This window comes from Caretta caretta, chromosome 1 (genome assembly GCF_965140235.1).
Source record: "Caretta caretta isolate rCarCar2 chromosome 1, rCarCar1.hap1, whole genome shotgun sequence".
In the NCBI taxonomy this organism is placed as follows: Eukaryota; Metazoa; Chordata; order Testudines; family Cheloniidae; genus Caretta; species Caretta caretta.
Window position 1 is genome coordinate 163,563,798 of NC_134206.1, and position 107,810 is coordinate 163,671,607.

The following is a 107,810-nucleotide window of genomic DNA, read 5'->3' on the forward strand; positions in this document are numbered from 1 at the left end:
AGCATTAACAATGAGCTGGCTGGCTAATCTACAACCAGTAACTCTTTTCCATATCTGGCTTATATGGTTTTAAGTGCAATGGTTTTTGAGCACACATCTCTTTTAAACCACAGCAAAAATGAAGATGAAGTGAATAGTATTACCCATTATTACTTACCAGTCCTCAGTGTAGAGGGTAGCCTACTTTGTTTAAAATCAGGTTTTATAAAACTGCAGAAAAATATTTCAATTAATGTTTATAAGGGTTTGAATTTAAACTGTCCCTTGCAGCGCACACAACCCAAATATTGCAGCACTATATTGGTCACTGTATACGGAAACCAGAAAGTGGAGATGACTAGTGTTTTCATGGCCCAAACTGAGCAAAAAAAAAAAAAAAACAAATAGCAAAGAGGACTTTAGATGTAAATGTCTATCAGTCACCATTCGTAGGGATCTTTAAAAATATTTTTAATCGACTGTGTGAACATCTGACCTAGTTTGGTAGTATCTTCTTTCCATTTCCTATTTTAGGATGCTCAAGATTTGGATAAATCTAATAAGCTCAGCCCCATCCTCTTCTTCAAAGATCTTGAGCAGAAATGCAAGTAAGATGTTTCCCCCCCGTTTGTATATATCAAACTTCAACAGAAATGTTCAATAGACCCTGATTCAGCAAAGTACTTTAGCATCTGCTTAACACTGTCTCACCGACAAGAATTTATTAAGTAACATTTCTTCCATATGAACACTATTTTATTCAACCCATTTCTGAAGAACTTTCACTTTAATTTGCCTCTTTTTGAATTAGTTGTTTCTCATGCAGTCATGAAATAAGCAATAAGTAAATTACATATTTTAAAAACAATTTTATAGTGAAACAACCAAAACCAGGGAACAGTATAGGTAGAAAAAAGCTTTAATATGAATTTGGAACTTTTTTTTTTCCAACTATGTACATTAACACTTCAAATGTTGGAAGCAGAGGCTTAACCAGAAGAGATTACCTGAAAAAGGGTTTTAAGTGGCAGTTTAAGTCAATTAAAAGGGACCTTCACTTATTTAACCATTATCTTACATTTTCTTTTAAACAGGGAAGGCGTGTTACAAAGTACTCCCTTGCTCCTTCTCCAACCTTCACCACCAGGGCTGAACATTCTGAAGTGTAGTAGGTTTCACAATAGTTCCATTTTGATTTCACTGTTTCCAAACCTAAGGTCTCATGTTACGTACACAAAGAGCACTAAGTGCAAAAACAAACAAATTAAAACCTTAACATACATTGGTTTTATGTATTTATTTTTTGCTAAGGGAGCAGGTTTTGGATTATGGAAAAACAGGGAAAACCAGTAATTTCAACATATATATCGCAATCCTTTGCTGTCCCCAGAAAACCTCATGCCTGCAATTTTTTAATACAGAGAATGAACAGACGAATCTGTTTCTATTGTTGAATGCCCATAACATTTAAACAAAAATATTTTTCACTTCCTTGCAGTTATGAGTTTGACTTTTATTTCAATTATACCACTGATATTGCACTGCATTTTCAAGTGTGGAGCACATAAACATTAAACATCCAAATGGAATGAAAGTCAGAGTGCATAATTATCTTGTGAACTGATAAACTTAACTGTGCAATGTAGAAGTCAATTGCCTCAGTTAAACAGTTGTTAGCCACATTAAAACACTATGAAGACAGACAAATCCTTAAAAATCCCACTCTTTTGCAAGACATAGACTTGCTGGAAGACTTAATACTTTAAAAATATCAATGAGATGATTATGAAGGAGACTCTTAGGTTGTCAAGACATTTCTATACCAATATTGCCTACAAACACTATGCTTTATCATGCAGTTGACACTACTTGGTTTAGAAAGCAGTGTTCAAGGGCCGATACAAGCAGAGTTAAGTTCCAACTATTTTCACTTCCCCAGAACAGGATTTTTGCAGAAAAATCAGTCTTTTCTGCTGCAGATACCCTCCTTCACAATACCTTATGTTAAACCCCCTTAATACTCTATTTAGCAGTTGAGGCTCTCTATCACTTGCAGAAAGGGAATTTACTTTCTGGTCTAGTTGCATTGCCCCCAGACAGTGAGTTTATTGAAATTTTGGTCTTCAGTTGTTTGAACTACAGCTGGTTTGGTCTTCAGGAGATACAGAGACAGGAGTTTCATCAATTCTGGGACGTTTAGATGCTGGGGGATTGTGCACAGGATCATCAGAGGGAGAAGGTATCTCTGAAATATTGGGAAATAATGAAATTCACTTAGTTTGATTTCTTGTTCATTATTTTTCATTTAAAAAAAATTAAAAGTTAATTTAGCATGCATGAAAGATGCTGAGTTGACAGCCCTGTATACCAAAGTCCTTTATCCACTGTACAGGCATCATGCAGGAGCAGCAGTGAAAACTGGCTCGTAAAACCCACCAGTCTGAAGTGGAGGTGAATAACTCAATGCCTGGGTGTTGAGACTGACAGCCAAGATTCTAACTAACATCAACTGTGTTGCTGATGACTAATGTGGACATCTGTCCACTAGCAACTGGACTGAGAACAATAACTCACTTTATATTGTCCAAAATACTGTTAAGCCGCAGCTTCCAAAACTGAGTTGGAGACACAAGTTTCTGAATTTGTCATTAATCCCTCTGTATTCATGTTTGAACTAAAATTTTCATATTTACCAAACTAGTCACAGATCCATAATAATGTAATTTGGAATGAAATGGCTGAGCAGCGAATCTTATATATTATGATCAGAAAGTGGCTTACCATGTTGAATTGCTTCTGAGGAGGAAGGTGTGGACACTAGATTTGTGTGTGTTGAGTTTGACGTGTCTGTCTTCAGAGGAATCAAGTTTATTCTCCTTAAAAATAAAACAGAGATACAATTCAACTGCTTTTAATACCTCACTTCCACAAATTCTTCTTTGAAAGGTACTGTATAGTATAATTATTTATAAATATATTCCACATGAGGATGGACTACAAGCTGTCAAGATCAGTATCCCTGATCAAGCCACGGTACACCTGGTGGATGAGCTTCGTGGTTTTGTCCTCACCCACAACCATTTCAGATTTGGGGACAACTTTTACCTTCAAGTCAGCGGCACTGCTATGGGTACCCGCATGGCCCCACAGTATGCCAACATTTTTATGGCTGACTTAGAACAGTGCTTCCTCAGCTCTCGTCCCCTAGCGCCCCTCCTCTACTTGAGCTACACTGATGACATCTTCATTATATGGACCCATGGGAAGGAGACTCTTGAGGCATTCCACCTGGATTTCAACAATTTCCACCCCACCATCAACCTCAGCCTGGACTAGTCCACACAAGAGACTTCCTGGACACTACCGTTCAAATAAGTGGTGGTCACATAAACACCACCCTATACTGGAAACCTACTGACCGCTATACTTACCTACATGCCTCCAGCTTCCATCCAGGACACATCACATGATCCATGGTCTACAGCCAATCCCTAAGACACAACTGAATTTGCTCCAATCCCTCAGAGACAAACACCTTCAAGATCTTTATAAGCATTCTTAAAACTACAATACCCACCTGGGAAAGTGAGGAAACAGATTGACAGAGCGAGATGGGTACCCAGGACAGGCCCAATAAGGAAAATAACTGAACACACTGGCCATCACATACAGCCCCCAGCTATAACCTCTCTATCACATCATCAACAATCTACAACCTATCCTGGAAAATGATCCCCCAATCTCAGAGACTTTGGGATGCAGGCCAGTCTTCACTTACAGACAGCCCCTCAACCTGAAACAAATACTCACCAGCCACTACACAACATACCACAGAAACACTAACCCAGGAACCAATCCCTGTAACAAACCTCGTTGCATACTCTCTCCCCATATCTACTCTAGTGACACCATCAGAGGACCCACCCACATCAGCCACACCATCAGGGACTCATTCACCTGCACATCTACTAATGTGATATATGCCATCATGTGCCAGCCATGCCCTCTGCCATGTACATTGGCCAAACCAGACAGTCTCTTCGTAAAAGAATAAATGGACACAAATCGGACATCAGAAAAGGTAACATACAAAAGCCAGTAGGAGAACACTTCAATCTTCCTGGACATTCTATAACAGATTTAAAAGTAGCCATACTTGAACAAAAAAACCTCAGAAACAGACTTCAAAGAAAAGGAGTACTTGTGGCACCTTAGAGACTAACCAATTTATTTGAGCATGAGCTTTCGTGAGCCACAGCTCACTTCATCAGATGTGTACCGTGGAAACTGCAGCAGACTTTATATACACACAGAGAATATGAAACAATACCTCCTCCCACCCCACTGTCCTGCTGGTAATAGCTTATCTAAAGTGATCAACAGGTGGGCCATTTCCAGCACAAACCCAGGTTTTCTCACCCTCCACCCCCCCACACAAATTCACTCTCCTGCTGGTGCTAGCCCATCCAAAGTGACAACTCTTTACATAATCAAGTCGGGCTATTTCCTGCATAGATCCAGGTTCTCTCACTTCCCCCCCACCCCCATACACACACAAACTCACTCTCCTGCTGGTCTAAACTGACCACTCTCCAAGTTTAAATCCAAGTTAAACCAGAATATCTGGGGGGGGGGTAGGAAAAAACAAGAGGAAACAGGCTACCTTGCATAATGACTTAGCCACTCCTAGTCTCTATTTAAGCCTAAATTAATAGTATCCAATTTGCAAATGAATTCCAATTCAGCAGTTTCTCGCTGGAGTCTGGATTTGAAGTTTTTTTGTTTTAAGATAGCGACCTTCATGTCTGTGATTGCGTGACCAGAGAGATTGAAGTGTTCTCCGACTGGTTTATGAATGTTATAATTCTTGACATCTGATTTGTGTCCATTTATTCTTTTACGTAGAGACTGTCCAGTTTGACCAATGTACATGGCAGAGGGGCATTGCTGGCACATGATGGCATATATCACATTGGTGGATGTGCAGGTGAACGAGCCTCTGATAGTGTGGCTGATGTTATTAGGCCCTGTGATGGTGTCCCCTGAATAGATATGTGGGCACAATTGGCAACGGGCTTTGTTGCAAGGATAAGTTCCTGGGTTAGTGGTTCTGTTGTGTGGTATGTGGTTGTTGGTGAGTATTTGCTTCAGGTTGCGGGGCTGTCTGTAGGCAAGGACTGGCCTGTCTCCCAAGACTTGTGAGAGTGTTGGGTCATCCTTTAGGATAGGTTGTAGATCCTTAATAATGCGTTGGAGGGGTTTTAGTTGGGGGCTGAAGGTGACCGCTAGTGGCGTTCTGTTATTTTCTTTGTTAGGCCTGTCCTGTAGTAGGTAACTTCTGGGAACTCTTCTGGCTCTATCAATCTGTTTCTTTACTTCTGCAGGTGGGTATTGTAGTTGTAAGAAAGCTTGACAGAGATCTTGTAGGTGTTTGTCTCTGTCTGAGGGGTTGGAGCAAATGCGGTTGTATCGCAGAGCTTGGCTGTAGACGATGGATCGTGTGGTGTGGTCAGGGTGAAAGCTGGAGGCATGCAGGTAGGAATAGCGGTCAGTAGGTTTCCGGTATAGGGTGGTGTTTATGTGGCCATTGTTTATTAGCACTGTAGTGTCCAGGAAGTGGATCTCTTGTGTGGACTGGACCAGGCTGAGGTTGGTGGTGGGATGGAAATTGTTGAAATCATGGTGGAATTCCTCAAGGGCTTCTTTTCCATGGGTCCAGATGATGAAGATGTCATCAATATAGCGCAAGTAGAGTAGGGGCTTTAGGGGACGAGAGCTGAGGAAGCGTTGTTCTAAATCAGCCATAAAAATGTTGGCATACTGTGGGGCCATGCGGGTACCCATAGCAGTGCCGCTGATCTGAAGGTATACATTGTCCCCAAATGTGAAATAGTTATGGGTAAGGACAAAGTCCAGCCACCAGGTTAGCCGTGACATTATCGGGGATAGTGTTCCTGACGGCCTGTAGTCCATCTTTGTGTGGAATGTTGGTGTAGAGGGCTTCTACATCCATAGTAGCCAGGATGGTGTTATCAGGAAGATCACCGATGGATTGAAGTTTCCTCAGGAAGTCAGTGGTGTCTCGAAGGTAGCTGGGAGTGCTGGTAGCGTAGGGCCTGAGGAGGGAGTCTACATAGCCAGACAATCCTGCTGTCAGGGTGCCAATGCCTGAGATGATGGGGCGCCCAGGATTTCCAGGTTTATGGATCTTGGGTAGTAGATAGAATATCCCAGGTCGGGGTTCCAGGGGTGTGTCTGTGCGGATTTGATCTTGTGCTTTTTCAGGAAGTTTCTTGAGCAAATGCTGTAGTTGCTTTTGGTAACTCTCAGTGGGATCATAGGGTAATGGCTTGTAGAAACTCGTGCGAGAAACTGCTGAATTGGAATTCATTTGCAAATTGGATACTATTAATTTAGGCTTAAATAGAGACTGGGAGTGGCTAAGTCATTATGCAAGGTAGCCTGTTTCCTCTTGTTTTTTCCTACCCCCCCCCCCCCAGATATTCTGGTTTAACTTGGATTTAAACTTGGAGAGTGGTCAGTTTAGACCAGCAGGAGAGTGAGTTTGTGTGTGTATGGGGGTGGGGGGGAAGTGAGAGAACCTGGATCTATGCAGGAAATAGCCCGACTTGATTATGTAAAGAGTTGTCACTTTGGATGGGCTAGCACCAGCAGGAGAGTGAATTTGTGTGGGGGGGTGGAGGGTGAGAAAACCTGGATTTGTGCTGGAAATGGCCCACCTGCTGATCACTTTAGATAAGCTATTACCAGCAGGACAGTGGGGTGGGAGGAGGTATTGTTTCATATTCTCTGTGTGTATATAAAGTCTGCTGCAGTTTCCACGGTACACATCTGATGAAGTGAGCTGTGGCTCACGAAAGCTCATGCTCAAATAAATTGGTTAGTCTCTAAGGTGCCACAAGTACTCCTTTTCTTTTTGCGAATACAGACTAACACGGCTGTTCCTCTGAGACTTCAAAGAGAAACTGCAGAACTAAAATTCATTTGGGCTTGAATAGGGACTGACTGGCTCACTACAAAAGCAACTTTCCCTCTCCTGGAATTGACACCTCCTCATCAATTATTGGGAGTGGACTACATCCACCCTGATGAATTGGCCCTGTCAACACTGGTTCTCCACTTGTGAGGTAACTCCCTTTTCTTCATGTGTCAGTATAATAATGCCTGCATCTGTAATTTTCACTCCATGCATCTGAAGAAGTGGGTTTTTTACCCACAAAAGTTTATGCCCAAATAAATCTGTTAGTCTTTAAGGTGCCACTGGACTTCTTGTTATAGTTATTTAATTACTGCTTCAATTAACTATAGTGGTATAGATGTGTTTTACACACACACACACACTTTCCCTGGCTACCTTTGGTATGGGATATTCTGAACAGAAAATTTAACTCTTAAAGACAGAAATGTTTTAATTTTTAGATACACTTTCCTTGAATGAATATATGGATATAGAGCAACACAGTACTTGATTCTTGACTTCAAAACATGTTATATATATGAAAGACATTTTTAAAATTAAAATTGGCTGCTAAGACCAGGTTTCTACTCTGCCTCTTAAGAAAGTCCTTCCACTGTACGGGCAAGTCCTTTAACTGTAGTTGAATCTCTTATCTATACCTCCACTGGACAGTTCTGACTTTGCATCTTCTGGGGGAAATGCCAATTTTCTTCTGGATTACCCTTTCTTCTGCAGATGTTTGTTGACAAGCACTGTTTAAAAAAATTACACTTTCCCAGCAACTTATTGCTTGTGCTTTTCTTCTGTTAAATCTACCAGACATGCCATTTAAAAATTAAGTATAAAAAATGGGGCAGAGTGTGACAAACAAGGTAACTAAACACTTCAATGTTTTCTTTTTATTTTTGCAGACAGCTGTCTCTATGTTATGGCAAAAAGTCACAGAAATGTAAGGTTGGAAAGGATCTCGAGAGGTCATCAAGTCCAGCCCCCTGCACTGAGGCAGCACATATACCTAGACCATCCTTAACAGGTGTTTGTCCATGCTGTTCTTAAAAACCTTCTGTGATGGGGATTCCACAACCTCCCTTGGAAACCTGTTCCAGAACTCAACTATCCTAATATCTAACCTAAATCTCCCTTGCTGCAAATTAAGCCCCTTACAACTTGTCCAACCTTCAGTGGATATGAAGAACAATTAATCACGAGCCAGTTTAACAGCCCTTCCATACTTGAAGACTTACCAGGTTCTCTCCTAGTCTTTTCTCAAGACTAAACATGACCAGTTTTTTTTAAACCTTTTCTCATAGGTCATGTTTTGTGAACCTCTTATTTGTGTTGCTCTCCTCTGGATTCTTTCTTATTTGTCCACGTCTTTCCTAAAGTGTGGCATCCAGTATTGCACACAGTACATCAGCTGAGCCCTCACCAGTACAAGCAGAGTGGGACAATTACCTCCTGTGTCTTACATATGACACTCCTGTTAGTATACCCAAGAATACTATTAGCCACTTTCTCAATTGCATCACATTGTTGACTCTCATGCAATTTATGATCCACTATAACCCCCCCAGATCCTTTTCAGCAGTACTGTTGCCTAGCAAGTCATTTCCCATTTTTAGTTATGCATTTGATTTTTCCTTCCTAAGTGCAGTACTTTGAACTTGTCTTTACTGAATTTTATCTTGTTGAATTCAGACCAATTCTCCAGTTTGTCAAGGTCGTTTTGAGTTCTAATTCCATCCTCCAAAGTGCTTGCAACCCCTCTCAGCTTGGTGTCATCTGCAAATTTTTAAAGCATACTCTCCACTCCATTATCCAAGTCATTAATGAAAATATTGAATGTACTGGACCAAGGACTGACTCCTGAAGGATCCCTCCCAGTTTTAAATGGTATTTATGGGATAATTATTTGAAATTACTTGAGCTCCATTTATCGATTAACCCAGTATATAAAGTTTTATGGGGAGATTTTTAAAGACAGAAGTTGGAGGAAAATGCCCAACTGGAGCTGGGGGTTTGTGCCTTTGAAAATCTCCCTTTTATGGCAAATATGCTTTTAGTTTTTGTATATCTTCAATTTGGAGAATAATCCCAAGTAAAGCCTAAAATGTTAAGCCATCAAATTCTTTAAACTACGATTCATACAATTTCTCCTTAAGCTTGACTGAGCATGTTTACATCCTTGTGTGTACATGCAGGAAGAGCAGAACATAAAACAAGCTTGCCTGGTCTTGGACACAGAGTAATTTATTGGACTAACTACACCTCAAAGCCCACCTGGTTTTTTTGGAATGCATTCCTTCTCAGGTCTCGGGCCTCTCACCATCACCTCTTTAGGGGTGGAATCACACAATTCTCCCACTCTCAGACAGGGCCTTACGCTGTAGTCCCCAGGTGCCAACTGTGATTAACTCAGCAGGCCTGATTTACGTTCAGTTTCGTTAGTTCTGTTACCTTCAGGAACAGTGGCCAGTGGTTAAAACAGTGACCACACAACTTTCTTAAAGCAAAGTATTTATTTAAAACAAAAGTATTTCAGAATAAAAGTCTTAAAACTATAAACTGAGTAACTATATTCATATCTAACTTACCAGGAGTCTATCCATCTTCCCCATGGTGATCCTGGTAAGTCTAAGATTCCTATAGACACCTCCAAGACCACTAAACCCTGGGTGGCATATCTGTTTCCTTAATAACACAGTTCACACCCCTCTTCTTCAGGGATTGTCCTTTAAAAGCTGCTCAGTCTTTTTGATCACCCCCTTTCCAGAGACTAAGTCACTTGTTAACTATGTACAACCCTTTGACCTGTTAGCTCACAGGACTAGCAAAACAGCTGTGTATCTTTGAGCTGGAGCCTGGAAGTAGGCTATTGTCCTCTAATTACCCCCCATGTGTTTGCTGGGAGGCTGCTTATCTAGAGCCACTGTATTGCTTTCCTGATTGTTTTTCCAGCAGCCCTCTATTAAGTTAGATCAATATATTCACAACCGTAAGTCCAAAAATCCTACATAATATACATTAACTTTGCCCACTGCCTCACTGAGATCACATGCAGCATTCATAAAGCTATTACATATCTGTATTCTTAGATTATTACATAAAAGCTCAACATCCACCACAGTCTACATTACTGTCACTACATTCTACATTATTGTCACAAAAAGGGACAGTGGATATTTTCATTTTAATGTTCTAATAACATTTCCAACATAATTTTAGAAAATCTCACCAACAACAGCACATCAAAGTGGCACATGTAAATAAACCAAAAGAATGTGAAGCCCCTGACTGCACACTCATGCAGTTATTCTGTGACTACATTTCCGCTTGCCTGCTATTTGATAACTTGAAATAAGACACTCACTGAAGTACCTGTGTATACCACTGAAGATTCTGTCTTTGATTGTGGGAATTGGGTCAGAGATAGAACCAGCTGCATCCACAAGCACCAAGAACAACACGCAAGTTCAGTGTTTGGATAAAAATATATTAAATGGCAAAAAAAATAAATTAACGCAGAGTTAAGGTTGCCCAGTAATAGCTTGTGTCCTTCCAGAATGTTGAGTTCAGCAAAACTCAAACTTCAGAAAACCAAGAAATACAGAGTTAACATAAACGCCCATGTAACTTTGACTCAGCCCCGCTGGAGCTAGAATAGCCACTGGAAATAATCCACATGCACTGCAGCTGCATTCAACGTGCGAGATGTAGCTGTATTGAATGGTGGAGGCAGTAGGTGGTGCAGGTTGGTAGAGGTGTTTGTGTGCTGAGGAGATGGGGATTAGTTTGAAGAGTGTCACAGAGAGCTGTGCTTGTGATATGAAGAAATCAAGGTTTGCACCCACCACATATGTACAAGTAAAAGAAAGGGGAGCATGTGTACCCTGCGGAGCTAGTCTGCATCATTTTATTGCAAAACTGCATAGGTTTTCTCAGTAGCAAGGCACTGGGGGGTGGGAGGGCAGCGAGCAGGTCTTGCCATTAGACTTGTCAGTTGTGAAGTGAGATATGAGAGCAGACAATGGGTTTGCTGCTGGGTAAGGGAAAACATAAGTGCAGATGCTGTCCTTTGAGTAAGTGTGTAGTGGTTGTTAAATTTCACAAATGTAGTGGTGTTAGGAGAGTAGGCTAAAGTGTTTGAGTGCAGGGCAGGTAGCTTCTTTCCTGTGCAGTGAAAAGTCAGAGTGCTACTATGTGTGTTATGGATGTCTGAGGGCAACAGTGTACCGTAATTCTGTATTTCCTGGTTTTCTGCAGTTTGAGTTTTTCTGAACTCGAAGCTCTGGAAGGACATGAGCTGGCACTGAGAAACCTTAACTCTTCATTAACCAAGGTTTTTTTGCTATTTAATTTCCTAGGTTATTTTTTTAAACAGAAAGTTGCAGTTGTAGATAGCATGCAGGCCAAGTGGACTACCAATCCTGGCCCTATACCTTTCTCCCCCCACCACTCAGCCCCACTAACCAGCCCTGTCCCTTCCTGTCTGGCTGCCCTCCCAGCTGGCCCCCCCACCCCATTTTGTCCAGGCTTCCCACACACACACACCATATGCAAGGTGAGTGGGGGATGTTTCTGATATGTTCATGTGCCAGTGTACCCAGGTTTGCAACTGGACCTGGTCTTGGAATCCAATCTTCCCCCTATGGATGACCAGAGGACCACCAGGTTCTTTTGAGAGTCACCATAACTTTCTGAAAAGAAGCTGTATTCTGTGTACTGTCTGGTCAGTCTCGGTTTTCCCTCATGGCTCCCACCCCATGTATTCTCAGTAGGTGTAGCATCTACACATCGACCTGTAGCATAGGAGGTTCAGAGAGGTATAAAGTGGCCCATTTATCTCACTGTGATGGTCTCACCTGAATTAGAACACCTCAAGGAGATGAATATGACCTGAATCAATAGCTCTGAGACACGTGAACTGGTCCATTCATGTCAGTGGGTGTTTCCATTCCCCCATTCCCAATGCTGGAGAGTTTCTGATGTGCATCATGCATGCCCATCTTCAGCTCCTCAACCCAGTGTCAGAGGTGTGTTCAGTGTTCTTGGTGCTTTGAGTATGCCTGTTCTGAGCTCCCCACATCCTGCTTCACAGAAGGGGGCAGGGAAAGTGTCTCAGACTGCCTCAGTAAGGCAAGCCTGCCCCAGAACATGGCTCCCATTAGGACCATTAGGACCCCCAGATCACAACTCACCTGAGGCAGGGACAAGGAGAATGGTTTAGACCCCTCCCCAGAATCTGGTTCACATGAAGGGGGTCAGCCCCTAAAACATGGGCAGGGATTCCCTAGATTCTGGGCAGACGCACAGGGGGTAGGAAGCAAATCTCAGACACCCCCAAGGAGGCAAGACCCTCCCTACCCCAGCTCACATGAGGGGGAGCAGGGAGAGGGGCCTCCATACCTTTAAAGAGGCAGGAGGCCCTCAGATCTTGATGTACACACGAGTGGGCAGGGAGTGGGGCTCAGACACCCTGGGACTAGGCCCCCCCGCCAGAACCCAGTCTCACGGGGGGATAGGGACCCCCCCAAGATCCTAGACTCATATAGAAGTGGAGAATGTGGACTCACAGGTACCCCGTCCCTATTCTCTCACTAGACCCTATGCCATTCACCCCATGTATCCCTCACCTGCTACCCCCAACCTTTCACCTCCCCTACCTCCCATCCCCACTTATCCCCCTCCCCACAATGCAACCCTAACCTGTCTCACCACTGCCTCACACATACTGCCCCAGCAAGCATTTTTCACTCCCCAAAATAAATAAAACCTCTAAGATGGATTTTAGCAATATGCCACCAACCTCTTCTAAATTTCTGTCCAAGGGAGGGGGGTGAGGGACTCAAACTGACATTGTCTGGGTGGATCAAGTTCATACAACTACTGCTTATCCCCTGGAGCTATCCAGCTAGTGTGAAACTTTGAAGGCTAATAACTAAGACTGTGAATTTTGCAGCACTAGTGCAGCTGACCCCAGGACCACCCCAGCAGCTGGGGAAGCCCCAGGGCCAGCTGCACTGGCTGCTGCTCTGGCAGCCGGTCCTCAGCACTGCCCTGGAGCAGCAGTCTGGGACCAGCAGCAGGAGGGCTGTGGGCCGCCCACTGCCTGGACCATTAGTGGGACCCTGTACCACACCCCCTCCAACAGAAGCATCGCCTGCTCTGCTCCCCCACCCCCCTTTCCCCCAGCAGCAGTCTTCAGGATGCGCCCCCATCCGTGCAGGTAAGATTTAGTCACAGGTATTTTTAGTAAAAGTCACGGGGCTGTGACTTTTTGGTTATTGCCCGTGACCTGTCCATGACTTTTACTAAAAATACCAGTGACCAAAATGTAGCCTTACTATTAATCTGTTAAATCCTCTGTCCATGCATGTGTGGCACAATCTATTAGTCGTGCAGATAGATTGGTGAGTTGTCACATGTCTAACTGCAGAAGTAAAATCTTTTTCAAGTAAAGTTTTCATCTGATTTTCCCCAAAGGCCAGGTAGGTGCCCTGCGCTCTGCTTGGGTAACCCTCAGTGTCTGGGATTCTGGGCGATGAGCTGAGCCTCTATTTGATCTGTATTTGATGTTTACAGAATTATAGGTTGCCAGAATCTGTAAATTTTAAGAAAAGCTGGAGGGAGGGTTTGGGAGAAAGGACTGTATGTCAGAAACCCCTTAGTTAAATGGCCCCAAATTTGGATTGCTAACAGAATCCCACATCCCCAAGAGGTACACCAAATTTCAAGCCAATCTGAGTAACTGTAGATTTTAGGTTTCAGAGTAGCAGCCGTGTTAGTCTGTATTTGCAAAAAGGAGTACTTGTGGCACCTTAGAGACTAACCAGTGAGCTGTAGCTCACGAAAGCTTATGCTCAAATAAATTGGCTAGTCTCTAAGGTGCCACAAGTACTCCTTTTCTTTTTGTAGATTTTTAGAACACTTTAGAGTTGAGCTTTAAACAAAAACGTGTCGTAACCGTAACCATAACAGAGTTGTCACTCTGCTATAATTAAGGTGCAAATTTAGGAACTAGAAGTCATTTTGACTTTTCACTTGGAGTATAAATGGAACATAAGGGTAATGAAAAATAGCTACAGAATTACTTTTAAACCTTGATACTTCTAAACAGCTTGTTTTGGCCTTCACATTTATCACAGGAAACTGCTCTTACCTTGGCGTCTTACTCCAACCGTGTAAAGCATTTAGAGTAATCCTCCTGGGTTGGTTTATTTTAGCACTTTGGCTGGATGGCTGCATGGTTTTCCTCTCGTCCGAGGATGAAGCCGGAATATTTTTGATGCCAACGGGTGTTGAGGGAGAATCCTTGTTGGTTATTATTGCTGCTGGTGTTTTAGGCTGGAGTGTGAGATTACTTGGATCCACGGTCCTGTTCGGAGGGGTTCCATCAACTGGCCTGGGGACTGGGGAGACAACCTTCTGTGACTGACTCTTCTTCATTTTCTTCTCTGTTGCACTAGCGGTCGTGACACACAACACCGGTTTCTCTTTCAACGGTACTCCAAGCTCATCCTCCTCAAATGTCACAAAAGAGCAGTATCCATCCGTGGAAGAAATAGCAAGAAAGGATCCATCGCTGGACCTGTTTATTTTTTTTCAGAGGGAAGAAATCTGAGAAACTGAGCTAGTCCTGACCACTCTCCCCAGAAACATATCCCATGTCAATCATACAAGTTGCCCCATCCCCAGCTAAATGTGTAAATGTAAATAAACCTGAAATGCCCTGAAAGACACCATTTAACTCAAACAATCAACAGTTCAAGAAGCGCAGCCTTGACAATTAACTTAGTTCCTCTGGCTTTGTCTGTGGTATGGAATAACCCATTACTAACAGCAGGTGGGTACAGCCAAAGTGATACTGAATACAATTTAACTGCAGGTATACAGTTCAGCACCTTTTAACTATGATTTCTGACATGGTGCTGAATGTGGTTTGCCCTAATTTACATTATAGTTAAACTGTGTTCAGCACTGGTTTGGCTGCATTTCTTGCCCTTTGTGCTGGCAGTGGGCAAAGCACTGCAGCAGCAGCAACATGAACAGGCCCTTGCCATTCACTTCACCAAACAGTGACCACTGGTGAATTAAGAAATCTTAATTTTCTGTTCACGTTCTCATGCAGCCCCTCTTCATCATCATACATGAGCATCATTGACAGGTTTTGAAAGAAGCCCCGTATCCAGTCCTCAGCTGTAAGGATACTGACTACAGTACGGACCAGTGGTTCTCAACCTGCGGCCCGCTTGCAGTGCAATCAGCACACAGCTGCGGCCCATGTGACATCCTCAGGGTCATACAAGCAGTATATATACTGTGTGGATGTGGCCAACATAACACAGGCATATGCAGTTCACAATGGTAAATAGGTTGAGAACCTCTGGTACAGACCCTAGAGAGGAAGGATGGTCCAGTGATTAGGGTTGCAGTCTGGGCCATGAGAAAGCTAGGTTCAATTCCCAGCTCAGCCACAGACTGTGAGAGGACTTGGGTAAGTCACTTGGTCTTTTGGTGCCACAGTTCCCCATCTGTAAAATGTGGATTATAACACTGCCTTATCTCACAGGGGTGTCATGAGGAAAAACATTACAAGATTGCAAGGCGCTCAGGTACTATGGTAACCATATAAGTACAACTGATTGATAGATGTGTAAAGCAAGAAATAGGAGGATCCTCAGAGTTCAGAGAAGATAAGAGTGACAACTCACTCTACCATGACAAATCTAAAGGATCTGTCAATTACCTACCATGAAATGTCACTCAGAGTATGATAATGTATGTTGGATACATAACCAAAGGGAAAGGACTGCTGTGTATCATAGAAAAGCACAGAATCTTCTGAAGCAACAGCAAACACCAACCGATAGGGCAGATTTATTAGAGCAGGGATTGACGTCCGTGAAGCTTCAGCTAGGAGTACAAAGAACACAACACTGAGAAAAATCACACACCATTATAATCATATTGCTTGTACTAACTTAATTAAGTGCTTGAACAGAGTTTTTATCATTGCAGTGTATCAGTACCAATATTCTGGCTGAGAAGTTGGCACTTGTATTATATAACACTATTTTCAAGTATATACAATTTTCTGGAAAAGCTACTCTTTGGACTTAAGTTTCTCCTATTTAGTCTTAGCCTAAAAGGTTAATGGTTGGGGCAAAGTTTGGTCTTTTTGGCTTTATTTAAATTATTCAAGTGGGAATGACAATCCTCCTGTTAAACTATTCAGAAGCTTTTTTTGCACTTTAACTCAAGGTCTGAATAATCAAATCTCAAAATTTACTTTAACTCACAATCTTACCAAATTTATATAAAACACAACTTGCTATGTAATCCATTTTCTGCCTGAATTTCATTTCCTTTTGTAATTTTAAATTCAACTGTTGGCTAATCTTCTGGACTAGGATTAGTTCTTTGCATGGCTAGAGGACAAAGATACCGAAGCAACATTTTTTCCAGCTGGTGCTAAAAGGTAAGCACTAACTGGCCTTTATTTGCAGTGGTGCTGAACACACAGGCCCCACTGACTTCCATGACGATGCCTTTGAAAATCAGGCCATTTATTTAATTTAAGGCATCTAAATTTGTACATTTCAGCCCTAGTCTGGATCTTTCGCTTTCATGAGAGTGTTGTGGAAGCAGCAGCGACACCTCTGCTTAATAAAGGACTGACAGATTGACAAAATCCCATCTAGTTCTCTTCCAACAGCATCTCTGAAGGTTATGGTGGAAAAAAAATGGCACTAAGTAATAGGATCCTGTAAGGGATACTATAATTTGTGAGTTATACACATCAAAGGAGAGGGCCTTATTGTGCTCCAGTTAGAATTGAGGAAATCTGTGCCTTTTAGGAAGAATGGGAATAGTCTGGTTTAAAAACCCTAGGGTGAAATCCCGGCCCCACTGACTTCAATAGGCTCAGGTTTTCACTTCCTGACAGCCAGTTATTGTGCAGTTTGTGTACAAATTTCCCCTCACCACATCTCGGCCAATGAATCCCAGTCTTCACCAGCAACACTAGTGCTATTTTAGCCTTAGCTCTCCTGAACAAATATCTCCAACTGTTGCAAACTGTGACAAATTTTGTAGTGGTTCTGTGATGTGGGCAATCAGGACTAAAAAAAATATTTTACTAGGCGATTCCTTAATGCTGGGCCAAGTTATTTATGTTTATTCACACCAGTGAGTTAAAAAGTTGTAGGAAAACACCAAGCCGTGTTTCTGCAGCATAAGAGGCCAAGTGAGAACATTTATCCACTAAACCAAAAACCACTCAAAAAGGCACTTAGTGAATTTAAGGCCTTAGAATCAGCAAATAGCTTCTCAGATGTGGTACAACAGTTATCCTGAAGGAATGTTAAAAGGCTAGGACATAAAATAGTATGACCTGCAGCAACATAGTCAGGTTTGCCTTCCAGCAGATTTCCGGTAAAAGAAGCTCCCCAAAAGGATTTACGGTACCTTTCTTATGTGCTGGTCTCAACTCAAAGTAGACCGGACAGCAGCGAACAGCTAGAGTTGCCTTTCCAGGACAGGGCAGGTGAGCTATGGGCCTATTAGAAAGAAGAAATGTTTCAGAAAATGGCATGTGAAATGGATATATACACAAACACACACACACCCATATATATATTTTATAAAGAAAATTTAGGTATATTAAACCCTACCTTTTAAGATTTTTTCTCGAAAAAACATATGTAGTGTTGGTTACATTCTCTCCTGATTCAACACAGCCAGCTGAGAAAATAAAAAAAAGTTTCAAAGCATTACTCATCAATTCAAAGGTACTAAACACACAAACTTACATTTATAAACATTTTATTTCCCAAGCATTAGCCTTAGGGCAAAGGGCCAGGTTTTTGTGATCTGACCACAACTTGAAAATGTATCCCAAATACTACTTTAAATCTATTTTAGTTTTCCTTATATACTGCTCCAAAACAAGCTTCTCTTTACTTTTGCAAATGGCTGCAACATCAATGCCTATGCAGCTAACAGACCCCACTTTGTAGTGTTGGTCTTATTAATAGATCAGAATGCTTTTAAGAAGAAGGACACAAAGGAGTAGAGTCAGAATAAGTCAAAAAAGAAAATAGTCCTTTTTCAGGGGGGAGGGATAACTCAGTGGTTTGAGCATTGGCCTGCTAAACCCACGGTTGAGAGTTCAATCCTTGAGGGGGGCATTTAGGGATCTGGGGCAAAAATTGGGGGTTGGTCCTGCTCTGAGCAGGGGGTTGGACTAGATGACCTCCTGAGATCCCCTCCAACCCTGAGATTCTATGATTCTGACAGTGCGACATTATTGATATACCAGGAATTTCATAAAGAATGCCTTATGCAAGTGTTAACACTACACTGAAGGTCTGAGTTTCCTGCTGTTGGTTAATAAAATGTCAAACTGATTGCAAATTTATACAGAGATACACACTGAATTTAGCCTACTCTGTAAAATAGGGAGCCACAGGCGGCTACCAGCAGCAGTATGTAACGAGAACAAGATACTGTTAACCCCTCTTGCTGCTGTAGCAGGTGGCTATATTCTGCAACATGTCCATGTTTCTCTGACATTTCAAAAAGTGATGTTCCTGACACAAGGGCAAAGTGCCCACCCAGGGCTGCCACATGCACCTGGTATATCTTCCTTTCACGTACCTGGAGTGAGAAGCAAAGAGCCGTCAGGAGTAAAACTAAGCCTGCGGAAGAATGATTTCATGCTGTCATCATGAAACATCCGATAGCTTCTCACCTGTAACATTTCAAAAGAATAAAATTTTTTTTTTAAAATATCGTCTCTGAAAAACACCATTAATTCTAGTCAATACCTTTATCTTAAAGTGTGACAATCAGCTGGTTATGCGATCCAGTTTAATGGGTCTTTAGTGGGTCTTAAAATAATTTAAGATTTTACTACCTCCAAATGGTTTTTGTAAATTATTATTTTGGGTGGTTTCAAATCTCTATGGCTAATGGTAGTCTCCCTGGATCCCTCTTCATATACTGATTAGCATACTTCAAAGGCATATTAGACTTGACTATTCCTCTCCGTTCCCTTTATTATGTTATTATAGCTATTTAAATTAGATTAGTCACCAGTAAGGGAAACAGATGAAGATACATTTTATTTACAGAGTAGCACTATTGCTTGGATATAATAATATTAAGAAAGAAAAAAATGCAATGTGATGGATCCAAGAAATTCAAATATAAAGAGAATCAAAAATTAAATAAAGACATGGGAAGACTATTTACTATTTTAAGTAAATATTCAAGTTACACATTAACTGAAACTAAGAGCCTGTCCCTTAGGTAATCTTATTTTAACTCTAATCCTAGAGATTTAAAAATGCCCCCTCAGATCCATTTTAGAGCTGTTTTTCAGTATAACCAAACCTGCTTAAGCTACTTCCTAAAGAAAAGAGATATGCATTCTTTTACAGACAACTCCAAAAGTTATTTTACTATCATTCAGAATTAATTTGGGAAAAAAACCTCTTCTGCTTCTCTCCTGGGATTTTGAACTTTTTACCAATATATTTTCACTCAAAAATTATATTACACCCACCAGATGACTGCAAGCTACTGCATTAGTAATAAAAATGTTAATGCAATATAACTAGGGCTGTCAAACGATTAAAAAAATTAATCACGATTAATCGCGCTGTTAAACAATGGAATACCATTTTAAAATATTTTTGGATGTTTTCTACATTTTCAAATATATTGATTTCAATTACAATACAGAATCATAGAATATCAGGGTTGGAAGGGACCCCTGAAGGTCATCTAGTCCAACCCCCTGCTCGAAGCAGGATCAATTCCCAGTTAAATCATCCCAGCCAGGGCTTTGTCAAGCCTGACCTTAAAAACTTCTAAGGAAGGAGATTCTACCACCTCCCTAGGTAATGCATTCCAGTGTTTCACCACCCTCTTAGTGAAAAAGTTTTTCCTAATATCCAATCTAAACCTCCCCCACTGCAACTTGAGACCATTACTCCTCGTTCTGTCATCTGCTACCATTGAGAACAGTCTAGAGCCATCCTCTTTGGAACCCCCTTTCAGGTAGTTGAAAGCAGCTATCAAATCCCGCCTCATTCTTCTCTTCTGCAGGCTAAATAATCCCAGCTCCCTCAGCCTCTCCTCATAAGTCATGTGTTCTAGACCCCTAATCATTTTTGTTGCCCTTCGCTGGACTCTCTCCAATTTATCCACATCCTTCTTGTAGTGTGGGGCCCAAAACTGGACACAGTACTCCAGATGAGGCCTCACCAATGTCAAATAGAGGGGAACGATCACGTCCCTCGATCTGCTCGCTATGCCCCTACTTATACATCCCAAAATGCCATTGGCCTTCTTGGCAACAAGGGCACACTGCTGACTCATATCCAGCTTCTCGTCCACTGTCACCCCTAGGTCCTTTTCCGCAGAACTGCTGCCTAGCCATTCGGTCCCTAGTCTGTAGCGGTGCATGGGATTCTTCCATCCTAAGTGCAGGACCCTGCACTTATCCTTATTGAACCTCATCAGATTTCTTTTGGCCCAATCCTCCAATTTGTCTAGGTCCTTCTGTATCCTATCCCTCCCCTCCAGCGTATCTACCACTCCTCCCAGTTTAGTATCATCCGCAAATTTGCTGAGAGTACCACACCATCCTCCAGATCATTTATGAAGATATTGAACAAAACCGGCCCCAGGACCGACCCTTGGGGCACTCCACTTGATACCGGCTGCCAACGAGACATGGAGCCATTGATCACTACCCGTTGAGCCCGACAATCTAGCCAGCTTTCTACCCACCTTATAGCGTGGGTATACACAGTGTATAGTGCTCAGTTTATATTTATTTTTTATTAAAAATATTTGCACTGTAAAAAAAACAAAAAATAGTATTTTTCAATTGCAAGTACTGTAGTGCAATCTATTTATCATGAAAGTTGAATTTACAAATGTAGAAGTAAATAAAAAAACCCTGCATTCAAAAAATAAAACAATGTAAAACTTCTAGAGTCCACAAGTTCACTCAGTCCTACTTCTTGTTCAGCCAATCGCTCAGACAAACAAGCTTGTTTACATTTGCAGAAGATAATGCTGCCTGCTTCTTGTTTATGATGTCACCTAAAAGTGAGAACAGGCATTCCCATGGCACTGTTGTAGCCAGCGTCACAAGATATTTAGGGCATTTGGCACATAAATATTCATACGTCCCTTTATGCTTCAACCACCATTCCACATGCGCCCGTGCTGATGACTGGTTCTGCTTAATGACAATCCAAAGCAGTGCAGACCAATGCATGTTCATTTTCATCATCTGAGTCAGATGCCACCAGCAGAGCATTGATTTTCTTTTTTGGTGGTTCGGGTTCTGTAGTTTCTGATAAGAGTGTTGCTCTTTTAAGACTTCTGAAAGCATGCCCCACACCTCGTCCCTCTCAGATTTTGGAAGGCACTTATTTGGAAGGCATAGATTTTTAAACCTTGAGTCAAGTGCCATAGCTATCTTTAGAAATGTCACATAGATACCTCCTTTCAGTTTTGTCAAATCTGAAGTGAAAGTGCAGTCAGTGGGTCATCATTCTAGACTGTTGTAACATTAAATATATGACAGAATGCAGGTAAAAGAGAGCAGGGGACATACAATTCTCCTCCAAAGAGTTCAGTCACAAATTTAATGAACGCTTTTTTTTTTTTTTTTAAATGAGCATCAGTCAGCATGGAATCATATCCTTTGGAATGGTGGCCGAAGCATGAAGGGGCATACGAATGTTTAGCATCTCTGGCACATAAATACCTCGTAATCCCGGCTACAAAAGTGCCATGTGAATGCCTGTTCTCACTTTCAGGTGACATTGTAAATAATGAGCAGGCAGCATTATGCCCAGTAAATGTAAACAAACTTCTTTGTCTTTACAATTGGCTGAACAAGAAGTAGGACTGAGTGGACTTGTAGGCTTGAAGTTTTACATTGTTTTGTTTTTGAGTGCAGTTATGAAAAAATACCTACATTTGTAAACAAACTCTTTCACGATAAAGAGATTACACTACAGTACGTATATGAGGTGAACTGAAAAATACTATTTATTTTGTTTATAATTTTTACAGTGCAAATACTAATCAAAAACAATAATATAAAGCGAGCACTGTACACTGTGTTCTGTGTTGTAACTGAAATCAATACATTTGAAAACATAGAAAAACATCCAAAATATTTAATAAATTTCACTTGGTATTCTATTGCTTAACAGTGCGATTAAAACAGTGATTAATTTTTTTAATCGCAATTCATTTGAGTTAATTGCGTGAGCTAACTGCAATCAGTCGACAGCCCTAATTATAACTATTAATAAGCTTAAGAGCTGCTGCCTGACAGATATCTTTGAAATTATTCCATTTAAAAGAAATTCTCTGTGTACAGACTATTTTTTGCTTCTCACCCCTTGAACTTTACTCAAAGGCATTAGCATTGTCAATTTGCTAAATTGTAGAAGCGGATGAACTTGCAAGAGGCAATCACTAGATGACACTGTTATCCGTGATAGTCACTTCCACAGTAAACTAAAGTCAGAGAAAACAATAGGAGGAAACATCTTCTATTCCACACATTCATATAGCAATAAATGAAAAGACAAATGCAAAAATATCTGATGTACAAGTAAATTATTTCTAAAACTGAATAGTTTTTTCCAAATTTCACTTTCAAAGAGAGCAGCCCTTGTAAAAAACATAACAATGGTTATCTCACAACATTGTTAGTATTAGAACAGTTTACCTCGCCTTCAGCTCCTGATGGCATCTTGGTAACATTGAACGCTACACGCTTAGTCTGTGTACTGTACACCCGCAGCACCCTACATAATGGAGAATATCGTTACCCACAAACAGGTACCTTCCACATTGAGCAATATCCTTGTCTATTTCATACAGAGTTACAGCACCTTCCTTTTCAATCAGAATGTTCTGGATCCGTTTGACAGTTATGTGACAAAAGGACTTCCTATAAAGGATAGGAGATTACTACTACTAAATATTATAGGACAGGACATTAACAAATAACCACTAAGGGCATCTTTACCCTACAACTTTTTGCTGCCCCAAGTTATGTCAGCATAAAGCCACCACAGTTAGCATATTGCCTGCGTATGGGCATGCTGAGCTCTCTGCATCGGCGCTGCGCACATTCACCAGGAGTGCTTGTTTCAGTGCGGTGAGGAGCATCATGATGTGCAACTTGCCACTGACTAGCACACTAAGTTTTGGGAAGTTTTGGCAGTGCATGATGGGGCAGAAACGAGTTGTGCGGGGGTGATTAGGACTGTAGGGTCAAGTTCCCATCATGCAACTTTCTCCACTCCCATGCCATCTCTATCCCATAATTTTCATGTCTTTTAAAAAAATTTCATGCACCTGCGTGACTCTCTCTGCTGTCCACCATCTCTGACAGCAGCATGGAGACTACACACCTCTGCACTATTTTGTGAGCATTGCAAGCAAAGGACACACGATCCTCTGGTATTTGCAGAGCCACAAGAAGAGCTGCAGGGAACACGGACCTTTGTTGATTTATTCACAGAAGCATATCTGTGACATGTGTGTATGTGCCCTTGAGGAAAAATCAGGGCTCAGACTGAAGTGGAAAAGACCTGAACAACTTCCTGGGACTTCCCTGGTGACTCCCATCAGTTCCTACAAAACATGAACTTTCACTGACAAAATAAATCATTTCTAGACATTATTGTTGCAGTTTCCTTACAATGTGAATTGAATGCAGGCCTGTGCAAGATTATCTTCCTAAATCTGCACGGGAGAAGTGTGAACAGAATTCATGTTTTTCAGGGTGTGAACTCTGAAGTCTAAAGATAATTTAAATTGTCACTTTACTATTTCACAGCCGATAGTTTTTTTTAGAGAAACATCCAAAGATCATGTTTATCCCATGTTGATTCAAAAGGACTATCAGGTCTTTCTACTTGTCCTTTCTCTGAGCCACTTGCAGGATCTGCTCCAAGTGAGATCAGTATCCTCTATAATAGAACCCTCATCATTATGAAGTCTTTCCAGACGTACCCAGACTGTTTTCTGTTTCTTAATTTCATCCTGTTATTACTTGTTACACCTCTGGAATCGAGGCTAGTAATCTAGAGGAGAGGAAGAGGGTGAGGAAAGATAAAAGGAAAGAGGAAGATGAAGGGGGAGGGGATTTATTAAAAGGGCATCACTTTATACCTCCAGCCCATAGAGAGAATAAAACCAATAAAAGATGTAGGTTAACATGTATCCATCTTTTTGTCTTCAACACACAATAGAGACAAAGGGATAAATATAATTAAAGGGGTAATTGGTGATAAAAAGGTACTGAAGATCAACTAAACTAAGGCACTAGCTAAACAACACTCATGTAATTTCTATGTTCTATGAAGACAGCCCATTGATATGCTATTTTTCTGCATTACAGAGATTCAGAACACTTTGGTACTAATGAAATCTCAAATCAGGGATCACTGTCCCAGAGGTTTATTAGCCAGTTGTGAAGTCTATCAAAATAGGATGCGTATCCCCAAACAATTTAAGGTGAACTGCAAAGTTAAAATGAAAAAAAAATTGTGTTAAACACAGATTTGTTTGCCAAATGACCTTACTAACCAGGCTGCTGAGGGTTGGGGTGGGATGAAAAGAGGGACATTCAGCCCAGAAAAATGAAACTTCTGGTATCTTCAGTGATTCAAAAATGCCCAGTGGAGGATAATTTGTTTAAAAATTTAATTAAAATTATTTCTTTGTTGAATGTTCCTTTTAAGGCCTTGGATGGCATTCAACACAGAAATAAATTTGGAATTAACTCCAAGTCTCACTTCACCTTTTGCAGTTCCCTTTGAAGGACCAATGTGAACAGCAGTTAAAACTCACATTTCCAGATATTGGTAGTTGTGAAGTGAAAAGCATTCAGTTCTTTTCTTGACTTAATTAACATGCAACAAAGAACAGTAATAGAAAACACTTAAAACAATAACTCACCTATCACAGCTAAGGGTTGCAATGTACTGGCCTACAGGATCCCATGTTATTCCTTGTACATAACTCTTGTGCTCATTAAAAATTGAAACTTTTTGCCCTGAAAATGCAAATAATTTCTGAATTCCAAAACTCAATTTCTATTTCATAAAACACTTTTCATTTCAGAAATAAAACAAGGCCAAGTATTTCAGAATGTAAAGTCATATATATTTTTACACTTAAATAGATAACTTTCTTGTAGGTTTCAGAGGAACAGCCGTGTTAGTCTGTATTCGCAAAAAGAAAAGGAGTACTTGTGGCACCTTAGAGACTAACCAATTTATTTGAGCATGAGCTTTCGTGAGCTACAGCTCACTTCATCAGTGTCTTACAATGTAAGTGTCTTACAATGATGGTAGTGGGAGAAAAGGCTTTCTAATGATATAAACTCAACCCACAAAACCTTCCACCAACCAGGATACCTGGTGTTGGGAGGCATGAGGGGCTGCGAGTCCCCCCCCAAGTTACACTGCAGACGGTGGCACCATTGACACTCATGCTTAACATATATGCAGAGGAATCAATTAAAAATATTGCAAGAAAAGATTCCAGAGTATTACACCTGTCCGACACACTGACTCCATGAACATCGCCAGTGTCACAATGAAGAAGCTACTGTCTCACACTTGCATGGAGGACAACTGTGCAGGAAAAACACTCCAGCATGAGAAGAGGTGCTCGAAGAATTTTGTCATCACATGGCATAACGAAGCTGCTGCCTCTCACTGTTCAGTGAAGTTTCTTAATCATTCTCACGAGGAGGCTGACACTAAAATTATCTCACATGCCTTACATATCCCCTGGAAACTCCATATGCCCTGGAGACCGCAAACCAGTGGGGTAGTGGAGCGGACCAATCACACCCTTAAACGGCATCTCTCAAAACTGTGCCAAGAAGCCTCACTGCGATGGCCTGATGCTTTGCCCCTCGTCCTACTCCGTATCCGCATTCTCCCAAAGGGTACATTAGGGCTCAGTCCCTTTAAAATTATGTTTAAAAGGGCATGGCCTATGAATGGCACCCTGGTTCTATCAGGGGAATAAAAGTTGGGTAATGGTTTTTGTCTCAGTATGTGTGTTCCCTGTCTGCTGTTCTCTTGTCTCTTCACAGGTGTACCAAGGATTCCCAGCCTCTCCCCTTGGACTCTCCCGTCCACTCCTTACAGCCCGGTGACTCTGTGCTTGTTCATACCTGGAAAAACAAGCCTCTCCAGAAAAAGTACAAAGGACCCTATACCATCCTGCTGATCTCCCATACAGCGGCAAAGATCGAGGGACACAAGAACTGGATCCATCGCTCTCGTCTGAAGGCAGTACCCGCCCCCTTGTCTTCAGAACAGTGGACCGTCCAACCTGCTGACTCTTCATCTAGTGACGATCTCGGGCTAAAGCTACTGTTTAAAACACACAAATAGCGGGGCACCTTAACGCTAAAATGGGCCCACCCAGGTACTGAAGACCCAGGGTTAAAAATACTCTAATAATAATTAATTGGGTAACATTGTTATTCTCTGTATTATTATTTCCAAACTGTGCATATCGGGAGCATAACTCCTTTGTTTCGCTTGCGCACCACGTTGCTACTTTAACAAACCAGACTGATTGCTGGGTATATGCTCCAACTCCACTGCCCCCCAAAACGGGAATGCCCCTTGACATGCTGCCCTTGACCCTAGCAAAATTAGCCACCACCAAAAAACAAAAAAGAACGGACTCGATGTTCTGAAACAAGACCTCTTTACAGCAAGCCACCTATCAAAACCAGGAGTATTCAGTTGCAGTACTCACTCAGGGAGTATTATGTTTTACCCGAAACCAATCTAATCACTATGGGCATCCTGTAAAAAAAAGCTCCTGTGTTATTACACAATAAGCTAATAAATATTAAATAAAAACCAAAAGAGGAAGTCAGCAGTGTGGGTGTAATGGTTCTTCCCCTTTTAAAAAAAACTCTTACAAATAATCTTACCAAAAAAAAAAATAAATTTAAAAATATAACTTGCCGTCCAGTTAATATCTCCAATGTAGCAAGCCAATGGTGGGTTTGTAGTGGTCCCTATGGCAAATGTAATTTAAACAGTACAATTAAAAACACCCCCATTTATACCCAATCAAAAAAAATAGAATGCCCCCTTAGGGGCATATAAACTGTTTAAAAAAGCAGCCAAAGCAGCCTTAAATATCCCAAAAATCGCCTTAAAAAACAGTCCTTACTGGGCCCTACAGCGTCACTATTTTGTATGTGGCCAAAAGGCTTATAAGGTGCTGCCAGCCAACTGGACAGGTAGCTGTTATATAGCTCATGAAGTTCCTCATCTGTCAATAACTGCCACACTGCCAAAAAAAAAATTAAAAATGCCCGAAATACCTCTGTTAAGTCACAAAAAAAAGAAACCCTGCGGCAACTGACTACAGCATTAAAAGGCAATATAAAAAATCCCCTCACAACCAAGAAGCTTGTAGGGTGCTCTGTACTGGGAATAGCGCCACTGTTTACCGGGCCAGCCATGGCATGCATAAGCCGCTATTCTGTAAAGCTGCAAATGGTACTTAAAAAAGTTGCCTTAAAGTTAAAAAACTCAATTAATAATTTAAAATTAGCAATAAAAACATTAAATAAAAAGATACAGCAGCTCAAAACCTTTTCCCTCCAAAACAGGCTGGCTTTGGACTATCTCTTGGCATCCCAAGGAGGGGTTTGTGCCCTCGTCGGGCCCCAATGTTTGCTATTATAATAGCAATCTATAAAAAAATGGTACAGGCTAAGGCCCATGCCCGAGCCAAAGCACAGGTTGCCTATACTGCCCCCGAAAGCGATTGCTTGCAAACCTTGTTTTCAGGCTGGGGTTTGTCGTTTTGGCTTGGTAGTTTATTTAGCCTGTTATGAAAACTTCTCTTTCCTGTATTGCTTATATTAATGGTATTATGCTGTGCAGTATTATATGTCAAAACCCTTTTGCAAAAGTTAATATGTCATTCTCTTCAAGACTATCACAAAGTGCTTATGCAAAATCCTACTGTAAAAAAATAAATAGCCCAAATAAAAAAACTCAAAGCCATGTTAAATGTTCTCAAAAAAAAAAAAAAAAAAAAAAGTTGTTAAAAACACTGGGCATGGCCACTAGGTAACTCAAAAAAATAAACGACCACAAATGTCAATAAAGCCCCCTCGCACTAGGCCCAAGTGTCGTTGGCCCCCCCGCCTGGAGACGCTCACAGCAGTTATGCTAAAAATCTGCAACAATATGTTGCAAAGTCAAACCGCCTAAAACTAAACAAGGCCAAACAAGGCAAATATAAAAAAACAATGCTAAATAAAGCAGCTTTATGCATAGTTTAACAAATAATACAAAAAACAAAAAAACTAGCTGATAACTAAATTGGCCAGCTATATAAATACTTAGGGCAGCTTGCTATTAAATAAATATGCTAAAAAAATGTACAAAAGCCTGTGTAACTTCCTGCTCTATATACAAAATTTAAAATTCTATTCTCCCTGTACCTTCTTTGCAGCTGCAAATAAACTTTTCTGTTTCTCCACCCTGTTGTAATTATTGGTTGACGCACACTGGGCAACGAACCTTGCTGTTGTTTGCCTCTGGCACTGGGTGCCGGCAACAATGTCACAGTGAAAGGTGTGCACAAGACACACATGAGCTAGTGTTGTGAGATGCTAACCAAAACTTCCGCAACATTCTGTTTTTGTGCCCGCTGCTAGGGAACAGAATTGCTGTATATTCCTCAGAGATGTGTTCCTACCACTCAGACCATTAAATGCCACCACACTGCCAGGATGGGACACTACTGGAAGACCAAATTATCTTACTAGAAGGCATTTGATTCACCTTCCTAAGACTCTATCCACCCTTTGAAGGTGCTTGGAATGGCTGAGACAATCACTGATGAGGTCATAAATACACTGGAGGCATTCATATGCCAAGTTTACTATTTGTAGACCAATATTAAAGACACTTACAGAGCTATGTTGATGGATGTTTTCCAAGAAGTAGAAAAACAGAAAAATTGCCACTGACAAGAGGTGCATTTATACCTGCTATCAAGAGGGGCAAATTATCAAGCAATGGAATGGCTCTGGGACGATCAAGCACATCCAAAACTATCCTCCCTTTTGGGCATGGATGGGTATTGGATGATGGACTGATCACACCAGTGTGTGTGAAATGCCACGCACTCCAGAATCAATCCTTCTGCTAATCAAATGCTCACAAGTGCAAAGACCAGATGCTCACCACCCAGCAAACATTTGTCTGCTTTTTAGAGATGTATGAGTGCAGTGCAGACGAGAATCAGTGCGACATGTCTAGCAGTGGTGCCCTAGATGGAGACAACATTGACGATGACTGATGATTAAATGTTTTCAGGCCTATATGTCAAGGCTAGCTTCCCTAAAATTACCAAAGATTAATGTCTTTTTTATGTAAGCAATGAATCTCTGTGTTAATGTATATTTTTGAACATTCTCAAATATACATCTATATAATTGGTCAAGATTTGTCATGTTTGGTACCGTTGTGGTTGTGGGAGAAAGGGCTTTCAAAAGATACCCAACTCGTCCTATCCCTGACAACACTGTATTATCAAAATTTCCAGCCACTGGTGGACTGGGAGCTGGGAGGGCGCTGAGTCCCCGCGGCATGTCACAGAGTGAGACACCATGGAAACTATGATTCTGTAGATTGTGTGAATCAAATGACCCCTCCCTGACCCTTTTGTCTCTAACCTGTCCACAAAATAAGATTTCACTACATCACGCTCCCAGACTAAGAGATATTCCTCACAAAGTCAGGAAATAATTTGACCATATTGTCTTTAAAAAAAAAAAAAAAGATGCTTTCAGTTATTAAGCATTAAGCAATTCTACTTATCTCAGGATGGATGCGACAAAGATAAATTAGAAATTTAGCAATTACCTTTATTGACATCCCACATTATAGCTGTGTTATCTACTGATGCAGATGCCATGCAGTTTCCATCAGGGGTCCAGCAAATATCATACACATCTTCTAAGTGGCCTCTGGAATCCAGGGGAGTAAATTGTGATCGTTATAGCAAGAACAAGAGTTATGAAGAAACACAGTCAGATTTTTTTTAAATGTTAAAAGCCTATGACCAAAGGCTACCAAGTATTGCAATAATGAGATGGCCAGCCACTGCTTTTTATTTTTAAACAATATATATTCCTGCTAGTAGGAGTGACACACCCCCTGCTAACCTATGTATAACACTGCATCTTTCAAAGAAATAAAAATGCTGAATTCACAAATGACTTCCAATGATGTATAATTAAAGATGTGAAAAAATGAACATCCCCAGGATTGTGTGCAATATAAACAACACACAATTGTTCATGTACTAATAAATTATATAAATACAAGAAAGGTCACTTTTTCAGAAAACTTTCCTTTACAGATAAATTTTTTCACAAGAAATGTTCAATAAAACGTTTGCATATCAAATCTCCGAATCTAAGTTCAGTTCATATTGCATTTGAACGAATGTCTTCTGATATCAAGTCCAAGTTAGGAGAATCTCCACAAAAAATAAGTTTAAAAAATGGTAAGAATCACTAGCATTATTTTGTAGATTTACACCACAGTGTGACTATCCGAATGATAAAATACATGTTACATTCCCATTTTTAAAAATTCCAATTTTTTTTAGAGAAATTAATTCTAATTAACTTATCTTGGAAGCTGTTTCAGTCTTGAATGGAAATTATACAAGCATTTTTAAAGGCATATTTTATACTATACACACTTTGTACCTATTCAGGTTTATCAGGTATTGAGACTAGATTTTTTTTTTTTTTTTTTTTGGTAAAACAGTGTAAATTACTAATGAATTTAACTGAGAGAACCTGGAGACCAAAGTGCTCTTTATCCACAGATGCTGCTCAAACAGGGGATAGCATTCCACATATTGTCCCACAAAGGGACAAAAGGTGATTTCAGTTTCCACAGCCTTTCATTCCTTTGCTTCTCCACGGAGAGTGACAACAGGCTGCCATTCAGTTCCCACTGTGGTAGTGGTGCTCTGATGTCTTGCCCAGTAGGAACGGGACTGAACCCATGACTCATTTCACTTAGATAAATGAACTATTTTAACTGTGAATACACGTACATTCTAATGAGCATCATATATAATGTGAAATAAAGACTATTTTTTATTGTATGAATACATAATACAATTGTCACCTTTACTTTTTTTTTTTAATTATTGTAATTTGCAAATAATATTTCCAGACAGCTGGAATAAAACTTTTCAACAACTCTAAAAACTAGTTTAAAAAATTTGGCTGGGACTGACATTTAGCAAACAGGCATGAATCATTTTAGCTTTTGGCACTTTTTTGTTTAATATTCATTATTAAATTATGTTCACTATAAATTCAGTGCTAAAAATGTCTGTTTTCTTAAACTGTCCCTGTGCAAAAGGGGACAAAGACAGAGCTTTTGAAGTAAATGATCATATAAGTAGGTGCAGAGAGCTATGCCACAGGTGTCAGATCTTCTGCCTTAAAAATCTTGGAAGACTGGGGAAACAGACTGGTACAGAACACCAGCACGGACTGATACTAAATGGGGGCAGAAGCATAACAGGAATACACTATGGAGCAGGTGAGTTTTGCAAAAACTATGAAGAGGATTTGCTTATGTTGAGTGGAAGGCTGTTCCAGACATAAGGAGCATCATGGAATGAAGAAAACTCTCCAAAAGCCCAAATTAAATTACCTTAAAGTTTTAATTACTGTCCAATTCTCTTTGTTCAGCTGAGCTTCATCTTCATCTTGAAATGCTATTGGTTCTGGTTCTTTGTTATCATTCAATTTCCACAATAAAATCACAGCATCTGTGGAATAATTTGATTTGTTGATAAATGTTTCTGTTTTTTTGATAATGAATTATTATATTGGCCTTATCCTGCTATTATGTTACATGTAACGTGAAAGTCAACCAGCAAAAATACTTAGACTAGCCTTGGAGATTTTTTTTAGGTGATTGACCTAGAAATGCTTTTTTCCCCACCATTACCTTTATTACGTAGGAACAGGAAGCAAATGTATATGTTAGTTTCGATTTATGTTGATCTAGCCTTTTTCATTAAACAATCTGATTAAGAAGGAAATTTCCAAAGGTCCAAGTCAGTGTCAGCTTCCCAACTTTCGACTGACTTTCAAAGGGTACCTAACTGCCCTTTGTGCCTTTGGAAATCTTCTCTTAAAATATTACATATGTGTGTCGAACCCAATAGAGAGCTATCCAATCCCTTTGGTCCTGAGGATAAAGCACTGGTCCAGGACTCGGCAGATGGATTTAATTTCCAACTCTGCCACGGAGTCCCTTTTTGATATTGGGCAAGCTGCTCAAAGCCACATCCATAAAATAGGAATAATTCTTTCACATCTGTAAAACACAGAAAATACTTCCCTATCTCACAAGGAGGCTGGAGGAATACATTCATTAGGGTTTGTGGGGCACTCACGAATTATGGTGATAGGGAGGGCAGCGGTTAATACAAACCCAAAGATAGACACTTTCTGTGCTCATTTTTATATGAGATGTATGTATCTTCTTTATATCGGTCTTTATTATAATGTTACTCACCATCTCCTCCTGATGCTAAAATCTCACCACTGGGAGAGAAACGCACAACATTCACTGCTTTGGTATGGCGAGCTAGATTGGACAAGAATTCCACAATTGCTTTCCCATCTGGTCCTTTTTCCACTTTCCATATCTAGTTTTAAAAGTATTACAGGTAGTAAATTGGCTTCTACACCTGAAAATTGATCTATTTTCAGTTATGTAATTAGTTTGCACCATTTTCTTCAGTTCAGTTACTTATATATTTTACAAGGAGGCAGGAAGAGTACAGTCACTCAAAAATTTCAAAATTCTACCCAAACTAGACGAAATTAGGAAGAAGCAGATTAGCCAGAATTTGAAGACTAAACTCAAACTGACAGAGCTCATGCCCCACTTTCACAAAACTGTTCATCTGAGACACTCACTGGTAGCCCATGGAAAACCAGAAGAAGGTGAAATTTTAAAGTAAAATTAAATTCCTTGGTAGTTATTCTGCACACACTAAAATCCGGGAAAGTTTGGAACTCACACGAACAGCTGTGTCTACTCCTGCGGAGGCCAGTCGATTGATTTTCCCATCCGTTCCGTGTTGGAAGTCTAAGCTATACACCGGCTCTTTGTTGTGCCATGCTATTTCACAAGTGATGACCTTCATTCTTTCTAAAGAAAAACATGGCAAGTATTAGATATTTTGCATTTATTATGACAAAAATTATAATCAGAGTTAACAATACGGTGTCCACAAGCACCACAGAAATAATATGTAAAACATTATAGTAAAGCACAAAAGATTACTACGTCTAAGGAAAGTTGTTTTAAGTAACTATGGTTTATAATAACTAAAGTTTTCTATAAGAACATTCTCTGAAAAGGTTACTAAGCCATGGCTCTCTACTCTGTTACTGGAAATCTTATTACGATGACAGAGGTAATTGTGCTGGAATAGCGTCTGGGTACATTTTCTGTGGGCATGTAATTTTTCCCATCCCCAGACCTCAATATGGTTGAATTCTTCATGCTGCTCTGATCCCTCTACTCCCTGCTCTGACTGCAGCACAAATCATTGCATAGATTGGTGTTTGAGTCACAAGCGCTGTCGAAGCAGCAAGAGTAATTACTCCTGAGGGCATTCTGCACCAAAAAATTAAAAATTCCGCGCTAAAAAAATAAAAATTCTGCACAATATTTTAAAATTCTGCAAATCTTATTTGTGAAATAAACGTGGCATCTCCAGCATGGCACTGGGGAACACAAGCCACTAGCTGAACAAGGTGGGAGATCACTATGCCACTTTCCCCCAGGACACAGACTCAGCAGCGAGCCTGCACCCAACCCTAACACAGCACAAAGACTGGGTCTGCACCAGAAACACCCCAGGACCCTGTCCCTCTGTGACAGGTGCACCAGGTGTGAGCAGGCAAGCTCAGCAAGGCAGGATCCAAGTGTGGAGGATCTTAGTATGGGGGGAGCTAGGTGTGGGTTGAGAGGGTTCTGTGTGGGGCAATCTGGGTGTGGTTGGCTCAGTGGGGGATCTGGGTGCGGGGCCGGGGCGGGGGGGGGAAATCTGGATGCATAAGCTTGTTGGGGGGTTCTGGGTGCAACGGTAATGGGACTCTGCAGAGGGGGTCAAGGTGAAGATAGTTGGAGCTCAGCAGGAGGGGAGTCGGGGGGGGGGAAGAGCTTGGCAGGATGGCGTGGGGGGGGCTCAGTGGTGATGTCCAGATGCTGGAGGAATGGGGCTCAGTGGGGTGGGGATCTAGGTGCAGCTGGTTGGGACTTGGTATGGTGGGGATCTGGGTGTGGGTGGCTCATTGGGGTGGTCCAGGTGCAGGGGAAGAGGGGCTTGTTGGAGGGGTTCTGGGTGCGTGGGGGGGAGTGACGCTTGGTGGGAGGGTCTGGGTATGAGGGGGTCTGGATGCAACAGGGTTTGGAGGATTGGGGAGCAGCTCCCAGTACAGTGATCCCTCCCCCTGCAACTGAGGTGCGATGGGTACAGGAAGCACGGGGGTTAGGAGGAGAGAGTTTGCAGAGCTTCCTACAGCCAAGGGAGAAATCTGGGGGTGGGTCTGAAACAACCCTGGATGCTGTTCAAGGGAAGAGGAAATCCCATCCTCCCCAGCCCAGCCAGAACCAGCATCTGAGCCCAGCGCAGAGTAGGAGCCACCAGCTGGGTCTTCCCCAGTCCCAACCCACAGTGATTTACCTCTCTGCCGGTTGCCCTGGACACCTGAAACATAATGCGTGGGAGGGTCGCATGATTGTTAGTGGCTTCCTTTTGCTTCCCCATCAGAAAGTCACTTTTTCTGCGGGGAAGCTAAGAAATCTGCGGGGGACATAAATTCTGTGCATGTGCTGTGGTGCAGAATTCCCCTCGGAGTAAGTAATGCTAGAAAAACAGAAAGCAAGGAGGGAAGAGTAGAAGAAGAATTCACTATTTAGTGCAGACCTCATGGACCATAAAAGTTATCTGCATTTGAAGGGAAAATTACCAAGAAGAGAAAAAATTAGCATGTTGGAGTGGGGAGGGAGATGAAAGGATAGAAGAAAAAGGGGAAATAGAGACAGAACAGAAGAAAAATCATTCCTCCCAGGAACAGAGGGGCTTGTTAGTCACAGAAAAGATGCTGTGCCTCAGCAATAACAAAACAATGCTCACTTACCTAGCAGCTGTCTTCCAGAGGTCTCAACGATCTTTGCACATCACCGCTATTCTACAGAGAGGAAGACTGAGGCACTCAGCAGAGGAGAACTGTCACACGCATAGTTAAAGGTTTGAATCAAACTCAAGTAAAATATGCACTCGTCTGCCAAACTGAGCATGAAGTTTAAAAGGAAGGGGAAGCAAGTCAAGCTGACAAATCCCTGCAAATGAAGAGGCCCCCTTCAAAATACTCCATGTCTGAACAACACCCTCCCCCCGCGAAAATATTAGCCTGACACGAGAACCCTGGAGCGACACAAACCCACCACTGGGATACGGAAAACACTAGGAAGTCACAGGAAGGCTGAATTCAGCCTATTAGCTGCCCCTCACCAAATCCCGTCTCAAGAGAGCTGGGGCTCTGTACACCCCGCATGCCACATACACACCGCACCCTGCATCCCACCGGGGGGCCGCACCGCACCCTGCAGTTCGCCGGTGGCACCTCCTCTTACGCCCCGCCCCAGCACCCCGTGCCCCAGCTCCCGCCCGTAGCGCCGCTGGCGGGGAGCGGGGGGACGCCCCGAGCCCGCGGCCGCCCCTACCTGAGGCTGGCGCGCGCGGAGCAGGGGAGGCGGGTCCGGCCGCGGCAGGCGGGTCTCGCCTTTCCCGCGCGCGCCGCAGCTCCCCAACAGCGACCGCGCATGCGTCCGAGGTAGGCCGGGTCGAAGGAAAGAGACACGCCCACCGCGGACCCGTTCCCGGGGGACATTACGGGGCAACAGCGCCACCTGCTGGGCAGCGCCGCTGAGTTCCGCCTCGCGCCTGCCCCGCGCCCCGCTGAGCTCAGACCCTCGGCCCAAGCTCCGATGCAGAGCTACAAGTGGGGGCTGTATTACGTGTGTGTGCGTAGAGGTGGGTGTGTATAAGGAAGGGAGGGAGCAGAGTGTGTGCATGTTTAGGGGAGGAAGGGAAGGAGCAGGGTGTGTGCGTGCATAAAGGAGGGAGGGGGCGGCCGGGCAGGGTGTCTGTGTAGGGAGGATGGGGGGAGCAGGGTGTATGTGTAGGGGTGGTGTCGATGTAGGAGGGGGTGGAGGGAGCAGGGTGTATGCATTTAGGGGCAGAGCGTCTGTGTGTTGCTTTACATAATGATGGAGATTCAAGTATCTTTTCCTCTGTTCATTCAGTCGTGGCAAAGTGGAACTTTCTCGAGTTCAATCGTTCCACTAGAGTGGGTCAGATAAGAAAAGGCCCTTCCCCATGCCTGCTCCAGCTGTCTGCTCCGTTCTTTCGGTCTCCTGTAAATTACTTCAGGTAGGTGGGCGGAGCCGTGGGGTTAGTGCAGCTATAGGGATCCTACCCTCTATAGAGCAGCAGGGGTCTTTTTTGTTAGAGACAATTGCTTAAAGCACATTTTCCTATATAGGTATTAAAGGGGTGGGGGGTGCTAGAGAATACAGAAATGGTAACAGAATTAAGATGGTTGCACTACTCTTATGATTATTTAAATTAATTGTACCTAACTCAACATGGACTTCTCATCCCTAGATCACAAAGCACTTTATAAAGCTGAGTATTGTCCCCATTTTACAGGGAGGCAGAGGGGTTACAGCACCAGATCTCAACTTTGTTTTTGGAATTTACACAGTTTCTTATAGCTGCCAAATTGTGATAAGCTCCCTTAGTGACACAATCTAATTTGCATTCTTGCAAGTTTACATAGGACCATAAACTTCATCTGATGGCCAACACACTTGGCCCAGAGCAGTAGCAGGATGTCAGGTGACATGAAATTGCACAAAACTTGGTAATTAGCCCCAGGCTAGAGTACATGAGTGGAAGAGAGTGCCTGGGGTGTGTAAATGGTGGGTGCTAGGCTGTCAGGGTGGGTGACTGCTAAAAGCTGTGGGGAGAGGGGTGCTGGAGTGAGTCAAATTGCTAACAGGTGTTTTGGGGGGGCAGCAGCTGGCTGTTTAGGAAGGAAGTTGTGGGAAGTAGGGGTACAATCCTGTGGCTTAGAACTGGCTGAGGGAATGGTTAGAGACAGCCTGGCACCTGTTCCTCACTTCTTCCCCTGGGTCTGCTGTTGGTGCTATCTGCATTTGTAGTGCAACAGGGAATATGGTGTGAGGAGAGAGAGAGGCTGGGTGCAGACCCCTCAGCAACGTCTACCGTACTCAGTTAACGGTTACAGCCCTTTCTGTAGCCCAGAGGTGGGCAAACTTTTTGCCCTGAGGGCCACATTGGGGTTGTGAAACTGTATGGAGGGCCACGTAGGGAAGGCTGTGCCTCCCCAAACAGCCTGGCCCCTACCCCCTCCCACTTCCTGCCCCTGACTGGCCCCCTCAGAACCCTGACCCATCCAACCCCCGCCCCCTGCTCCTTGGTCCCTGACTCCAACCCCTATCTAACCCCCCCCCCCCGCTCCCTGTCCTGACCCCTATCCACACCCCTGCCCCAACAGGCCCCCTGGAACCCCCACACCTACTCAACCCCCCATCCCCTGATGACCACCCCAGAACCTCTGCCCCATCCAACCACCCCCTGACTGCTCCCCAGGACCCCCTGCCCCCCCTTACCATGCCATTCAGAGCAACAGGAGCTGGCCAGAGCCAGCCATGGCACTGCACTAGCCAGTAGGAGTGGCAGGCCAGAGCACTGGGGGCACAGCGAGCTGAGGCTGTGGGGGAGAGGGGGGACAGCTGGGAGCTCAAGGGCCAGGCAGGACAGGCCATAGTTTGCCCACCTCTGCTATAGCCCATCTGAATCCATGATATAGTTCAGTATTCACAACCCCAAAAGTTCAAAAATAACTATTCAAACCTTAAACTTGTGAGTTTTTTACAAAACCCCATGATTATGTGCTAAAGATTAAATGGTGTTTTGGTCTGTCTTCTGCATTCCTTCTGCCCACCCCCGAATGTGTGTATCAATTACAAAATGGCCAACCCTTGCAAATTTAGGTCTTGCTATACTTAACCAGGCTCATGCCAAACACGTGTTATAGGGGAACAATTTTTAACTCTTGTGGAGCTGGGCACAATTCAAACTAGTGACTTAGTGCTGAAATGCTCTGTAGCAGTGGTTCTCAACCAGGGGTAGGAGTACCTGTAGAGGTAGGCAGAGGTCTTCCTAGGGGTACATCAACTCATCTAGATATTTGCCTAGTTTTATAACAGGCTACATAAAAAGCACTAGCAGCGTTAGTACAAACTAAAATTTCATAAAACATGTTTATACTGCTCTATATTCTATACACTGAAATGCAAGTACAGTATTTATAGTCCACTTATAATACAGTAAAAATGAGAGTAAGCAATTTTTCAGTAATAGTGTGCTTGTATTTGTCTGATTTTGTAAGGAAGTAGTTTAAGACAGGTGAAACTTGGGAGTACATAAGACAAATCAGACTCCTCAAAAGGGTACAGTAGTCTGGAAAGGTTGAGTGGCAGTACTTGAGCTCTAGAGCAGTAATGCCCTGAGACACTCAATCTCCAAAAGTGCCAATGTTACCTTTCCAGAAAGCAATCCTCATTCTGAAAGGGGTAAGTTCTGGCCTTTTTGGAGCTTACACAGCAAGAATCTACTCTTTGATTACACAGGGAGTCTTCTGTGCATTACTCTGAACCAAACATCAATAAAAACACAGCAGTAAAGTATAGTACAACATCCAAATTCACTTCTAAATACAATTTTGCAATATAAAAGCATTTCAACAAGTGCTTAAGGGCTCTTAAACTGAGTTTTATATATAATGTATTTTTTCCACTCCATCTGGGTCATCTGCAAGGTTAGAACCCCACCACCTTCCAGTCCACAGCACAGACCTCTTCCATGTCAGCAGTAGGTATAGCTCGTGTGTTCATGCAAGGATTATGGAGGTGAGTGAAGCATGCTGATATTATTTACATGGACTAGCCCTTACAGGGAGGGGATGGCACATTGCCAGTGGGTTACACAAGCTTTTGTGGAACAGCAGTGGAATGCTGGACATCCGGAATCTTGGTTTCCATTGCTGGCTTTGGAAGCAGTGTGTGGTCTAGTGGTTAGATTGGATAACCAAATGTACCTGTGACAGATTTGTCCAGGGTATTGCAGGAAACTGCCCAACCTTCTTGAAGTAAGTTTATGTATCGTAGGCTAGGGATTGTATGCAATTCCATGTGGGGAGGGAGACCCAAGTCTTCCAGGAACTAAGATGAGTGGAGGGGTGGGGTTAGGCAAATTCACTCCAGTTGTAACACTTCCAGAGAGCTAGCACTGACTGGAGAGTCTTGCATATACTTGTTCAAACTGAACTCTCCAGGGACCAAAAAGAAGGACTTTTGTTTGAATATAGTTAACTAATGGAGGGCTTTCCTTCTGATCCAGCAAACGGATAGAACCTTCTATCCAAGCGAAGGGCCCCAATCCTCAGGAAAGCGTTGAAAGGACTGACAGACTAGAAGCCTTGTGGAAGATGGGGTGTGATCTCTAGTAAGTTTAGTGTATGTTTTTGTTTCTGTAATTTTCACCTTAAGAATAAGTGTGCTTGCTTAGACAGAGCTGTGTGGTAACTTAATTGTGGTACTTACTCTGTTTACAGTCTGACTGCTGGGGAATTCACAGTATAATGTGCAGTGTGGAAATAACCTGATTAGGAAGGAGACAGGTGTGACAGCTGAGGAGCTGGAAGCTTAGAATTGGTGTCCTTGCTGGACCAGAGAGCAGGAGCAGAGATGCAATTACTCTGAACTGTGACAGTACCAACACCCTTTGTTTAAGAAATCTGGCATTGAACCTGGGACTTCAGAACATGAAAACACTAGCCTCCAGAACTTGAGTTAAAGAATCAGGTCTCTTAGCATGGAAGTAGAGTCAAACATCTATATGTGATCTAACCGCTAAAGAGAGTGACAGAACTACACTGTTAGTATGGATTACAGAAGCAAGCAAATTGACATTCTTCTAAAAGGCTGCATGGTAAAGTGGATGCCAGATTTCTCGTAAGGATGAATGTTAAAATAAAGCCAGAGATAGCTATTATGCATATTCTTATTTAAAACAAAATTAATTTTTTATTGACCAGTTAAAAGTTTTGATCTGACAGAAAACCAGAACGTGCTTTTTACAAAAAAATACATCTATGTACTTTAACAAGTAAACCTACTTCCATTTACCCGCTGTTCCTCAAAATTTAAATGTACAGTATAAATTTTTAATTTTCAATATAGACATTGTATTTTACCAGTCATCTATAATAAATTCAACTACAGAAGCATCTGGACAAAAACACTGAGAAAATAAATAAACAATGACAAAGACGAAATGAAAAATTGCACACCAGTTTATCAAAAAACTTAGGTATAGGAACATTGTTATTTCAGCTACCTGTTCAAAATTAAACATTAAATTTAACCATTATAAGCACAATAGTATTTCTTTATCCCTACTAGCATAATACTAGATCAGGTATTCAAGATACTTTTAAGCTACACAGACTAGCAAAGTACAACTAAGGGAATGCAGCCTAATTTAAACAAGACAGTAAGGTTGCTTAAGCCAAAAAATGTAGCTTTTGTAGAAACAGATGTTTCAAATATGTTTAATATTAAAGGGATGTTTTCATGATTGTTTTAAAGGTTTTAATTGAACCATTTTGTTTAGATCACTAGTCAAATGAGAGGATGACACCTTTGTTGGCTGGGAAAAAAAAGATGGTTTGAAGAAGCATACCATCACTATCCCTATATGTACTCAGCACTTGAATTTAAACATTCACCTGTTTTGCAGATATTGCAGCACTGTGCTAATACATGAGAACCAGCAAAAGAGACTAGAAACAAAAGGACTAGCCCTTTTTATGTCCATAAAAAAATGTGCAAAATTTAAAACAGCATAAACAGTGAAAGAAAATTAGATTTAAGTTTTCAGCTTTAATAAACTCATTGGTCATTAACACCAGAAGTAAGGTAATTTGTTAGATACTTTTAAAAGCAAACTTAAATGCCCTTTTAATTACATAATTCTTCTAAAACTGAGTAGTCCATTGTAATCATACAGCATGCTGCATTATTGGTATTTTCATGGGAAGCTAAATTAGGATTGATTATAGTAATGTCATTTCAAAAAAAGCTAACAAACAGGTTTCTATGGCAGAGTCAGTAATCAATATTGTAACAATTCAATGTTCTGAGGGGTTTTTTTAAGGACATATCTTGTCCCTATTATGTATTTGCCAACATCACAAAACCACTATACAATTTAACATGATTAGCAGTCTTCACTCAAGGGGGTAGTATTAAAATGGTAGTATTTCTGGTCAGCATTGAGATGCATTGGCAGAGCTATGAATAAGCTCACAGCACATACCAAAACTATGCCTACTTGTAGTTAGAACCATAGCAATATGCTTTGAGTGGTATGAGCATCTGCAATTCTTACTGGCTTTGGTGGGAACTGCAGGTATTAGCACATGTCATGATCAGACCCTTGTTGTACCAAAAAAACCCCCAACAATTCATATTGCTACCAGGGACCACAGCCCAAAAATTTCATGTACCAACTATATTTTATCATAAGTAAAGGCAAACTCACAAAACTTGCCTGTTTCATTATTGTTTACAAGCAGAATACTGATATTTACAACCATGCTATCGTGGTTTGTTTTCAGAGGGGGATCAGAGGGTAAGTTTAGTTTTGGGGGAACAAATACATTTAAGGGTCACTGAGAATACAAAAGTTAAAAGCCAAATGAAAAGCTCTGTAAAAACTGTTTAAGATTCCAAAGTAATAGAAAATATTTGCAAGTTTAATTACAAACATTTATTTTTAAAACAAAATTCTTAATAAGTTAGGTACATCCACGGCCTGTCAATGTTGACTGTTCCTTTTAAGGAGAAACTTAAAAGGTACGTGAAAAGTACCCACAGTATTTGTGACATCTGAGTGTACACAGTATATATATTTTACACTGAGTTTGTATCTAAATCACTCAAACATAAAAACAAAACCAGTCTTTACAATTTGGAAACCATACAATATAGTGGAAGATTCAGCAAGTTTCTTAATGTCTTCAGTAAAGGATATTAAGTAGTGGTGATTTCATGCATTTGTTCCACAACTTGTCCTAAAATTTCATCAACTATATCAACATCATAATTTACTTGCTGCAAATCTAGATCAGGCATAATTATAGCCAGTAGCTGTCCAACGTTAACTCGGAGGGATCGCAGTTTCAGGCTGTAAGGAAATAATGATCATATTAAGGAAGATTTTTTTATCTAGAGTGCAGATAAATTGAGATTACAGTCCATAATTTTATATTGAACTTTATGAACAATGTTACCTTACTGAAAATAGAAGGTTCTACAAATCTGAGTTTTACAAAGAAACGTATCAGCCAATATAAGACATGATATTTAATTTAAAGTTACCTATGAAGTAACTCAAGGCAAGGAACTAGCTGGACTAGTTTTTCCAAGGTTTGAGCACCACAGTTCCTGAGCTGGAAGATTACATGTTCATTCCATTTTAGACAAACATTAAGAGCAGAACTTGGTTCCATCCTCATTGCCACAAAATAGAGGCTCTTTTGAAGCAAGATGAGAGAGATTGGGTTTGTTTGGGTAGCACAAACCCAAATACTGACCCAGATACCTCACTTCAATCTCAATTTTGCTTTCTCAAAACAATTCCAAAGTATTAAAAATTGGAAGTACATGCAGAAACATGACAGAGCATGGCACATTTGGCCCAAGTGTTAGGCACACACTGAAAGCCAACTCTAGAGACAGACAAAAGGGGAGGGAGGGGAAGAGAGGGAAATACCAGCTGGAAAGAGAAATTTGTCCAAGAACTACCTTACAAATAAAGCTACAATAGGTGTGTAAAGCTATGTTTTAGCTATATTTTTCTGGTTTCAGAGTAACAGTCGTGTTAGTCTGTATTCGCAAAAAGAAAAGGAGTACTTGTGGCACCTTAGAGACTAACCAATTTATTTGAGCATGAGCTTTCGTGTGCTACAGCTCACTTCATCGGATGCATACCGTGGAAACTGCAGCAGACTTTATATACACACAGATCATGAAACAATACCTCCTCCCACCCCACTGTCCTGCTGGTAATAGCTTATCACTTTGGATGAGCTATTACCAGCAGGATAGTGAGTTTGTGTGTGTGGTTTTTGGAGGGGGGTGAGAGAACCTGGATTTGTGCTGGAAATGGCCCACCTTGATTATCATGCACATTGTGAAGAGAGTTGTCACTTTGGATGGACTATTACCAGCAGGAGAGTGAGTTTGTGTGTGTGGGGGTGGAGGGTGAGAAAACCTGGATTTGTGCTGGAAATGGCCCAACTTGATGATCACTTTAGATAAGCACGGTATGCATCCGATGAAGTGAGCTGTAGCTCACGAAAGCTCATGCTCAAATAAATTGGTTAGTCTTTAAGGTGCCACAAGTACTCCTTTTCTTTGTTATATTTTTCTGTTACTCTACAGGGTTTTTTTCTGCTTCAGTCTCTCTCCTACTTTCCTTTCCTCCTCCTGTTTATTTTCTGTGTTCCTTCTCTTATTCTTGCTTTCCTGTGTTCATTTTCTCCCCCCATGCCTCTTTGCTGCTCAAAGTTACTTCCAGCTCAGCCATCCTTTTTATCTCTCTTCCTTCAGTCTGCTTTTCCTTCCAGGTTAGCATCCATTCTGCTGATAAGTCCCAGCACGATTTGTGGGTGGTCACTAGTGCAACAAATTCAAATATCTGCAAATCCTTCCAGGGAGTACAAGTCATTAAAGTCAGATGCCAACAGCAAAGGAAATGCTGGCAGACAGAGGAATGATCACAAGTGATGATGCAGCTACAGCTCAAACCTAACACTAGAGATCTAGCTAGCAGGGACAACTCTGAACAGACTTGTATGGAATGGTAACTCAATCTAGTGCTACAGTTTGCAGTAGCATTTGAGGAAGGGTGTCAGTAATCTATAACAAAGAACATTTAAGGCCTAGTCTACTCTACAGAGTTTGGTCAACATAGAAAAGCTTACGTGGACCTAATTTTTTTAAGCATCTACACTACAGTAAGTCGTCCACTACGCTGACATAATTTCACCTCTGTGCACGAAAGTGCGCGCTTAGGTTGATGTAGTTAAGTAGACGCAGTGTCTGTGTAGACACGTCGTTGCTTAGATCACCTGTTACTTTCTTTGACAGCCCGAGCCCCATTGCCCCAGCATGGAGCCAGCCAGTGCCATCAGCCCCAGCTTTGCTGCCCCCACATGGGGCCAGCCGCATCAGCCCTACGTGGGGGCAGCAGGGCTGGGGCTAGCCACTAGCCACCAGCTGGTGCCAGCAGCCCCAGCCCTGCCGCTCCGGGCAGACCACCCAGGGCCAGCAGCCCCAGCCCTGCCACTCCCGCGCGGGGCAGACCACCCAGGGCCAGCGGCCCCAGCCTGGCCAGCCTCCCCAGCCCTACCCTGTCACCTCTGCATGGGGCAGGCCCACCGCCATCAGCACCAGTCCCCCCCGCATGGCGCCAACCCCACCACCCCCATACGGGGCAGGTCAGTGCCATCAGCACCAGCCCCACCACCACCCAGCTGGTTGCCAGCCCTAGGGCAGCAGTGTTCCCACAGTCAGCCCTGCACCAACTGTCAACCTTGCAGTGGTGGGGCTCTGGCTGTCAGCCCCCTGCAATGCCCCCATTTAAGTTGATGCAGGCACTCCTGGTGAGGATGTACACCACTGGCACAAGGAGGGTAGTGTGGACATGAACAGCCTATTTAATTACTGCACTGGCTGTAGGTCAACATAACTTACGTTGACTTAATGTTGTAGTATAGACATGTGCTAATATACATTTGGAGTAAAAACGCCTCAGAAAATGTCTTCTGTGCATTGTATAGCGGTAAGCAAGCTAGCTGATAACTCCAATAAAAAGCCATTGTTCTACCTGAATAAAGAGAAACTTTCTTCTATTTTTATTTTTTTTTTAGGATTTTCAGACAAACTACACATTTAGATTCTTTAACACTTGCAATCTGGACACATTATACATACATTAATCTGAAATATTTTTTGGAAGATGATAAAGTGTGAACATTAGTGGGGAAAGGAAGGGGCAGTGAAGATTCAGAAAGCCACAAAAGGTCACAGAATCAATCATGAACTTTGACAATGTTTTATGGTACAAGCCTGATAGGCTATTCCAGGCAAATTTCTGGTTTAAAAGTAAGAAAAGCGATACCTTTCTTCAACAGAGTAACTGACAGGATCTTCAGTGTTACTGGTTGTAGAATCATTTGCACATGCTACCACTTGAGGAATTGTAGCTTTTAACTGTGCAACTTCTCTTTTAAGCTCTTCACACTGAAAACCAATTTGAGTTTTTTCCATTTCCAGCAGTTCAATCTGAGACAGGTAAATCAAAGTAAGTTAATTTTATACTTCTGAAGTCACGGTGGAGTAGTTTAAAAATAAGGCGATTTAAATCAGTGGTTTAACTAATGATCAAATCACTTGATTTTTAAAAGAAGTTTACTGATGCTTTAAAAAACTAATCTGAAAATGTTTTACTTCAATAAATTAAAAATAATAAACTAAAGTATGCTTTAAAAAAATGTCACTAATGGTTGGGTATCATATCTACTTTACAAAATTGCTACAGGAAAACAAAATATTGAAAATTAAAACCGTGATCCTGCAAACACTTAAGCAGGTATATAATTCTGCTCACATTAATATCAGATTTTCTTCAATGCGACTACTCATCTGCTTGAAACCAACATGAGCGTACAGAAGTGTTTGCGGTATCAGAGGTTAAAATTGTAGTTATTAAAAAGTCTTAGTGCCACAAAATCTTTCCATTCAAAACAAATTGCTTCAATATTAACAATGAGAAGTTAAATTAGTGAACATATATTAGTGTATATATTCAATATATTAGTGAACATACTTTACATATGCCAAAATTTTCAAAAATAGAAGCCTAAAGTTAGGCACTTAAAGCTAATTTAGGCACCTAATAGTTGGATTTTCAAAAGCACTTAACTTATTTAGGAGCACAAGTTCCATTGATTTCACGCTGCATACCCTGATGGTTGAGTACAGACTGGACAAAGCATTTCAGCTTTCTTGACTTGTGAAATTCAGTATATCAAGAAGTGGAGTTTAGTGCAAACACAGCATGGGCAATTTACTTATCAATTCTGTATCTGTGTGCATGTCATTTTCAGATTAAGGCTATTAATGAGGCTCTTGACTTTTTCAGTATAGATGAGCATTTTATGTATAAAAACTGAAATTCTATGAACAATTAGAAAGCTAAAGAAACATACAAAACATCCACATTAGCAATTTAATACTATAAGATAGGGAAATAACTAGTAACATTTAAAGAACTGATCTTTTAAAAACTAATTTTTTATCCATCCTGTGTGAATTCCAAAAGAACTGTTACAGTTTCTAAAGTTAGCTGTCACTTCCATGGTTTTAACTAATTCTTGGTGACCAAAAAATGATGGCAGAGTATAGATACTCTCCTCTACAAATATTTTGAAAAAGATGGAGACAAATTACCCAAACTGATCAATTTCCATAACACTTAGATACATTAAACTATAGCAATTTTGTTTAGAACTACATGGTGTGGAGCCAGAAGTATAATCTTGGAAGATGGATTTAAAGTTTTTTGGTTGTGAGAAAAAAGAAAATGAATGGGGAAGCTATCATCATAAGCTCAGATCGCTGATGTCATGATGGTAGAAAGAAGAGGAAAATGATTGATAGTAGTATGGTTGTTGATAGAGAATAGGGTTGTTTGATGTCAAAGTTTGCCCCACAATCAGGTAGACCTATGGAAGAGAAAAACTTTAGAAATGAGCTGGCAGAGTCGGTGGTTATGGTTGAGAGTAACGCCTTGTTACCAGCAATCATGTTGGTGAAAGGAGCCCAACAGAAGGAGCGTTGGGTAAATTTGGCTTTGGTAAAAGAAATGCAGAAGGAGAAAACTAGGTTAAGTGGTGTTTAATGGGATTTCAGCAGTGAATATTGTTTAAAAAAAGAAGAATCCCATATGATATAGTGGAAAAAGCAAAGGCCATGTAGACTACTGGTATATTTTGGTAAGAGAACACATGAAAATGGTGAAAGACAACGGTTGTTCTGCCACACGTTCACTCAGTATAGCAAGTATTAATAGCTAAAATGTATAACCTGAGAAGACAGGAAAGAATGAAATTGAGGAAGAAATTGCTCTGGTAGTTAGTTATGTAAGGGGGCAGAAAGGAAATTTGCCAAACAGTAAAGGAAGGTTTTCATGCTTTGCCAAAGACAGTGAAGAGTGGAGGGAGAATTAAAGAAGTTAAGAACATAAGAACGGCCATACTGGGTCAGACCAAATGTCCATTTAGCCCAGTATCCTGTCTTCCGACAGTGGCCAAAGCCAGGTGCCCCAGAGGGAATGAACAGAACAGGTCATCATCAAGTGATCCATCCCCTGTTGCCCATTTCCAGCTTCTAGCAAACAGAAGCTAGGGACACCATCCCTACCCATTTCATTAAGGCAGTGAAGGTAATGTGGCAGAACGAGTGGTACTTTTGGATAACACGCAGGTGATGGAAGTCTGATGTATAAGAGTAATTAAAAACAAAGTTATTTAAAGAGTTTGAGAAAGCACACTGTGATGAGAATAAAAAAAGCACACAAAACATGCAGTTGCTAAGGTGAAAATGGAGGCCGAAGAGGAATTATACAGAAAGTTGGAGGAAGATGTCAAGAAATTGGCTTTTAGGTTAGCAAAAAAAGAGGAACAAATGAAACACGATATAGAGCTTTCTGCATGAAGGATGGGAACTGTGTGATGATTAACCCTAAAGGTATGGTACAGGTATAGAAAAAAATATTTCCAAAGGCTGTGAAACAAGAAGAGAACTGCAACTGCAAGCACCTTCAACAATTATGGAGAAGCCTCAAAGAGGTATTGATCTCTGTAGAGGAGTTAAAAGCACTGAATAAGATGAAGAATGGTAAGGCAGCAAGTGAAGATGAGGTAACTGTTGATATGATCAAGGCAACTGCAGATACTCACTTCATACGTTACTATGTGTTTGCTGGGATCCCACTTAACTGGAGAATGGGATAGATCAGGGACTGGCAACATTTGGCCTGCGGCCCACTAGTGGGCCGGGCCAGTTTGTTTACCTACCACGTCCATAGGTTCGGCCGATCGCAGCTCCCACTGGCCGCAGTTTGCTGCTCCAGGTCAATGGGGGCTGTGGGAAGTAGCGGCCAGCACATCCCTTGCCCCGCACCGCTTCCTGCGGCCCCCAATGGCCTGGAGCAGCGAACTGCGGCCAGTGGGAGCCACAACTGGCCGAACCTGCGGACGTGGCAGGTAAACAAACCAGCCCGACCTGCCAGGAGGTTTACCCTGGTGGGCTGCGGGCCAAACATTGCCGATCCCTGCAATATTGTGCCTCTCTGGGAGGGTACGGGTGATGCAAATGATCCAAACACTTATTGGGCATCAGTCCGTTAAATCAGACTCTTAAAATCCTTTAAAGAGTTTTGGAGGTAAGGTTTTGGTGCAAGGTGGAAGAAAATATAGGAGAGGAGATTTAAGAAGGGAAGGAATACTACAGACATATTTGCAATGAGACAGAAGTTTGAAAGAATTATAAATGGAGGGCATAACTGCTGCTGCTACTCAATAACTGCTATTGATCTTGACAAAGTATATGACTTGATTCTGCATTGTCTGCAGTATTGAAATCAATGGGACGGGGACTACAGAAATAGATATGATAGAGGAGCTTCATTGAGATCAAGAACTAAAGTGGTAACAATACATGGAATTTCAGAGAGTTCTGAGGCGACAGTGGGAGTCCACTTTTCTTCATCCTAGTTATGGAGTTAAATAATAGAAGAACCAAACCTGTGGAGACAGAGAAAGGTAATCTATGCTGACCATCTGGCCCTTTTGACTGACAACAAAGAGGAACTGGTAAATATTGTATCAGAGTAGGCATCTGTGTTTGAAGATCATGGTTTGAAGGTAAACACAGAAGACTGCAATTATGCAAGTACGGAAGAATGGTAGAAGAGCTGTTGACTGAAGTTTCTGGAGAGAAGAAAGAATCTGTGTTTTTTGGAAGTATATTTCATGCAATTGGATCGAGATCTGGAGAACTGAAAAGAGCCCCACAATGTCCATGGATGGCAGTGAAAGGCAGGAGTACTGTGGAACTTGCAATTAATTCACAAACTGAAAGGAAATGTGTTCACTGAATTTGTCTGTCCCTGCCTGTTCTGATTTGGCAACAGTGGGTAGTATAAAATAATATACTGAAGAGAATGGCAGGCAAGCAGAGAGTAAACAGAGTGCACATGGAATGAGTTAGGGGGAAGATGAATTTGGGACTCTCAGTGATAGCAAAGAAAGCATAGGAGAAAGAGAACAGCAAGAAAGGAAATGAGACAGAGGACACGATGGAAAGACTGTCAAGAGAAATTTGATGAGAAAAGGACTGGAACTCCAAGACCTACAAACCTGTGCCATGAACTGGAAGGAGTAGTGAAGAATCATAGGCACCTCCAACCCCATGTAAATGGGAAAAGGCACTGAGAAGTGAAGTTAAAAGATGGCTGATGTAATCCCCTGCGGTGTCTATCCTGTTTATTCACAAACACAAATAATGAACTACCCAAAAGCAATGAGAACTCCTGTATATTTGTCTATCAGGGTGTCTCAAGCTTAGTCTGGAGGGATCACTTCTAAAGAGAAGTGAGTGACTCTATCCCAGTTCAATGCTTGGTATCTTTTCTGGCACTTTATTAGTTGTGTTACTTGAACATAGTATATGATAAATGTTTTTACCAGAATTGTTAAATTAAAAAAATTATTTGAAAAAATATTCGTACCTGAATTTTTGAAATAGAGGTAACAGGATACTAAAAACAACCAAAAGGTATTCACTCCTCTAGCAATTTACAGCCATCAAGATTAGCATATACACAGGAGATGTCAGCTAATGAGTTAATCCTAATTTATTTCCAATTAACTGATTTGCAGCTGGATAATTATGATAATTTGTATGTGCAACTGCATCCACAAATTTTGACCCTGATCCTACAGTGTACTCGATGTGGCTGTTCTCTTTGCTCATAAGGAGCCCCACTGACACCATAGGGAGCTGTGCGGATAGAGCTCATTACAGGATCAGGGCCTTATGTGAATAATTTTGTAGCTATCTTAAAAAAAAAAAAAAAAAGACAGGTCCTGTATATTCACTTTACCTTGCCATAAAACCATATTAACAAACATACCTCACTTTTATATTGATCTCTCTCAGTATTGCATTTGTCCAGTTGTCTGAAGACATCATCAAGTTGCACAGCAATTTCATCCACCTCATTTTTATTTTCATTGTTAGCACATTTGCTGCATTCCGTTTTTAAGTTTAGCAAAGTACTACACTGTTCCTTTAGCTTTTCCATCTCTTTTAAGGCCTGCTCATATAAAATACCCACTTCTTCTGGACTTTTCTCTTTAAAATTTTCTAGTTTGTCATCTGGGAATATAATAGTCTCAGTTGACTGATGACACATTTCCTTTTTCACATAGTTATCACTCATTTCTAGTATCTTCTGCTCTAGTATTTTCATCTGGTTGGTTAACATTTCACACTGTTTTCGGTAATTTTCTTTTTCTTGGTTTGCTACTTGCAGCTGATTTCTTAGTTCATTTAATTTGATGCTAAAATCCACAGAAGATGCCTCAGAAGCATTAATGATTTCTTGTTGGCTTGTTTCCAAAGTTGATCTGGGTAGCTGCATATCTATATTTTCTTCTACTTCTTCTTTTTTAACCACTAAGCTTGGTATCTCAGTTTGGGTTGATGCAGTCCACTGCTCATATTTATCTTCTGAACTACCTGCACCACAAGGCTCCTCTTGCATGCTGCTTTGTTCCACGTTAATATGCTCAGTTTTTACTATTGTAACATCACAGTCTGCTGCAGGCTTTGGAGTACTGCTCTCCTCTAAGATGATGACGTCCTCATCATCATCTTCAGTGTGATTGTCAAATGTGTGGTTATTTAATCGTGGTGTCTTTAAAGTAATAGGCGAACAACCAGAAATCTTCCGTTTAAGGCTGGGGGGGGGGAGGAGGCGAGAAATGAAATATTCAGCTAGTGCAAACTACTACATTATTCAAAATAATTTCTGTTTTCTCAACTGTGTAATTTCAAAGTTTGTGTGAACAGTCTTATGAAAATAAAGTACATATTTGTTGGACTGCACTGGTGATTCTAGACAAATCATGTGCACTTTTTAAGTTCTCAATTTTGAGGTCAACTTTAGGAGTCGTAAATCCTACATTTTGGAGAACTCCTGAAAACCGGATATTGAGTGAATGGACGCTATACACCATGAATAAGAGAGGATGTCTTTCTGCTCATCTATTGTAGTGACTGTTGGTTGTGCTTGGTACAGTTAAGAACATTAGGAGAGATCAGGTTTCATGGCTCAACTGAATCAAAAAGATTCATCCAAGGCTATTTGAGACAATGGAAGCAACAACATCTTTATTTAACTAATTCAGAATTACAGGTAATTAGCTGAAAGACAGGCCAAGTCAAGAGAAAGGTGTTCTCTCTGCTGACATCTGTTCCATTCAAGAGGCTCTGACTAGAAAGACTGTTACATTAAGAAAAAACTACATATCACTAGTCAGGGTACATATCAACCACTATTTTTATAGTAACCTAGCAATTGACTTGTTTTCACACAATATCCTGAAACAGACAAACTTTGGGCCAAGAAGTGACAATATAATAAAAGGTTACCTGAAATGGAAGCTTCTTGAGAAAAATATACTGGAAAGATAGCTAACACAAAGCAGTCTTTCCTGACTAAGAGAAATAGGTAATCAATCTTCCTCCTTGTTAGCAAAATGCTTCCTACATTTGCTTTCACTCTTCAGAAAGCTTCTGATCTAATGGCTGACAGCTATCATAATAGCTCAAATACATCAATCATTATTATGGCTGTCACAGCCTAGCAATTGACCTATTACAAACACCATAATTATTTTCATTTGCAAACTTACTTATTCCTGAGATGAATGGAAAGCTACTTTGCATTTATTCACTAACCTGTTTTCAGGATCCAAATGAGGTGAAGATACTAATCTATTATTTGAAGTGTTTATAGATCTTGTAACAGAACTGTTTAAGGCTTCTGTTAAGTGTGATCTTAGAGCACCCTCCTTTCTACTCATAGATGACAATGCATTTTTGATTGAAGAGACAGAAGGTGTTTTAAAATACATTTCATTATTAACCTGTAGAAAAAGCAATATTTAATTAGACTAAGCACAGAAGTTAGACACCTTGAAGGTAGGAAGGGGTATCTAAAATCTGAATTTGACAGAACTATGTACCCTATTACAGAAGTTCAAAATGTGTCCCATACCTGGGCTACCCTCACATATAGCTGGAAACCTGCCTCGCATTTAGCAATATGAGAAGGGCAGGATGGTCATGAGCCCCTGGTTGAAAACCCCTGTTCCCATTAGAACAAAACCCCAAGCTCACTGTTGTACCCCAACCACCAAAACCTTATTCAAAAATGCCATCCATATTCTGTTTTCTTTTAATAGGTTATGTTTATGGATGATGGAGCTACTTTGAATGGTGCAGTGCCCATTCAAAAACACTAAAACATCCAACCATTAAAATCCTAGCCAGAAGTTCTGTTTAACCATGAAGTAAAAATACATGTTACTTAGGGAATAAACAAAAACCATATGGTGGAGTTTTGGAAATAAAGATTAAAATGTCCTAGCCTGGAAACAGGTCCAAATGGTTTATGGTTAAGACCTGTTAAGGAAATATTATAAATAAACTGAACATCTTTGTACGCATGTGTGTTATTAAATTTTACCAAACTGCAGTTACCGTAAAGAACTGTGCTCACTAAAAATAGGTAAAATATGCTTAAACACCGTTAAAAAGACTCTCATACGTTAACGTGTAAGACTGCTACACATTAAGGGGGGGCATCTTCACTGAAAGAAACTTAACAGGACTGGCACAGGAACTAGACTGTTTGAAGTCACTATTTTGCTAACACATGCTGTGGAAACCATCAAGCACTTTGACAGTAGATAGCAGCAGAAGTACTATATCCATTAAATAAGCAAAACCAATAACTCGTTAATGAAGCTTTGTTAACTGTATATAACATGTGAGATCTTGTAATTACTTTTAAGGAAGTATGGAATTAAGTCAATGTATGCTAATAACATGTACGTGGGGGATATACATGCTATACAAAGTAAAAGTGGCCCTAAGTTATATGGAGCAAGAAAACTTACCCTCTTACCACAGACAAGTTAAAATTTGGTACAAGAAAGATTCCAGTTAGTGCAGTGCAAAAAAAACGAACAAGGGTCCAATTCCATGAACTTAAATGCAAAACCACTGAAACCCATACATTGTGAAAAAAATGGTTTTCCCTCTGTTGCAAGACAATGCAAGATCTGGAAAGCCCCAGGCTTGTACTGCTGTTTGCACCTGGGAGACACAGTGTGCAGCTTTAAAGTCTTACAGACAGAGTTGCTAGCATGTGGATTCACCTTGAGGAAAAACCAGTCTCCAAATTGCACAGTATGGCTGAAACGCTGTGACGCTGGTAAAGTAAAAACTGTCTGTGCGAATAACTACTATTGCGTAGTGGCTAAAAAAACCCACTTCTGGTATAAATGCAGAAAATGTTACTTTAATTGGTCTGTGTTCTGTTTCACACCTAAATTACCTGTAGTAATAAATATTTTGAACCAGTTTATAATATAATTATAGGAAAAGAAAAGTTCAAATGACAAAAATGCTTTAAAGACAAATCAAGCTTATAATGTAATATTATACCCTAGGAGGCTATTCCATAAAAATAATCTTGCAACCCCTGGTTTGTGCTTTAAGCTAGTATTAATAGTAATTTAAATAATTATAACTGCTATAATCTTAAAAATGAGTTGCTAAATAATAAACTTTAAAAAGGTACACAAAACAAAAATATAATGCAAATAAAACAAATACCAATATAAAAAAACAGAAGTAGTGGAATGTTGACAAGGCATTTATTGGGAGGCACGGTTAGGAGTCAATCCTTCAAACCCTACATAAGGGTTTTTCTTTGGTTACAAGGACTGATAACTATTAACCCAGAACAAGCAAGTCCACAAACAGGTCAAGTCCTTCCAGATCCAACCAACCATTCTCAGGAAGGACTGTGTCTCCCCCTGGACAGGAGGTCCTGTCCATTTGTTGGATCAGAAAAGTGGCCCTGCATCGGTTTAAACTGAAGAAGTACAGAAGACCTTTCTTTGTTTGCAGGTCTCCAGAGAATCCAGTTTGAACCAATATATTCAAGCTTGTGCAGGTGGTGGTACCTTTCAAAAGGTGTGTTGAAACCTGAGTGAGCTAATTTACCTAATCACCCCCTCTTAGCTCCTGGAGGGCTGTAGTCCCCCTATCCCCATGGAATTACATACAATCCCTGGCCCACAATGATATATAAACTTAATACAGTAAGGCTAAACTTAATCCAATAATGTTTTTCCAGGGTACTGCAGGAAATTGCCATATATGTCACAGTGGACATCACTTCTCCTATAGCACCACTCACTTTTGGGGCTGCATTGGCCCCCTTTCTTCTTACTTCAATCATGAATAGCAGGCTGATGCTTTCTACCACTGCAATTTTCTCCCAGCATATAAGCTTTTTGTCACTGGGGCACATGGTGTTTTTTTCGAATGGCAGGCTGCACCTAGTTTTATAGCTAGTAAATCCTCAAAAAAAAAATATTGTAAATTAGCTTAGTTGAGATGTAAGTGACAATAATAACTACAAGAAAAATATAAGCCTCAAGACTGGACACCTCATTTCTAAACAGAGCTACTCAGGTGTGTCTACACTACAAGCACTACACCAGCAGCACTGCCACTGTAGTGTAGACATTTTACAGCAACAAGAGTTTTTCTATCACTGTCGTAAATCTACCACTTTGACAGGCGGCAGCTAGGTTGACGAAAGAATAGTTTTGTAGACCCAGTGGTATCTACACTGGGGCTTAGGGTTATCTTAACTGTATGTCTCAGGGGTGTGAAAATTTCATTCCCCTGAACAGCATAGCTAGGATGACCTAAATTTTAGGTCAAGGCCAGGCCTATGTCTGACTACAGTAAGAGTTTTTTATTGAATGCAAAAGGGAACTGACGGTGCACCCCATAAGGCTTTATGGAAATATGCTTATGAATGTATATATGACATAACTGGAATATGCTTTATGCTACATATGCCATGTAACATCTCTCTAAAGGTTATGATCTACTGAATCTATTCATCCTATTTGTATGCATGTATCATTTTTGTATTCAAAGTTATGAATATTAGATGTGTACTTGCTTGATTTTTAGTAGCCTTAGTAAAGCATTTGGTCAGCTTCTTTAGAAAGGAATTTGCAATTTAAGTGCCCAATCAAGAAGCACTTAACTGTCAATGGATCTTGGAAGGCTCCAATTCACATCAGAAGTCTACATGAGGACATTCAAGGTAGCATGTGAATCGTGGCTGCTACCTGTAAGTTCTGAGTCATGCATGGACATGTGACTTGCCCATGTGACTCCAAAACTCCATCTTGTAGCTGGGATTCTACACAGGGGGAGGGAGGGGTATCCACCCACAAGAAAAAGTCTATTTAAACCCTTGGGAGATCCCTCCATTTTGTCTTCAGCTGGCTCAAAAGATATCCTTTGGGGGTGGAGAGGCTACCGGAAAGAAACTGGAACGAAGGACAGTAACCACAGGGGGTGAGAGTGATTGCTGGACCCAGACTAGAAGGAGACTAGTTTGTAAAAAGAAGCTTACTGGAACTCCTCTGAGGGTGAGGTTTTTTCTGTATTCAGTTTTCTTACTGTATTAAGCATAGACTTGCGGGTTTATTTTATTTGGTAATTCACTTTGTTCTGTCTGTTACTACTTGGAACCACTTAAATCCTACTTTCTGAATTTAATAAAATCATTTTTTAAATATTAAATTAACCCAGTGTGTATTAATACGGGGGGGGGAGCGGGGGAGGGAGGGCAAACAGCTGTGCATCTCTCTATCAGTTTTCAGAGGAACAGCCGTGTTAGTCTGTATTCGCAAAAAGAAAAGGAGTACTTGTGGCACCTTAGAGACTAACCAATTTATTTGAGCATGAGCTTTCGTGAGCTACAGCTCACTTCATCAGATGTATACCGTGGAAACTGCAGCAGACTTTATATACACACAGAGAATATGAAACAATACCTCCTCCCACCCCACTGTCCTGCTGGTAATAGCTTATCTAAAGTGATCAACAGCTGGGCCATTTCCAGCACAAATCCAGGTTTTCTCACCCTCCACCCCCCCACACAAATTCACTCTCCTGCTGGTGCTAGCCCATCCAAAGTGACAACTCTTTACATAATCAAGTCGGGCTATTTCCTGCATAGATCCAGGTTTTCTCACATCCCCCCCACCCCCATACACACACAAACTCACTCTCCTGCTGGTAATAGTTCATCTAAACTGACCACTCTCCAAGTTTAAATCCAAGTTAAACCAGAACATCTGGGGGGGGGGGGGGGGGTAGGAAAAAACAAGAGGAAACAGGCTACCTTGCATAATGACTTAGCCACTCCCAGTCTCTATTTAAGCCTAAATTAATAGTATCCAATTTGCAAATGAATTCCAATTCAGCAGTTTCTCGCTGGAGTCTGGATTTGAAGTTTTTTTGTTTTAAGATAGCGACCTTCATGTCTGTGATTGCGTGACCAGAGAGATTGAAGTGTTCTCCGACTGGTTTATGAATGTTATAATTCTTGACATCTGATTTGTGTCCATTTATTCTTTTATGTAGAGACTGTCCAGTTTGACCAATGTACATGGCAGAGGGGCATTGCTGGCACATGATGGCATATATCACATTGGTGGATGTGCAGGTGAACGAGCCTCTGATAGTGTGGCTGATGTTATTAGGCCCTGTGATGGTGTCCCCTGAATAGATATGTGGGCACAATTGGCAACGGGCTTTGTTGCAAGGATAAGTTCCTGGGTTAGTGGTTCTGTTGTGTGGTATGTGGTTGTTGGTGAGTATTTGCTTCAGGTTGCGGGGCTGTCTGTAGGCAAGGACTGGCCTGTCTCCCAAGACTTGTGAGAGTGTTGGGTCATCCTTTAGGATAGGTTGTAGATCCTTAATAATGCGTTGGAGGGGTTTTAGTTGGGGGCTGAAGGTGACCGCTAGTGGCGTTCTGTTATTTTCTTTGTTAGGCCTGTCCTGTAGTAGGTAACTTCTGGGAACTCTTCTGGCTCTATCAATCTGTTTCTTTACTTCTGCAGGTGGGTATTGTAGTTGTAAGAAAGCTTGACAGAGATCTTGTAGGTGTTTGTCTCTGTCTGAGGGGTTGGAGCAAATGCGGTTGTATCGCAGAGCTTGGCTGTAGACGATGGATCGTGTGGTGTGGTCAGGGTGAAAGCTGGAGGCATGCAGGTAGGAATAGCGGTCAGTAGGTTTCCGGTATAGGGTGGTGTTTATGTGGCCATTGTTTATTAGCACTGTAGTGTCCAGGAAGTGGATCTCTTGTGTGGACTGGACCAGGCTGAGGTTGGTGGTGGGATGGAAATTGTTGAAATCATGGTGGAATTCCTCAAGGGCTTCTTTTCCATGGGTCCAGATGATGAAGATGTCATCAATATAGCGCAAGTAGAGTAGGGGCTTTAGGGGACGAGAGCTGAGGAAGCGTTGTTCTAAATCAGCCATAAAAATGTTGGCATACTGTGGGGCCATGCGGGTACCCATAGCAGTGCCGCTGATCTGAAGGTATACATTGTCCCCAAATGTGAAATAGTTATGGGTAAGGACAAAGTCACAAAGTTCAGCCACCAGGTTAGCTGTGACATTATCGGGGATAGTGTTCTTGACGGCTTGTAGTCCATCTTTGTGTGGAATGTTGGTGTAGAGGGCTTCTACATCCATAGTAGCCAGGATGGTGTTATCAGGAAGATCACCGATGGATTGAAGTTTCCTCAGGAAGTCAGTGGTGTCTCGAAGGTAGCTGGGAGTGCTGGTAGCGTAGGGCCTGAGGAGGGAGTCTACATAGCCAGACAATCCTGCTGTCAGGGTGCCAATGCCTGAGATGATGGGGCGCCCAGGATTTCCAGGTTTATGGATCTTGGGTAGTAGATAGAGTAGTAGATAGTGTTATAGAGGGCAAACAATTTATGAGTTTATCCTGTATAAGCTTTATACAGGGTAAAAAGCTTTATTTGGGGTTTGACCCCATTGGGAGTTGGGCATCTGAGTGTTAAAGACAGAGACTTCTTAAGCTGCTTTCAATTAAGCCTGCAGCTGTTAGGGGATGTGGCTCAGACCTGGATCTGGGTTTGCAGCAGGCTAGCGGGTCTGGCTCAAATCAGGCAGGGCACTGAAGTCCCAAGCTGTCAGGGCAGGAAAGCAGGGGCAGAAGTAGTCTTGGGACTGCCAACTGATGTGCCAAGGGGGTTTCTGTGATCCAACCCATCACAGGAACCAGAATACTAGAAAGGTGCATAATTGGATGGAAAACCATTTCCAGGGAGTAGTTCTTAGCGGCTCACAATCAAGCTGGAAAGGAAAGGCATATCTAGTGGGGTTCTGCAGGGATCAGTTCAGGGTTTGGCTCTGTTCAATATCTTCACCAATGATTTAGATAATGACAGAGAGAATACACTTATAAAGTTTGCGGATGATAAGCTGGGAGGCACTGCAAATGCCTTGGAGGATAGGATTAAAATTCAAAATGATCTGTACATACTGGAGAAATGGCCTGAAACAAACAGAATGAAATTGGACAAATGCAAAGTACTCCACTTAGGAAGGATCAATCAATTACACACATACACACAATGGGAAATGACTGAGTAGGAAGGGAGTACTGCAGAAAGGGATCTGGGGGTTATACTGGATCACAAGCTAAATGAGAGTCCGAAGTATTGCAAAAAAAACTCATCACCATTCTTGGATGTATTGGCAGGAGTGTTGTAAGCAAGACACAAAAAGTAATTCTTCCACTCTACTCCGTGCCGATAAGGCTTCAACTAGAGCATTTTGTCCAGTTCTGGGCACTGTATTTCAGGAAAGATGTGGACAAACTGGAGAAAGCCCAGAGGAGAGAAGAGGATATAAACTGGCCATCAGCAATTTCAAGCTTGAAATTAGGCGAAGGTTTCTAATCATCAGGGAACTGAAGTTCTGGAATAGCCTTCCTAGGGGAGCAGTGGGGGCAAAAAAAAATATAACTGGTTTCAAGATTGAGCTTGATAAGTTTATAGAGGGGATGGTATGATGAGACTGCCTACAATAGCATGTAACTTATCTACGACTGCTAGCAGTAAATCTCTCCAACAGCCAGCGATGGGGAGGGCTCTGAGTTACTACAGATAATTCTTTCCCAGGTCAGTGGGGCAGGTTCTGTGGCTGGCAGAGTAGATCAGGGGTCTCAAACACGCGACCCGCGGAGTTATTTGCTGCGGCCCGCCAAGCTCCCTGCGGCCCCCCTCCCCTGAGTTATTTCCTGCGGCCGCCAAGCTCCCCTCCCCCGCAACGCACCACATCCCTGCTCCTCTGCCTACCTCCAGGTGCTTCCCGCCACCGAACAGCTGTTTGGCAGCGATTAGCACTTTCCAGGAGGGAGGGGAGAGGAGCGGGGACCCGTACGCCCAGGGGAGGAGGCGGAGAAGAGGCGGGGATTTGGGGAAGAGGTTGGAATAGGGGCAGGGAGGGGGTGGGAAGAAGTGGGGTAGGGCCTCATGGAAGTGGTGGAGTGGGGGCGGGGCTGGGGCAGCAGGGGGAGGGGTGTCAGTGATGCAGCCCTCGTGCCAAATGTACTAGTTCTCATGTGGCCCTTGTGGTGATTTGAGTTTGGAGATCCCTGGACTAGATGATCATGATGGTCCTTTCTGACAAACTCTATGAGAGCAACAAAAACAATTAAAGGTTTAGAAAACATGACCTATAGACTGAACTTTGAAACTTGGGTTTGTTTAGTCTAAAGAGAAGAGAAGACCGGGGGGGTGGGGGGGGGGAGAGAAAAGCGATATGATAACAGTTTTCAAGTACAAAAGAGATTGTCACAAGGAGGAGGGAGAAAAATTGCTCTCTTTAACCTCTGAGGATAGGAGAAGCAGCTTAGATTGCAGCAAGGGCAGATTAGATTGGACATTAGGAAAAACTTCCTGTCAGGATAATTAAGCACTGGAATACATTGCCTAGGGAGGTTGTGGAATCTCTGTCATAGGAAATTTTTAAGAGCAGATTAGACAAACACCTGTCAGGGATGGTCTAGATCAGTGGTTCTCAACCTATTTACCATTGTGGGCCACATATGTGGCTCGCTGTGTGTTATGTAAGCCACATCCACACTAGATATATTATACACACACACACACACACACCCCCGTATGGCCCTGAGGATGTAACGTAGGCTGCAGCTGTGTGCTGATTGTGGGCCACTTGTGGCACACAGGTTGAGAACCACTGGTCTAGATAATACTTAATCCTACCTTGAGTGCAGAGGACTAGACTAAAATACCTCTCAAGGTACATTTCAGTTCTACAATACTATGATCTACCTATTATAGCATATTTTTAATTTTACCTGCACATTTTTATAAACTTTTTTCTTCAAGAAAGCTATGCTTTTATATATTCTCTAGTAATTTCAATATTTAAATAGTTCTATTTACGTTGGTTTAATTACTTTGGAAAGTACATTTTAATACTTTGATAATTAATCACCGAACTTTGAATTCTGCTCCCAAAACATAACTATGAAAACAGTATCTTCTTACTAAATGTATTTGAAAATTTGGTACATGGGGAGCAAAGGGAGACATGCACACTATTTTATGCACATCATAAAATATGCATACTAACAGTGTTCTTGCACACTAAATTTGGTCATTAAAGTAAAAAGATGATCTGGAATATATATATGGGACCAGGTTTTCAAATGTTTACACTTTTTATTTGTTAGCACTACAGTGTTAATACAGTTATGTCAGAGAGCCTGTATTTTTTTTCCAATCTAATGAATCAACTGAAACATTAACTAAGTTTGAAATAAAAGGACAAATTCTGCAAATAGCTTTTATAGGTAAAACTCCCACTAAAGATAAGTATCAGGGGGTAGCTGTGTTAGTCTGTATCCACAAAAACAAGTGGCTGGCTCATTACAAAAGCAGCTTTGCCTCTCCTGGAATTGACACCTCCTCATCTATTATTGAGAGTGGACTACATCCACCCTGATCAAATTGGCCCTGTCAACACTGGTTCTCCACTTGTGAGGTAACTCCCTTCTCTTCATGAGTCAGTATATTTATGCCTGCATCTGTAATTTTCACTCCATACATCTGAAGTAATGGGGTTTTTACCCACGAAAGCTTATGCTCAAATAAATCTGTTAGTCTTTAAGGTGCCACCGGACTCCTTGTTGTTTTCACTAAAGATAAGGCTGTCTGTGCAGAATGGAAGGCAGACTTTGGCCAGCGGAACCTTTATTGCGAGCAATAATACAGATCTGAGGTTGAATTTGCAGGACTGACAATTTTAAAACAATTCTTACTTGTAAATTAAGCAAGTTGAACCTAGAAGACACACAACATAGAGCCTCTCAATGCTGTTTTAAATACCTTAATTTGATCAAATAGTCAAAAAGTATACGGCTTCTTAAACAAGCATAATGTGATCAGATACAGTATGTGTGCACTTGCGTATATAAAAACATTAAACATGAGAAGCGTGTATATTTGTTTACACATCTTCTAAATAAGAGCAGTGGGCTCACTGCCTTTAAAAAAAGTACTAGTAAAACAAAATGAGTATTTAAAAATATAGTGTTGTGTAAATTATGTTTGAAGCCCCTTTCAGAATGTTCATGTAAAAATATTTAAATGTATTACAAAGTAGTTTGAGTAATCTCCCTTATTTCCTCTCAAACAAAATCTGACACTCCGATGGAAAAAAAAATATCCCCTGACCTTCTGAAGTGTGCAGAGTTTTGAATTTACAGCTTTCGCTAAATGCACATTAGCAGCTACAGTGCAATATACTGTATGTATATTCTTGAATGAATTACATCTGGGAAATCATCATTCAGGTGCATTTACAGCCAAAACTACCAAATTCAAGAGCAAATCAAGATTAAGAGAGACAGTTACCTGTTGGCTGTACTCCAGTCGCCTCCTTAGTTTTTCCCTGTCTCTTTATACGTTAGGGGAAGAAAAAGTTTAAATCAAAATATAATTCACTGTAAAAATCAATTTCTAGCTTAAAACAAATACAATACTCTTCACCTTTCAAAGATGAAAAGAATGGACAATGGTTTTCACTAACATTCTGAATTACTGAATATAATTTAAGCATGAAGGCTGTTAGGAGTTAAAATTAGCATAACCTCAATTACCTGTCAGATTTGACCACTGTAAATAATCCCTTTTAAGCTAACCCTTTTCATCTGTACTCAAAACAGTAGCCTTCCTGAACTGTCAATTAAGGTCCTGTTCATGCTCAAAATTACTACTGTGTTGGGGCAGTTGGTTACACCCAACTGTATGTGTAGGGTAGAACAGGGATCCTCAGTTTATGTAGCCTGCATTACACCTTAAGAGTGTCATCTTCCCATGCATTGTGTGGACCACCTTTCCCACCCCTCAATTAAGAATTATGCAACATCCCTGAGCCAATGCCAGCAATTGCTCTAATAATATTAACTTACGAGAGTATTTACATTAATACATATTTAGCTGTCAATTTAGCAGCTGGAAAGGAGGAGGAAGAGCATCATGTGATCAGCAGTCAAACACAAAAATCACACTAGTGGTCCACAGAACAATTTGAGAATTTCTGCATCAGTCCATGCTAAAAGGAGATATATATATAAAAATATAACATGACATTTGTAACACTGTTCCCTTACAATGGTTTGGTCTGCTCTTTTAGGGCACAAACCATGCTGTAACTTAGTAATATCCCCAAAACAGTGGGTAAATTAAAAACTTAAAGGTGTTTTACTTCTCATATTTCTATTCTATAATAGGTACACATCTTTTTACACAAGTCTTTGGTACTCACTTTTTCTTACAAGTTTTCTCATATGTCGGATGTATTAGGTCATCATCTTCAGGTTCTTCTGGTACGCCGCAATTCCTGATTAAGAGTAGTGAGACAATGGTGCTCTAATCAACTGAGAAAAGTAAAACATGCAATAGCATCTAGATATTCCTCCAGATCCCACTTTACCTGAATTGTGGATCAGGATTCAACGAACAGTACCACTTCTCTGGCAAGCGATCTATTCCATCTGGAAGCTTCCGCCACTTCAGACATGAATCACATTGAACCCATGTCTGATCAGGTCGTTTTCTGTACAGAAACATTAAAACATTCATATGAAAATGTTCCTCCCCCTCCCCCACTCCTGCGCAATATCATGTAGGAGTAGAGAAAAGAGAAACATGTATGTATTTTAGTATTGAGGCCTTTACATTATAGCTTTAGAGGCATCTTACTTACTGTAGATCCTCTACTGGCAAATCTAGAGGATATTCTTCATTTTTCTTTGCTTTCATTTCATTCCAGTAATCATTAAGTTTTTCTCCCAGTGCTGCTATTGTAAGTCTAGCAAAGAAATAGTGCCTCATGAGAAACATTTTGTAAAATATTTATTAGCCAGGCAAACATTTACAGATTGCATAGAAAAATTAGTGTGATTATAGCAGAAAGTTATTCAAATAAAAAAACCCGTAATTTTAAACTAAAGCGCTGGACTTGTGTGAAGTCTTACATGTCAATAACTTAGGGCTTGTCTACACTACCTGCCGGATCGGTAGGCTGCAATCGTTCCAGCGGAGGTCAATTTATCACATCTAGCATAGATGCAATAATCGACCGCTGAGTGCTCTCCTGTCAACTCCGGTACTCCACCACAACGAGGAGCGCAAGCAGAGCTGATGGGAGAGCATCAGCTGTCGACTTACGCACTGAAGACACCGCGGTAAGTAAATCTAAGAAGGTAGACTTCAGCTACACTATTCACATAGCTGAAGTTGCGTATCTTAGATTGACCCCACACAGTAGCGTGGACAAGCCCTTAGTGATACTTTTCTGGCTTTGATTTGGGCAAACTGTGCGTTCAAATAGTGGACAAGTCTTTGCACGAGTAGTGAAAATAAAGGTTTCAAACCCAATTTACAAATGACCTTCAGAGAAGAAATAAAATTAGAACTGAGTAACCTGATGGTCTGTGGGAATGAGTCTCTGGTTTAGGTATGAGGGATTCTGGGCAAACAGTGGTGGTGAAAATTTAGCCCAAAGTATAATTATAGTCTGTAGAAATAGCAGCAGTTGAACAAAATAGCCTTTGATTCGAAAGAATGGTGAAAGATTAGGCAATACAGCTATTAAAAAATAATTTAAGTAGTCCATTTGGTAGTCCTATTAATACTTGTTCATGAATATTAGCCCTTTCAGTCCTTTTCTTTTTTGTATATTGATTCATTTACATATTAACTATGATATTAACAAAGATTCTAAAGAATAAAGAGTATGTGGAATTCTAAGGCCCTGAATGCTGGTCCTTGACCTATAAGTAACCCATTCATTAATTCTATGCATTAGGATGTATCTAATAATCTGTGGTGTTTCCATGTCTATAAAACTCCAAATATTCATGGAAACCATTCCTTTAAAAAAAAGTTATAATATAATGCTTACATAAGCATTACATATAAAATGGATTGATGAGGGATGATTGTTACAGCAGATGTTTCCTATTGGGGAATCAACAGGGAAGAATGCTTATGGGGGAAGAACTCCCTGAGAGATATTATCTTGAAAAATGTTGGTCCTCAGCTGTAAAAAATTATGCCTTCACATAAATCAGGAAAACTAAGAATGTACAGATATTAAAGGAAATCCCATCAGAACATAAGATGGCATCAGAACATAGTTCTGGGAGGGTATTTTTGGCAAAGAGGGGTCATGGGCTAAAATCCCTATATAATAACAGAAGTTTTGGAACTTTGGTGGGATGCATAGTTTCATTCCCCACCTGTAACAGTGAAGAAGAGACACAGCGTCAGATCTTTACCTAACACCTAGGGTAGTAATTATCTATTCTTTCTGTAGAGTGCTGTATTAATCTCTGATTGAACATCAATTCCAATTGAGCCTGTTATTCGATAGTCTTGGACAGTCATTAAGTCAGACATGCAAAAGTCCTCAGCAAGATCACAACAAACTTAGAAGAGGAAGAGAAGTTTTGAGATTGGATTTAAAGATTTTAAGTCAGAAAAACAAAGAGCAAATGAATGTTCCAAAGAGAGGTCTAGAAAGAACACATATGTAGACAGCCACAAAAAAAGCGAATCATAATCATGAAGGAAGCAAGCAAACGGGAAGGCAGGAGTAAGTAGCATAGCAAAATGTATAAGAAGCCAGTGAATTGAAGAGGCAAAGACATGGAAATAAGCAAGGCGGAGCAAAAGTTATAGTACATGAATTAAGTAGGATGGTTTTGGACCAAATGAACAAAGGATTCTACAAGACCAAACATGATCTGTAAAAATGAAAATACTTGTCTAATGGGAAATACAGACAAGACTAGTGGGAACAATTATGGGTATACAAGAAAGAGGCAATAAAGGAAGAGCAGAGTTGACATCATAACCAAAGTCAACAGAGCTCCTACAAGCAGACAGGTTTTCAGGAGCATATTCAGTTGCAGGGTTGAAGCCTAAGGGAGGACAAGGAAAGCAGACTTCATAGGGTGATGGGAGCAGATGTACAAAAGCTAGGTGTCTTTGGAAAGGTGGTGGGGGGAAGGGCGGGTAAGATATCACTAATGTTCATATAAAATTGTACTTGTGTATTACATTTATTTCAATATTTTTCACTAAATATTTACCATTCACCTCAGTTAACTGAATTATTTCTGAAGTCTCCCAAACTCTCTTCAAATGAGAGAAAATATATACACCTCCACTGTTTAATAAATACAATAAGCACAATTTTAGATAAAAGTTGAGAACGCTACTGCCATTGTATATAAGGGTTACCCGAATCTCTGTTCCCAGTCTGGTCTCTCTGAATGCAACCCCCTCATGTGTTAGGCCTTGTCCCTTTACTTATCTTATGGTGTGTTCCTCTATATTATATATAGTTTGTCTATATTATATATTAGAGATTGCATACATCCCATTAACGGGTATTATCAGCACAGTTTGTTAACATAACTTCCCAACACTTTTTGTATATGTAAACTGAATACATCATGCTCTCCCCACAATTCTGTTCACAAGAGCACAACGTTTTGCAAAGCTGTAGTCAGCCTTGCCATTAGAAAATAGGAAGCCTGTTAAGCTAAAATACAAAGAGTGGTGGGTCCTAGCACAGATTGGGATGTACCTCTACACTCAACTGGGGTTGGAAAGTACTAGCCAAATCAGAAATAATAATAGAACAAAACAAATTAAAGAACTGTTACAAACCAATGGATTGGATTTTAGTGATATGTTACAAAGCTTTGCAACTTGTAAAATCATACTACAAGTATTATTATCTGATAAGCCAGAGGTAGGCAAACTATGGCCCGCGGGACACATCCGGCCCGCTGGACCCTCCTGCCCAGACCCTAAGCCCCTGGCCTGGGAGACTCACCTCTGGCCCCTCTCTCGCTGTTCCCCCTCCCCCACAGCCTCAGCTTACTACACTGCTGGTACAGCGAGCTCCTAGGGCAGAATGGTTGCAGAGCCCAGCCTGACCTGGTGCTCTGTGCTGCGTGGTAAGGGGGCAGGGAGCAGGGCGGGTTGGACAGAGGGCAGGGGAGTTCAGGAGGGTGGCCAGGGGGGTAGATAGGGGTCGGGGTGGTTAGAGGGCAGGGAACAGGGTGGTTGAATGGGGGCAGGGGTTCCGTGGGTGGTCAGAAGACAGAGGAGGGGTGGTTGGATGGGGCAGGAGTCGGGGGGGGGGGGAGGGGAGTGTGCCATCGGGGAACAGGGAGGTGCGCTGTCAGGGGATGAGAAACAGGGGGTGGGGGGGGAGGAGGACACGGATAGGGAGTGGGGGCTGGGCCACGCCCCCCTCCCCTAACCAGCCCTCCATACAATTTTCAAAACCCGATGCAGCCCTCAGGCCAAAAAGTTTGCCTGCTCCTGTGATAAGCTATCTTAGCAGCACATTTTCTGTGCAAGAACTGCTTCCCAGAAAGAAGGCACATATGTCTCCTTCCCATACGGCTTTGTGTTTAAACAATAAATTTGGGTAAGTTTGGTTATTTGGTACCTTGAACATTTAAGAACAAATCGTGAGTATAATCAAACGATTGTCTACTTTTTGTCAACAGGTGGGATTCTGCAATTCTCCCATTCTTGAGACCAGGCCCTGGGCTACAGTATACTGTGGATCAATTGTACTTAACAGGTCCAAGTGAGTTCAGGTACCTGTACTTCCCTTAAAGTAACCTAAGCAGGCCTAACTTCTTCAGATACCCTCAGAAGGATCCGGGGGTTTAGTCTGGTTCCCCTAAACAGCTATCCTCCCTCTTGAAAGAGTGTTCTTTTTGAGTTTAGATCCCATTGATCAAAAGCCTTTTTCTGTCCTGGAATTGTCAAACACTTGACTAGTTACGAGACAAGTGACTTATTTTGAGCCATTCTTTCCCTTCCTGCTTGTTCTCCATCCACCCACACATTATACTAAACCACTGTATTCATACAAAACATCCCAATCAGGTCAACATGCACTATTCATAAACTATTACAGAGCAGCTCCAAATCCCAGTTTGTTACCACAACCCTAACCGACTGAGAAATCTGAGCTGCTTACTTTATGGTTCATCTGCCAAATCTAAGATTTAACAGAATTTCCAGTCTCGTGACCTATCCAGTTCCTTCGGTTACAGGTGATTGATATTGCTCAGCCTACCAGAGAAACAGGAAAGCTGTATCTCCGAATTTTAAAAAGGATGAGTCAACCTTTATTATTAAAAAATGGACAAATTACTAATTTACAGATTTAACTAGAGCATTAATTTTGAGACTCCTTAAATACACTCTCCAGTAAGCCAATTACTTAATTATCTTTGCATGTAAAAAACAAGGAAAAATAGCAACTCCAAAGTATCTTCAGATGTAGATGACAATATATAAAACTTTTCTTGCAGATATTAGTATTAAAGAACACACAATTAACTTGGCAATTATTTGTTGTTTCTATTTCCCACCTCACTTTTCCCTCAAATACACATTCAGCATTTTAAATACTCCACTGGTTAGCATATGAATTCAGCTTTTCAGCCAGTTAACTCTATCCATAGAAAGATGCATTTAAAGAGAGAAGCATGTAGGTGTTTGAAAGATAAAGTAACTTTTTAAAACAGAATTAACTATCTTTGTTTTCAATTTGGTAGCTATTACTGTCCAAAGTGGTGGTAGTATTTCATGACAATTTCAGATTACAAAGTACTTATGCAATACTTAGGGGAAAAAAACCTGACATTTTATAGCTAAGAAAATAGCATGCTATGAAAAGTATTTAATGCACCCACTGTAAACCCATTTTATAATATGTCTAGATAAAATACATATATATTCACCTGTATTCATTGGTATAATCAAAATCTTGTTTATTATGAGTTGGTTTTAGGAAGTTACATTCTATAACCCCAACTACACCAACACCCATGTTGTTTGCCTGTAAAAGATTAATATAGAAATTAGAAAAAGATGCCAACTTTTATACTGAAACATTCCTATCTACAAAGAGAAAACAATTGATAGTTTGGATTTTACAAAATATATTCAATTTAGCAACAAGTTTGTTGGAAAAGTTTACAAGCCTCTTGAGCTGAAATTACAAAATTAAATTTTGACATGTAGTTCCTCTTGGGGAAAAAAATGGAATTGTCTTGTATTTTGTATCTATCATGGATGAAAACATATCCAATGTGGATAAAGGAAGGCTTTAAAATAGGTCCAGAGAGGGCAGGTGACAAAAGCTCATAGGTAAGCATAAAAAACCCATGTTAACAGAGGGTTAGAAATTCGGAGGAAGGGAGGAAGACATGGAAAATGACAATAGGGTCACAGGAGCAACAAGAGGGAAATCAGTGGGGGAATCTGCTCAACATCTCAGATGTCTATACACAAATGCAAGGAGTATGGGGAATAATTAGTACATAAGCTAAACTATCACAAAGACTTGGGATAAATCTTATGACTGGACTATTGGTATAGAGGGGTATAATCTGTTCAAGAAGGACAGGCAGGTGATGTAGCATTATACATCAAGAATATATATGCTTGTTCTGAGGTCCAGAAGGTGGTGAGAGGCAGACAGGTTTAAAGTTTCTCAGTAAAGATAACCCAAGGAAAAATAAGGGTAGCATCATGGTATGGGTATATTATAGCCCATCAAATCAGGAGGAAGAAGTGGATGAGGCACTTCTAAAACAAAACAAATATCAAAAACACATCTGGTACTAATGGGGAGACGTGAACAACCCAGACATCTGTTGGAAAAGTAATACAGGCAAAGCAAAAAATGTCCAATAAGTTCTTGGAAATGTATCAGGGACAAATTTTGTTTCAGAAAGTGGAGGAAGTAACTATGGGGACAATCATTTTCGACCTGATTCTGACCAATAGGGAGAAATTGATTGTGAATCTGAAGGCAGAAAGCAATTTGGGTGAAAGTGACCATGAAATGCTGATTTCATCATTCTAAAGAAAGGAAGGAGCAAAGGCAGCAGAATAAGGACATAAAAAGGTAAGGGAAAATTCCAACTTCAAAGGATCTTTGATGTAGACAACAATATATAAAACTTTTCTTTCAGATATTACTATTATAGAATACTCAGTAGCTAATAACTTAACTTGGCAATTATTTGTTGTTTCTATTTCTCACCTCACACCTCCCTCAAATACATATTCAGCATTTTAAAATACTCCACTGGTTAGCAAAAAGCAAACACACACACTCCAAGAACTCATAGGTAAAGTCCAAAGGGAAGAAAATCTAAGGGAAAAATTAGTTCAGGACAGCAGGCAGTTCCCTCAAGGTGACAATATTAAAGGCATAACTGCAAACTATTCTATCTTTCCTTCGGAAGAGGCCAAAAAGGCTCCATCAGGAGCTCTTTAAAGACCTGAAAATCAAAAAGGAATTCTACAAAACGCGGAAACATGGTCAAATAGATAAGGAGGAGTACTAAAGAACAGCATAAGTACGTAGAAACAAAAATCAGAAAGGGCAAGGCACAAAATGAGTTACACCTGGCAAGGCACATAAAAGGGAATAAGAGGAGGTTCTTTAAATCCCTTAGGACCAAGAGAAAGACTATGAAAAGTGTGGGTCCTCTACTTAGCGGAGAAGGAGAGCTAATAACTGATGACATCAACAGAGCTAAGGTGCTTAATGCCTATTGTGTTGCAGTCTTCATTAAAAAGGTTAATGACCACCAGATACTCAACACAATTAATACCGACACCCAGTGGGAAAGAATGCAAACGAAAATAGGAAGAGAACAGGTTAACAAATATTTAGATAAGTTAGATGTATTTCAAGTCAGCAGGGCCTGCTGAAATTCATGCTAGAGTACTTAAGCTACCAGCTGAAGCCATCTCAGAGCTCTTAGCAATTATCTCCGAGAACTCCTGGAGGACAGGAGAGGTCCCAGAAGCCTGGAGAAGGACAAATGTAGTACCTATTTTTAAAAAAGGGAAACCAAAGAGGACCTGGAGAATTATAGACCCGTCAGCATAACTTCAATACCTGCAGAGATACTGGAGCAATTATTAAACAGTCAATTTGTAAGCACTTGAAGGAGAACAGGGTTATATGGAAGAGTCAGCATGGATTTGCCAGAACAAATCATGCTAAACTGACTTAAATTTCCTTCTTTGATAGGACTACTGACCTAGTGGATGGAGGAACAGTAGACATGATATACCTTGATTTCAGTAAAGCCTTTGACACAGTTCCACATGACATTCTCATAAGCAAAGCAGGGAAATGTGGTCTAGATGAAATTACTGTAAGGTGGGCGCACAACTGGCTGAAAGACTGTACCCAAATGTTATCAGTTTGCTGTCAAATTAGGAGGGCATAATTACTGGGATCCCAAAGGGGTCAGTCCTAGGTCTGGTACTATTCAATATTTTCATTAATGACTTGGATAATAGAGTAGAGAGTATGCTTATAAAATCAGCAGACACCACCAAGCTGGAGTGGGTTGTAAGTACGTTGGAGGACAGGTTTAAAATTCAAAATGAGCTTGACAAATTGAAGAATTGATCTGAATTCAACAAGATGAAATTCAATAAAGACAAGTACAAAGTACTGCATTTAGGAAGAAAAAAATCAAACCACAACTACAAAAACGGGGACTATCTAGGTAGTAGTACTGCTGAAAAGGATCTTAGGGTTACAGTGGACCACAAACTGAGTTGACAATGTGATGCAGCTGCAAAAAAGGTAAATATGATTCTGGGGTGTATTAACAGGACTGTTGCATGCAAGACACAGGAGGTAATTATCCCACTCTACTCGGCACTGGTGAGGCCCCAACTGGAGTAATGTGTCAAATTCTGAGCACCATACTTTGGAAAAGATGTGGACAAATTGGGAAGAGTCCACAAGAGAGCAACAAAAAATGATAAAAAGGTTTAGAAAACCTGACCAATAAGGAAAGGCTAAAAAACTGGGCATGTTTAGTCATGAGAAGGGGGGGGGGGAAGAGGGGAAGAGAAGAGAAAGGAAGGGGCCAGACCTGAGAGAGTCTTCAATTATGTTAAGTGCTGTTATAAAGAGGACAGTGATCAATTGTTCTCCATGTCCACTGAAGGTAGGACAAATAGTAATGGGCTTAATCTGCAGCAAGAGAGATAGGAAAAGCTTTCTAACTACAAAAGGAAGTTACACAGTGGAATAGCCTTTCAAGGAGTCCCCATCATTGGAAGCTTTTAAAAACAAGTTGGACAAACACCTGTCAGGGATGGTCTAGGTTTACTTGGTCCTGGCACAGCATAGGGGGCTGGACTTGATGACTTTGAGGTCCCTTCCAGCTCTAAATTTCTATGATTCTATAAGGACAATGGACTTTAAAAAAAAAAAAAAAAGGGGAGGGGGGATATTTTAAACACACTATGAGAACTGGTAGGTAACATCCCCCGGGAAGAAAATCTAAGGGCTAAAAGAGAACTGGCAGTTTCTCAAGAAGATAATATTAAAGGCACAACTTCAAGCTATCCTGGTATGCAGGAAAGAGGACTATAGTAAGGGGTCAACATGGCTCCATCAGGAACTCTTGAATCATCTGAAAAAATCAAAAAAGAATCCTACAAAAAAGTGGGAACTTTGTGGTATTCTTTTGTACTTAGCAATTCATCAAGCATATAGGGAGAAAATCAGAAACGCTAAGAGACAAAATGAATTACACCTAGCGAGAGGTATAGAAGGCTAAGAGGTTCTTTAAATACATTAAGAGAAAGACCAAGGAAAGTGTAGGTCCTCTACTTGGCAGAGAAGGCTGAGATGCCTATTTTGCTTCAGTCTTCACTAAAAAGGTTAACAGATACAACACAACTAATATTAACAAGGGGTACGAATACAAGCCAACACAGGGAAAGAACAAGTTAATGAATATTTAGATATGTTAGATGTATTCAAGTCAGAAGGCTTTATGAAATTCATCCTAAGGGTACTTAAGTTACTAGCTGAAGCAATCTCTGAATCATTAACAATTATCTTCAAGATCACATGGAGGGTGGGATCACATGGAGGGAGGGTAATCGCCAACATGGATTTATCAAGAACTAATCATGTCAAACCAACTTAATTTCCTTCTTTGACAGGGTTGTTAGCCTCGTGGATTGGGGAAGGGAGGGAGGGAAGAGTAGTAGATGTGATATCACTTGATTTTATTAAGGCTTTTGACACAGTCCCATATGACCATTCTCGCAAGCTAACTAGGAAGATGGGATCTACATGAAATTACTGTAAGGTGGGCGCAGAAGTGGTTGAAAGACCATACTCAATGAGTAGTTATCAGTGGTCCTCTGTCAGATGGGAAGGAGATATCTAGTAGTGTCCTACAAGTGTCAGTCTTGGGTCTGGTCCAATTCAATTTTTCATTAATGACTTGGATAATGGAGTGGACAGTATGCTTATAAAACAATCATGACAGCAAGCTAGGAGGGTTTGTAAGCACTCTGGAGGACAGGATTAGAATTCAAAATTACTGTAACAAATTGGAGAATTGGTCTGAAATCACACAAGACGACATTCAATAAAGACAAGTGCAAAGTACCTTACACTTAGAAAGGAGAAATCAAATGCACAACTACAAAAGTGGGGAATAAATAGCAAGGCAGTAGTACTGCAGAAAAAGATCTGGGAGTTGTAGTGGATCACAAACTGAGTATCAGTCAACAATGTGATACAATTGTGAAAAACGCTAATAACTTGGGGTGTATAAACAGCAGCGTTGTACGTAAGAGACAGGAGGTAACCGTCTCACTCTACTTGGCACTGGGGAGGCTTCAGCTGGAGTACTGCGTCCAATTCTAGGTGCTACACTTTAGAAAAGATGTGGACAAATTGGAGAGAGTGTCCAGAGGAGAACAACAAAAAATAGGTTCTAAAACCTTTTATCATAAGGAAAGGTTAAAAGAACTAGACATGTCTTCTTGAGTAAAGAAGATTATGGGGGGACTTGAGAAGTCTTCAGGTATGTTAAAGGCGGTTATAAAGAGGATAAATCAATTGTTCATGTCCACTGAAAGCAGGGTAAGACGCAATGGGCTTGAACTAAAAGCAAGGGAGTTTAGGTTAAATATTATGAAAAACTTTTTGTCTACAAGGGTAGTTAAACCTCTGGTATAGGGAAGGTTGTGAATCCCTATTACTGGATGTTTAAGAACAGATTGACTAACTTGTCATGGATGGGCTAGGTTTACTTGGACCTGACTCAGCACCAGGAGCTGGGACTGATTACTTCGAGGTCCCTTCCAGCCCTACATTTCTATGATTCTCGAGTCCCTCCTTTCTCCTAAAAGTGACATATTCTTGCCTACACTTTGTACACCACTTTTAGTACTAAAGCAAGCATTTATCATGAAGTTCTTAGTACAACTTTCAGTATTAAACTGATGCATTGACACTACAGAAACCAAAGATATTACAAAAGCTACATCAAAATATAACATTTCTTAAAAATCAGTATTTTATTACTATTATAGTTCTCAATACAACAAATTAGGTAAACTGTTTTGAATTAAACTAGTTTCTAATTCACAAATATTAACTTTTTCAAGGTTAAATTCTTACCTTTAATTGACAGCCAACCCTTTCATAAGCTTTGATGAGTCTGTTTTTGTGATACATCATTATTCCATAATGGTCTTTGTTTCTGCAGTTAAATCCAAAGGTGATTCTTACAGTTTTAGCCTTGTTTTTGGATGTTAAGGATAATTTGATCACCAAGAGTTTCTTCATACTGAAAGTTCATTCAAAAATGAGCCAATACTTTCAAACTGGAACAATTCCATCAGCCCCCAGGTTTGGTATAGCATCTTAATGGATCTCTGCACCACATTTTGTCACAGAATTGACAGCGTACTTACATCATGTCTTCCCATTCAGCATGCAATGATGTACGTATCAGTAAAGGATACAGCCAAAAATTTTGGTCTATAAATATCGCGTTCAATGTATGCAAGACTTTTGGAAATCAGCTGCGTTTTCACTTTTTGTCCTCTGATAATGATTTGCATTCTTGGCTTCAAATACAAAATACTGCTGTAAGCCTGCAAAACACATGGTAATTTCTATTACGCAAGCCAAACCAAACCAACATGAATGGTTTATAATACATCCTCTCTCTATATAGAGTAAATGCTGCTTAATAACAACCCTGATAACTACTTCCTGTTAAACATTTTGCCTGGAACTGAAACCATCCAATTGACTAGAATTGGAATTGGTCTGGATATTGGCAACACACTTGCTGCTATTGACTTTTGCTGCCTGCAGCTCCACAGGCTCCCAGCACTGTCATTCCACATGGAAAGACCCAGGCGCAGGCAGGTTTACAGGGCTACAGTTAGGGACAGAAGTGCTAGGATGTGTGGAGCCCAGGCCTCAGGGTTGCTGCTGCTTAGATGCTGGGGGCTGCATGATACCTCTCCCTGTCCTCTCTGGGCTGAATCCTGCTCTTGCAACAGGGGCATGGCTCTTGCAACAGGGGCAGGCCACAGGCAGGTTATCAAGTGGCGGAAAGAAGACAGACAATTCCTTCACTGAGGAGACAAGCTGATAGTACGGCTTGCCTCATGCAAAAAGGATCACCCCAGGCTTGGTTGAAAAATAGTGAAAGGTCTTTGGGGTGAACTTTGCTTTACAAGGCATTAAATTAGTCTAGATTCTAGCCTAAGTAGTTAAAGTCTAGATTCTAAAAGCATTATTTTATTTTATATGTAACCATTTGTTTCCAATACTTCTACTTATCACTTGAATCTCTTTCCTTTGTTAAATACACTTTTTCTTGCTTTCACTATAAACATATCTAAGTGCTGTCTGTTAAAGAGAGCAGCGATCTGAGGGAAAACTAGAAACTGCAGTATACTGCAACTGGAAGCACCAAATCTGTGAATATTGAGTATTTCCAGTGGAACAGGGGCTGGGTACTAGAAAGACATTCAAGGGCTTGGAGGTTGGACCATATCTATCACTGACCTGCAGAGAGACAGTGGAGCAAGCAAAGGCTGAGAAGAGAGTGCTTGTGTTGCCCATGACTGGCAGAGTCAGGGAGCTGACACACAGCAACAAGGCTTCCTCACACTAAGGGCAGGTTATAGTTAGGTGCCTCACAATCCTGGAGAAGCTGAGATGCACTCTGGGGAAGCATCACAGACACATACTGCAAAAGCAAATGGACAGTATTCTTGTCAGCAAGTTAAAGAAGTAGGGGCTGGATGAATGCACTATAAGGTGGGTAGAAAGTTGGCTAGATTGTCGGGCTCAACGGGTAGTGATCAATGGCTCCATGTCTAGTTGGCAGTCGGTGTCAAGTGGAGTGCCCCAGGGGTTGGTCCTGGGGCCGGTTTTGTTCAATATCTTCATAAATGATCTGGAGGATGGTGTGGATTGCACTCTCAGCAAATTTGCGGATGATACTAAACTGGGAGGAGTGGTAGATACGCTGGAGGGCAGGGATAGGATACAGAAGGACCTAGACAAATTGGAGGATTGGGCCAAAAGAATCTGATGAGGTTCAATAAGGATAAGTGCAGGGTCCTGCACTTAGGACGGAAGAACCCAATGCACAGCTACAGACTAGGGACCGAATGGCTAGGCAGCAGTTCTGCGGAAAAGGACCTAGGGGTGACAGTGGACGAGAAGCTGGATATGAGTCAGCAGTGTGCCCTTGTTGGCAAGAAGGCCAATGGCATTTTGGGATGTATAAGTAGGGGCATAGCGAGCAGATCGAGGGACGTGATCGTCCCCCTCTATTCGACATTGGTGAGGCCTCATCTGGAGTACTGTGTCCAGTTTTGGGCCCCACACTACAAGAAGGATGTGGATAAATTGGAAAGAGTCCAGCGAAGGGCAACAAAAATGATTAGGGGTCTGGAACACATGACTTATGAGGAGAGGCTGAGGGAACTGGGATTGTTTAGTCTGCAGAAGAGAAGAATGAGGGGGGATTTGATAGCTGTTTTCAACTACCTGAGAGGTGGTTCCAGAGAGGATGGTTCTAGACTATTCTCAGTGGTAGAAGAGGACAGGACAAGGAGTAATGGTCTCAAGTTGCAGTGGGGGAGGTTTGGGTTGGATATTAGGAAAAACTTTTTCACTAGGAGGGTGGTGAAACATTGGAATGCATTACCTAGGGAGGTGGTAGAATCTCCTTCCTTAGAAGTTTTTAAGGTCAGGCTTGACAAAGCCCTGGCTGGGATGATTTAATTGGGGATTGGTCCTGCTTTTGAGCAGGGGGTTGGACTAGATGACCTCCTGAGGTCCCTTCCAACCCTGATATTCTATGATTCTATGTCTTTAAAATATTTTATGGCCAATGCTGCTGTAGTATCATTCTCATTGAAAACAAATATTTTAACCTACTTTCCAGATTTGTCACTGATTACTTTATTTAAAAAACAAACAAAACAAAAAAAAAAAACAGTATACTTACCCTTAGTGAATAGTCACTTTCGGGCACAATCTGGTCCTGTCTCTCTTGTTTTTTATACCCTCTTTTCCCTGTTGCTTCATCTAAATCTTCTGGAATTCTGATGTCATATTTATCCTTATCAAAATCGAGTTCTGTTTCTCCATCTTTATCTCTGTGGAAGGCAATCCAAAATATAAATAAAATAAATTTATATTAAATTATTTAAAAAATTAAAAATAAACGAATAACCCAAAACAATTACTGAAGGCAGGGTACCACGGAAGGGTGGAATAGGAAGATTTTAGCAGGCAAGCTTATTTCAGCTGGAGATTCTAAAGTATGGTTGATTAAAAAGGAACATATCTTTGAAGAAGAGTTCTCTAATATTTACCAGGTAACACTGCAATGACATTCATTTGTTCTAAATGAATCCTAACAAAACTACTACAGAAATACATCCTAAAATATTCAAGGAGCTGTCTTAGGACATATCTGAGTCATTAGCTATTATCTTCAAAAACTCATGGAAGATGGGAGAGATTCCAGACTGGAAGAAGGCAAATACAGTGCCAATCTATAAAAAAGGGAATAGGGACAACCCGGGGAATTACAGACCCAGACCATAGTTATCAGTCAAGCTGAAAGGGCATATCAAGTGAGGTCCCACAGGGATCCCTCCTGGGTCCAGTTCTGTTCAATATGTTCATAAATGATTTAGATAATGGCAGAGAGTACACTTAAAGTTTTCAGACAATACCAAGCTGGGAAGGGTTGCAAGTGCTTTGGAGGATAGGATTAAAATTCAAACTGATCTGGACAAACTGGAGAAATCATCTGAAATAAACAGAGTGAAATTCAGTAAGGACAAATGCAAAGTACTCCACTTATGAAGGATCAACTGCACACATACCAAATGGAAATTACTGCCTAGGAAAGAGTACTGTGCAAAAGGGATCTGAGGGTTATAGTGGACCACAAGCTAAATGAGAGTCCACAGTACAACACTTGCAGCCAAAAAAAAAACGCAAACATCATTCGGGGATGTATTAGTACAGGGGGTTCCCAAACTTGGCTTGTGGCTTGGCTTGTGGCCTGGAGGGCCGCGAGACACTGTTTACTTAAGCATCTGCAGGTATGGCCACTCGCAGCCTGGCCCGCACCACTTCCCACAGCTCCCATTGCCCAGGAACAGCGAACCACGGTCACTGGGGCTGAGTGGCCGTACCTGAAGATACTCAGGTAAACAAAGCACCTCAGGGCCTACCAGGGGCTTACCCTGAACAAGCCGTGAACCAAGTTTGGGAACCCCTGTATTAGCAGGAGCATTGTAAGTATAACACGAGAAATAATTCTTCTGCTCTACTCTGCGCGGATTAGGCCTCAACTGGAGCATTTTGTCCAGTTCTGGACACCACATTTCAGGAAAGATGTGGATAAACTGGAGAAAGCCCAGAGGAGAGAAGAGGATATAAACTAGCCATCAACAAGTTTAGGCTTGAAATTAGGTGAAAGTTTCTAATCAGAGAACTGAAGTTCTGGAACAGCCTTCCAAGGAGAGGAGTAGGGGCAAAAAACCTAACTGGCTTGAAGACTGAGCTTGATAAGTTTATAGAGGGGATGGCTTGAAGACTGAGCTTGATAAGTTTATAGAGGGGATGGTATGATGAGACTGCCTACAATGGCATGTAGCCTATCTACGACCGCCAGCAGCAAATCTTCAACAGCCAGCGATAGGGAGGGCTCTGAGTTACTATAGAGAATTCTTTCCCAGGTGGGTGGGGCAGGTTCTGTGGCCTGCAATGTACAGGAGGTCAGACTAGATGATCATGATGGTCCTTTCTGACCTTCAAGTCTATGAGAGCAACAAAAACAATTAAAGATCTAGAAAACATGACCTATGAGGGAACATTGAAAAAACTGGGTTTGTTTAGTCTGGAGAAGAGAAGACTGAGGGGGTGCTGATATGATAACAGTTTTCAAGTACAAAAGAGGTTGTTACAAGGAAGAGGGAGAAAAATTGTTCTCCCTAACCTCCTAGGATAGAAGAAGCAGAAATGGGCTTAAATTGCAGCAAGGGCGGTTTAGGTTGGACATTAGGAAAAACTTGTCAGAGTAGTTAAGCATTGGAACAAATCTCCTAAGGAGACTGTAGAACCTCTCACATTGGAGGTTTTTAAGGACAGGTTAGACTAACACCTGTCAGGAATGGTCTAGTTATTACTTAGTCCTGCCTTGAGTGCAGGGGACTGGACTAGATAACCTATTGAGGTTCTTTCCAGTCCTACATTTCTATGATTCTATAGGGCACAATCCTGAAGAGGCACATGGATGAAGTTGACCAAACAAATTTGTTCTCTAATTTCTACTGACTTTGAGAATGTGACTAATTAAGCCTTTTATTCTGCTATGGTAAATATGTGGGGAAATTCTGGATTAGATACCATAAGAGTCAAACTAGAATTAAACTTGAAAAGTTCCAGACATTTTAAGTATACTACTACTAGGCCACAAGAAAGTTTAGTTAAGGAGCTGCCTGGTTTCTCTCAAACCGCCATTAATATTAAAACAGATAAGATTTAGCAAGATATCACATTTTAGGGCTAGTTTTCAACTGCAAAAATTTTGCTGGTATAGCAATGCCAACAAACCTCTCTAGCAGCGCTCCAACTTATTCTAGCAAAAGTAATTCTTTTGCTGGCACAGTTAAACTACCTCCTCAAAGGGCATAAGCTATACCAACAAAAGTATTTTGCCTATATTAACTGTGAACACAGGGTTTTTTGCTGCCATAACTAACAGACATAGCTATGCCAGCAGAACATTGTAGTGTAGACCTGGTTTTAGTCCCTTTGCCACTGGCTATTTTACTTGCTCTGTCATGATAGTTTAGTGGTAGTGGATGAATGACCTTGTAACTCTCAAGTTTATCAGTCTGATTCCGCATGTTCCCACTAAGTTACTACCAACTCATGCTCATTAGCTTTGTAGCTTTAGAGAGTTGTTCCACCAAGACTTCTAAAGTCTAGCTGCTTACCACCAAACTCATGCACACTGAACACTTAAGTTCACAATTTAGCAGACACTGGACTTCATCTTACCTTCTAAGGTTCCAAATGATGATTCTTGTTCCTTTTTTCCCCATGATAGCATCAAGCTCTGCCAGTAACTTCTCCTCAGTAGAGAACAAAGAATATGCCTGGATGGCCTTTAGGCTGGCTTTGTATTCTACTGGATTAATTATTTGCCGTAAAAACTAAGTTAAAGACTTAAACATTTCACAAATTAAAATAAATTTCTAGGTGAGCTTCTTTGGCATAGCCACAGTACTCTGGGCTTTCTTCCTAACATGTCTTAGACAAGTGTTTTGTTGCTATTATCCAACCCCGCATAGCCCTCATCCCTCCTTATATATGAGGAGGGCAAAGCACAACTGCAATTTCCATTCTGAGAGGCTCTTCATATCCTACTTTTACACATGCAAGTGCACCACTTTTTGTGTCTGAAAATACTCAAAAGGATATGTTGCCTGTTAAATGATACTATAGGAACAATGACATGTTCTGCCTTTGTAGCTTCTAGGAAGGTCTGAGATAACAGGCCAACACTCATGGTCTCTCCATTTTTGGTGAAAACAATTGCATCTTTTCCCAGGCGCATAGATCCTGATTTAAATCCATTTCCATACAGTCCCACTGGAATGCGGCCATTTATTGTAACTTTGTCACTGAAACCAAAGCTGAAACACGTTGTTAGAACATTTTGTAAAAAGTGTAAACCCACAAAAGATCGATATCAAAATAGGTTTAAACAGATGTTAATCTCTACTTTTGATACCAGTGACTACAGCACAGCTAAAAGATGTATTTGCTCAACAACTAGACAAAGGCTGAGGATCAGATTGATGTTACAATGCTAAACTGCTCCCTAGTGTCATCTATTGCCATCTTTAAATATGTCTAAAGGGTATATTCTGTAAGGGATTATACAAAAAGTGCTCCCAAATCAGTCTAACAGTCAATTATAAAGACTGAACTAGACCTTGGTGAACAGTTTTTCCACTTCTCTCAATTGCTTTTGCAATAATTTGTAAACAAAAGTCAATTTTGCATTGGTAAAGAAGACAAAGGAGACATTTCATTAGAAGTGATGATCTGTAGTTGTGCAATGAATTTAGCATTAAGCCCTTAACTCACAAGAAACAATAAGTTAGAAAAAAAACACGTAAGAAGAAAATATATAACTGTTCATTACAGCAATTCCTCAGCCCCTTAATTGTTCTATAATACCTGCAATTTTGAACAATGTGCAAAATCTTAATTCTAATACATTTCACCTACAACCCACTAAATCAAAGGAGCAACTGAATGGTTATGCTGGCAGTTCATGGCACTGAGCTAACTACCTTTCACCTTTGGCTACCTGGGTTTATATTTACACAAACCTGAGTTTAGCAAGCATATCCTCCTCTTCTTCCCCATCCTATTCCACTTACGGACATTACAAAACCACATATTTCTGTATTGCCGCTGACTCTAAATAGGCTCAGGAACAGACAAATGGAGGTGGGTGATTCAGGAACAAAATGTACTGCAGATCTTGATGAATGCTTGACCAGCATCTGCCTATCATTTGGATCTAGTTACTAATCTTTGTCTCACTTTCACAGGCACTAAATTAATTTGCACATTTGATATAAAAATATGCAGGAACGAGCAGAACATTACAATCTGAAACTGGAAATTGGAATGATTGTGGGAGACCATAAAAATATCCACAAAACAGTTACCCACCTGAGCATTTTGTGCAATTTTTCTGAAGTCATGCCATTTCCATTATCAGTAAATGTCAGACATATGTTGCCCTTTATTACTGTTTTGTCTATCCATATCTGTTTCGCATTCACATCTGGATCATAAGCATTGTCTGAAAATCAGGGAAGTGTGAAATTAACAAGAGCACAAATTAAAATGCTATAGCATCCATACATTCAAATATTCAAAAATACATTCTGGTGAAGGGCTTATATACCAAAACGTTCTATGAAAATATTTCCCAGGTAAGTGGATTCAGGATGTCCCATCTTTTACCCATAAAACATTAAATTCCATACACTTCTTTCCTTCACCCTCCTTTTTAAGCCAGCTAAAGCCATTTTTAAAAGTTAAAATATTGTACAAGGTCTACAAAATGAGTGGCTTATAGTTGCTGTTTTAGGATCAGACTTGAAGGCCAGTCCCCACACAGCGTACACCAATTTTTATAATCACTCATGTGGACAGATACCATATTATCTGGGCTGTTTGCTGATGACTTTCCACCACTAATCACTCAGAAAGATGTAGGGTTAAGCTATGAGTGCTGGTTGCCAAGTGGCTTTCAAACAAAAGGCCTTTCCAAAGACTAATGAGGATCTGCCATTTAGGAACCACTTAAACTATTGCTGAAAGAAAAGGAGTACTTGTTGCACCTTAGAGACTAACAAATTTATTTGAGCATAAGGTTTCATGAGCATTCGTGAGCATCGGATGCATTCAGTGGCAAATATAGTGGGGAGATTTATATACATAGAGAACATCAAACAATGGGTGTTACCATACACACTGTAACCAGAGTGATCACTTAAGGTGAGCTATAACCAGCAGGAGGGCGGAGGGGCAGGGACATGGGGGCCTTTTGCAATGATAATCAAGGTGGGCCATTTCCAGCAGTTGACAAGAACGTCTGAGGAACCGGGGGGGGGGGGGGGAATAAACATGGGGAAATAGTTTTACTTTGTGTAATGACCCATCCACTCCCAGTCTCTAGTCAAGCCTAAGTTAATTGTATCCAGTTTGCAAATTAATTCCAATTCAGCAGTGTCTCGTTGGAGTCTGTTTTTGAAGTATTGCCACTTTTAGGTCTGTAACTGAGTGACCAGAGAGATTGAAGTGTTCTCCGACTGGTTTTTGAATGTTATAATTCTTGACGTCTGATTTGTGTCCATTTATTCTTTTACGTAGAGACTGTCCTGTTTGACCAATGTACATGGCAGAGGGGCATTCCTGGCACATATCACACTGGTAGATGTGCAGGTGAACGAGCCTCTGATATTGTGGTTGATGTGATTAGGCCCTATGATGGTGTCCCCTGAATAGATATGTGGACACAGTTGGCAACGAGCTTTGTTGCAAGGATAGGTTCCTGGGTTAGTGTTTTTGTTGTGTGGTTGCTGGTGAGTATTTGCTTCAGGTTCTGGGGCTGTCTGTAAGCAAGGACTGGCCTGTCTCCCAAGATCTGTGAGAGTGATGGGTCGTCCTTCAGGATAGGTTGTAGATCCTTGATGATGTGTTGGAGAGGTTTCAGTTGGGGGCTGAAGGTGACGGCTAGTGGTGTTCTGTTATTTTCTTTGTTGGGCCTGTCCTGTAGTAGGTGACTTCTGGGTACAATCTCTCTGGTCACTTGATTACAGACCTAAAAGTGGCAATACTTCAACAAAAAAACTTCAAAAACAGACTCCAACCAGAGACTGCTGAATTGGAATTAATTTGCAAACTGGATACAATTAATTTAGGCTTGACTAGAGACTGGGAGTGGATGGGTCATTACACAAAGTAAAACTATTTCCCCATGTTTATTCCCCCGCCCCCCTCCGTTCTTGTCAACTGCTGGAAATGGCCCACCTTGATTATCACTACAAAAGGTCCCCATGTCTCCCCCCCCCCCGCTGGTAATAGCTCAGCTTAAGTGATCACTCTGGTTACACTGTGTATGGTAACACACATTGTTTCATGTTTCTATGTATATAAATCTCCCCACTGTATTTTCCACTGAATGCATCCGATGAAGTGAGTGTAGCTCACGAAAGCTTATGCTCAAATAAATTTGTTAGTCTAAGGTGCCACAAGTACTCCTTTTCTTTTTGCAAATACAGACTAACACGGCTGCTACTCTGAAACCTGTCATTAAACTATTGCTGGCAATCCTGATGAGCAGCCACTGGAATTAAATGTAAACCCTGCAGAATTTTAGTAATTTGCATTAAGGCCCATTCTGAATTTGTGAGTGAACAAACACGTAAAAGCAAAGGTGCATAACAAAGATGTCCTTTATCAATTTATATTGTCAATTTTAATTATTTATGTGTTTCTTCACAGTGTAAATATAGAGTGGTACTTTGCAAAATTAAACTGTAGTAATACAATACCTCATTACAGCATCTGCCACAAACTAACTTGGGGAGAAGGGATAAAATTTTTTCCTTGACTAGCGCATACAGTTTTGCAAAGCACTGAACAGCGAGATTTTGCTACTTTAAAAATTACCACAGACCCTAAACAAAAACCATAAATTGAAGATGTAATTGATGATTAATGTCAATTCTAGAGTTAGAAATGCATTTTAGTTTTATTTTCATCTTTTTGATGAAGTCATCAGCTTATATGTAAAACATGTAAAAGTTGATTAATACCCCCCAAATTGACTCAATTTTAAATAAAAGGATTAATACCACCCCATCCCCTAGCACAGGGGTCAGCAACCTTTCAGATGTGGTGTGCTGAGTCTTCATTTATTCACTCTAATTTAAGGTTTCGTGTGCCAGTAATACATTTTAACATTTTTAGAAGGTCTCTCTCGAAAAGTCTATATAACTAAACTATTGTTGTATGTAAACAAGGTTTTAAAAATGTTTAAGAAGCTTCATTTAAAATTAAATTAAAATACAGATCTTATCAGTTTTGTGCAGTGGTTCTTAACCTGGGGGGTGCGAGATGCCCTTTCTGGGGGTGCGAGACATGCAAGTTTTTTTAGAAGGTAAATCATTGAAAACACAAATTAAGCACAGGCACATAAGTACAACTACTTTGTTTCACCAAACCTATGTATTTATTAACATACTTTTTTAATGATTATTGTAATATACAAAGTTTTTAAGTTTTCAAGCTAATTGTAGTGTAATTTTTTATAAGGGCTGCAGAGCGCTGGGCCCATGCCAGGAGCAGAGCCCTGGGATAGTTGCCAGTACCCCAGTACCCTCCAGCCGACAGGAGGGCTGAGCAGGCCCGGACGGCTGGAACCCCAGATCAGCAGCAAGGTGAGCGGGGCCAGTGGCTGGTATCCCAGGCCAGCAGCAGGCTAAGCAGGGCTGATAGCTGGGACCCTGGCCGGCAAGGGGCCGGTGGCCAGAACCCCAGACTATCAGCAGGCTGAGTGGGGCCAGCAGCCGCCTCCGGTCTGGGGTTCTGTCCACCGACTCCTGACAGCCGGGATCCCAGCCGCCGGGGGCCCCGCTCAACCTGCTGCCGGCCTGGGGTTCCATTCACCCAGGCAGGCAGCGGACTGAGCAGGGCCAGCGGTCAGGACCCCGGCTGGCAGGAGCGTGCCAGTAAAAAAAATCGGCTCGCGAGCCACCTTTGGCACGTATGCCGCAGGTTACCGACCCCTGCCCTAGCAGGAATATCAGCTCACATTAGACTTGGGTGAACTATGGTTTTAAACATGTGCAATATGCCCAATGCATGTGGTCAAAAATGAATGAGATCATAAGAAGAGTTGTATTAAACTTTCAGTGACACTTCAAAATACCTGTATTATTTAAGGTTGTTTGTTATTTAAGGTTATTTGTGCTGAAATAATAGAAATAAAACCTGGTTCATTGGGTACTGGGTACAGTAAGTAATTGCCTACATCAGTTTGTTTAATATATTATAAAAAACAGCTTCATCTGGCCTTAGCTAAGGTCCAATACTTGGCAATGACATCATTTGTTTGTTAAAGTGTATTAAAAAGAGTAAACTCTAAGGCAGGGGTGGGCAAACTTTTTAGACCGAGGGCCACATCAGGGTTGCGGAACTGTATGGAGGGCTGGGTAGGGAAGTCTGTGCCTCCCCAAACAGCCTGGCCCCCGCCCACTCCCACCTCCTAACTGCCCCCTGAAGAACCCCTGACCCATCCACCCCCCCTGCTCCCTGTCCCAACTCCCTGACCCCTATTCACACACACCAGGACTCCCATGCCTGTCCAACCTATCCCACGCCTATCCAACCCCCTCCGTTTCCCATCCTCTGACAGCCCCCAAACCTCTGCCCCGTCCAACTGCCCCTGCTCCCTGTCTGCCCCCCGGGACCCTCTGCCCCTTATCCAGCCCTCCCCTCTTGCCCCGGCCTCCCTGCCCCCTTACCATGCTGCTCAGAGTAGCCAGAGCTAACCATGGAACCACACTGCCCAGCAGGAGTGGCGGGCCAGAGCGCGGGCGGCACAACGAGCTGAGGCTGCGCGGGGTTACACGGACAGCAGGGGAGGGCTGGGGGCTAGGGGCCTGCAGGCCGTAGTTTGCCCACCTCTGCTCTAAGGGTTCATTGCTAATACCTTCCTGTACAAGTTGGAGCCAACCAATATGGATATAAGCATCCCTGTAAACCCTTTGGTAAATATTTGTAATCAAATGCTCATAGAAGTGTTGTTACTGTTTATTATTTAGGCTTTTAGACCTATTTAGAGCAATTACAGAAAAGCCATTCGGCCTTTAGATTTAATAAAGGAATTTATGATTGAACTGGTGTCATGGTAGTTTCCTATATTAATAATTTCAAACACACAGCCCCAAAACAATTCCATCTACCATACTGCCCCTATTTATAGTTCAAGATATAGCAAAGGTAAAATTCCACTGAAGACGTCATCATAAGCAAAAAGGAAAAGAAATAAAAATCTTGTTTTCTAGTACCTTGTACAAACAAAATGTTACTAGTTTGCTGCCTACTAGGGAAACGGCTAACCTATTTTTAAAAATCCAGATTGTAATGACTGATCTTCACACAAAACCAGATGCTAAAAATTAAGATTGACCTCAGTTTCCGTCAAACCACCACTGAATGGCAACAGAAATGGGTTGTTTCTCCCACTCACCCTACTCCTTTTGTCCTTCTCAACCAGCTATACTCCTGTCAAAAATATAAAGGAAAGGGTAACCACCTTTCTGTATACAGTGCTATAAAACCCCTCCTGGCCAGAGGCAAAACCCTTTAATCTGTAAAGGGTTAAGAAGCTAAGATAACCTCGTTGGCACCTGACCAAAATGACCAATGAGGAGACAAGATACTTTCAAATCTGGAGGGGAGGGGAGGGAACAAAGGGCTCGTCTGTCTGTGTGATGCTTTTGCCAGGAACAGATCAGGAATGCAGTCTCAGAACTTCTGTTAAGTTAGTAAGTAATCTAGCTAGAAATGTGTTAGATTTCCTTTTGTTTAAATGGCTGGTAAAATAAGCTGTGCTGGATGGAATGTATATTCCTGTTTGTGTCTTTTTATAACTTAAGGTTTTGCCTAGAGAGATTCTCTAGGTTTTGAATCTGATTACCCTGTAAGGTATTTACCATACTGATTTTACAGAGGTGATTCTTTTACCTTTTCTTTAATTAAAATTCTTCTTCTAAGAACCTGATTGATTTTTCATTGTTCTTAAGATCCAAGGGTTTGGGTCTGTGTTCACCTGTACAAACTGGTGAGGATTTTTATCAAGCCTTCCCCAGGAAAGGGGGTGTAGGGCTTGGGGGGATATTTGGGGCGAAGACATCTCCAAGTGGGCTCTTTCCCTGTTCTTTATTAACACGCTTGGTGGTGGCAGATTAGGGTTCAAGGACAAAACAAAATTTGTCCCTTGAGGAAGTTTTTAACCTAAGCTGGTAAGACTAAGCTTAGGGGATCTTTCATGCAGGTCCCCACATCTGTGACCTAGAGTTCAGAGTGGGGAAGGAACCTTGACAGCTCCTAACTAAGCTGAACTGCAGTTCAGGAAAAGGAAGCACATGGCTAACAAATAAGGCTATAAAACATTTTCTTCTTGGACAACCAAATATGAGATACAAACTGTCCTGAGAAAGCATAGCCTAAAGAAAGGTAACACAATCAAACTTCTAGCTTTTATAAAACTAGAAACTGTGAACAAAGATAAAAGCAAAGTGCACTTTGGCTTATTGGCAACTATCTGTTATTACAAGTAGACAAGTCCAACATTTAGGTTTTGCTACTGAATATTGAACAAAAGCCTAAGAAATGGTTTTATGGATTTTAAATGAGAAAAAATGTGTCTCAGGTTTTGAACATTGCTAGGGAAATGTTCAAATTTATTATACCACTGTGCTATTGCAAGTGAACCTGACAGATCTACTTCCAAACAAAATAAACCACAAATAGCATACATGGCAAAAACAGTTTTTTTTTTAATTATAATACACTGTATTAACACATGTAAGGAAGTCTTAAATATAATAAAATTGAAACTTCTGATTGCTCTCAATGTACCACGGAATCAAAAATTAGAACCTTATTTCCCCTCCACTTTCTATTATTATAATTATTTTAGCTGAATTTAAGTTTTAATGTCAAAGTCACTGCACAATTTAAACAAAAACAAAAGGGTCAAGTATTCAATAAATGAAGTGCTGATACCTATAAGTTCTGCAACTGCACTGAACGGCCAAGTATGACTGGTAGAATTTGTGTGCAAGAACTTTGGACAAAGCTGAAACAACAAAAACAAAAAAGGTTAGTGTTAGCTCAGTTTGTTTCCCTCCACACTATAAAGTGAAAGACAATATCTATTAAATATTGTGACATTTACAGTAGCCATTTTATACAACAAATGAGCGTTAAGTTACCATACTTAAAAAAATCTGAAGAATATTTCCAACATTTATCATCAATATTCTTCAAGAAAGTGACATGATCGGCAAGATTTAGCCCTTGTTGTTATGCTGTGTTCTAGACTAGAGTCCTCAAGGTCACCTATGAAGTTGATTACTCCAGAGGGAGGTGCAGAGCTACATAGGGAGGCTGAGTGGAGGCACAGAGACTAGTGCAGACAGGGGAGGGGTACAGGGACACATAGGGACAGGGGAGTGGGCTGGGTGAGGGCACAGAGACACATGGGGGAAGGGGTGCAGAGCTACATAGGGCCAGGGGAGTGGCTGGGTGAGGGCACCAACACGAGGGGGAGGGGTACAGGGACACATAGGGACAGGGAAGTGGCTGGCTGAGGGCACAGAGACACATGGGGGCGAGGGCAGATGTGCCTGACTGAATGGGAGAGGCTAGGGGTCAGCCAGAGTCTGCATGGGGGAAACTCCCTAACAATCCCTCCCTGTCCCCGCAAAAAACCTGTTCCATACTTTTCCCATCCATACCCAACAGCCCTCCAAGTTCACTCCCAGGCTCCTTCCCAGCAATTTACTTCCCTCTCCCTCAGCTCCTCTGTTACCCCTAACTCCCCCAAGCCTTTGCACTGCTTCTGAAGGGTGCGGGAAATATGGTTCTGTATTGCGGTTTAAATGAATTACTCAGAGTTCTGTATTAATATGCCTAGTAAGGAATCTATTTGTCAAAAAACATTTCCTAATCTTTTTTGTTGTCTGTATTGTTACAGACATACTTGCTGACAGGTATTTTGAAATAAATGACCAAAAATAATTGAAAGTGGTGTGATTATATTGTGTTATTTTGACAAAATATGCAGAATTTTTAAATATTCTGTGCAGAAGTTTTAATTTTTTGTTGTAGATTTTTAAACTTTTTGGCACAGAATTCCACCAAGAGTATTACATGTCACTACAATTACATGCCCACTGACACAAGACGTCATTAGAGGAACCAAATCTCAGCTCTCCAGCACAAGCCTCAACCACTTGATCTAAAAGAGTAATCTTTTCTTTAGGTATGTAACAAGCACTTATTCTTACTAGGGGCAACCACCAAGAGGAGCAATACACTGGCTTAGGCTTTGTCTATATTACAAATGCTTTGTCAGTATAGCTAAACAGGGGAGCCCCCTAGTGCAGACATAGCATATACTGACAGATGGAGATTTTCCCACCAGCACTGTAACATCACCTTTCTGAACATTAGCTATGACGAAGAAGCAATCTTCTGTCAGCATAGTTGCATCTAAACTGGAGTTTTTAGTGGCATTGTTGTGTTGACAGGGAGTACTGTTTTCTCCACACGCCTGTGTCATAAAAATAAAGGGAAGGGTAAACCCCTTTGAAATCCCTCCTGGCCAGGGGAAAGCTCCTCTCACCTGTAAAGGGTTAAGAAGCTAAAGGTAACCTCGCTGGCACCTGACCAAAATGACCAATGAGGAGACAAGATACTTTCAAAAGCTGGGAGGAGGGAGAGGAACAAAGGGTCTGTGTGCTGCTCTTGCCAGAGACAGAACAGGAATGGAGTCTTAGAACTTTTAGTAAGTAATCTAGCTAGGTATGTGTTAGATTATGATTTCTTTAAATGGCTGAGAAAAGAATTGTGCTGAATAGAATAACTATTTCTGTCTGTATATCTTTTTTGTAACTTAAGGTTTTGCCTAGAGGGGTTCTCTATGTTTTGAATCTAATTACCCTGTAAGATATCTACCATCCTGATTTTACAGGGGGGATTTCTTTATTTCTATTTACTTCTATTTTTTATTAAAAGTCTTCTTGTAAAAACGGAATGCTTTTTCATTGTTCTCAGATCCAAGGGTTTGGGTCTGTGGTCACCTATGCAAATTGGTGAGGCTTTTTATCCAACATTTCCCAGGAAAGGGGGGGTGCAAGTGTTGGGAGGATTGTTCATTGTTCTTAAGATCCAAGGGTCTGGGTCTGTAGTCACCTAGGCAAATTGGTGAGGCTTTTTACCAAACCTTGTCCAGGAAGTGGGGTGCAAGGTTTTGGGAAGTATTTTGGGGGGAAAGACGCGTCCAAACAGCTCTTCCCCAGTAACCAGTATTAGTTTGGTGGTGGTAGCGGCCATTCCAAGGATAACGGGTGTAATATTTTGTACCTTGGGGAAGTTTTGACCTAAGCTGGTAAAGATAAGCTTAGGAGGTTTTTCATGCAGGTCCCCACATCTGTACCCTAGAGTTCAGAGTGGGGGAGGAACCTTGACATGGTGGCACAGTGGTGGGATTAACCTGAAATCATTTGGGATCCAGTTGAGATTTTTGAACTAGAAATACAGATTTTAAAAAGGAAATTTTTTTTTTCTTTGGAAAGAAAGTCCAGAAAGCAGCTTTGAAACTGAAAGCAGCTTGGTTTCTCTCTGCTTTGTGGCCAAGCAGAGACAAAAGGGGATTATCTTGTGAATTGCAGGTTTTCTTTGCCTGGAGGCAGGGTACTTAACTCCTGCAGGGAAGTCTTCCAACCCAGAGGTTTTTTTTTCTTTTCTTCCTAAAAGTAAATAGGGGGTGTGTGTTCTACCCATTTGCTTTTTCTTTGGGCTGGGTAAGCAGGTTTCCAAGCAGTTGGAGGTTTTTTGCTTTAATTTGGGCCCAGAGCAGAGACAAGGGAATTGTCTTTTTCTGTAGGCTGACAATCACTATCAGAAAATAGGTATTCTATTCCAGCACAGCAAAATTTTACAGCCAAGTTTTGTTTGTTTATTTCTAAACCTCGGGTGTAAAGTTAGTAAAAACAGAGAGGTTAGAATGGCAAAATCCGCGGCTCGACTACAGCTCGAATTAGCCAAATTTCAGGCTGAGGAAAGACAAAGGGAACATGAAAGACAGATAGAACTCATGCAGCTGAAGAAGGAACAAGAAATGGAGGCAAGGAAGCATGTGGAGGAGGAGAGGGAAAAAGAGAGGAAGCATGTGGAGGAGATGGAGAGGATAAAGGCCCAGCAGAATATACCAACAAACCCTAGCAATCCTTCTCCAGGTACCACTTCCCATCCCAGAAAGTTCCCCACCTACAAGGCAGGTGATGATACTGAGGCCTTCTTAGAAAACTTCGAAAGGGCCTGCCTTGGGTACAACATCTCTGCTGACCAATACATGGTAGAGCTGAGGCCGCAGCTCAGTGGACCCTTAGCTGAGGTGGCAGCTGAAATGCCTAAAGAACACATGAACAAGTATGAACTGTTTAAATCCAAGGCGAGAGTCAGAATGGGGATAACACCCGAGCAGTCTCGTCGGAGGTTCAGAGCCCTAAGGTGGAAACCAGACATGTCATTTACCCGACATGCCTACCACATTGTGAAACATTGGGATGCCTGGATATCAGGAGCAAGTGTTGAATCTCCAGTAAATTTGCCCTTCCTAATGCAAATGGAACAATTCTTAGAGGGTGTTCCTGAGGAAATAGAAAGATACATCCTAGATGGGAAACCCAAAACTGTAATTGAGGCAGGAGAGATTGGAGCCAGATGGGTGGAGGTGGCAGAGAAGAAGAAAACTGGTCGCAGTTGGAGCGGAGACCAGAAGGGACCACCCCAGACCACACCCTATTACCGGGGGCTGCCCAAAGCCCCACCTACCTCCCAAAGAGCCCTCCAGACCCCTTATCGTCCCACCACCCCGTTCTCCAGCAGCCCTCCTCGCCCCAGTGACCCGTCAGCTGGACGATGTTTTAAATGTAACGAGCTGGGGCATGTAAAGGCCAACTGCCCCAAGAACCCCAACAGATTACAGTTCATTGCACCGGAATCACACCAGAGGTCCACAGGCCCAGATACCTCCCAGATACCCTTGGAGCGGAGGGAAACTGTGAGTGTGGGCGGGAAGAAGGTCACCGCGTGGAGGGACACCGGAGCACAAGTGTCAGCTATCCATGCTTCCTTAGTGGACCCCAATTTAATCAACCCAGAGATCCAAGTGACGATTCAACCCTTCAAGTCCAACTCTTTCAATTTGCCTACAGCCAAGTTGCCTGTCCAGTACAAGGGCTGGTCAGGAATGTGGACTTTTGCAGTCTATGATGATTATCCCATCCCCATGCTGTTGGGGGAAGACTTGGCCAATCATGTGAAGCAGGCCAAGAGAGTGGGAATGGTCACCCGCAGCCAGGCTAAACAAGCCGTGAGGCCTAGCTCTGTTCCGGAAACTTCTATCAGGACCCAGTCAGAGGTGATGGACCTGGACCCCAGGCCAATGTCTGCAACAGCAGTAGTGGATCCAGTCCCAGAGACCCAGACGGAACCAGTCCCAGAACCGGAACCAGCCGAACAACCAACACCAGACCCCGTGTCAGCACTGAATCCAGTACTTGCAACCTCAACACCAGAGGGCCCCACCGAACCTGAACTGGCAGCAGCCGATAACCCGACCCAAGAGGCTCAGCCGGAGCCTGAATCCCAACATAGTGCACCAGCGGAGAGCGGTTCACAGTCAACAGAAACAGCTCCATCCCCTATATCGCTTCCAGAGGGACCAAGCCTAGGTCCACAATCCCATGAGGAACTGATGTCTCCAGCATCAAGGGAACAGTTCCAGACCGAACAGGAAGCAGATGAAAGCCTCCAGAGAGCTTGGACGGCGGCACGGAGCAACCCACCGCCTCTCAGCTCTTCTAATCGATCCAGGTTTGTTGTAGAAAGAGGACTTTTATACAAGGAAACTCTTTCTGGTGGACACCAGGAAGACTGGCATCCTCAGAGACAGTTGGTAGTTCCAACTAAATACCGGGCCAAGCTCTTGAGCTTAGCCCATGATCACCCTAGTGGCCATGCTGGGGTGAACAGGACCAAAGACCGTTTGGGGGGGTCATTCCACTGGGAGGGAATGGGCAAGGATGTTTCTACCTATGTCCAGTCTTGTGAGGTGTGCCAAAGAGTGGGAAAACCCCAAGACCAGGTCAAAGCCCCTCTCCAGCCACTCCCCATCATTGAAGTTCCATTTCAGCGAGTAGCTGTGGATATTCTGGGTCCTTTTCCGAAAAAGACACCCAGAGGAAAGCAGTACCTACTGACTTTCATGGATTTTGCCACCCGATGGCCGGAAGCAGTAGCTCTAAGCAACACCAGGGCTAAAAGTGTGTGCCAGGCACTAGCAGACATTTTTGCCAGGGTAGGTTGGCCCTCCGACATCCTCACCGATGCAGGGACTAATTTCCTGGCAGGAACTATGAAAAACCTTTGGGAAGCTCATGGGGTAAATCACTTGGTTGCCACTCCTTACCATCATCAAACAAATGGCATGGTGGAGAAGTTTAATGGAACTTTGGGGGCCATGATACGTAAATTCGTAAATGAGCACTCCAATGATTGGGACCTAGTGTTGCAGCAGTTGCTCTTTGCCTACAGAGCTGTACCACATCCCAGTTTAGGGTTTTCCCCATTTGAACTTGTATATGGCCGTGAGGTTAAGGGGCCATTGCAGTTGGTGAAGCAGCAATGGGAGGGATTTACACCTTCTCCAGGAACTAACATTCTGGACTTTGTAACCAACCTACAAAACACCCTCCGAACCTCTTTAGCCCTTGCTAGAGAAAACTTACAGGATGCTCAAAAAGAACAAAAAGCCTGGTATGATAAACATGCCAGAGAGCGTTCCTTCAAAGTAGGAGACCAGGTCATGGTCTTAAGGGCGCTCCAGTCCCATAAAATGGAAGCATCGTGGGAAGGGCCATTCACGGTCCAGGAGCGCCTGGGAGCTGTTAATTATCTCATAGCATTCCCCACCTCCAACCGAAAGCCTAAGGTGTACCATATTAATTCTCTAAAGCCCTTTTATTCCAGAGAATTAAAGGTTTGTCAGTTTACAGCCCAGGGAGGAGACGACACTGAGTGGCCTGAAGGTGTTTACTACGAAGGGAAATGTGCTGGTAGTGTGGAAGAGGTGAACCTCTCCATGACCCTTGGGCGTATGCAGCGACAGCAGATCCAGGAGCTGTGCACTAGCTACGCGCCAACGTTCTCAGCCACCCCAGGACTGACTGAACGGGCATACCACTCCATTGACACAGGTAATGCTCACCCAATTAGGGTCCAACCTTACCGGGTGTCTCCTCAAGCTAAAACTGCTATAGAACGGGAGATGCAGGATATGTTACAGATGGGGGTAATCCGCCCCTCTGAAAGTGCATGGGCATCTCCAGTGGTTCTAGTTCCCAAACCAGATGGGGAAATACGTTTTTGCGTGGACTACCGTAAGATAAATGCTGTAACTCGCCCAGACAACTATCCCATGCCACGCACAGATGAACTATTAGAGAAACTGGGACGGGCCCAGTTCATCTCTACCTTGGACTTAACCAAGGGGTACTGGCAGGTACCGCTAGATGAATCTGCCAAGGAAAGGTCAGCCTTCATCACACATCTCGGGCTGTATGAATTTAATGTACTCCCTTTCGGGCTGCGAAATGCACCCGCCACTTTCCAAAGACTTGTAGATGGTCTCCTAGCGGGATTAGGAGAATATGCAGTCGCCTACCTTGACGATGTGGCCATATTTTAGGATTCCTGGGCAGACCACCTGGAACATCTACAAAAAGTCCTTGAGCGCATAAGGGAGGCAGGACTAACTGTTAAGGCTAAGAAGTGTCAAATAGGCCTAAACAGAGTGACTTACCTTGGACACCAGGTGGGTCAAGGAACTATCAGCCCCCTACAGGCCAAAGTGGATGCTATCCAAAAGTGGCCTGTCCCAAAGTCAAAGAAACAGGTTCAATCCTTCTTAGGCTTGGCCGGTTATTACAGACGATTTGTACCGCACTACAGCCAAATCGCTGCCCCACTGACAGACCTAACCAAAAAGAAACAGCCAAATGCTGTTCAGTGGACCGGAAAGTGTCAGAAGGCCTTTAACAAGCTTAAAGCGACACTCATGTCTGACCCTGTACTAAGGGCCCCAGACTTTGACAAACCGTTCCTAGTAACCACAGATGCGTCCGAGCGTGGTGTGGGAGCAGTTTTAATGCAGAAAGGACCTGATCAAGAATTCCACCCTGTAGTGTTTCTCAGCAAAAAACTGTCTGAGAGGGAAAGCAACTGGTCAGTCACTGAAAAAGAATGTTACGCCATTGTCTACGCTCTGGAAAAGCTACGCCCATATGTTTGGGGACGGCGTTTCCACCTGCAAACCGACCATGCTGCACTGAAGTGGCTTCACACCGTCAAGGAAACTAACAAAAAACTTCTTCGGTGGAGTTTAGCTCTCCAAGATTTTGATTTCGACGTCCAACACATCTCAGGAGCTTCTAACAAAGTGGCTGATGCACTCTCCCATGAAAGTTTCCCAGAATCAACTGGTTAAAATCGTCCTTGAGATGTGGAAAATATTGTTAGTCTTTATGTACTTGGTAGTATATTTAGAGATGCATGTGTCTTATTAACTCTGTTTTCCTAGAGCTCCAGGAAGAAATCCCAGCCAGTGTTTCACCCTAGCTGAGATTTGGGGGGCGTGTCATAAAAATAAAGGGAAGGGTAAACCCCTTTGAAATCCCTCCTGGCCAGGGGAAAGCTCCTCTCACCTGTAAAGGGTTAAGAAGCTAAAGGTAACCTCGCTGGCACCTGACCAAAATGACCAATGAGGAGACAAGATACTTTCAAAAGCTGGGAGGAGGGAGAGGAACAAAGGGTCTGTGTGCTGCTCTTGCCAGAGACAGAACAGGAATGGAGTCTTAGAACTTTTAGTAAGTAATCTAGCTAGGTATGTGTTAGATTATGATTTCTTTAAATGGCTGAGAAAAGAATTGTGCTGAATAGAATAACTATTTCTGTCTGTATATCTTTTTTGTAACTTAAGGTTTTGCCTAGAGGGGTTCTCTATGTTTTGAATCTAATTACCCTGTAAGATATCTACCATCCTGATTTTACAGGGGGGATTTCTTTATTTCTATTTACTTCTATTTTTTATTAAAAGTCTTCTTGTAAAAACGGAATGCTTTTTCATTGTTCTCAGATCCAAGGGTTTGGGTCTGTGGTCACCTATGCAAATTGGTGAGGCTTTTTATCCAACATTTCCCAGGAAAGGGGGGGTGCAAGTGTTGGGAGGATTGTTCATTGTTCTTAAGATCCAAGGGTCTGGGTCTGTAGTCACCTAGGCAAATTGGTGAGGCTTTTTACCAAACCTTGTCCAGGAAGTGGGGTGCAAGGTTTTGGGAAGTATTTTGGGGGGAAAGACGCGTCCAAACAGCTCTTCCCCAGTAACCAGTATTAGTTTGGTGGTGGTAGCGGCCATTCCAAGGATAACGGGTGTAATATTTTGTACCTTGGGGAAGTTTTGACCTAAGCTGGTAAAGATAAGCTTAGGAGGTTTTTCATGCAGGTCCCCAAATCTGTACCCTAGAGTTCAGAGTGGGGGAGGAACCTTGACAGCCTGAAAGACACCTGTCTCAACTAAACTTTGCAGTATAGACCTGCTCTTAGTGTGTACAAACATGTCTCCCTGTAGTAATTGGGTCAGTTTGATGAAGGCTTATTTACCCCTAACCAAATAGCTCCTTTAGGTCAAGCAGTGGTAATTCATGGTTTGGATAGTCAAGCTCCTAAATTCTATCCCTCCAATGACCAGAACAGCTATACCAGGAAACCCTTTCTAGTGTAGACAAGGCCTAAATAAACATGAGCTAGTCACCCTGTCCATTATCTCCACAGATATAATGCTGTTGACCTTTTGCCAAGCACAGCAGAAATCAGGACCTTGTAGGTCAGTTTTCTGTTTGGAGCAAACATTAGTGATGCAGAGTCAGATATTTTCTTCAGGTAACTTGTTTATTTACAAAAGGCACACACCAATCCTATTTCCTTGAACAGGGGTGGTAAATGGCACATAAGCAACTCACTCTTGCAGAAGCCTCAAGTAAAGCATTTCCGCCTGTTTCCAGGACACACTCACCAATCTAACTGCTTAACAATTTCTGATAATCTCTCTCTCACTAAACACCTCTGCACTTCACTTCTATAAGTGAGGGCAGGTCTACACTACAAACTTGTAGTGACACAGCTGCACCAATGCAACTACTCCGCGGGATTGCTTCTGGCGCAGACATTCTAAGCCAATGGGAGCGAGCTCTCCTGTCGACTTAACTCCACCTCCATGAGAGGCAGTAGCCATGTTGGTGAGAGAGCTCTCCTGTCTACATAGCGCTGTCTACACTAGTGCTTAGCTCAGTATACCTACATCATTCAGTGGTGTGGATTATTCACACCCCGAGTGACCGTTATATCAAAAAGAAAAGGAGGACTTGTGGCACCTTACAGACTAAAATTTATTTGGGCATAAGCTTTTGTGAGCTACAGCTCACTTCATCGGATGCATTCAGTGGAAAATACAGTGGGGAGATTTATATACATTGTGAAAGTATAACATTGTATAAGTATAGCGTTGTATAAGGGGACATGCTGAATACATTGTATATGAGAGGGCATGCCAAAACATGTTACAAAGTATCTGAGGGAAAACATGTAGGGACAGTTAGCTTTTGAATGGAGAAGCAATTAAGATAGAGCCAGCACGTCTAAGAAGCAGGCATCAGAATGGAAGGTGTGAAGGGCAATTAGTTAACTGGAAGCTGTTAAAGGAGATTGTTAAGGGTGGCAGGTAATTGAAGATACGTGACTGGTCTCAGGGATCTCAAAGGGTGGTGACTAAAATCTTTTTTCTTCTTTTGTCTGTAACTTCTCTGTAACTTGTTCTCCAAAAACTGTATAAATTAAGAGACAAGCCCCACTCGGGGGGCTCACTTCTAAATGTGTTAGCAGAGCAGCTTTGCTAATAAAACAGAGTGGTCTGATAAATTGTGAGTCTGAGTCAAACTTTGACAACATAGAGAACATGAAACAATGGGTGTTACCATACACATTGTAACCAGAGTGATCACTTAAGCTAAGCTTCAGAGTAACAGCCGTGTTAGTCGGTATTCACAAAAAGAAAGGGAGTACTTGTGGCACTTTAGACACTAACCAATTTATTTGAGCATAAACTTTCGTGAGCTGTAGCTCACGAAAGCTTATGCTCAAATAAATTGGTTAGTCTAAGGTGCCACAAGTACTCCCTTTCTTTAAGCTAAGCTATTACCAGCGGGGGGGGGGGGTCGTCGGACCACCTTTTGTAGTGATAATCAAGGTGGGCCATTTCCAGCAGTTGACAAGAACATCTAAGGAACAGTGGGGGAGAAGAACATGGTGAAATAGTTTTCAGAGGAAATAGTGTTACTTTGTGTAATGACCCATCCACTCCCAGTCTCTATTCAAGCCTAAGTTAATTGTATCCAGTTTGCAAATTAATTCCAATTCAGCAGTTATACCAAAGTAATTCTGTAGTGTAGCCCAGGGCTGGAGAAACTCCTAGTCCCACACTGCTCATGGAGACCATATGGTGCAGAAAGCTGGGCCATCAACACTTTTATACAGCAGCTCTGCAAAACAAAGGCAGCTTAGAAAGTTCTAACCACCTGTACAAAGGAGAGTGATTTAGCTCACACAATATCCTTAATGACTTTCACGGAGTGGTTATTGCATGAAATCTTTAACTTCCTTTGGAGAGCTTAATCCTGGGTGATTTTATATTTTTGTATATGTATATGGACATGCACAATCCTCTCATGGGCAAGCCACCAGTGTTGTTAAAATACTAAAAGTTGGTCCAATAAAAGATATTACCTCACCCTCCTTTGTTTCTAATAACATTGCTCATCCCACATGAATGTTGTAAAGCTTGTTTGAAAAGCAATTTTTACATACATGGAAGAGTTTAATGGAATCCAGTGCACATAACAGGAGCATATCCTCATGATGCATATTCTCAAACCCCTTTTCTATTGATTAAATTAAAACTAATCCACTGTCCAGCAGGACTCAAAGGTCTAATGTGTCTTTGGCCTGGTCTTCACTGCAAAGTTAACTCGAGTTATACTTGAGCCATCATCACACATAAAACCCCTTAATTTGAATGCAGTGGTGCTTTTAACTCAAAATGGCAGGCCCAAGAGGAGGTATAGGCTAACACAGAAGTGAGCACAGCTCAGCAACTGTAAAACTATTGCAGTGTGGACGCAGGCTAGCTTCACTGTGGTGCCACCATTAGTCCAATACCTTCCAACAATTTTTCCATGTTCCCAGAAAGGACAGACAAGTTCTCCCACAATGCACTAAGAAATAATTCAAAAAGCAGCTTAAATTTTACATTGCTAAGAATCACAGAATGTGCCCCCAGAAGCTGTAGCACTATTCAATGAGTGGGTACAGTAACTCCTCACTTAACGTTGTTTCATCGTTGATCTATTAGAGAACATAGTAATTAAAAATTGCGCAATGTTTGCATATAACGTTGTTTGGCCGCCTCCTGTTAGCGGGTGGTGGCTTGGAATAAGGGTGGGCCACGAGGACGCAGCACACTCTGGGGAGTGGGTGGGGGCAGGCCTGGGGCAGAGCCGGGGGTTGAGCACCCCCTGGCACTTTGGAAAGTGGGCGCCTGTGCAGCCGTACATGCGCCATCCAGAGGAGGGAGTCATGCACTCCAGTGGGATAGCATGGATTCGTCATCACGTTCAGTTTCCACAGGGAAGTGTTTGCAGCCGCTGCCCTGCGCCCATTGTGTCTCCTCCCTCATGGCTCCCTTGTAGAGTGAGAGGCTACACTAACAACAACTTGTTAATCCACGATGGCTTAGCCAAGTGCTAGTTCATCATTTAGCAGCAAGGCATTCCCTAGGAAATATCCTACCTATATCAACAACAGTTGCCTTTTGCCTCAATGTACCAAACAGATGCAAGCCTCCCCTACCCCAACTACCCACTTCTGTCAAGAAACTACATCTTATTTTTAATCTATAGTCCAGATCTATCACTACACCAACTTACCCCACGCAAGGATCCTAAACAAATTGCAAATCTTATACCTTCCCTATTCAGAGGTTATGAACAATGCACTCACCTGGCCAAATGCAGGTTACATATCAATGTTTCTACATAGCCAGGTACTCAGAGTACATATTCAAGCCAGGCCAGTGATAGATTACAGATGACAAAAATCTTTATTGTAAAAACAATTAAGGTTGTCACACATGTAACTTACTGGACACAAAACAAATAGTTAAGCCACTTAACAGTACATACCACCTACTCCTCTACCTATAGGCCCACACCTTAGTATTACTATTATTACTATTGTATATCAGAATCTTAACTTTGCCCCTTTAAGCTGCCCTCTGCGAATACTACTTTACTGGATTCTCCACATCCCCAATACTATCAGTAGTAAATGTCTGACATAGTTTAGTATGCTGGGAGAGAATAATTTGGTAGAGGATGCTGGAAGGCTGGCATCCTTAGAGGAGCAGAGTTAAGGTTTTGTTGTGCGTCGTCTATCATTCGCAGTAGCTATGGTAATGGTAAGGCAGGCCTGTGGACTAGAGGGTATGTACTGTTAGACAGCTAACTTTTCCTTGATCATGTAAGAGAGCCAAGGCAGATAATCTCTTTTACTGACCAACTTCAATAAAAGACATTACCTCACCACCTTGTGTCTCTAATATACTGGCAGGGACTAACACAGCTACAACAATGGGCATGCATGTTGATTGTATGTCAGTATATTACAAGAGTGGCAACCATAACTGCTTCATAACTTGTGTGTTAATTTCCTAGGTTTTTTAAAAATATGTTTAAGCAGGAAGAAGAGGTTCAGTAGGGGAGGTGGGACCTGAAGAAAAGTGAGTCCCCTAGTTCTGTGACAGCTGCACTTCATTGACATAAGATTTTACCTGCTAAAGAACTACAGTTGTTGACAGAGAAGATTGTATCCATTAGCAAAAAGAAAAGGAGTACTTGTGGCACCTTAGAGACTAACTGTAGCTCACAAAAGCTTATGCTCAAATAAATTGGTTAGTCTCTAAGGTGCCACAAGTACTCCTTTTCTTTTTGCGAATACAGACTAACACGGCTGCTACTCTGAAACCTATCCATTAGCAGTTGCACTTCTCTGAAAGATAAAAATCTTTTATACTGTAGGATATAATCTGTCAGAGAAATGGAGCTGCTGACAGAAAATAAATCTGTCAGCAGCTACACATAAAACTTTCTTTGTTACAGGATAAATCTGACGGAAAAGCACTAACCCATAGTGGCTCTTTTTTGATCAGTTGATTCCTTCTCTCTTCCCTACCCCCAGCGTGCGTGCGCACACAAAGTCAGGCTACTATGGATAAGTTTCAGCCAGAGCCCAATTTAAAGTTTATGAAAAGAAATCAAACTACTCAGAATACTCAAAAGACAAATATTAATGCTGAAGTAAAAGTTCACTCTGAAAGCTCACCTACATGTAGAGAGAAATACATACACATCATTTCAGAATGTAGCCTTATCTACGGAGCTGCCACCAGTGTTTCTATAATATCATACATGGGAGAGATTGTAGGAGTTAAAAGGTTTGTAAAATTTATTATAACTTTCATTTGTAGTCAATTCTTGACATTTCTGAAGTTGTTATAAATCTTTCCCTGTTGAATGGTGGGTAGTTACACAAGATATCTTTAAGATGAGGTTTGGAATACACAGAATGTTCCACTGAATGCATCCGATGAAGTGAGCTGTAGCATACGAAAGCTTATGTTTAAATAAATTTGTTAGTCTCTAAAGGTGCCACAAGCACTCTTTCTTTTCACAGAATACTGTACATGTCAGCTATGAGCATTTGATAGTGAGTCAAGACACCAGATAACCAGGATCAATCAACTTACTGATCGGAAGTAAAGACAGCATAATACAGAAAGGTCACTATGCTACCAATCTGGAGAACACACTTACAATAGTTACATTTTCCCGTTTGTTCCAACTTTATAAGCTTAATTCTGCTCATCTTTTTTTTCCACTTGTTTATGACAGATGGAATCTGGAATTTTCAATTCTATTACCACACCTTACAAACTTTTTCTAGCTTTGTACATAACATTCCAGATGAAAATAAACTGCGGAAACATCTGCACTAACGGTACGTACCTAGCACAAAGTGCTTATTTAGCAAACTTCAACAGAACATACATCTTGCTTTTGACAGATTCTGCATATACAAAGAACAGAGATTACAACAATTTAAATACTAGTGAATTTCCACAATAAAGCTCAACATGAGTACAAAAGATTGTGGGAGATTTTAACTAGTTCAATGCACTAAATATGTATATTTGAGACTATAAATGTTTACCTTCCCTCATCTATTCAGTTCCATACTTCTAAATAAATAGGTTTCTGAATCTTCATCTTCCTAATTATAATTTTACTTCATAGATACAGTAGTAACGTTAGCAAAATTTCCATTCTAAAAAAATTCAGAGCCACTATAGATTTTATTAAGTTCCTTCTGAAAACAACTAATAGAACTGCTTTCTGAAAATAAGATTTGTTTGTTTTGATTATCATGTACATTGCACTTGAATGACATTTAATTGTGCATGAAGTTTTAGAATCACTTTTCTTTTGGAAGGACCCAAATATTAGAAAACAAGAATAATACCAGGGTTGCCAACTGTCTAATCACAAAAACCCAAACACTCTTGTCCTGCCCAACTCACTCCATCCATCTTCCCTCCGTTGCTCGCTCTCCCCACCACCCTCACCGGGTTGGGGCAGATACAAGATACCTGGGGAGGAGGGGGGATGCATGCTCTGGGCTAGGGCCGAGGAGTTTGGAATGTGGAAGGGGCTCCAGGCTGAGCCTGGGGTAGGGGTGCAGAAGGGGATGTGGGGTGCAAGCTCTGGGAGGGAGTTTGGAGGGGGGCTCAAGGATGGGGCAAGGAGTTGGGGTGCAGGAGGGGGCTCCAGGCTTAGGAGGCAGGAGAGGGTGTGGGCTCCAGACAGGAGGCACTTACCTCGGGCAGCTCCCAGGCAGCGCCACAGCAGGGCTAAGGCAGTCTCCCTGCATGCCCTGGCACCACCCCACTCCCGGAAGCAGCCAGCACATCCTTGCAGCACCTGGGTGAGGGGTAGGAGGCTCCATGCTCTGCCCACACTCACAAGCACCGCCCCGTAGCTCCCTTTGGCCGCAGTTGCCGGCCAATGGGAGCTGCGGAGTCGGCGTTTGGGCAGCACACGGAGCCCCCACATCCCCATGGGCCGCAGGGATATGCCGGCCACTTTCAAGAGCATTACGGGGCAAGGGCAGGTAGGGAGTCTGCCTTAGCCCTGCTGCACCTCTTGACTTTTACCAGCCTAAAATCTCCTGGTTTGGTTTCAGTAGCCTCTGGGAGATACGGCCTGATTCCAAGAGACTCCAGGCAAAACCGGGAGAATTGGCAACCCTAAATATTACTAGTCATTTTTAAACATCCAGAACTTTGAAGTGATTTGTTCAACTGGTTTTAGCCCTTGGTTATAGCCACTGCCATGGACAATGCTAGTTGCCACTACCATGGTTAGCTGTGCCTTTGACCCCTTACAGATCTCTCTAAGTCCACTTCTCCAGTCTTATGCCTTCTCCCTTGGACAATCCTGCTATTCTCCCACTCACAGAATGGGTTCTAGGCTCCAGTAGCCTGCATATCAACTGTGCTTACCCAACAGATCTGACTAAGTTTTGTGCCTCCTGTCCTTCCTTTGGGAATTGGTGACCAATGGATTACAGTGACCCAAAAAGAGGTTTCTTAAAACAAAGTATTCTTTAGTCTTAACAGTAGGAACACAAAGAATAGTGTAAGAGAAAAAAAGTTTTTTTTAAAAAAAACAGAAGATCTACATGCCTGTCTATTTTATCTAAGCCGGAGTTCTGTTGGTGAGAGAGAATCTTTAAAGCTACACAGAGCTCTTTTTCAGGTCTGGGAAAGGTAGTGAGCCCTAGACTACACTAGGAACTTATATGGTTATAACTATGTCACTCAGCAACACAGTACAGACCAAACTTCCTGTGTACACAACGCTATGCCAATGGGAGGGCTTCTCACCTCGACTTGGTAACTGCCTCCCAGTACAGTACCTGAAATGCAAACAAGCCCTCAGAGCGTCACAGCTAAATATAAAATAGTTCAGCGTAAATTGATAACACATATTCTAAGGGACCAGTCAAGGTGAAGTGGTCCATTAACACCATTGTAGTCATTGACAAAAAGTGGGGTTGGTGGGCAATAAGCCATGAAGCCAGTGCCTTTATTATAACCATGATTTTTAGTGTCTAACAAAATTATGAATTTAAGCTCTCACTCATCTTTTGGAAGTGCTGTGCAGGTTTCCTTTAAGGATATAACGACTGATAAATCAGATACAGAGTGATTGCTTCATGAAAAGCGTTCACCACTGGTGATATGGCATTTTTGTCTTTTTTCCTTGTTCAACAGAAGCTGGTCCAATAGAAGATATTACCTTGCCCACCTCGTCTCTCCAATACCATAGGAACCACACAGCTACAACAATATTGCATATTATTTAAGCTCTTCCATCACGTGAGAAGGGCACAGGAAAGCCTAGCTGTTTAAAAACCCTGCAGGTACCTGTGGGTGCCAACAGGTTTCCCCTGAAGAGATCCCTGACAACTGCTACCCCAAAGAATGATTATGTCCTTTTAAATCTAGCCAGTGTTTTTGTTCTCCTCCGCCTCCCAAACTCGGGCTTCCTGCCCAAACCTGTCCCGCGACCTCCATAGGCAGGGCCAGAGCATCAAACCGAAAGGCGTTTGCATCGTCTCTCAAGTCCCCCTCCCGGAAACGCTTGAGTTGAGCTGAGGCGTCCTTCATTGCCTCGCCCACCTGACTGTTTCCAAACAGCCCCGATGGCACCGCCCCCAACAGCCATGCGGCGACCACCCCCGCGGCCAGACCGGCACAGAGCGCCGAGCCCCGCCCGGGCTCCCCCCGCGCAGGGTGGAAAAGCTCCTCCCAGCCAGCCCGGACTCCCCCATGGCGGCGCGCCCCCGGCCCCCCTCTCGGGAGCCGCCTGTAAGCTTCGCGGTGTTTTGGTTTTCGGAAGCGCAGGTTTCCCTGCCCGGGGCCAGGCCTCAGCCCGCCCCTTCGTGCCCGGGCGCAGGGAGCTGCCGCCTGCTGGGGGGACCCTTTCGCCGCCCCCACCTGGTCCCCAGGGAACGGACTCGAGACGGGGGGGGGGGGGGGAAAGATGGCGGGAGAAACCAACTCACACCCCCCCACCCCGGGGGGTGGGGCGCCCGGCCGCCCGCTCACCGCGCTGAGGCGAATCCCGCTCTGCGTCTGCACCGCCATCTTAACTCCGGTGCAAAACCAACGCAGCCGTGGAGCCTTAGGTCCCAACCCCCGCCCGTCTCCGCCCCAAGCACTTCCGGGGAGGAGCTGACCACTTCCGGCCCCCGAGTTGGGGGCGGTGCCGGACGCTGAGGAAGAGCCGCGAGCGTCAGCCCCGCCCCCTTGTGCGTGCGCGGCACTCGCCTGCGGGGGCGGGGCGAGGCGCCGAGGCGGCGGCGGTTTGTGCCCCCAGCTCGCGGGCTCGTGCGCAGCAGTTGGGGCGGAAAGGCTGGAGAGGAGCCGCGCTCTGACTGGCCGCCCCACCCCACGTGACAGGGGCTCGCGGACCCCTCCCCCCCTGCCCGGCTGCATGAAAAGGGAGAGGCCCCGCTGCCCGCCCCGTGCGTACGCACCCACTAACCGTTCCCCCCTGCGCATGCACCTCTCGTCCGCATCCTCTTGGGTATATCCTCCCCGTGCGGTCTCTGATCCTCCATACACACACCTTGCGTACAATCATCCTTACACCCCCTTTGCACACACACACACACACTCCCCCTGCACACATCTACCCCACATGCCCTGCCTGCCCGCACGCTGTACACACAGACACCCACTCCCCCCCCACACCCTGTATGCAGCCACCCCCATATCCTCTGCACACGCACACCCTGTGCACCCCCACATACCCTGTAGACACACACCTTGTACACACCCACCCCACATCCCCTGCACATACACATACCCTGTGCGCATACCCTGTACGCATCCATCCACACATTCCCTGCACACACATACACTGTATACAGACTCAGATGCATTATTTGAATGTTGCCACATTCAAGGTTTTCCTGTGGAATTGGGCTATTTATGCATGCCAGTTGTGGTATTTTTTGAGCAGTCAGGGGTTGCAGTATTTTGGCCAAGTTTGCTTATAGTCTGCTACATTTGGGGCTAATTAAATTTAATTAGATGAAATATATATATACACTGTGTCAGGGGCTCTCCTTACAGTACCTCACTGCCCACTGGCCTTTCCTGGCTAAGGCAAGGTTTCCAGGCACAAGGTGAGCCTAGAGCTGCAGCCATGGTGAGTGCAGGTGGCACTTACTGGCTCTGTTGCTGTCTGGTGGGACATGAGCTGGATGTGCAGGGCCTGCGTCATGGCTTCTCCCTGACGGGGGGCTTCAAACTGCCTGGCTCTGGGCCCCTGACGGGTGAGTGCTGAGGAGAGTGGGTGGGGACCAATGTTCCCTCTAATTTTTGACAGGCTGTGTAAGCAAAAAATTTCTTCTGTGCAAATTGTGCTTCTGTGCAAATTTTTGTGCATGAAGTGTTTTGCCATGTGCATGGGGTTTAGGATCTGTGTGCGCGTGCAGACGCGCACAGCTTAGAGGGAACAGTGGTGGGGGCTGGGTTCTGTGGGTACATGTTCAGGTGA

The 107,810-nt window shown here is 42.0% G+C and overlaps 2 protein-coding genes and 2 long non-coding RNA genes across 10 annotated transcripts; 2 read left to right on the forward strand and 2 right to left on the reverse strand.

The window, feature by feature from the left end:
* Positions 1–1,261: 1,261 nt before the first annotated feature.
* On the reverse strand, positions 1,262–35,992 carry CHAF1B (chromatin assembly factor 1 subunit B). Of its 3 annotated transcripts, none has more exons than XM_048867313.2 (15): positions 35,863–35,992; positions 35,277–35,327; positions 33,146–33,276; positions 32,635–32,767; positions 31,762–31,879; positions 29,941–30,044; positions 24,971–25,067; positions 22,728–22,806; positions 18,617–18,710; positions 17,632–17,701; positions 17,426–17,517; positions 15,709–15,871; positions 14,118–14,546; positions 2,761–2,855; positions 1,262–2,224 (listed from the first exon to the last, which is right to left on the reverse strand). In XM_048867313.2, exons 3-15 carry the CDS (start codon positions 33,269–33,271, stop codon positions 2,103–2,105), a joined length of 1,722 nt encoding a protein of 573 aa, XP_048723270.1. In that variant the 5' UTR covers positions 33,272–33,276; positions 35,277–35,327; positions 35,863–35,992; the 3' UTR covers positions 1,262–2,102. The 3 variants fall into 3 exon arrangements, with proteins under 3 accessions (XP_048723270.1, XP_048723253.1, XP_048723261.1); XM_048867296.2 differs by having other exon boundaries at positions 35,277–35,365; positions 35,863–35,965; XM_048867304.2 differs by lacking the exon at positions 35,863–35,992 and adding an exon at positions 35,712–35,805 and having other exon boundaries at positions 35,277–35,365.
* A 125-nt stretch (positions 35,993–36,117) lies between these two features.
* LOC125643971 (uncharacterized) lies at positions 36,118–40,300 on the forward strand. The gene is made up of 5 exons (XR_007358881.2): positions 36,118–36,172; positions 36,445–36,571; positions 39,053–39,138; positions 39,629–39,733; positions 39,843–40,300. It is a non-coding gene; the product is annotated as an uncharacterized LOC125643971 (long non-coding RNA).
* On the reverse strand, positions 40,289–106,490 carry MORC3 (MORC family CW-type zinc finger 3). 5 transcript variants are annotated; one of them, XM_048867257.2, is made up of 17 exons: positions 106,352–106,490; positions 88,951–89,023; positions 82,315–82,447; positions 81,046–81,260; positions 80,623–80,770; positions 77,546–77,696; positions 75,030–75,161; positions 74,683–74,802; positions 68,951–69,048; positions 63,871–63,975; positions 63,598–63,720; positions 63,430–63,504; positions 62,517–62,559; positions 52,390–52,577; positions 50,558–51,386; positions 45,479–45,642; positions 40,289–42,478 (listed from the first exon to the last, which is right to left on the reverse strand). In XM_048867257.2, exons 1-17 carry the CDS (start codon positions 106,388–106,390, stop codon positions 42,325–42,327), a joined length of 2,790 nt encoding a protein of 929 aa, XP_048723214.1. In that variant the 5' UTR covers positions 106,391–106,490; the 3' UTR covers positions 40,289–42,324. The 5 variants fall into 5 exon arrangements, with proteins under 5 accessions (XP_048723214.1, XP_048723222.1, XP_074988958.1 ...); XM_048867265.2 differs by lacking the exon at positions 106,352–106,490 and adding an exon at positions 104,057–104,153; XM_075132857.1 differs by lacking the exon at positions 106,352–106,490 and adding an exon at positions 99,498–99,517.
* LOC142073347 (uncharacterized) lies at positions 67,697–85,671 on the forward strand. Its single transcript, XR_012670171.1, has 3 exons — positions 67,697–67,792; positions 70,002–70,122; positions 85,471–85,671. It is a non-coding gene; the product is annotated as an uncharacterized LOC142073347 (long non-coding RNA).
* Positions 106,491–107,810: the final 1,320 nt, after the last annotated feature.

Excerpts from the sequence above, each read along its gene's own strand:
- CHAF1B (XM_048867313.2), bottom strand. The coding sequence starts at position 33,271 with ATGAAGGTCATCACTTGTGAAATAGCATGGCACAACAAAGAGCCGGTG. Across the intron at positions 32,768-33,145 it reads GAGTAGACACAGCTGTTCGT|ATATGGAAAGTGGAAAAAGG; the intron begins GTGAGTTCCAAA and ends TTTTAAAACTAG. Across the intron at positions 25,068-29,940 it reads AATGTGGGATGTCAATAAAG|GGCAAAAAGTTTCAATTTTT; the intron begins GTAATTGCTAAA and ends TTGCATTTTCAG.
- MORC3 (XM_048867257.2), bottom strand. The coding sequence starts at position 106,390 with ATGGCGGTGCAGACGCAGAGCGGGATTCGCCTCAGCGCG. Across the intron at positions 63,976-68,950 it reads GATTATACCAATGAATACAG|ACTTACAATAGCAGCACTGG; the intron begins GTGAATATATAT and ends TTTCTTTGCTAG. Across the intron at positions 63,505-63,597 it reads AATCCTGATCCACAATTCAG|GAATTGCGGCGTACCAGAAG; the intron begins GTAAAGTGGGAT and ends ACTCTTAATCAG.